The sequence below is a fragment of the Haliotis rufescens genome, unplaced genomic scaffold (genome assembly GCF_023055435.1).
Source record: "Haliotis rufescens isolate VD_foot unplaced genomic scaffold, xgHalRufe1.0.p SCAF_7, whole genome shotgun sequence".
NCBI lineage: Eukaryota > Metazoa > Mollusca > Gastropoda > Lepetellida > Haliotidae > Haliotis > Haliotis rufescens.
In genome coordinates, this window is record NW_025964361.1 from 30,470,878 (window position 1) to 30,608,176 (window position 137,299).

The window sequence follows — 137,299 nt, forward strand, 5'->3', positions numbered from 1 at the left end:
TTTAAAACAAATGGTTGTTTGGTCATGATAATAATAAAATATTAGATTAACCTCACGAGTTGTGTGGTGATACATTGGTTTCAAGTACATCCCCAATTGCACCAAATGCGCTCCCCTTCTTGTTGATCTGTTTTTTATGCATATAAATAAGAATTTCTGTTCGGATTGGCAAAGTCAAACAAGGTAATTTGGCCTGGAAGTTTAACTTTGGTTTCAGGTATATTGATGATCTGATATCATTCACTAAGCATCCCTTCCACTGATTTACCCACCTGACCTAGAAATATAGGAGACCAGTGAGACAGCCTCGTCTGTTTCATATTTAAATCTATGCATAAAGATTCAGAGTGACAAAACACTCTCCACAAGACTATATAACAAGAGGGATGGCTTCAACTTTCCAATAGTCAACTTTCCGTTCATATGGAGCAATATTCCAACAGATCCAGCCCTTGGTGTCTTCATTTGACAATTTTAGAGGTACAATTGAGCATGCCATTTCTACCAAGATTTCAGAGAGCGTCACACGACTCTTACTCAGAATTTGTTTCATCAAGGTCTCAGTAAAGCTTTCAAAAGGTCTTATGGTAAGCACGAGGAGGACAAATTTGACGGATCAGTGACAAAAATTATGTCCGATGCAATTCACAGTTTTGTCTTGTTCCATATGTTACCGTGTTTTTTCAGGTGAACGATTGACTTGTCTTTGCTTGTGTTTGTGACGTACGGGTGCCACCGATGGGGCAGGCTCCGCTCATCTTTTCGCGAGCATCTGGTATCATCACTCCATTGTGTATTTGATAGTGATTCATAAACACATGCCCATGATATGGTCGGAATCGTAAATCGACTTTTTGATCGCTTTTATTTATTATCAGCGTTAGTTACTTCTTTCTAGTCTAAAGAATTGACAATATTCAGGCAGATGTGACGCCGGTAGTTGAGGGTTTAGTCTGTGATTTTAGAATGATAAGCAGTCCCTATTAATTTAAGTTTGATCAATATTAAACGGAAAAGCTTCGAATTACAGTGACGTTATTTTGGCATCGACATTGTGCTGGTGCCTAGCCAGGCGGGTTCATTTGTTAAGAAAGCATTAACGTCATGTCTGTCGTACATCTGTGTGATTTCGCGGCGGAAAGAGATTGCTACAGGAAGTTATTGAAATGATAACAAACATGATCTGTTATTACATTTGCATGTGTTGTTGACAGTTTGATGCGCTCAGCTTGGTATGAAATGTGCAGGAGTAACACCTAACATATAAATGTTCAGTATTCACGATAGGCTTTGGTGGGCATCTTAGAATTCGTAAAGCGCATTAAACAATAGACGCAACAGTCCTTCTAATGGGGCTTTCAAGTGCTTTCATCTCTCTGCTGGGGCACGCGTGGCCCAGTCGTCTAAGGCACCGCGATTCACTGTGCAGAGTTGCATCCCTTGGCCACACCAGAAACCTATGATTGTGGGTTCGAATCCCGGTTCGCCCCGATTATGTTTCTAGGTTTGTCAGCACCATACCCGTGCTCGTGGGTTTATGTCTGAGAGCTGCATCACTTTCCTCCCACATTAAGCTGACACGCCGCGATATAACTGGAATACTGTCAAAAGCGGCGTTAAACCCCAACACACTAGCTCACTCACCAAAAAATATTTTATTTCTCAAACCAAAATTTACCAATAAATGCTATGTTTTGTGTCGTCCAGTCGTAGCCCACGAGAAATCAGCCATCACCTATCTATTCCCAAGCACCATTCTGCGCTCCGATCAGCCCGCCATTTGTCTTGTCGATGGTGTGATTGTATGGCACTGCCCTGCATCCGAATTCACTGAGATTCGCGCTCACGTTCACTGAAGCATGACGATGCGCCAGTCCTTTTGCTGATCATGTTCTCAAGGTTCCACTTTTCCGCTCCAATTGTACGTTTATCAACATATTTTCACAAAGAGAATTTTGCTCACCCCACCACCCATTGGCCAACATATATTTACTGAGAAACCGAATTTCCATTTACACTATTTTTACATGTGACACACAACATATTTTCACAAGGAGAATTTTTCTCACCCCACCAACCATTGGCCAACATATATTTACTGAGAAACCGAATTTCCATTTACACTATTTTTACATGTGACACACACACACACCAACACACGCACACGCACGCACGCACGCACGTACGCGCACACACACACGCGCACTAATGATCTTACCAATATGTATACACCTACAAACGAATAAGGTTGATACAACTCTACCTTAGTGTTGGCGACCGAGTTGGGCAACCTTTTGGCCGTGGGTTGCGTTCCTGTGTTGGTTGAGGACGTGATTGTTGGGGCACTGGTTCCAGGGATAGCCTTTGCCCAATACACCACTTCATTCAACGCCTACTTCACCAAGACGGTGGTAGAATCGGCCCAGCTCTATCACTCATGCCAAGCTCTGTGTAGTCTATTTGTTGATTTATTCAATTGTTTATTTTACTTCTGCTTCAGTATACCATCCTAGTACCCTTGGTGCTGTAGGTTGGAGACTCACTGGCACATAGCATTGTCTTTATGGTACTCCGTGGTGTGTGGCGATCTGGGCTGGTGAACCTCTTTAAACCTACCATGATACCCCCAAAACAACTCAAACGCACTTTAGATAACAGTACATCTAATGATGACACTTTTTCAAGAAACAAGTCTGACTATTGGTCTCGATTTATGGTGATTTCATCGCCTGATGATGGACCATAGAAAATGAACCCTTTTGCTCTTTCAAAAGCACTTTATGGTAAAGCTGGCAATGTTGTGACAATGAAAATAATACGATCTGGCTGTATCTTGATTGAATATAAATCTGCATCACAATCAGCTACGCTGTTGGTTGTTAAACATCTCTATCGTTTCTGCGCCAGTCACTGTATCACCGCAGAAATCACTTAACAGTTCAAAAGGAATTGTCAGGGACAGAGAACGTTGTCTTTCAGACATGTCTGAAGATGACATGACTTCTGACTGAATTGAAAGACCAGAATGTTACAGGTGTAAAACGTTTTACAAAGAAGCAGAATGGTCAAATTGAAAAGTTTAAATCTGTTTACGTTTTCTCTTCTGGTTCCACCAAAATCTATCAAAGCAAGTTTTTGTAATTTTGGTTTGGATATATACTAACCGAATCCTCAACGGTGTTACTCATGTCAAAAGTTTTGTCGTGTGACGCTCTTGGAAATCTTGGTAGAAAGAGCATATCCGATTGTATTCCAAAGCTTTGCAATGTAAACACCAAATCCTGGAGCTGTTGGAATACTGCTCGACATGAAGGGAAAATTGGTTATTGAAACGTTGAAGTCATCCCCCTTGTCATACAGTCTTGTGGAGAGTGTTTTGTCAATCTGAATCTTCATGCAAAGAAATAAATAAGAAAAAGTTGATGCTGTCTCATGGGTCTTCTTTATTTCTAGTTCAGGGGGGTTAATCAGTGAAAGGGAAATGGCTATTTGATTGTTATTGATCGATATCAGATCATCGATATACCTGAAGCTTTAGTTAAACTTCTTGGTCCAATTACCTTGTTTTCACTTTGCCAATCCGAGCAGAAATTCAGATTCATATGCATAAGGAAACAGATCAGCAAGAAGGGGTGCGCAACTGGTGCCCATGGGAATGTCTATTTCTTACCTGGATGTCTATGCCCAAATTTTACGAAGATGTTATCGATGGGAAACTTAAGCATTTCACATATTTCTTTCTCAGTATACTTCAGATTGCATTTGCTTTCATTTAAAAAAAAATTGTTCTGAACTTCTGAATATTGGTACGTAACTGTATCTGTGGTCATCACCACAAATACCCATGGATCAAGAAATGAAGTTTTACCTTAAATCTGGCATGCGGGATAGTGGTGTATAAAGTTGAAAAATCGAATGTTTGACAGGACGGAACATTGTTCGTTTCTGAGACTGAAAAAAGTCAAGCAAATCCTTTGAGTTATTGAGAATTCATACCATTCCTTCCTCCGCCGGGTGGTATATTCCTACCATCTTCTACGCTTCAGCAATCTGAACTTTGGTCTTTATGTGACGAGCGCCCTCAGCCCTGCATAATCATTGGTGATTTGAATGGACAATGATTATCACCGACGACATGACCTCAACTCAGCCTGATGCTACAGCTCAACAACCAACATCCTCAGCATCTACAGCCAACGTGAGTACGAGTGAAGTGATACGCGCCTCGCCAAACACTGGATCCACACCAGTAGCCCACCCACAGTACGGTTTTACTACTCCAACTAGCCATTATCAAATACCGTATTTACCCCAAACTGCTCAATCAGGCCAACAACAACTCGGAAACGTTTATCATTCCTCCCCAGAGAACAATCTCATCATTGCTCAATTAGACAATATTGAAAGAAAAGTGACTAAATTAGACAGTATAGACATCAAGTCTAGAGTGGCTGGCCTTGAAATCAAGGTACATTCTTTGGAACAAATGCGGGACGGAGTCAGCGAGCTCGAGGTGACGAAATAAACAAATGCTCTGAGTCACTGAACAGCAAAATCGCTTTCCCAACGCACAGATGTGATTGATGAGCTACAATCAGAATAATGTGCATCTCAAAGAGTACTCAATTTCACTCATTGACCAGAGATGTCGTTCCATGCGGGACAACCTCATATTTACTAATATTCCCGAGAGGGGGGAGAGGAAGACCGCCAAATCGGATCTCTATTCAGGAAACAAACTGTCCAAGAAGATTGTGAAGGGGTCATCAGAGACTTTATTGAGTACAAACTCAAAATGGACAGCAAAGATATATCCTTTAAGAGAGTCCACAGAATCGGTCCGCATTCGTATATACTAAAGAACGGGATGCTGTCGAACGATGCGGAGAACAAACCATATGGAATAGTCGAGCAGTTCCCCCCAGAAATTAGCGATTATCGGCGCGATGTGCTGATGCCTTTTATTTAAATCAGCAAGGAAAGAAGGCAAGCGTGCTTCAATCGTTATCGACAATAAGCTCGAGAAAGTTATACCGCTACCACTGTCTACGTCAGAAGCGACATCGAGGCAGTCTGTCATCTTGAGACGACATGGTGGTTACGAGCAAGCCACGCTGTTAACCACAACAAACAACCAAACTTTACTCAAGACACGAAGATTTCTAATGAGGTATGTCATGCTAGTACTGTGTCTAATCTCCATTTCCATGGAATAAAACATTCAGTGTCGTCACAAATAGAAACTGTCAGTGACTCTTTATAATTAATGACGATCTCAGCACGTGTGACGCGGAATGTTGGTGACATGTTCCCCCGTGTTGACATGGGCAGGTTGCACAGTCGTCAATATCTGAAAGGTGTACGTGCATAGACACATGAGAAGGAGGTTATCACGACATGACCCTCTATTGTGTTGTGAGGCATGAACTAAACTGGTAGATATTTACTTGCTGTTGACACTGCATATCATTGTTCAATGTTGTTCATTTGTTTGTTTGTTGTTTAACGCCTCACTCAGCAATATTCCAACTATATGACGGCGGTCTGTAAATAATCGAGTCTGGACCAGGCAATCCAGTGATTGACATAAAGAGCATCGATCCACGCAATTGAGTGTGAGTGAGTCAGTGAGTTAATATTTAAAGTCACACACGCAATTGGGATACGCTGATATGCATCAACCAAGTCAGCGAGCCTGACCACCCGATCCCGTTAGTCGCCTCTTACGGCAAGCATAGTCACCTTAAACGGCAAGCATCGGTTGCTGAAGACCTATTATACCCGATCTCGTTACTCGCCTCTTACGGCAAGCATAGTCGCCTTTTAAGGCAAGCATCGGTTGCATGAAGACCTTTTCTACCCGATCCCTTTCGTCGCCTCTTACGGCAAGCATGGGTTCTGAAGACCTATTCTACCCGATCACGTTAATCGCCTCTTACGGCAAGAATGGGTTCTGAAGACCTATTCTACCCGATCCCGTTAGTCGCCTCTTACGGCAAGCATGGGTTCTGAAGATCTTTTCTACCCGATCCCGTTAGTCGCCTCTTACATTGGGTCGTATTTAGCATTTACTGATTATGATAAGATAGCCCTGAAAATTTGAATGAATTTGTCTATTTATCTATCCCTTTTCTGAAATATATTTGTGAATATAACTGACGATATATATTTAAGTCAGGGGATAAATGAACATCCAATCATGTCCAACCAATTATATGCGTCGGTTAGCATACATCTGCAAATAACAAGCATACGCTAAGGTTATATTCCACTCATTCTATCAGTGACGCATGCAATAGTGCAAACGCTACATGTACAGCCTCATGAAAACACTCGTGACGGAATACTACCATGCAAAATCCATACAATACTATCACTATTATCGAATTGACAACCAACAAATGGTATGCAATGAATTTGTTTGTTTTTTTTGTTGTCTAACGCCGCACTCAGCAATATGCCAGCTATATGACGGCGGTCTGTAAATAATCGAGTCTGGACCAGGCAATCCAGTGATTGACATAAAGAGCATCGATCCACGCAATTGGGTGTGAGTGAGTAAGTGAGTTAATATTTAAAGTCACACACGCAATTGGGATACGCTGATATGCATCAACCAAGTCAGCGAGCCTGACCACCCGATCCCGTTAGTCGCCTCTTACGGCAAGCATAGTCACCTTAAACGGCAAGCATCGGTTGCTGAAGACCTATTATACCCGATCTCGTTACTCGCATCTTACGACAAGCATAGTCGCCTTTTAAGGCAAGCATCGGTTGCATGAAGACCTTTTCTACCCGATCCCTTTAGTCGCCTTTTACGGCAAGCATGGGTTCTGAAGACCTATTCTACCCGATCACGTTAATCGCCTCTTACGGCAAGAATGGGTTCTGAAGACCTATTCTACCCGATCCCGTTAGTCGCCTCTTACGGCAAGCATGGGTTCTGAAGATCTTTTCTACCCGATCCCGTTAGTCGCCTATTACATTTGGACGTATTTAGCATTTACTGATTATGATAAGATAGCCCTGAAAATTTGAATGAATTTGTCTATTTATCTATCCCTTTTCTGAAATATATTTGTGAATATAACTGACGATATATATTTAAGTCAGGGGATAAATGAACATCCAATCATGTACAACCAATTATATGCGTCGGTTAGCATACATCTGCAAATAACAAGCATACGCTAAGGTTATATTCCACTCATTCTATCAGTGACGCATGCAATAGTGCAAACGCTACATGTACAGCCTCATGAAAACACTCGTGACGGAATACTACCATGCAAAATCCATACAATACTATCACTATTATCAAATTGACAACCAACAAATGGTATGCAATGAATTTGTTTGTTTTTTTTGTTGTCTAACGCCGCACTCAGCAATATGCCAGCTCTATGACGGCGGTCTGTAAATAATCGAGTCTGGACCAGACAATCCAGTGATTAATATCATGAGCATCGATCCACGCAATTGGGATCGATGACATGCATCAACCAAGTCAGCGAGCTTGATTACCCGGTCCCGTTAGTCGCCTTACGACGTGCATAGTCACGGCAAGTATGGGTTGCTGAAGATCTATTCTACCCGGGAATCTTCACGGGTTTGTAAGATTATGTAAAGTTAATATGCATATTTATATACTACGCTGTAAATAATATAATAAAACAATTCTGTCAGTATACCTTCCTAATGCTCCTTAGGTATTACAGATAACCAAAGGTTAAGACTTAACTGGCAATCAATACAGTGAATGTATCATTTATTACATGCTGGAGCTTGGCAAACTGTGTTGTCGCAGGAAACAATAGAATTGATTCTCTGGACATTTTCCTCGCACAAGATACATTCCGGAAATGTTTTGTCGCTATATATTTACATGAGCCTTTTCACTGTTGGTATCTTACGGGGATATTGAAGGGAAGCGTCAATAGTTTACAAAGTCCTGTATAGGGACTGCATTAATGATTTTTGAGCGAACGGATAACTGACCACTTTGTTTTGTGTTTATTGCATTGTCTGTTTTGGAATATGGAGAAGAATAACACTTGTTTGCAGTCGAAGATGTGAATATACCAGTACAATGGTAACAAAAATGTGAGTGAGTGAGAATGGTTTTACGCCGGGTTTTTCAATATCATGGCGGGGAAGCAGACTTCACACAATGTATCCACGAGGGGAGTCGAACCTAAGCCTTCGGCGTGACGAGCGAACACTTAAACCACTGGACTACACCACGGCCCCTATAAAAATATGACGACAGTATCCATAGAAACCCTGCCCGTGACCGTACATAAGGGTTGTGCGTAATAAATAACACACAAGGCAGGGTATTACCGCAACCGTGACGGAAAACGGAAAAAAAGTTATAATGCAAGATCACGGGCGGTGCAGAAAACGCAAATTATGGTTAATACACTCTTCAAAAAAAGAAACGTACGGGTTGTATGTAGTTCAATGAACCTGACTACACAAAAAATCCGGTATATAAATTGGATATATGTAATTAGATCATGATGGTGGCCTGATATTCGACAAAGGTGCGTCAAAACGCTGCCATAGTCGATTTGCAATGTCTTAAACGGCATTGTTTTCACACTTGTTCAAAAATGTCATTGAGGAAAACAGTAAAGCAAAATGCACGTGCAAGTTAGCGCATTCGTAACTCTCCAGATCTCAAACCAATCGAACACTTCTGGGATGAACTCGATCGACGTGTTCGTCAACTTCAGTACACGCCGCAGACACTCCCACAACTGGTTACAAGCAGAACAGCGCTGAATTCCGCAGGACAGAATTCGTACACTTATCAAGTCAGTGCCGAGGAGATGCAGAGCCGTGACTGCTGCCAGGGGCTGTCACATGAGTTCAGCGCAACCTTGTGGCCTTATATGACATGACAATGAACAGTTTCCAATGCCTTTGCTCAACGACAACATGTGACTATCGAGCTCCAAAATTTCATATTTGTATCTATGATATTAAATCAAACACATCGACTTTATATTAGGTGCAATAAATTTACTAAAAATCTACCTGTGCGTTTTTTCTTTGAAGAGATTACATAATTATGTTTTCTTTGATTACAACACTCCAGGCAGCGGAACATGTAAATGTCAGTGACTCAGGGAGTTTGATCACGTATCATATCCTAAATGAATTTTCTTCAACAACGGTTGCAGCAAGATAAAATAATCTGTGCCGTGGAGACATTTTTTGAATTTTCCTTTCCATTTGCCAAACCATATTTGATCTGACTGAAAAGGCAGTGACTAAACATTGCTTTAAGCTACATGAGCAGTATTGCAAGTGGTATTCACGGCCGAATGAAATCGGGTATATATGGGATACATGCCCTGTGTATTCATTAATGGTTGGTTACAGATGAATCATTCACGTTCCAGATACTAACCACAAACTCTTGTAACGACACAAATGTCGGTTGCACCATCAAAACATCTATATGATCAATCACAAAATGTTTCTTTTTCAACAACATAAGATCTCCTCTATTTGATGTTCTGCTTTTTCTCTTCATACATTATCAGCTATTAAAAAGGTAAACATATTTCGAGAGAATTGGTCATGTTGGAGATCGAAATCTGGTATAGGTTTCCGAACTCCTTATTATTTTCAAATAATATTTTTATATAACTTGATCCATTATCAAGCCTCTAATATGTAATCAAATATGAAATGATCTTTTGGTCTGCTTGTTGTTTAACGCCGCACTCAATATTCCAGCTATATGACGGCGGTCTATATTAAATCGAGCCTGGATCCCGTTAGTCGCATCTTACGACAAGAGTCGTCATTTACGGCAAGCATGGGTTGCTGAGTATTCTATCCCGGATCTTCACTGGTCGAAATGATCGTGTTCAGTTTCGATGTCATTAAATATATACATGTACTTCCCATTAAACTTGTTGTGCGGGAATATGCGCCTGGAAATGATACTTGTTCTTCGCACATATTTCATCATTCAACAGATATAAAACACGTCAACGCAAGAGAATAACCAGTCTTGAGTGTCCGCCGAAACGAATTGCATTTGGCATAAAGGGCTAAATAGCTGTGAAAACTATATGGATAGACCACTGAAAATCAGTGACGACAAGAGGTGTTCGTGAAAAAGGTAACCATCTCCTACCCAACCGGTAGCAACAGCCATTCACACAATTTGCAGAAAAAGTATTTATTGCCTGACTCCGCACAGCAGTGCAATGCGACGGTGGCCTGAACACAAATCAAACAATAACTTGATCGATGGAACAGAAACTTCAGTGACACGACAGTGCATTTTCTTGGAGCTAATAAAAACGATATTTTGACTTACGTCTGATGTGTGCAGAGATGTGTGCAGAGATTCTGCTGAAAAGAAAAACGTTCAGGAAATACGAATACAGTCTGGTCCATTTTCCATGTTTCGGCCCAAACATGTCCTTTGTAGTTGACTAAGCACAGATAATGCTACTGAGATTATGATAAAAGTCGGGGACTTGAGTCAACTAGCAGAAACAAATACCCAATAATTAAATAACATACGTTAACCGAACCCTCAAGACAAAATGAAGTGGCCGTTGCATCAGTTCAGCATCGTAGCATCCTACCATCAAGAACTGTGTATAATGAAACTCCCAACATTTTGAGCTTCGTGGAACGTACTGAAATTTCATTATACTCTTGTTGTCCTTGATTGTTTGGTTTGTTGGTGTAAAATGTCAAGACCCACTTTCCTTAAATAGTTGATGAGCCACAAAGCAGCTTTGGCAAACATTCACTCTCCTTCAGGTTTGAAAAGTGATTTTTTGATTGTTGTGATTCGATCATCTACTAACACCTTGTTAAGTGTCAACACTGCTGATAAACGTTATTAAAGACAACATGTTAAACTGGCATGGCCGAACTGCCTGTACATACATTTCAAAGAGCCGATGAAACATTTTGCAAAGACTGGCTCAGTCTCTCAGGAATCATTGACGTGAATGAGGTCTAATTCAGTGTACACGCCAGCCATTCAGTACATCGCTTGGCCAATCGTATTGATTGGTGGAGCAATGTTCTACAATGTTAAATTCAAAATAGTGGATTGACATTTAGGTACTAGTATATTATGTTACTACGGAAACATTGACACCTCTATACATGTATGTACGTTGCAAACGCGAATCATAAAAAAATCTTGAAATTGGATTTATTTGAAAAATTAGTTCGAAGAATTACGTCATGGTAACAAGGACAGTAGCTGAATTATATACACGTGTGGTAGAGTCAGAATCAAACACATTTAACGTTTCAGAAAATAGTGTATGCTGATGCGAAATATACTGCTTATAATCATCTCCTTGTCGATCAATAATCTGAAGCACCTTGCTGAGCGTCCCCTCCGCGAAAGTGTATGAAGTGTTGCAATATTCTTATTATGTGACATGAAATCGTTTGAAGTATGATACTGTTCTGCCTCCTGGCTGTTTTGTTTCACTTAAGGAAAATAACATCAGCAGTTGATGAGAATGACTTTTCTGATTGATGCAAGAGTGTTTGTGAAGATTCTTCGCAATTGTCTCATAGGAAGTTGTAGTTTCGCTTGTTGTGACAATTGCAGATAAAATTTTCAACACAGAGGTCACCCGCTGGTTTCATGGATAAGATCAATGCGGATGTTGATGTTGGAAATAAGCGCACGTTTTAACTTATATAGTACATGACGCACATTTGAACTCATATAGTACATGACGCACGTTTTATATCTGTTGAATGATGAAATATGTGCTAAGAACAAGTATCATTTCCAGGCCCTTATTCCCGCACAACAAGTTTAATGGGAAGTACATGTATTTATTTAATGACATCAAAACTGACCAAGATCATTACGAACCGTGAAGATCCGGGACAGAATAGGTATTCAGCAACCCATGCTTGCCGTAAATGGCGACTACGCTTGTCGTAAGAGTCGACTAACGGGATCTGGTGGTCAGGCTTGCTGACTTGGTTGATGCATGTCATCGTATCCCAATTGTGTGCATCGATGCGCATGACATCAGTCATTTGATTGACTGGTCCAGATTCGATTATTTACAGACCGCCGTCATTTAGCTGGAGTACGGCTTTAAGCAAAAAACAAACAAACCAAAAAAAACATTCAGTACATGAACATTCTGATATGAAACCTAAATGGATCTCTGCATATTATTACGGACTTACATGGTCAAGCTAATTCATATGTTCACATGTTAACGTTGATTACAATAGTGAGTTGGAATTGCGTATATGTATTAGACGTTCGAAATGATTTCGTTGATGGAACAGATCGGATCCTAAAAATTACAGAGGTACCACCCTGACGTCCGTGGTGGGAAAACTGTTTAAGAAAATCCTCGAGAGAATTGAGAAGTGTTTCAAATACATGAAGGCCTGTTTCACTCATAGGTTACAATGTGGCTTTAGGCGGGACAATGGTGCAAACATAGGGATATATATACTCAATGAAGTCATATATTTCTCAACGGAAATAAGTATAATGTATACACTGTGTTTCTTGATAATGAGAAAGCGTTTGATCAAATCTGGCACCACTCCTGAAACTATTCATCCTCGGTGTGCAAGGGAAAGCATGGCATGGCATACATCAGTCACCCCCAAGAAACTGTTGCAAGTGTCAGATATGCTGGCGATACAAGTCGAACGTTCCCAATGAGAAAAGGTGTAGGACAAGGACGCGTCATATCCCTGTGGTTGTTCCTTGTGTATATCAACGAGTTTATAAGCCGCCTTAAAACAGGAAATTATGCTTGGACGTGATCATTTTCCAGTACTTACTTGCGGAAACGGGATCAGGTCTGTGAGTAATCGAGTCTGGACCAGACCATCCAGTGCTTAATATCATGAGCATCGATCCACGCAATTGGGATCGATGACATGCATCAACCAAGTCAGCGCGCCTGACGTGTTCAGTGGGTGACATGTGTGGAGATCTGGAGATGAGTCTGCCAGACAAGCTCTGTGAGGACGTGCACTGACATCCCGGAAATCAATGTCCTGACGTACGCACTGTGCAAATGGGATGACCAATGGACGTGCTTGTTGACTGGTCATGTTCCCTTGCACGACCATCACATCCAACATGCCAGCCCAGACCATGATTGATGGCAGCCCAGACCATGATGTTGCCACCAGCGCACCTATCGTGCTCTTGGGCTGCTGTCGGATAGTACATCTCTCCACGCCATCTCCGAACACGTTGTCTACTACCTGTAAAGCGTAAACAGAACCTTGATTCATCAGAAAACATATTTATCTACGATGCCACTGACTCGTATAGAGGGCATCGGAGGCATTTTCCTTTGTTATACCAGATCATTGAAGAAGGTGGTTGTGACGTTTATTGTCAACTGCATGCAACCAGGATATGTCTTAACAGACGGTGTCATCGTATCCCAATTGTGTGGATCGATGCTCATGATGTCAATCATTGGATTGTCTGATCCAGACTTGATTATGTACAGACCGCCGTCATATATAGCTGGACTATTGCTGAGAGCGGCGTTAAACAACAAACAAACAAACAAACTAAACAGACGACATATGATTCACGCGTGCAATATGCAAAGTTTGAGCGAGTTTGTGTCTCGTGCAACAAAGCTGGTAATTTCATTATTATAGCTGAAATGACAGTGGTTCCCTTACATATTGTTCCTCTCATACCTGCTCGCCAAAATATGTATAACTTGGGACGATTTCGAGGTTCGAGTATCTTTTCAAAACTTTTTGCTTTGCTACCAATTCGGAAAATTTCTTACTTTATTTTTTCAATATTTATTGTTAACTTATAAGAAACACACCAAGGCTTTGTTGTAACGCAACAATACTTACAATGAAATATTTCGCCAAATCCCAGAGCACCTTTCAAAGCAACAATACTTACAATGAAATATTTCGCCAAATCCCAGAGCACCTTTCAAAGCATCTGTGACATTATTTACAAAAACGTAAAAGAAAAGAAGGTGATAACTGGCAATCCCTGATTGACATTAAAAAATATCAGAATATGCATCTGGTTGGGTGGTACAAGATTGACCACATTTATAACAACTTCTGATCTCTAAATGTTCTGCCCACGCCTGTCAACACCCCCTATCCAAATTTTGAAATTACCCATTTGAATAAACTGAATTGAATAAAGCTTTCATATAAATAAATGCAACAAACATACTCTTCTGGGACAATATGATTCAAACATTCAATTGTTAAATCGATTTCATGTAAAGAAATGTCTATATGTTAATATTGTTATTGTTTTCGAAATCACTTTAAACATTAACATTCTTTTTTACTAACCGTTCAATGAGAGAGTCAACAAAAACGTTTGAATAAAATTCGGCAAATGCAATACATCCCCTACTTCCTGAAATAAGTTTCTGAAATTATCTTCCAATCTTGAAACTTTATATTTTGTGATAGTTTGAATGGTTTTCTTGTCACAATGAGCCCAAATGTTTTTCCCTATCATTCCACCTTAGGGTCGTTGTTAGTTTCGCTGTAAATGAACTAATGTAATGGTTACATTTATTCAGACGCATGTGTATATATTTTTCTAATGCAGTTGTATACAGCAGTCAGTCATCGTTACCGTTAGAGTTGTGAAACAAGTGCAGCCGGCGGCGAGCATTTATTCATGCCTTGGTGCATTCAGTATCAAAACAGTTATGGACGTATTGATGCTTCGTTATGACAGCCACTGGCACAGGTCTTCATAATGGTTTACATTTGTTTGTTTGTTGTTTACTATTCAGCATTATTCCAGCTATATGATGGTGGTCTGTAAATAATCGAGTCTGAACCTGATAATCAAGGGATTGACATCATGAGCATCGATCTACGGAATTGGGATACGATGATATGCACTAACCAAATCAGCGACCCTGATCACTCGATCCCCGTTAGTCGCCTCTTACGACAAGCACAGTCGCCTCTTATGACAATCATGGGTAGCTGAAGAACAATCCTAATCCTGTTCTTCAAACGGAGATACACGAGATACAGCTTTCGTAAAGTGATTATTCACAAAGATTGAACTCCCACGGTCTCATGATAGAGAAGGGTAGATGAGCACGACCTAAATAAGACCCCGTAGATAGGCTTTGCCCTTCAAGTGGCACAGATATTCAGGATGAATGTGGGGGGTGGGGGGTGGGAGATCATATAATTTTTTGCTCATCAATGTGACATCATTATTTATGTACTAGTATTAATTTGGTCGTTGACCAAACAAGGCTCATGACTGTCTGTCGGAAAAGCCTGGCGTAAAACCTGTTCAAGCATTTAGGTCTTCAATAAGGGAGTTAGGACAGTTTCAGTATTCTGATTTCATGCTCAAACCTTCATGCTCTGGTATGATAATAATTGGTTCTTCTGAGTGCACGCCTGAATGTGGTGAAGAATAGTACACACTTTCCAGAATGAAAACTACACCTTTAGTGTCGAAACAACACTTCCACTTTGCACTAAATTATATCTTCCAACTCCGACTCGAGTAAAAACAAATTTATCAACAACAGTAACTTTTGTTAATAATATCAGCTCGCCCGAATTTCCGATTGCGTTGTCTGGATGGCGTCTGACCGTATGGAAGGAAAACACAGATCATCCTTGTTACTTATTGTCAAATATCATGTTGTGCAATAAAAGAGTTGAAAGCAGGTATTTTCAATTTTCTTTTATGTCCTTCAATATTCCAGCATGAATAATTTAGATAAATATGACGACATATTGGGCATTGGAGACATGTTGACGGGAATCTGCCGAAACCATGCATCAGTACAATTATCTTGTTATCTGACTCTCAAACATCCATTCATCCTTTGCATTAAATTCCAAAGCTCTATAAAACTCCGTACGATTTAGATAAACATAAGCAATCCTTAAAATAATCATGATCAAAGAATGATATCCTTTATGTCAATAGAAAGTATTTGAGACAAGTGTAAATACAATTTTGTGGATTCTTAGAAGCTCAAATGATTAACTTTAATTTTTTCAATCTCACAAACGAGCGAGATTAATTTCTGTAAAAAGATTTGATATTTTCGACTTTGTACATCGCTATCCTACAAGACACCTATGGGCATGTGTCACAAACCGTGACAGCCTTATCTATAGCTACATCCCCATCAGCAACGTTTCAGGACAATTTGTCAAAAATGAAAGCAAATGTCATCTTAAGGTTACTAACATAACAGTATGTTGAATGCTGGACTACGTCTTAGATATCATCTGCGAGAAATGTTGGGATAGGGCATTCAGGCACGAAGTAGGCATCCAACAGGCACCAATCGTGCTCCCCTTCTAGCTGGTCCGTAACTAGCTGGTCCGCTTTTGAATAGGCATTTCTGCTTGGATTAGAAACATCAAAGCGACGGAACTTGACTAAGAAGTTTAACTGAAGCTTCAGGTGATCGATGATCTGATATAATTGCCAAAAAGCAAATTCCCGTTCTCTAAATTACCGATTATAATTTCAATCCTTCCCCTTCATATTTAAGCAATATTCCAGACACTCCAGCCTTTCGTGTCTACATTTAAAAACTTTTGGAGCCAAATCCATCATGCTCTTTCTAAGATTTCAAAGACTGTCACCACGACTCTATCTCAAGCGTTGTTTGATCAGGGTAACAGGAGTATAAGCCTTCGTAAAGTTTTCAGGTATGGCAGAGATTCGGAGGACATTTTGACGCATCAATGAAAATAAATGATGTCCGATGTTATTCCAAATGTTGGCGTGTATCATGTTCCGTGTTTGTTCCTGTGAACAGTTGACTTGCATTGGCATGATGTCCGTTGCAATTTCCTATTTTGACTTGTACCATATGTTCCCGTGTTTTATTTTTTATTTGAACAATTGACTTGCCTTTGCGTTTCTTTGTGACGGGTGCAACCAATTGGAGAACGATACGCCCACTTTCTATCGAACACCCTGTATCATCACTATTTGATAATGATTAATAAACACATGATCATGCTAGTCAGAATCGTTCAATCAACGCTGATTTGGGCAGAGATTTCACATGAATATGAAAAGGTCCCGATGGGGCAGGATACGCTAACCCTTTCGAGAAAAAATAGTGTCATCACTATTTTCATCAGGGACCGAGCAATTGATATTCTGGTGGGGCCCTAGGATTTTATAGAAAACAAATTAATTGTTCCCGAAATTCTAAAAATAATATACTTACCGGTATGCTGCAGACTGTTGAAATGAAAGAAATTGGCTGCCACATAAAAAACCTTGGTGTTTTTCAGGCTCATAGATTTAATAAAAAAAATCTGGTTTTGCAGCTGTACCTGAAACAAATATCTAAACTACCCAGAATATCAAATGGTCGGTCCCTAAACATGATGATGATAATCAAGTCGGATTCGTATAATGGTATTTGAGCAGATATTGATGATTATTATTATGATTATTGAAACGATGTTGTACCTTCAATTACACGATTGTCTGGTAAAAGTAATTGTGACCCCGAGTCATATAAGTAACTTGGTAGCTGTTACAAAATGCGCTGAAGACGGGAGTCGTGAAGGGGATTAACGTAAGAAATTCGGTGATGTAAGCCAAGTAATCTCATCACAATATCAAAAGTGATACATTTAAACGAAAAACTGTTCAAGGTGATTTGATATACTTCAGGTCAATGAAGATAATAAGAGGATATAATTAAATAATGTATATATATTTGTTTTCATAGGAAGAACAGCCAATAGTTTTCTTCAACGTATTTAATAACATTATGCGACAATCAGTTTAAATGGTACTAGACATACCCTACCAATTATAAAGAACGTTTACCTGAACATTTCTTGAACCTGTCGCTTGTTGTATAATATATTACAATTAATAACCTCCGGATTAGAATCGGTCCCCAACAACCTACACTGATCGTAAGACCATATGCTTGGCAAACTTGCGTTGATTATGTGTCATCGTAGCTCGACGGCATGGATCCTTGCTCACAATATCAATCACTAGCGTATCTGGTCCAGAATCTATTATTTACATATAGCTGGAATATTGCTGAATGCGGCGTAAAACAACAAATAAACACACTTGAAGGCTATCGCACAGTTGAATTTATAAATAAATAAATAAATAAATAAATAAATAAATAAATAAATAATGATATAGGGCCTCAGTTTTATCTCATCGATCATATCTTAATACATATTGCTACAATATAATTAAGACAGAAGAGAGTAGCGTCTCAAACTTCAGGACATAGTCATAAGTATCTTCCCGAGTGCAAGGAGGTTGGTTAACTGACCATAAAAGTCCAGTTTCCACCCTTGCCGAACTAGGCTGGAATTATGGGGTTATATTTTGGCTGGAATAACAAGTCTGTGCATAGTCCAATCAAGCTCGCATAACGAAATCAACATCCGGTTCGAAAACTGCCGTGCAGATTGCAGGATTTGCAAAGTATGAGTATCGTCAACAGATATTTTTACAAAATCTTTCATAATTAATTAAAAGTGATTTGCTTCACTTCGCGAAGCAACTTCGATCATGATTTGAGGCCCGAAACTCTTTTAAGAAATGCACTCTTCATCGGTCCAAATACATGTAGCTATGTAAATTTATCATTGTTTCTGTATAAAGCAATCCTATTTATCCCAGTTGACAAAGGATGTCTGCTGGTGTAATCACATGTCTAAATGTCCTGTATGTCAGTCTGTAAGTCTGGGTGTGATTATCACAGATTGCACAAATATTCATCCAATCGTCAAACATGCGATGTAACATATCAGTTACAGTCGTAAAGAGTTCCCCATAACGTTCTGGATCTTACTTCACTGAACCTCATTACGTGACACCATGGCAATTTGTAACGTCAATCGTTGAATCTTGTTGTGCTTATATGAAGTATCTTAATATATAAAACCGTTATGTATTTTCAGGTGACGTCAAGTAGGAGTAGTGCAAATCTCTGGCCCTGACCTGAAGCATCTTCCCGAGGCAAGAGAGAGTAAACTGACTTTTAAAGTCCAGTTTCCACTTTTACAGTCAGTTAATCCACTTGCCTCGGGTAGATGGACCTGAAGTTAAATGTTGTAAGATTGTAATGTAAATGAAGCGCCATGAAAATATACATTTATCATTAATTCCGTGATCATTTGCAATCTTCCGTTTCCACCCCTGGGAATGTTTCTGTGTCTTCGCCGAGGTTCGTATTAAAGCAGAGACTAACTACGGTTTCACTGTTATGTGTATAGAAATGAAGTATGAACAATGCATGAACTGATATTTTCTTGTTAGATATAAATTGTCACTGCAAGAGAATAACAAGTCTAGATTACTCTGTAAAACAGATTCCACCTGACGCAAAGGCCACAATACCTGTGAAAATTGTTTTAATGGATCACTGAAAATCAGTGATGACACCAGGTGTTCGTGGGAAGGGTTAGAACTCAACAGTAGATATATGCAGCTGCAGGATGGACTCTAGCTGAAGAATTGCATACATTCATTAAAGTCCAAATGACAAAGCTTCGAAAAGTTCTTTATTGCGTTAATGAAAGTATATCTTTGCTCAAAACATAGTCATAGGCATGAGAACAAAGGCAAGAAAGATGCAGACGGACAAATTGTGCTGTACATTTTATGATACATGCAACTGATGTGATATTCTCAAATTACAGATATTTCAATGGCGGACATGTATATCATATAATCCACTGATCTTGTTCAGAATCCATTTTCTTAACTTATGGTGACAGTAGCCAACAACAGAACGTGTGTGTGTACTGGTAATATGAGGTGAGGTTAAATGGGGTTTAACGTCGCGTCCAAGATTATTGCACTTATATAGCGACGTGCGTGCGTGCGTGCGTGCGTGCGTGCGTGCGTGCGTGAGTGTTTGTCTGCTTGTACTAGTCCGGCCTAATGCCGACTTTATAGTTCTAGCCCTATAAGATACCATTCCGCAGTTTAACATGAATACCCCACACGGACACAGTATAACGACTCCGAGCCGCCCAGTCCTTGTTTCAGGACTTAATGCCGAGCGCCAGACAGGGTAACAACAAGTACCATCTTTTAACGATTTTGGTATGACGCGGCCGGGGATCTTCAGCAACCCATACTTGCCGTAAAAGGCGACTATGCTTGTCGTAAGAGGCGACTAACGGGATCGGGTGGTCAGGCTCGCTGACTTGGTTGATGCATGTCATCGATCCCAATTGCGTGGATCGATGCTCATGATATTAATCACTGGATTGTCTGGCCCAGACTCGATTATTTACAGACCGCCGTCATATAGCTGGAATATTGCTGAGTGCGGCGTTAAACAACAAAACAACCAACCAACCAACCTGTCCTACCGGTAGCACTCGACACCCGAGATCGGAGAAATTAATTGGCCTCCGTCACTGTGACTGAGGACCGCCTCCGTGGTCTAGTGGGCACAGTGTCTACTCGGAGAGCGGGAGGTCGGTGATTCGATCCCCGGCCGTGCGTCATACCAAAATACGTTTAAAGACGGTACTTGATGTATCCCTGCCTGGCGCATTAAAGTATGAAATAAGGACTGGTCGGTGTGTTGGGCATCCAGATTAAACTGCAGCATGATATCTCAGTGGGCTAGCACGCTAAACCGGCTTTGGTCCTGACTTGTGCAAGCAGATAGATATACACAAATACGTGCATACATGTCGCTTATATGAGTGCAATAGTCTTGAATGCGACGTTAATGCCCGTTTCACAAAAGGCGCCGCAATTCGCTGTGCAGAGTTGCGTCCCCTGGGCACGGCAGAAACCTATGATTGATTGTTCGAATCCCGGTTCTAGGTTTGCCTGCATCATACCCGTGCTCTTGGGTTTCACAAAAGGGGAAAACGTCCTGCATCGGTTCGGGCTTTCCTCCCACAGTAAGCAGACACACCGTGATATAACTGGAATACTGTTAAAACCGGCGTTAAATCCAACTCACTCACTCATCACTCACCTGTCACTGAGAATTCAAAACCAGAATGAACACTGAACATTTCGTGACCTGATAGAAAAAGACACATGCCGTTAGAAACTTCCAAGACAGAAATGAAAAACTTCGTTTTTGCATGTTACATAAGTTTAGTTACTGTAAACGTTTTCATTTGAAACAAATTATAAACAAAATACCATCAATACACTGGCTTTAGTACAAGTGTGTATAAGTCTAAAAACCTGGGCATAGTTCTAGCATGACTCAAGACATTACATTGAAACGTCATGAATCGCCCCTGCTGAATATTTAAATATGATACGTCAACGCAAGAAAATAACCAGTCTTGTTTATTCACTGAAACAGATTTCATTGGACATAAAAAGCAAAATAGATGCGGATCACTGAAAATCAGTGATGTCACCGGGTGTTCGCGAAAGGTGTCCTGCCCATGGCGAGACTGATGAAAATGCCAAATATATTATGAGGTGCATATACAAAGTTTCAATATTATGATGTATTTCTGCTAAACTATGAAATAAGCCAAGAAATATAACTGCAGGTTATTTAATATCCCTGGTTGGTGTAAATAAGTTACATGCAATAAAACAAACCATCGGTTACATTTACTTGGGTTGTCATGATGATCAGTCTATATTTGAAGAGGTCATTATGCGACGATGTCGTATTGGCCATTCTCGTTATACGCACGAATATTTGTTAAACACTGAAAATACTCCATTCTGTATCCCTTGTGATGAGAGAATCACCGTCAAGCTTGATTGTGTCGATTTCTCTCTCACAAGGGATAAATATTATCATTCATCTTCTTTAAAGGATCTTTTTAATAATGTCAGTACTCATTTAATTCTTGAATTTTTAAGAGAAATAGAACTAATAGATAAATTTTGAATAGATGATATGCATTTTAAATAAGTTCAATATTAACATCAACTGAGATTATTGATAGTGGTGCCACTCGGGTGGTTAAAGTAGCGTAATAAAAATATTGTCCTCCTAGTAGTGCCACGTAAATCCATTCTCGATCAAGGTAAGTAATATTGACTTGTGTTTGAGAACTCAGATTGTATTGTCTTTTTTAATATTGGCTAGGATACAGTATAGCCACTCGTAGCCAAAGTGATGGCATAAATCCTGCTGGGGAGTCATGCAGGAAGCTTAGGTACTGTAAGTCCCCATGATCTCCAGTAAGGTGGTCTAACTTTGGTTATTAGTTGTCTATAGCCTTGTATTAATTGATAGGACTTAATCTATTATTGCTATATGTATTTTAAAAGAAATTATGATCTAGTTTGTTTTATTAAAAACGGTGATATACCTTACTATTTTACTGTCCTTTGTCGACAGATCTTTTAGATTTAATACCTAGTTCCCATCGCTATATGGCTGAAATATTGCCGATGCGATGTAAAATTTAACTCACTCACTCACTCACTTAATATCCCTGGTCGGAAGGCCGGGAGATAATGTGATCAGTTTAATTTTGAAGAACCGGTAGTCTCATTTTGGATGCTTATAAACCAAAAACAAAAACGAAACACGCGATTTAGTCACGTCGTTTTCTCCAAATGTCATTACTGAAATATTAAACTTGCTTCAGGAATATAGTCAATAAAGTAAACATTGACGCCAGGTTATTACATTGGGTGGATCCTTGCTAACACAGACAGGACGCAACATCACTTGCTTCTCCTGTGCATACGGTTGTTACCAGGACAGGGAACCAATCTACCCCTATGTCATTGTAATATGTGATATGTTTTTTGTAAATATTTTACGTGTTTTTACGAACCCTTTCACATGACAGTATAAACAACACTGGAACAGAAATCAGAATGAAACGAGAAGATAAAGTTAAATATTTAGTTGATGAATACTACGAAGTCCTACAACAGTATGTCTCATCGTCGCTTAAATTCACTGTGCAGGACAAAGAACGCACTATAAGATATTGAACAGGGAGAAAACGTGAACATTATGCAAAGGTATGTATTGATTACATTGTGTTGTGCCGATAAACGAAGTGCAATCGGGACTGGTTTATTGCAATAATAGACACATTTTACATTAAAAACATTGACGACGGCACCTTGGTGATGCCTGAATTTATATATACAAACATTTGTTGAGTCATGCAACGAACAAACACAATTCTGTGAGGGGCGGGCGCAACCGGTACCGAGGGACTTGCTTACCCTTAAGAACACCTGGTCCCATCACTTATTTTCAGTGATCCATCCATACCATTTGTACCGCTATTGGGCTTTTTATCTGGCGCTGTCGTTACATTATGGCTAGCTGAGGTGCGTACAGTGCCATTCATTCAAATGTATGTGCGCCATGAAATAAGTATGCTAGAACAGGAGAGTCAGCTGTACGATGAAATCCTAAATCGAAATGGTAATTTGAAATACGATCAGGTGAGCGTATACCTATTGGAAAATATAACTTAATCAATATTTGCGATTATCCTGAAATCTATCGGGCGTAACAACGTCTAAGTTAAATTATCGACTTGCACCTGTTATTTCGATTGCGACCCGACCATTATATTGCATGCAATCTACATGTAATCGTTTTCCACTCAGTTTTGGTGGTATTTCCAACGAGAAGTCCTGAACCTTTGCAAATGAGGCGAGGTGTTGCGTTTCAATTTATTGCACTTGCCACTTTCATGCATGTTTGCATGACCGTTTTTATTATCAGCCATTGTTTTATCCCCTTGATGCCGACCTTGAGGCACACAGTAACCAATATTTTAACTTCTTTGGGTTGAACGCGGCCTGAGTGAGTGAGTGAGCAAAATCCCAGCAATATAACGGCAGGGGAACCAGAAATGGGCTTCAACATTGTACCCATGAGAGGAGTCGAACCCGGGTCTTCGGCGTGATGAGCGAACGCTTTAACCACCAGGCTACCCCACCGCCCGGTGCGGCCAGAAGACAACCATCGATTTTTGTCTGCTCTAACAGGAGACGCTCTATCCACTGTACAACGATGGTGCTCTTATTGCAGCATTCATATCAAACAAATAGCTTTCTATAATCTACCACTGATAAATCCTAGAATTGATTTAAAATGTTACTTATATCAACAGTTCCTTTTGCAATTAATCTGATTTGTATAATTTTGCTAACAAAACCAGATTGTCAATATGGATAACAGTCAATATTGTTTAAAACAAAAGCTCCGTCCATATTTTACTCCATATAAATGCCTTTGCATCTGTTTGCCCCAGGCGGGATACGCTCACCTTCTCTGGTATAGAAGGTATATATTGATTCATACACACCTGCTGGTCAAAAGAAACTTTACCACTTTAAAATTGAAATTGGATAAAAAAAACAACAACACAAGTTCAAGCTAAAACAATGCAAAACACATCGTCCACACATAACAATGCTCTATGCAGATTGTGATTGTGGTTCCTTTTTTGTAAGGAATGCGAAAAAGTGAAAAAGATGTGCCACTTGGGTAGCCGAAACTACACGTGCAATACGGACGTCATGTCAGACACCCACACTGGTGAAAAACCCATCCCAGAAATACCACAAAACCTTACAGAGGACAGTTATTGAAAGCGCAGAGAGAAAGAAATGGGCCCGGTCCGGACGTCGTTGGACGTGACTGGAACAGGGTCTTCTTCACTAATGAAAGCCGGTTCTTTCTGTGAGATGATGGAAGACAGCGTGTTGACCACCGAAGGTGAAAACGAACAGCGTCATGTTGCGTTCAGGAGTAGGTGTCGTATGGTGGAAGGGATGTTATGGTGTGGGGAGGAATTTGTGAGCAGGATAGGACACCACTGGTCATCGTTAACGGAAATAAACCATTGTTCTACCTTTTCTACAACTTACAGCTGTCTCGCGGTGTCATTTATCATCAGGACGACGCCAGACCCCATACAGCCTGAATCGTACACAACGTCAACGTGATGTCGTGATTTCCCAGACATGCCGCCACCCCCAACAACTCTGGGATGTCAATGGATCATGGATCCCCCCCCCCCCCCCCCCCCCAACACCTCCGCCAAACGACAAGAACCGATCCAGACCTTCCAAGAAGCATGGCGACGTATCCCACATGACGACTGACCTTTTCTGTGTGCCGGGGAGTTTTTGCGTGTCTTGTTGCAGAGGGTGGTCATACACGCTATTCATGTGACGTTTTATTGTACTGAAGCGATTCCCATTAAATTACATCAGTCATCATATCCTAAATCATCAGACATGATTTTTGTATTTATTGTAAAGTTTTACTAAGGACTTGAATATTCTAACCCTGATAATTAACTTTTCAGCAAGATTACTTTCGCGCTCGATGAAATCTGCACAGACAGAACATGCACGAGTGTACCTCAAAAGTTGTGAAATACCAATGGATAACAAAGGAACGAGCTGCTGAAATATATTAGTCAACATAAAGGGAAAGGTGGCTACTCAAAACTTCAAGTCATCGCGACCTAGATATGAAACAGATGAGGCGGTTTAACTGGTTTTCTTTATTTCTAGCTCAGACAGTGGAGTGAGTGAGTGAGGTGTTATGCCGCTTTTAGCAATATTCCCGCAATATAAAGGCGGTAAATCACTGGAAGGGAATTAGCTATTTGACCATCATTGAACGATATCGGATCAACCCTATACCCGAAGCTTAAACCCTATCCCCGAAGCTTAAGTTAAAAACTTGTCCCAATCCCCTTCTTTTGATTTTGCCAATAAGAGCAGAAATTATGAGTCGTATGCATAAGAATCAGATAAGCAAGCAGTGTTTGTTATCAAATATTTTTGTATCATAACATGGACCCCCATAGAATGTCGATGTCGATGTCTAAATGCCATATATATATATATTGGATCTCAGTACCTGATTGGCCAGTTGCCGCTTTGTAAAAACCCATACGACACAAAAGGCCTGCACGGCACTGCACTGTGTAACCTCATTGTGTGGTGCCGTAGCACTTTATAAAGTCAATTATGGTACGCCATTGCAGGTACGAAATCATAGCAGATTTCTAAAGCAGTTATCCATTTGCACTTACAACCATCAAACCGAGCGTTTTGTAAGCGGACGCAACTTGGAAAAGTGCCAATCTTGAAGTGTTGTCACGTGCAATCGATTTATAATGTGAATGAAGCGTCCTGCAAATCCTATGAAATATTCCTGCAGTTGATATCAGCATTTCATTATGACCTTTTGATGAATCTCTTCCTCTCTTGGGTACGGTGGCCCATAAGGGACATGGAGTCTGTTTTTCCATATTTTGATATTTCACTTACATTTATCGTAACCTTTGCAAATTAACACGATTTGTCTTACAAATATGTGATAAATCATGTGTAAAGAAGATATTGAATCGCTGAAAAACGAAACGAAAATGTCAAAAACTAAAATGAAAATGTCAAAAACACAAAACGAAAATGTCAAAAACTAAAATGAAAATACAGAAAACTATTTCCACCGCGGTGATAATATTTACACCGCGGTGGAAATAGTTTTCTGTGTATTCATTTTAGTTTTTGACATTTTCGTTTTGTGTTTTTGACATTTTCATTTTAGTTTTTGACATTTTCGTTTTGGTTTTTGACATTTCCATTTTAGTTTTTGACATTTTCACTTCACATTTCAGCGTCTCAGAAGCTACTTAAAAGTACATTTTCTATGTTTTCGGATGTTTTTATACATGATTTATCACATATTTGTATGGCAGATTTTGTTAATTTGCAAAAGGTTAGGGTAAAAGTAAGTTAAACATCAAAATATTGAAAAACAGCCTCCATGTCCCTTATGGGCCACCGTACTTGGGAGTACATATCACAAAACCAATGAGTTCACAGTTCGTGTTTCTGTGCAGATGCAGGTGGACGCCTAGAGTCTCATTGAGAAAGACTAAACACCGTTTCACAGTTGTGTGTATAGATGTAGAAATGAAGCATTAACAACACGTGTAATAGTATATTCTGTAACGATCTCATGTCCATAGAGCTGACATTCCCATTTTGTTTGCTTCCACAGAATCGCATGTAGCTGGAGAATTCCATTCATGCCTTATCCAGAGGAAAAAAATACCATCGTAGAATGTAGCTGCCAAATATATATATTGCTTTAATGAAAATATAATTGTGTTCTACTTTCGAACGGAAAATAGAAAATGTACATGAAGACAGAGGCAAAAAGGATACCGATAATAATAAATAACAACCATATAATTATCAACTCCCTGGGGAGTATACCACCCAAGTTGCCTGAGAGGCGCTGAGGGTAAACAGTCACTTTATCATCTCATCATACTGGTTACCCATTTACTTCTGGGTGAACAGGGGCACATTTCGAACAAAGTCACCTGCAACATGTGCTTCATGTGCTTCAGGGTTGGGCAGGACCGAAGCCCTAGAACTCCCAGGTGAGGTACACAGGACCACGTGCCATCACAGATATGCATATGGTAATTTTAAATGAAAAGATACATGTAACTGATATGGTACTCTCAAATTACATTCATGTCATGTCGTGCACAGATCTTATTCAGAATCGATTTCCTTAAATTTCTAAACATGCTTTCCATCTGAATTCGCCAATTATGGCTACTACTTCGGATGTGATCGGCATATTTATTATCAGCAAGAAATATTTTTATGAATCACTGATATTTTTTTTTTTGCACAATTGAGGAGGAAATGGATAATGAAGGGTTCTATTCATCAGTGCTTTTGTAGAAGCGTATTCTCAAAAAAGAATAACCTCTGTGGCAACATATAGCAATGCAGAGTATATAAACATATAACAGTGAGGTAATGAGTGATAGCCTCGTTTAGGCAAGGCCTCTTCAATTAAGTGATACAAGGTACTGTCATGGCATTATTAAAACAAAGCTCTCTGTTATGGGGTAAATGTGTATCTAACTACACAATAAAACACATCGACAGGTAACATACTCGTAGATGAAAAAAACATTTCTGAAAACTTTTGTCCAGTGTACAATTCCCCTGAGACAATGAGGATCTATTGAAAAGGAGTTGTTGATGACAATGTTGATAGTAAATGCCTGCAAAACATATACGTCTTGTCTCGAAAGATAATAAAGTACATCACATCTGAAGCAGATAATGTAACAGCAGTACAATAACTTAGAATCAGCGTACACTTACAAGTGGTGTTTTGGTTTATAAAGTTTATTACTGTTTGATCCAGTGTGACACGTATTACTGAAAGATAGCGTGCAATTATTGCTTCTGACAAGAGTCTGATATTCAAGCAAATGCTCAATGAATTGTGTATGTACATATAATTGCATATACTACTTACAATATTTGATATGGCAAGTTTCAGTCACTTTTGTCTTTAGTGAAGGCTATATACAAACAAGTACGGCAAAAAAATAACAAATATGCATGATCACTTTTTACAAAATATGAAGTATCTTTTGAGTAGTATGCATTGTATGTATTTCTTTCATCAGATACTATATGAACGTACGGATTTGGTATTTTGCAATTAAAATTGACGCTGGTTGCCCCCATTTGTACACATATTTCGGGAAATCATAGCATATAAAATTAGTATATAAAGTGTAGTACTAGATTAAATTACCATTGTTAATTGTGGGGATACATGTAAATTACTATTTACAAAAGTTGGTGATGTACAGTGAGTGGGCATAGTTTTACGCCGCTTTCAGCAAAATTCCAGCAATATCGCGGCGGGGGACACCAGAAATGGGCTTCACACATTGTACCCATGTGGGGAATCGAACCCGGGTCTTCGACGTGACGAGCGAACGCTTTAACCACTAGGCTACCCGACTGCCCCTGGTGATGTACAGAAATTAGTACAAGACAAATGCCGTGGCAACATAATCTATTGAGGAAAAGAAAGCATACACTTGAAATTTGGATTCGACCAAAAACGTCCTCGCGTATCAAAACGTTACAAGGATGAAAACAGTCACCGAAACACTGCACTCCTAAACAGAACTATGATTCCCCCACCAAATACATCATCATTGAATAACCATTTCTTGTTTGGTTCATTGTAGTCAAACATGGGTGTGTACTTTCTTTTGCCCGGCAGTGTATCAATGCCCCATCATCAGAAGTCTTTTCACAGATATGTGTATGTCTGAACAACTAAGACAAACGTAAACAAGGTCGACACAGAGTCACATATGCATAGGTTGCCAAAACAATTAATGTTTAAATTTATATCGGCTTTGCTTCGCAGTTTACAACCAATCTAACGAGAGCGACTAGTCTCGTGATATGTAACTTGAGGAGCAGGTGGAAAACATTCACTGGACGGAAATTGTCTCTTTGATGGTTATTGAACAATATGATTTTGTTTGTTTGTTTTTTAACGCCGCACTCAGCAATACTCCAGCTGTATGACGGCGGTCTGTAAATAATCGAGTCTGATTGATCATGAGCATCGACCCACGCAATGTGGATACGATGACATGCCTCAAACAAGTCAGCGAGCCTGACCACCCGGTCCCGTTAGTCGCCTCTTATGACAAGTGTAGTTGAACGATATGATATCAGATAGTATCCGCAAGGAGCAATATTTGTATAAGATGTATTATTCTAGGGTACGGTGTGCCAGACAAAACAATTATTGAAGATTGGATCTAAATCAGAGGCAAATAGGACACAGATAATAATGAATACTACAATATAATCATTAACTCGTTGGGGAGTATACAACGCAAATTGCCCGTGAGGCGCTAAGGGTTGACAGTCATATTGTCATCTTATCCTATAGAGTACCCATTAACTTCTAGGTGAACAGGGGCATATTTCGAACAAAGTCACAGGACCGAAGCCCTGGAACTCCCAGGAGTTAACTTCACCTGATTTGTGACCTGAGAGGTACACAGGACCACGTGCCACCACAGATATGCATATGGTAATTTTAAATGAAAAGATACATGTCACTGATATGGTACTCTCAAATTACATACGTGTCATGTCAATTATTGAAGAATGGATACAACAAAAATCAAATGTAACCGTTTCTTCGTAATCCATATCAACAAAGCCCAATGGAATTGATTCCTTCAAAGTAAGGCATATTACTTGATATATGTCGGTTTATCTGTCAACCTACGGCATAATAACATATCATTTTATCTTTTATCCTTGTTCCAGGGTCCACTGGTGGCTTAGTCGTCTGAGGCTCCGCAATTCTCTTTGCAGGGTTGCGTTCTTTGGATACGCCAGTAATCTATGATCGTGGGTCCAAATCCCGATTTTCACCATAATGTTTCTAGGTCATCACACATACACGTGCTCGTGTGTTTCACCAAAGTGGTAATTATAAAGGTCTGGGACCTGCATCACTTCTGGATTTCCTTCTCACATTATGCAGACACGTCGTGATATAACTGTAATACTGTTCAAAACGGCGTCACGCACTACGAGTATTTGTTCCATTCTTATTCTGATTTTGTATTTTTCTTGCTTTCAAGATCTTTTGCCGCAACCTTTTTCGCAGTAAGAAATTGAACGATTCTGAGACCATCCATAAAAAGGAAAAATCCAAACGCTGCAATGAGACACGTTATTCCACTGAAGCCGATCCCAGTTGAAGAGGGCCTTTCATCCGGTACGCTTATCTTTTTCCGTATTGTGCTGGACAGTTTGGACTTGTCAAGGAGTAGCCATGACTTTAGCCATGCAATTTTCACCGCTAAATCCTGGTCTGACAAGTTACTATTGAGATAGCAAGGACATCCGCATTCAAGTATCAACTCGCAGAGCAAGCCTCCGAAGTTGGAAGGACAGAGGCATTCAAATGCGTTGATCTGATCACTGCAGGTGCCGTCATTTGTGCATGGACTTGAGGCACATTCATCGATGTCTAAAATGAAGCAGATGACATATTGTAGTTATGTTGAACTGATTTGTTTGTTTGATTGTTGTTTAACGCCGCACTAAGCAATATTCCAGCTATATGACGGCGGTCTGTAAATAATCGAGTCTGGACCAGACAATCCAGTTATTGACCTCATGCGCCTCGATCCACGCAATTGGGATCGATGACATGCATCAACCAAGTCAGCGAGCCTGACCAACCGATCCCGTTAGTCGCCTCTTACGACAAGCATTGCGCATTTTATGGCAAGCATAGGTTGCTGAAGACCACTCCGGATCATGTTGAACTGAATACAAACACGGTACGTTAATGCAATATACCGAGCCGTAAATGACACGATGTTGGTGAAAATATTATTCCATAAAGTGATAATCAAATATAATTTAAATAATACATTATGTTTCCCAAACCCTTTTTCTCCTTAAGTTGCATGACCTGAAAAACATATATATCAGCGCTTTCTTTTAAAAATGGTCAGCCTTTAAAGTGTCATTCATTGAACTTTCTAGATGGAGATTCTTATTGTTTAGACAATAAATCAATGAAATGAATAATAGTACCTGTCTCACAGTTGACCCCCGTAATACCAGCCTGACAGGAGCAGTTGTAACCAGAAGCTGCCTGAGTGCAGGTCCCGTTGTACTGGCAGGGATTCGCTGCACAGGGGTCCCCTCCTAGGAAGCAAACGGAGGTACAAGTGAGAATATGTCAATTACAAATGTAATATCCAGCTCTGAACACACACACTTACCTCACCTCCTCATAATATGTTCACATAAAAATACTACAATCAACGCATGTCTTAACTTACATGGTAGATAATGAGAGAAAATACGAATAAAATCTAGCTATGCAGTGTACCTAAAATGAACATGGAGGGACTTATACCTATTTCACAGTTCGTTCCGTTGATGCCATCAGGACAAGTACATGTGTAGCCATTTACTGCGTCTGTGCAATTCCCGTCGTTGAGGCATGGGTTGGTGGCACAGTCGTCAATGTCTGGAATGTATACAATGCAGTGTTACTGAAATGCGGTGCAAAATAAAGTATACGCTTGAAAATTGGATTTGACCAAACAAATACAAACGTTATCAAAAGTCTGAAAACGGCTGAAAACAGTTGCCAAAACACTACAAATTTAAGTTCCAAAACACAGCTATGACAGCCACATCAAACACATCACCATCGAAAAGCCATTTCTTGTTTGTTTAATTTTTAGCTAACATTTAACATGCTTACTTTCTTTTACTCGTCAGTTTATGTGTATTTACAGTGACGACATGCCCTACTATATACGAAAATGATCTTCGATATGCATTCAAACAGGTGCTCTAAAGCGATGAACTATTTAAGGTGCAATGATCCATTGCTCGAAACCCCAATTATAACCTTTGATCTCTATTACCTTTTCTGAGTGCGAAGTGTTTAAACCACAGTGTTAAACGTATAAGATGTGCGTCCCACAACTGAAATTCTGCCCACAGAGTGCTGTTAACCCTCGTTTATTTCTTGAAACTATCCTCGCCACAAAATGATTTAACGTTGGTCTATATTTGTGTATGTACATCATGATTAACTCTCACCTGTACTGCAATTGCTTCCCTCATATCCAGCATTACACTGGCATGTGTACATGTTTATACCATCAACACACACGCCATGGTTACACGATGTGCCAGCACATTCATCTATATCTGCAATTAAACAAATGCGTCGTCATTCATGATTGTCATACTGACCCATCAATCATTAAAGAAGATTTATTGGACATTGCGTTACTTGAATCAATACACTTATGAGTTGGTAGAATTGGTTCTTTTTTTGTTTGTTGTATAACGCTGCATTCAGCAATATTACAGCTATATGACGGCGACCTGTAAATAATCGAGTCAGGAACAGACAATCCAGTGACTGACGTCATGAGCATTGATCAATGCAACTGGGATACGATGACATGCATCAACCAAGTCAGCGAGGCCACCCGATCCCATTAAGCACAGGACAAATTCTAACCCGGGTCTTAACGTAGGGAGACTTGCATGGGTTGCTGAAGACCAGTTATAACTCGGAACTTCAAGGGGGAGACAAGCATGGTTGCTGAAGACTTATTCTAACCCGGATGTTCACGTGGGGAGACTTGCATGGGTTGCTGAAGACCAATTCTAACCCGGATCTTCGCGTGGGGAGACAAGCATGAGTTGCTGAAGACAAGTTATAACTCGGATCTTCACGTGGGGAGACTAGCTTGGGTTGCTAAAGACCAATTCTAATCCAGATCTTGAAAGGGAGGTAGAATTGCACAACTACAAGGCTGTCATATACAGTTCAGAGAGGCCAGTGTACTATCTAACATATTGTGTTTACTAAACGTGTAAGAATTAAAACCTACCGGTGAGGCAATCAGTCCCAGCGTATCCATCTATACACGTGCAGGTGTAGGAGTTAACAGCGTCAAGACAAGTGCCATTATTCTGACATGGGCTCCCAGTGCAGTCGTCGATGTCTATAATATGCAATAATATATACGGCGTAGCTTCACAATAATTTTCTTCAATGTTTACAAAATGAGGAATGCCATTCACATGGACATGTGACATGACATATCGCGTAAAGTCAAACTCTCAACAATGTATTCAACAGACAACATCTTAGTAGATAAATTGTGTGTGTCTTTTACAAAAGAAAAGAATAAGTAAAAAGTTGTTTCAAACTATATGATTTGTATAGGTCTGTTGCGTGTGACAAGAACTGACTTTTCATTACGTTTCCTGTCAACACAGGATGCACACGCCAGTGTTCTTTCAGTAACCTTTGGAGACTGACATACTTCTGAACCGGAGAACCTACTATCCTTAACTACGATTAATGCCAGATTATAGAAGTTGTATTAAGTATATAACCAACTGTACGACAGTAAATAAATGAGCATCCATGTTCTATAAATTGGAAAACTAATTTTTCACGTTTCGAGAAAGGTTATTTGCAGAGATCCCGATTTTCAAACGTCAAAGAGAGCCTTGACGTTTTTATCAAGAGTTTTGCATTATATCATTTTTAGATGACTTTTCTTTTAATATTGTTCTATGTGGAAATAAGGGCATTTCAGTTCCTCACCCACGGCACAAAGTGACCCAGTGAAGCCAGCATCACAGTTACAGTTGAAGGCGTTGTATTGGTTCACACAACTGCCGTTCACACAGGGGTTACTGCTGCATTCGTCGATATCTAGGGATAAATAATAAACTTTTCCTGAAAACTGGTTATGGAAATAGAATGTATATTAATTGTTACTAAATGTAACCTTCTCAAACCATTGTATAACCTTTAGAAGTAGGCGTCTTGTGAATGTTGAGGGTTCCGGAAAAGAAGTCTCAAGATTAAATCAAATCAAATTAGACCAAATTGAAATCTTCCCTTCACCGCAACGCTGAATACTCTATTTTTATTGGTCAATCACAATTAAAACGCTCTGGTTGAAACAGCCGATTTGACGGACGCAACACCGCGGAAGCTAATATTTTTAAAATAGTACTTCTTTTACAATCATTGTCGGTAGGCATATGTATATTATTTATATGTACAAATATAGCCTACAACCTGCCAATGTGCGGTAACTACAATATTCGAAGGATGTGTGGCAATACATTTCGTGCAGAAAACACGATAGAAATCTACAAAGAGAATGCATTTCAAGATTTGAGGACAACAGCGAGTTTGCTATTTGGCGACTGTGTACGAGTGTGACGTCATATCTTTTGCCTCACAATGTGCGTTATAACGTCATAACAGTGACGTGTCGTGTAGAACGAAGCCTTTGCAAGACTTGCTTAGTTTTCTTTAGGGGTGTCCCAAACTCACCAATGTCACAATTCTGTCCCTCATAGCCCGGTATACAGGTACAGTTGTAGGCGTTGAAGAAGTCGTTGCAGCTGCCGTTCACACATGGATTGCTCAAACATTCGTCAATTTCTGTAAAGAAGTTGTACAAAATATTTATATGTTATAATTCATCAACCCGTGCAATATAAAGCACATATACTTACTTTTAAAGTGTTCAGAAACGTCTAAGAAAACACTTGGGCACGAATACTACCTTTCATCTTCAAAAGTAAAATATTGGATTATCAGGTACAGAGTGGGGCATTTGTGGAAGGGTGGGGGGAGATGTGAGGGACTTTATGCGTGTCAGTTCAATGTTGAATGGTGCTATATGTGACACTGTTCATGGTAGTTTACCATTTTGGCAGTACCTATCAGCACCACTGGCCATACATCAGGGCGAATCTACGAGAAAACTACGACAAGGCGACCCATGAAGTACGCAAGAATACCGTCAAACAATATGCCATCAACTTTTATTTAGATGGTTTAGATCAAAATTTCTCGTTATTTCAATTACAATGAATTTATTTATTTTCTTTGAAGTTTCGGTTTTTTTTCTTATTACTTTGAATATTTTCTCGTTATTCCAAGTTTATTAAAAAATCGAAATGTTTAGATATTAACTTGAAATAACGAAAAAATAATCGAAATTACGAAAATATAATCTGAGTAACGTAAAAAAACTCGAAATTTCGATTAAAATATATTCAATGATGCTACCAAAGTACCATGGTTAGGCTTTCTAGCATCCGTATCCAGGAACATATGGAAATTGTTACCACGAGCTGTGACAGAAGAAAACACCTGTTTCTGACATGTATACCGTTTGTAGGGTTAGTGAGGTTATTACATTTCTTATCTCAGGATAATAACAGTGGAATCCCACCTGCTTCACAATGAGTACCACCATACCCAGGTGTACATGAACAGTTGTAGGAGTTTACTGAATCGTTGCATGTGCCGCCATTGACACAGGGGTTTGACAGACATTCGTCTATATCTGAAATATAAACATAGTTGAATGACAAAAAGGATGAATATGTTCCATATATATTTGTGAATAGAGAAGACAGTGTAATGAATTATTTGGTCACTTGTATAACTAGATTACTTACTACAAAGCCATACTAACCGTGTTCACACAGTGTCCCATTGAATCCACTACTGCATGTACATTCAAAGGCATCCAGTAAGTCAACACACCCAGCTCCATTCTGGCAAGGCATACTATTACATTCGTTGATTTCTGTAACATATAAAGCAAGATGTAATAAAGCGAAAGTGCATAAATTGACTTTCGTTTTGTTTGTTTTTACGTTGTATGTTCTGAAACATTGCCTTTGTCAATCCATAATACTTAACTCACATACATGCCAGACTTGTATGTATTCAGTTTCGTAGGTTGTTTTTTAACGCCGTACTTAGAAATTATGCCATCTATATGACGGCGGTCTCTGACTATGGTATACGAAGAACGCACATGAAAAAAACATGACGAACTAATTGTTAATTTAAAAATAAATTGGATTGTTTGTGCATTTAGTCGGGACAAGACAATCCAGTGATTGACATCATGAGCATCGATCTACACAACTGGAATACGATGACATGCATCAACCGAGTCAGCCAGCCTGACCCCCCGATCCCGTTTGTCGCCTCCTATGACAAGCATGGGTTGTTGAAGCCCATTTCTAAACAGGATCTTCCGGGTGTTTAAAGAAAATGAAACATCCCTCGTACATTAAGTTCTAAACAGAACATCACTATGTGAAAATAGAATGATGTTTGCCGACGAGAACTTTGAAAGTTTTGTTTAGTGGCTCAGATTTCTTACAATAATAAGGAAAATTCAAAGTCGAATATTACAGGTATATATTTCGTTACACGATCAAAGCAATACGTCCTTTGCGTACCGTAAGCGTAGATTGTGACGCGCTGTATGTGTCGTTGAATGATTTAAACGACTGGAATCTTACCAATACTGCAGTTCTGCCCTTCGTAGCCGGGATCACAGGTGCAGTTGTAGGCATTCAGTAAGTCTGCACAGCTGCCGTTCACACATGGGTTGCTCAAGCATTCATCAATATCTGAAACAGTGATAACAAAGGTTGCATTCAAGTTCGTAATTTAAAACCGTGAACGTTTGAAAAATTAAATAGATATACCTCTTTATGTAATCACAAGTCATTGTGTTTTTACGTCAGTTTATACCTTTAAAGTGTGAAACAGTTGGAATGGAAATGAGTACAGATAACACGAAGTTAATCATCTCAATACATCGATGAGTCTATTTTCCCAAAAGAAATGTTTTGAAATTTTGGCCTTATAACAATACCCGCTTGTCCCAAATGACTAAAATACTAAGATTATCGTTCTTTCATGCCGACGAGATGAACAAATTTAAAAAATAGTTCTGTCGTTCAGTTAAGTTTATCGAACAATAACTGAACATTAGAAAAATCATCATCAATAAAAAAGCGCTTTTGAAATAAGGTAAGCATCCTACCTGATTCACAGTGAGTACCTTCGTACCCAGGGACACAGGAACAGTTGTAGGAGTTGGCTAAGTCATTGCATGTACCGCCACTGCTACATGGATTTGACACACACTCGTCGATGTCTGCAACAGTCATCATTAAACTGAAACTTCAAGACCAATAAATCATTCCGTATCTGCCTCCCTCGAAGCTATCCACAGTGTTTTACAATGTGTCCATGCAAGTACATTAATTGCATATCGCTTGAACAAAAAACCTATAACTACACCAACTGCGTTAAATCTGTCTACCGCTATGTCTCCGGAAACTAAACAAATCCCTTATTGTATATATTTCTGATAATAAAATCGTTCGTGTGTATGTTTTACCTGGGCATATTCACTTCAAATGCCAACATTCATAACTTCACAGTTCTACTACTTTTGGAACCGATTGGGATTGTTGCAGTTGGTGAGTAAATAAGAAAACATGCAACTTTATTGATAACAACTTCTGGTTTTTTGCTTATAGCTACGTTTTGAGTTTTGATGTAGATTCTTACACCGTTATCAAGCTGGTACGTAAGTAACTCAGTAAGTATATAAGTAATGAGAGGTATATATGTTACAGGAAACAAGTATAATCAGTGATTAAGTCTAATAACTGGAAATTTCAGTGATTATGTCTAATAACTGATTCACTCGGTGGTTATGTCTAATTACTGAAATCTTCAGTAATTAGACATAATCACTGAAATGAACCAAGGGATTTTATACTTGTTTACTGAAAGCATATTCCTGCCTTTTTATAATAACTTGTGAGAAGGCTTCATAATCCTGTCCTAAGCCAATCTCCTGTAAACAAACAGAATCATGTGTTGTAACAACATTTGAGAAGGCTTCGCTAGTTACATTATACATTATACATTATAAGTTGTAGCAGAATCACTCAGGGTACATGGGGTTTTAGGCGTCCCGCGTTAGGTTTTAAACGACTTAATGGATTGCTTGCTCATTTAAGTGACAATGTTTCTCTTACGTCCGTTTCTTAAAAAGTTGGTTTTGTCTCCCAAAATGTGACAGTAGCTGCAAAGAAAAATACCTACCAATTTCACACATTGTTCCATTGAATCCACCTGCACATGTACATTCAAAGGCATTGAGAAGATCGGCGCATGTGCCTCCGTTCATACACGGTGTACTGTCACATTCGTTGATTTCTGAATGCACACAAATGAATGACGTCAGCTTATCAAGTCCACATTATTATTATTCTTATCTCCTTATTATTTAATAATAACAGTTCGATTAAGTGCATTAATGTTTATTCTGTTGATAATTTACATTTATGATATCTATAAGCAAAACATGAGAACGTGTTCTTTAATTAGGAGGGGAGTAATGTAGTATAAGGGAGGTAACTTGTGTTACCATACGTGTACGTCAATGTAAGGGGGAATAACGCTGAAAAGATGTTGAACGTGAGTGACCATCGGCATTATTTCAGCCATATAGCGACGAGACCAAGTTTAATGTGTTCACAATTGAGTCATTTAAGCAAAGTTATATTTAAAATCAATTCATGTATACCATATCTAAAACAATTTATGAAACATATTTGAGCATAACAATATAATATAATACAGTTTTAAAACACGGCCTATAGGACACCAGTAACCAAAGCTAGGCCACCTCGCTGGGGATCATGGGGACTTACAGTACCTCTGCATCCTGCATTATACCCCAGCAGGATTTACGTCATCACTTTAGCCACTGTTGGTTATGAACAATACTAGCCAATATTAAAAATTGTCAGCAATGAGTTGGCTTAAAAACAACACTGGTTGATGATAGTAACATCGATTATGATAGGATTACGTGTCACACAGGGGTACAATCTTTTTACGCTACGTTAACCTCCTGGACAGAGCATCCAATAATGTCAGTTGATAATAGCATCACACCTTATTTAAGAACAAGCTTTTAATTATTCACATACATATTTAAAACTTATTATACTGACCGATTTCGTTCAAATAGCTGATAATGAGATGCCCGCTGACACGGGAAAAGAGATCTTTCAGATGAACGAATATGGATAACGAAAAGGATGCGTTGCAAGGTAAGCGTGTGCATTGTGAGAATAGATTAAAAGGGGGGCCGTTATTTTCCCTCTTGTCATTTACAGATAAATGTTATCTTAATAGAAGAGTAATCTCCATTTCTTTTAATATTTTCATGTATAACAAATCAGTCGAAATATTGTTGAATGCTAAGCCATGAAAATCTATGATCATTCGACAAATTTATATAGACTCTCAAATTGAGTCATTCTCTGTGTTTTTTTGTCCAAATGAGAACACACGAAACAAAATGATATGACAAAAATATTCCATAACTGTCTCTACAGACTGGCCTTGAATTTAAACGTTAAACTATACAGAACGTCACATTACATCATTCATGTTCTCTTCATAAAGCATCATTTGATGCATGAATATCGCAAAATAAAATAATCAAAATGATGTTTTGACACAATGCCAGATAACTAACAGCAGTCTCAAAAGTACACAATCAGGAATACAACTTGAACGTGCCTCGTGCATGCGTACACACAGAACAATCGCTCGTATGGGCATACACACTGAATCACACATTAAGTATTATTAGGTGTAGTACTGTTTCAATAACAACGTTTTATTCCTATTACAGTGTGAGTGTCAATTTACAACCCATTTATTCAAGCATCCCGGTATTATGGTGGAAATGATACATGTTTGTTTCTGTATGCAAAATGCTGAAACAAAACATTAAATGCGTTAGCCTTACCAACGAGATATTTATTATTTATGTTTCATCACAGGGATTTCAATAACAGTTCGTGCTCATGGCAACGCAATTTGAGAAAAGAGCCCCATATTTTTTTTCCAACACTAGGTTTAAAGTTAGGTTCTATTTTTCATATGTACACTCACGGACAAAAGAAACTATACCAAAATTAAATATAAATGTGTCGTATATAAAGTCAAAATATGGATTTATTGTTACAGATTCTGAAAGCCACAATTCTGGTAACGTGATCTCGTGCAAAATGACATTAACCGTGAAAGTTTGATGCATGTATATATTTTGCTGGCCTTGTAACATTTTTCATGACACCTCCTACTCCCTCCCTAACTTATAATATTTTTATAATTATATAGTAGGTTCAACATTTCACGTTGATTCTATTTGATCTCAATGCGAGTTTCAACTTATATGACTTAATAAAAATAAATAAGACGTTATCTGATAATCGTTGTACTCTTGAAACATGAAACTGTCGTTCCCGCCTAAAACGGAAATACCTTCTATCTACGATAGATTTCAAACAGTGTGTACTTAAGGGAGATACTCTCAGTCTGCGAGGACAACCTTCTCACCTGTGCTGCAGTTCTTGTCTGTATACCCAGGTTCACAGGCACAGGTGTAGTTGTTGACGTGGTCGAAACATGTACCGTTCACACATGGGTTTGTTGCACACTCGTTGATCTCTACAATGAGACACTTTGTGTATTGATCATCAGAACTCATTGGTGTATTATGTATCTTTAACATAAGTCCGTCAGTGTATACAATAGGACGCGTAAGATGTATTCCAACATTGCTCTTGAAGCTCTCTGAAGTGAGTGAGTTAATATCTAACGTCACATCGACACTATTTCAGCCATATCGTGACGTTGGTTTGTTGTTTAACGCCGCACTCAGCAATATTCCAGCTATATGACGGCGGTCTGTAAATAATCGAGTCTGGGCCAGACAATCCAGTGATTAATATCATGAGTATCGATCCATGCAATTGGGATCGATGACATGCATCAACCAAGTCAGCGAGCCTGACCACCCGATCCCGTTAGTCGCCTTTACTACAAGCATAGCCACCTTTTACGGCAAATATGGGTTGCTGAAGACCTATTCTACCCCGGATTCTATATCGGGACGAGAAGTTATACATTAATAATACATATATTTATATCAGATAAAAACTTGTCAACGATGGACAGTACAATAACAAGAATATCACAGATTCGATTTAAAACATGTGCATGTGCATAGTGCATGTATGAATGTATAGAACATGTATGAAGCGGCCGGTGCTTTGCTTCACACATGTTCAGTTTGTATTTTACTATGAGCATGCTGACAACATTAATCTTGGTCACTTGGTCCATTGCTGTCAGCAACTTGTTAAGTTATGTCGTTCAATAATTGAACTACTGAACCTTTGTATTGTGAATTATGATAGGCAACAGTCGTGTTTGTAAGGGGTAACTGAAACTTAATACCTATGAGAATGACAAAGTGTTATGCTTTGGCCAATATTATGTTGACAGTCATATCTTTCTCGAATTATTGAAATACTTCCAATATATTCCTCAATGATGTACAACAAATTACCGGTTCGAATCCCGGTTCACCCCGATTATGTTTCTAGGTTTGCCAGCACCATACCCTTGCTCGTGGGTTTACGAAGTGGTAAAAGTCTGAGACCTGCATCACTTGGGCCACATGGAGCTGCCACGTCGTGATATAACTGGAATACTGTTAAGAGCGGCGTTAAAAGCCACTCACTCACTCACTACTACACATTACCATACACTTTGAGCATTGATCGAAACGCATGAATTTATTGCCTTTAACAAACCATTTATTATTTTATTATTACTATATCATTATGACATGGCATTGAACAATGCTAGCTCTTTTTCTGATATCAAACTTTCACAAATGACCTGGATGGGTTATCCTCAAGAACGCCATTATATATTGTCATCATAAATGGCAACTTTCATCCCGCATACTACTGCCACTACTGTTTAAGCAGGTCAGTTCAATGTGACTAGGGACACAGGTGGCCAATTCATCAAGGTGCCACTAATCACTATTCATTGTTGCGACTCTTCGGGTGCCGGACACCTATGATCGTATGTTTGAATCCAGGTGTGATGCACACTAAATGGGCAAAATGTATCATATAGGAAATATATACATACTTTTTTATCGCTGTGGTCAAATTAATCATTTACCATGATGCCATGTTTCTCAACACTCAGAACAACACTAGCTCATTTCTATATGCAACGACATTTGTTGTGGGGTAGCCCAGCGGCTAAAGCGTTCATGAAATGTGTGAAGTCAATATCTGGTATCCTCCGCCGTGATATGTCTGGAATATTGCTACAAGCGGCGTAAAATAAAATGCTTTCGAATTATATGACGCTGAACTAAGTAACCGAAAGACTCACTTTACATTTGCATTTTTGTGACTGTCTTTTCTAATTGCCAGATTAATTTTCCCTTGACTGATCAAATGCTCGCTATCGTACCCAACCTCATTTATACGTACAAATTGGTCCAGATGGCAGAAGCACTTACCTGTCTCACATAGTGTTCCGGAGTATCCAGTATCAGTACAGTCACATGTATACGAGACCAGCTCATCGGTACAGATGCCATTTACACAGGTGTTGTTGACACAATTATCAGTGATATCTGTAAGTACACATAGCAAATGGACCCGATGAAAAAATTAATGATAGATTCCTGATATATGAGTATCTATATCGCGTTTTTGAAGAAGCTTTACACCAGCAAGAGGTCATATTGACATTAGAATGTTTGAAAATTAGCTTTAGATTACAGTTCAGATCGAATATATCACAGCGGACTCACATGACCTAAGGGTTGATGTGACATTCACTCAGCGTACACATTGTGACCTTCCGATTCTCCTTTAAATTCGTTAATACGGCAAACATGGCATACATTTGACCTTTTCTGTCCCGTAATGTTCATTGAGAACTTGAAACAAAAAACATGCAAGAACTCATTTACACCAAAGACAAAATTTATCGTAAACTTTTTCTGGCAGCTTCCTCTTTCTCAAGCAGTCCAGCAGTAGTGGTTGTTGGTTGACAGAATCGATGGTCCGTTGCATGTCTATGGCGTGGTTAAAGTTATTTGGTCATGTGTTTGACAGTGCTGCCTTCATGTCTGCTTTGGTAATCGAAGTTATGTGTCCTTTTGGGTTTGGCAGTCCGGGAAGATTAGTGTTGGTAGATGTCCCCGCAATTTAAAGTTAGTTGGTAAACATACACAGTTGAACATAAAGTCATTTGTATGTTAAACGTAACCATGCAATGCTAACGCGGGGAAACGTTAATACTGGAAGCGTTACTTGTATGTAACACACTCAACAAGAACAACCTCAATTTATTACCCTGTTAGGGTCTTAACATCACAATATACAAATAAAGCGACCAAAACATTCCCATTATGTTAATAAATATATGCTGAAAGCAGAGTTTATTGTACGATTTCGACTACACTGTAAGTATGTGTTTAAGAATCACTAAATAGTGATGATACCAGGTAAGTCTATCCTGCCCCACCGTTTGCGAAAACATGAAACCTGCACAGTTAAGTCAATTCGTCACCTAAAAATCACGGAAACATGATAATCAATCAATTTAATTCATTCCACTTGTCTAAAATACTGTGTGTGCTCCTTCCGTGATTAGCAAATTGGAACCATCAGTTGCACGTTTAATCATATTGTGTTACGTTAAACGCTTTTGTTGTGTGATGGTTATCTCTGCGATTAAAGCCACCTCCGCTTCTGATACATTACTTACAGGTAATGTATTTGACATACGCTGTTGACATAATATTATGATATTAACCATTGATTCCAGTTACCGAGCATGCAAAATGCGCGATTAAATAATGGTGACATTTGAAAAACCCCAATTCATTGCCTAAAACATGCTAGAATGAAACAGACGGCACGATGCTGTTGATATTCGTTTTGTCATGCTTTTCATTCTGAACGCGGTACCCAAGACGTTACGTTTACGGCAAGGAATCAGTTCGAGAGATCAAAGGATCAAACAGCGCAGCCACGACGCAGACAAATAAAAAACATCACCTTCTTAAGTTAATAAAACGTCTCATAACAGTTGATCCGGGGTAGACTAGGTCTTCAGCAACCTATGCTTGCCGTAAATGGCGACTACGGTTGTCGTAAGAGGCGACTAACGGGATCGGGTTGTCAGACTCGCTGACTTGGTTGATGCATGTCATCGTATGGCAATTACGTGGATCGATGTACATGATATCACTGGCTCGTCTGGCCCAGACTCGATTATTTACAGACCGCCGTCTTATCGCTGGAATATTGCTGAGTGCGGCGTTAAACAACAAACAAACAAACATGGAATGAATGCTTCTCTTGTTATATCCACAATTGAGCACAATTCCAACTTTACGACTGCTATCCAGTGTGGGCTCGGCAAACTAGTGGATCAATGACATAATGCTTATGCATGTGATGCAGTTATAATGTAGTCAAAGCATCTTAAAGAGGAAGGTGAGGTATCAAGCCCTGCAATGTCTTTGTCTTTACAGTTGACGTGTTTATTCGCTTTACGTTAGGGGTGTTTTTCAATATATTCAGAAACTGAGACTTTAAATAATGTAATCTTTTTCAAAACTAAATTTGCTAACAATGTGAAAACGTCGATGTTAAAGGAATGAATTGTACTACTACTCCCACTACTACTACTACTACTACTACTACTATAGGTTTTGCTGATGTTAACGAAATGATGGACATGGCAATTTTTGGTCATATTCTGGACAATCAACATCGACCATTGAACTATTTTGGAAACGATTTCATGTAATTTCTTTCCTTTTTTACGAAAAATAAAAGTGTCCATTGAATCATTTCAGTTTAGTTCTCCTGACTAAATAAGCGGAGATCGGTTTGAATTTTTTTTTGTTTCTATCCATAACGTAGAATAGTTCATGTGCTTATCAAACCAAGTAACTATTATCATTGTTTGCAGAAAAGAGCCGATTGTGATCCTTTGTGGATCCATTCCTAAGCTCTAGGTTCATAAAGTTTTGATCTGTGTATGTTTCGTTTCCTCCGAACGACAGGTTGTACAACTTTCTTTTTGACAGTCGTATCTAGCTCTGGACAGTCCCACGTGGTATTTCAATTCACATTGAACTAATGTGCGTCTTAACATTAATGGAAGTTTCCATGCCCCAAAGCGTAGTGAAGATGTGACTGATCACAACAATGCCGTATAATATTTTTTAACAGTTCGTTTGAAATTGATATCTCAAATGCAACTCTGCCACCATACCTAGGTTGCGCTCCACCTGTACCATGTACTCTTAATTCAAGTAATGTATTTTGCTGAGTAACACACACGCACGCACGCACGCATCCACGCACACAATACTTTCTTTGTTAGGTTGTGCTTACCAAACTCGCAATTCGCTCCTCCCGATCCAGTGACACAGTCACATTGGTAGAGATTTGTCAGGTTAGTACAGGCACTGGAGTACATGCACGGGTCCACGGCGCAGCCGCCTGAAGCTTGAAACAAAAGCAGCAACCATCCCATACAATAGATCAACAGCGGTTTTTACCAATACAAATCCCACTCATCTATGGAAAGCTTCTATATTGTCAATGCATGCTGCAGCTGTGCCGTTTTGGGCATATATGAGAATGAGGTAGTTAAGAAAAAATAACTTAATTTCACAAATTTGTATTTCAAAAAACAAAAATAGTTACAAAGCAAAGCTTTACAAACATGTTACATAGAAATGTGCTGTATATAGATGTACAGTGAATTTTGGTAACATAACGCTGTTTTACGCTGCAGTCAGCAATATTCCAGCATAATGTTGCCTGTATTTAAACAATCGAGGTTCACGGCAGGATAACTACTACATCAAACCCAATATGCATAAAATGAATTTACTTTTCAATAATTCACGATTAGGAACATTGAGAAACTCTCCAAATTCTGTAAAATCATCATGTCATTGTTTAAACCAATCAAGTAGCTCTCCCTCTTTTTGGATTGCACATACATTGCTACCCTAGCGAATCTGTACACATTGCATGCATGCACGGCAGAGAAGTTTTTAAAAATCTATTCTATATTTATATGCATATGTATTATGTTGTTGAAATACTTTTGTACCTCTGATGCTGCTGATAGCGGCCTTATTGTAAAAAAAAGTTCAGATCAGTTCAGTACCCATACGCTCTTAATGCAAGTACGGAGATTATGAACGTATTCTCCCTCGGATTCCGCACAAAGAATACTTAAGTACATGACGCAAAGGACTTACTGTCATTACACTGGTATTCAAAGTATCCTGATGAACACGAGCATGGATACGGAGTCCCGTCTGAACACACTGTTGATGCAGGACATGCTGTTTTATCTGAAAAACAACGAAACCATGGAATGCAACATTATTTCTCTTAGTACTTGTATTGCCCTCATGATTCAATGTAATACAACCCGTGAAGATCCGGTTAGAATAGGTCTTCAGCAACGCATGCTTGCCGTAACGGCGACTATCCTTGTAAGATGCGACTAACGGGATCGGGTGGTCAGGTTCGCTGACTTGGTTGATGCGCGTCATCGTATGTCAATTGCAAGTGTGTGGATCGATGGATGCTCAAGATGTCAATTACTGGATTGTTTGTTCCAGACTCGATTTTTTACAGACCGCCGTCATATAGCTGGAATATTGCTGAGTCCGGCGTTAAACAACAAACAAACAATGTAATACATGTAAACGATTTCACGTGATTAACAGCATCAAAAACACTTTCCATAATCATAGGGAATCTTTGGTAAAAGTCCATTGAACGATTCTGATTATATCATCAACATTTGCATCAAATAGGGGTGGTACCTGGTGAACGACAAAAGGTGAGGTTATCCAGTCCCACCGGTGGCACCAGTCACAGGTATAAAGGCATGTCAAGTGCTCACCTGGACAAATACCGGGAACATATGATCATGAAACAAGTCAAAATTGGGAATTTCTTCCATAAATCTTCTTGAAAGCTTTACTAAACCAGTGAATGCTGTGTTACAAACCTTAATGTAAAAAAATACTCTTAAAGTAAATAAATGTACATTGAGAGTAACAACCCGCAGCCCTTAATGTAAAATGTATTACGACCGCAACGACCCATCCCTATTGATATACAAGACTGGGGGGACTATTTCTCGTCGCTGAATTCTGAACCAATAGGTACTCAGGATAATCTTGGTGAGGTGGAGGACATAGTGACATGTCAAGGTTATGTGCAAGAAATGACAATTGACATATTAGAATCCCCAATCACCAGATCCGAACTTTTTGAAAGCATCAGTGCCTAGAAACATAATAAATCAGTTGACCTTGACGACATCTATGGAAGCCATTGTACACACATGGTTTGAGTGCTAAAATGGGTAACATATTACAATCCATTTACAGTTATGTACATGCCTTGTGTTCGTTCAAACAACAGAGTATCTGGTATATTTGTTTCTTCATGGGTGTGAAGCAAGGGTGTATATATGCTTTGTCCCTTTTTGTTTAAGTTTTTTTTAATAAACGAATTGGTTACTGTAATGGAACAAAATTGTCTTTTTGGTGTTAAGTTACATCCGGAATTTATTCATATTTTTCTACTTCTATTTGCGGAAGACCTTATTGTGTTTGGCAATTCTGTCAACAACCTACAAATGTAGTTGAATATCTTGCATGATGACAGTTGTAAATGGGAAATGCCAGTCAATCTATATATCAAAAACAAAAATAGTTGTTTTTCAAAAATAGGGGAGGTTTATCACGTTAAAAAAAAATGGTATTATGATGGAAATGCGTATGAAGTAGTCACTGTATACAGTTATATATCTTGGCTTGTAATTTAGCAATATATTTCTGAGGTCGAATGCTGAAATAATATTCCAATTCAGACAAGAAGGGTATTCATGGTCCTGTTAAGTTGTTGCATTCCTTGAAACCATACTCGCCTCACTTTTACTTCAAATGTTTTGATACTACGATAACACCAATACTTTTATACGGGGCTGAAATTTGGGGGTTCAGTGATAAAGAACTGAGTCTGGCAGATGTTCTATTCAGTCGCTCGCTATTATGAAATGTGTCAAATATTGGCTGTCTCTATATAATTTGCAGGCATCTCGTTCACCCCCCAAAATATTACAATATGTTGCGGTTGTACGATGAACAAGGCCACGTAAACTGGGTACCGAAACTTAAAACTGTTATTTTCAGATTATTATGTGGTGATGTGGCTGATTATGCACAATTAAAACTTTCATTTCATGTGAGAACTATTTGAGTCGTATAACTGTAAATAAATTAAGGACCACATTGACTCATTTTCAGGTCACTTCTCACAATTTAGAAATTGAACGTGCAGGACATTTCAATATCTCTCGTGAATTTAGAAATGTAAAGTTTGTAACCTAAACCATAGCGAAAATAATCTCACTTTTTGTAAGTTTTTCTATGTTACAGCCATCTAAGGCAAAGTTTTTAATCTTTTCAAATATTCTAAAATGTAATACACTATACTGTCATCGCATGACCCTATTATCAATATGAATACAGAAAAGTACTTGTTTTACGCCAATGCTGTAAGAACACAAATACTTCTACTTTGATAATATGCAATTATGTTAATTAAAACTGCTTTTTTTTTTATAAAAATGCAAAGGAATGTGTTGTATTTTATACTGTTTGCAACTAAATCGTTTGTACAAGAAGGACAAGTACTGAATAAAGTGAAGACTAATTATTCGTAATAGAATTTATCATATAATGGGTCGTTTTCTCGGCAGGATAAAGCCAACGGATAAAAACGATATCCGTTGGGGTCATATGCGGATAGAGATGCAAATATCAAAGGTCAAGCAGAGATTACTTTCAGTGTTTATAAACAGACATGGCGCCGCCCTTGTAATTCGGCGATCGAGTCAGAATTAACCATCGGGAATCAGGATAATTGCTATCATTATCAAAAGAACAGTCTAATATACTTAAAATCAGTGTCTAACTGTGACATTGCAATGTAAAAAGTTTTACATTAAGAGTAATCATTACATTAAGGGTTGTGAACACGAGTTAACCCGCAACCCTTAATGTTAAAAGTTTTACATTAAGAGTAATTGTTACATTAAGGGTTATAAACAAGAGTTAACCCGCAACCCTTAATGTAAAAAGTTGTACATAAAGAGTACTAATAATTGTTACATTAAGGGTTGTAACAATGCTGTCACCATAATCAAACAATGACAAAACCATTGTTGGTGCAATGCCATATGTTGAAGATCCAGTGTAAAATAGGACAAGTTTTTATTTAATATAAATATATGTATTATTAATTTTTAACTTCTCGTCACGATATAGAATCCGGGGTAGAATAGGTCTTCAGCAACCCATGCTTGCCGTAAATGGCGACTTTGCTTGTCGTAAGAGGCGACTAACGGCATCGGATGGTCAGGCTCACTGACTTGGTTGATGCATGTCATCGTATCCCAATTGCCATATGTATGTGAAATTTAAAATAGTTAAAACAGATATTTGTTTTCTATATAATAATCCTACGGTCCTATTTCCTTTGGGAAGATTTATCGGGGGAGTTGGTGGCCTAGACGTGTTTATTTGGTATGTGAGTTACCAGATGCAAATCAATTTTAACCTTCCTGACACATGTATTTTATGTCGAAAAGTTGTCCTGTTCTCGAAATTAAATACCTTTCACATTATGGGTAAAACATAATTAATTATTGCTAATGTATTGGTAATTTGATATTGGTATAAGTGACAGCAAATTCTTTTAGTTCTGTTGGTTTGTTTGTTATGTAATCACCTGTGTCAATGTCACAATGATTCGATAAGTTTTATGACTGAGACTTACCGACATCATTTGTCAGATTCAGTCCGGCCGGATGCGTAAACACAGACTGACTGTCCACATACGGAAACACGTACATCATGGCTCCAAATGGAACATCATCTTCGTGGGTCAGGCGGTAAAATCCTGGTGATGTCAACTCCACTGATGCCTCTGAGAAACAGCTGCCTTTAATAACTTTGAATTGTGGAAATATTTGTGGTCGTATTCCGAGAACCTTGTCAGTGGGAACAATGACTGTTATGAGCACCTTCTTCAGGTCAAATGACGCATGAAGAACAGGTTTTCCAATGTCATAAGAGCTGGAGTATAAACTTGTTGGTGGAACTATTGCCAGTGATGGTGTTTTTATAACTATTTGAACAACCATGACAGGTTTATCGGCTTCAATGTAAACTGGACCTGTGGTAGAGTCAACAGTTATGTCATGAGACTCCCGCGCACCAAGGGAGAAAGATATACCACTGACGTACGGGGAGCGTACAGAGGTTGACGCTGTTGATCCAACGACTCTGTATATTGCCCCACCAGTAATAGATGGCGGTTCTGGCAAGTAAAAACTTCTCCCAAATGACTTCACAGGCAGTAACATTTCTTGCATGCCGTCTTTAATGCTTGTAGTATACTTCATGTTATGCCCACTAATCACAGCCACGGGTTTGTCACTGCTAATCAGTGTTCCAGTAATGTCCTCGGCACAGTAGGCGCCAACTGTCTGATACTTGTTGAGTGTAAATGTTCTGCTCTGCCCATTGAAGAATGTCCCATTGCCACATCCACCTGCCATAAGGGGTCCTCGTATCTTTAGACTGATGTCCACCTGGGTATTGGTCTCCGTAGCGATGATGAGGAAAGCAGTCTGTGTTTTCTTTGTGTAGGGTAGTTCAGCCTCAGCAGTTGAAGATGTGTGATTATCAATGTGTGTCACTACAATGTATTCCGTGGATAAAGTCTCAACCGGCAAGGCAAGGTATCCGTCTCCACGATTGACAAGTACGTGATAACAGAACAAGGTTATTTCCTCAGTGGATGAAAAGTGGAATGCCATGTCAGTCACCTGTAGGTTGGCTTGGTAATAAAAACTTTCATCAACTTTGTACTTGTAGTCTACCATGCCTTGGATGTGTAAATCTTCTGAAATACCGAATCCACTCTCAACGTGAACAGTGGCATTGAACTCAGATAGAATCACAAAGAACATGTTTGGAAGGCTTGCAGCTTGGTATAATTGTTCAAAGAACGCTACAACGAATCGTCGTCCCTTAGGCATGGCTGAAGCATCTGAAGACAAACAAGTAAAACGGGTTAAAATATCTCTTCAGAAGTGAATCATAAACTTGAATGATGAATCGGCGTCCTTTAGGCATTGCTGAGTTTCCTGAAAAAAGTAAAAGACTATTTAAAGTTGAACAACAATTACAAGAGTGTGTAGAACTGTGAATAATGCATTACATTTTCACTCATAACTCGAATGAGTGAGTGAATGTGGATGATTTTTCGCGACTTTAATCAATATTCAAGGAATATCAGGCGTTGGACATCAGTTACGGTCTTCACACATTATACCAATGTGGGGATTCGAACATGGGTTTCCGGCGTGACGAATGAACGCTTTAACCACGAGGCTACCTCACCGCCCCCATTACTCAGGGCGTCATAGTAGTTGCAATAATACTGACAACTGACACACTATCGACTGGTATAGTAACCATACGAAAGTTTAACTAACGTGACAAGAATGAATACGTTACAAATAAATCAGTCGTCTCTTGTGTGCCTGCATTATCACATGTTGTTGTTTCTCAAAATTGTACAAATCGATTTTAAGTGAATGCCAATCCATTCCTGACGCATAGATCTAATTTCTCTTATCAACCACGGGAAACGCCTCCAACCGCCTCCGTGGTCGATGGTTTGATCCTGATGTCCTAATCATGCCGAAAGACGTAAAAAGATGGTTATTTTTGTCACCCTGCCTTTTGGCATTACGGGGGGCAGGAGTGGCCCAGTCGTCCAAGGTACCACGATTCGCTGTGCAGAGTTGCGTTCCTTGGGCACGATTCGCCCCGATTATGTTTCTAGGTTTGTCAGCACCATACCCGTGCTCGTGAGTTTCACGGATGTGGTAAACGTCTCAGACTTGCATTCCTCCCACACTAAGCTGACACGACGCGATATAACTGGAATACTGTTAAAAGCGGCGTTAAACCCAACTCACTCACTCACTTTGGCACTACGGAAACGAAACAAGGATTGGTCTGCTCTCAGTCAGTATAGTGTATAAGTTGGGCATTCTTGGTGTCTCAGTGGGCAAGCACAATACAACTGGCAAACTCCCACAGCATGAAACGTCAGGTTTCCGTTGTCAAAACTTGGTATTGTCATTCCTTAATTTGAGTGCGAAACAAATAAAAACATCTGAAATGATCATTAAAGGTTGTTGAAGGTTTCTGGAAGGACAAACAGACATTCTTTATTTCTTCCAATAATTGAAAAGTACATATGAAAAAAAATTAGGTCAAATCATAAATGACCTGTAATTAACCAGATGCAGATAGCAAAAATATAAACATACAATGCCCTTAGGTAGATGCTAGTGAACAGTAACGGTTATACAATGCTTTGTTTGATGTAAAACCTGCGAAAATGTACGAACTGTGAGGCAACCGACACAAATTGTACCCAAGTACTAAAACACGACATAAAGTGTTGTGATCTTCTCTAAGGCAAACAGTTAAACCTTTTCTCTATGTTCTTTTCTTCTGGTAAATACTGTTAACTCGGGCAGTAATTAACTGCAGTAATTTTCAGTAACACTATGCATAAATTCCTCAGTATCCTCACAATTGTCAGTGGTTGAGCGAGTTTAGCTTTATGTTGTCACACTGTACCTAAGTGCGAGCCACGAGTTTTCCCTACCGCCCCAAAGGAATGTTTCAGCATCTTATGCGAAGACTGTTCATGAAGATGTGTCACACTGTTCGTTTTGAGATTGTAAGATAAAACACTAACATGATCATTGATTATTGTTGTATGGAACCTGACTGTGTGCCCCACAGGAGTAGAAACATAAATAGTAAATAACTACCAATATAAACAGACTTATCACAAAAAAATATCAAAGCTGTTTTACTGACATACAACTAAATACTGTCTTCAGTATACAGGATTATTTATAGAAGATACATTCACGGCATTAATATGTTATACGTGAGGTGAGGTTAGAAAGGGTTTAACGTTCAAATTTATATTGCAATGTGTGTGTGTGTGTATCTGTGTGTGTGTGAGTGTGTGTGCGCGCGTGCATGTGAGTCTGCTTTTACTATTTTTATACTGCTTAACCACTCAGATACCAAGCTGCAGTTTGACATAAATACCCCCACTCAGACACAGTATTCTATCTTCGGTCCTTGTTTTATCCCCTTAATGCTAAGCGTTAGGCAGAGTAATAACAAGTACCGTCGTTTAACGTCTTTTGGTATGAAGCGGCTGGAATTGGACCACCGACCCGTCCTCTTTCCGGGCAGACTCTCAATGCACTAGACCACGGAGGCGGTTGACATATTTGATACATGTACCTATATTATCGCTGTTAATAATGTAAAACTAAGAAATTTTTAACACATAGATCGATAACAATGGATATGACATTTGTATATGTCACAGATCGCTAGAAGAGGTACCAACACAGAGTAATTAATCAGTATTCTTCACTAGACAAGTGCAACCACACACGGGCATTCGCGTCGCCAAATAAATGAAACGATCTCATTTATATCATGTTCTGAATGCAGGCTTTCCAATAAATCTGGTGTGGATATAAGCCGAAAAAACTTTCCTATTGCTGTGACACTTTGGACAGATTATATATAATAAGTAACTTGAATAGGAGCGAAATAATTTGTTGTGGACATTAAATGATGTCAGAGAGGTATACTAATATCCACAAAAGCAAATTGTTTCGCTGTGACAAGTCAGTAACATAATCAGGGACCTATGACCTTTGGAAACTTGAGGAATGTGCAGTAATCAATACTTGCAGATTGTTGTGGTGAGCCCAGTCATAATTCGTTGCAAGAACCTTTCTGGCTAGCTTCAAACAGAGCTAGATTGTCCTGGTGTGGTTTTAATCAGATGTCAGAATCTCTGGGATCCAACGAGATGATAGTTTCTTTACAGCCAAAGTTAATACTGAAACTGAAACTAGGAATATGATGCTCAATCATTTGCCGGTCGGTCATCACAATATCATGGATTGTCTGAAGCATTTCTGGTGTTGCTAACGTGACAGGCCTTGCAGAAAGGTGGTCGTCTCTCCAAGTCATGCTTAAGCTCTGCTGCCAAACCTCTTTATCGTGGCATATAAAGGGGCCGCCTTCCCTAGTGGTGTACCCATATGCTCATGATGCCAGTGGTTTTAAGCCCTTCTTCTGCAACTACTTGTCCACAACAAAAGATGTCACTTCTGCACCATTCCGTCCATGTGAGGCTCAGAACTCATCGATCAACTCTCTGATATGTCAACCCTTTTGTGCACCAAGCTTTGTGTTCAATGTCGTATTCTTACCATAAAGCGTACATTTAACAAACTTGTTTTGATATACTTACCTTTCATAAACCCCAACACCAACAGGTAACAGAGTACTGTCTGAAAGTAGAAATAAAGAAACGAAGGTCACTCGTCATATACAGCAGTTGTACAATTCATATGTCAGTGTTCAGAACTTATCACATACAGATGCTCTGTAGGATCCCAACATATTACGAAATGCACTCGTACTTATTTATGTGTGTGTGTGTTTGTGTGTTTGTGTGTGTGTGTGTGTGTGTGTGTGTGTGTGTGTGTGTGTGTGTGTGTGTGTGTGTGTGTGTGTGTGTGTGTGTGTGTGTGTGTGTGTGTGTGTGTGTGTGTGTGTGAAAGTTCTTTTTTAAGAAATCTTTAATAACATTGCAGTTTACTTCATCCCCTTCTCAAAAGAACATATTTCATAATAATAGAAAAAGGTCTAAGGGTAGGTCCACGATTTGATTATTTGTTTTAATTGAAACAGTGATGGGTAAAATGAATCCGAAGTTTGATACCAACACTTTACGTTAAAAAAGCGTATCATTGTAGATCCGTGTTCTTTTATTGATATGAGATTGTGACTAGATCGCAACACTTACTCTCATTTTCACTTTGGCGGATATACTTTTCAGAGCGTTGTTACAAATATACATCTAAACACCGGCAGCATGTGTCAGACATCTGGGATAAAATGAACTGTGCATCACCTGTGATAAAATCAATTACATGAATAAAACCTGCAAAACCCTTTCCATTTTCGTAAGAAATCTCTGAAATAAACAGTCGATTTATGTACGATTCCGACTCATCATGAACTCAGATACTGCTGTAATGGTTATGTGGAATAAGACTAATGAATTGGGACAGTCAGATGCACATATTAAAATATGTGCTTCTGTGTACAGATCAATGCAACAATATCTCTCATAATACATAACCGCGGGGAATCAGCGATTGCATACTATCAACTCATTGCTGAAATACATTGGTGATTGTGTCGTTTGCGAAATCCGGTTCTTATGACATTCTACATATGGTTTATTCTGTTAAGATACCTTTTGCAAATATACTTTAATCATGATGATCTATTTGCCATGTGTACATTTAGGGATAGTTTGCCTATATACTGCTTGCATTAACATAATACAGTAAGATCCATCCCACCAACATATTTAGGAACACCTGTGAGGAAAGCCCGTGGACTACATGTTGCCCCATCCGTATCAGGTAAAAGTAGAAGTCCGATCGGACCTATTTCTGCTGAGATGTCCGAGCACAGGAAACGACCAGGCCACCGTGTTTTCTCTAACGCACGGACATGTACCTCACTACTGTCTTTCCATTAAAATCAAATAATTTCTAATTCCAATCAGCACACTTCCGTTCTTAGTGATTTGTCTTACAGTAAATAAAGGTCATATCTGAGTTTACATTGTCACTTGTCCTTCGTCCCAATCCCTGTACACCCTACACTGATCGTAAAAGAATCTCTTCTGAGAAACAAGCAAACAAATAAAGGTAGATGAAATGTTGCATTGATCATGATGATCCAGCGAATGTCCCCCCTCAAACATGTCCTTCCTTTAAAATGCATTTAATATATCGTTTCACAAATGTATAAAAAAAATTCAAAACGTCAACGCCAGAGAATAATCAGTCCCGATTATCTGCCGAAACAGATTGCATTGGGCCTAAAAGGCAAAAGGGGCGTAAAGGGCCGAATTCTTAGGACAATTATATGAATGGATCAATGAAAATGGGTGATGACACCATTTGTCCGCGAAAAGGGTAAGCATGCCCTGCTCTATCGGCAGTATGCTATGGAAAGCTATGGTATGGTAGATAGGCTACTAGCAAGGTATGGTAGATAGGCTAAAGCAGCAAGGTATGGAAGATAGGCTACTAGCAAGGTATGGTAGATAGGCAGAATGGTATGGCAGATAGGCTACTAGCAAGGTATGGTAGATAGGCTAGGGCAGCATGGTATGGTAGATATGCTACTAGCAAGGTATGGTAGATAGGCTACGGCAGCATGGTATGGTAGATAGGATATGTTAGCATTGTATGGTACATATGAAATGGAAATATGAGGAATATTTATTTCCAAAGGTGGGCAGGGGCTCCACCTTTCGAGGCGCGAGTCCTGGCCATGGTCACGTTATCATTAAGCCTTACAAAAGAAGCGCAGCTGCTGTAAGGGCCAAATAATCCTGTGAAACTTGTAGTAATTAATATTCTACATCTCTGGGATAATCAAAACCAAAGCGTTCAAATCTTACGACAACGTGTATTTGTGACTTTTAAAGCTTGGAAATTACCAGTTTGAATCATGTTTTGAGAGCAAGATCAATATGCCTGTTGTTAGTGCACATGTGTATTCGTCATAATCGTTTCAAGGTGATGAGCTAAATGTCGGTTGGTGCACACTACTCCACTTGTTCTGATTGCTCGGCAAGTGTTTTTTCTTAATACATGGGTGTCCTTAAAAGCATGTATGCATGTCTCTCTCAGCAACACACATTCTGTTTATGTATCAGTGAATAATGTGTTGGGCCATACATGTATTTCTGAGTGGCAGTACTTATATATAACCTAATGTGGATGGTCTATCTATATCCTCTATTTTGGGTGATCGTATTCGACGTAATAAGCGCCCTGTTTTAATAAGCGCCCACGGCGATAGTTGTTAATATATTGGCAAGTGAACAATCCCAATTAGCACCCCTTCCGATTGAACAATGTACACAAGACTTTTTTTTATCCGTGTATAATACGCACTCGTGTGTTAAATGCACCCTTAATTATGGGCAATTAAATTCTGGAAAAATATATCTGTCGTGTATAATACGCACTGACTTTTCTTTTGTATCATTTCAGGCTGTAGGCATAAACCACGAAATTTACGATCTTTCAACTCTTTTTTTTCACCAAAATTCTATTCTAATAAGAGGCCCCTTTTTCTAATTTTGAGGGCGCCCTCGGCGCTTATTACGTCGAATACGGTATTTATAGATTAACGGTGGAAGGTCCATGAGTATGTAATGAAAAGGATATAACTTCAATATCCTGCTCCTGGATAATGTGGTCCGAAGGCTGCTGTAAAGAACGTATGGGGTGTTGTTGGTATTAGACCCTGTGAACTCTCTTTGAACTTTTCAAAATATTTTCACTATCGATGTGTTGGAATAAATCTATGAGTTTTCCCTGCCATTGTGTGGTCTATGTTTTCTAGACCCCAGATGATGCTTGCATGTTGCCAATGTGTAATAGTTCTAACATCTATATTTAACTATTATTGTCATCTCGGTTGATAAAGCCTATCGTATAAGTCTATGCCATAGGCAGCAAAAGACTATCAATATAATTGGACCTTTGTGAGTCGTCGTGTGGAGCCAAGTCGCCCCATGTTACACGTCCTGTTATGAGTGTGTATGCGATGGTTAACGCCGTTCAACAGTTGCATCACGGCGTGTCAGTTCAGTACGGTATGAACGCCCGGAATAGATGCAGGTCTAATATAAGACGTTTGCCACTTTGGCACAGATATGGTGCTGGCAAACCTAAAAACAAAATCAATGAAGAAAGCAAGGATTATTGGTTTTTGGCACACCGACGCGACTCAACTCTGATCGTATGCGGAGCAAATTGCGTTTTAGACGACTGGACCACCCGTGCCCCCGTACCGGTTTAACTAACTAGGACTGCAACATTTATTAATATTGTAAACTTTATAAAAGGATGTTCTCCGACCAGCATTGTCTTTCCATAATTATTCATATGGGATTAAGTCAAAGGGTTTTACACGACGCAGGTATGTGCTCCCAGTACACACAATTGCGCAGAAAGGACACCTACAGAGGAACGCACATAATATAGTCATGGTACCCAAATTTTGAAAAAGGTTCTGTAATAAAAGTAATTATCAAATCTTACACTACATTATTTCATTACTTTACGAGACCCTCGTATTTCCTGAAGGTGAAATGGGGTTTAACGTCGCGTCCAAGATTATTGCACTTACCCAGCGAAGTGCGTGCGTGCGTCTATTTGTCCGGCCTAATGCCAATGTTTTAGCGCTAGTCCACTGAGATACCATGCCGCAGTTAAACATGAATACCCAACTTATCAGACCAGTCCTTGTTTCGTTTTAAGCTCCCTAATGCCCAGCGTCAGGCAGGGTAACAACAAGTTTCATCTTTACGACTTTTGGTATGAAGCGGCAGGGGATATTTCCTATAAGGATCCTTGAACTTAAATATTGGGCGTCCTCTGTACCCCTAGATTTCTAGGTTAAGGTAAAACACTGCAAACTACCGAAAAAGGGAATGGTGTGACTTAAATGGGGGAAAACATATTTCGATATATTCCGAGAGACTTTAAATGAAAAAGTCACTGGGTCAGTGTGATATTTTAGGAAAATAAGTAAGAGACTTACTACAGATTTAGTAGAGGTGTTATCTTGGATCAGCGCTCTATAGCGCATGTTATCAGTGTTACAGTGAGTGAGTGAGTGAGTGAGTGAGTGAGTTGGGTTTAACGCCGCTTTTAACAATATTCCAGTTATATCACGGCGTGTCAGCTTAATATGGGAGGAAAGCCCGAAGTGATGCAGGTCTCAGGCGTTTACCACTTCGGTGAAACCCACGAGCACGGGTAGGTGCTGACAAACCTAGAAACATAATTGGGGCGAACCGGGATTCGAACCCACAATCATAGGTTTCTAGCGTGTCCAAGGGAGGCAACTCTGCACAGCGAATCGCGGCGCCTTGGACGACTGGGCCACCTGTGCCCCCTATCAGTGTTACACGAGTGTAACTCTGAACTCCAATGTGCTGTCATTCAAAATGCACAAGATGAAAAAAACAAAACAATGAGTCCAAAGTTTGGTTATTAGCGTCGTTGTAAATATTTTATTATCAACATCATTCCAGCTGTATGTTACAAAGTTCTGTTTGATGTCTACTCATATAAGATAACACATGCGATTCAAAACATCGGATATCAAAGGATGTACTCAAATATTAAAAAATTATGACCGTAAGTTCTACGTTTCATCACATTGATGATTAACATGTTCTTAACAACCCTGAAAATTATGTTCAGTATTCCAGCTAAAACACGGAGACCTGTAATTAATCGAATCTGGACAAGGCAAACCTCGGATTCAATCAATCGACATGTCATCCGCCAAGTCACGAAGTATAAGCACCCGGCCCCTTAAATAGGCATGAAGTTGTCCGAATATGCTGATTCGAGCTTCTCACAGGGTATGACTGAGCGAGTGAACTAACATGCTAATAAATATAATACAGTTGTGCAATACAGAATTATTATTATTTTTAATTATGGGAATATGTGTTGGATTGTTGTATCGAAAAAGATGAACTGCCCGTTCAAGAAATTCGTCGTATTACAAACGCATTCCGAACAGTGTAATATAGATCCTCACAACTAAATACTGAAACACCCTGGGGCATACACCTTTCTCGTCCGTTTGGAACCTCCTCGAACTCCATTTTGTATTCCAATGGAACAGGAGTGTATTGTAAACTAACAGCGTTTTTTTGCCGGCACCAGTTACTGGAAGGCCTATTGAAGAGTCGATGTCTGCCCACGCCCAACTTCGATCCTTGAATAATTGCGCTGTGACATTTATGTGTGTACATACTATGTATAACTGGACCAAAATAGTGCTCCTGTCAGCTGTTTTGTAAAGGTTAGCCATGCATTGTGCCTCGTTATACAAATGCATACGAATATAGTAACGCAGTGATACTCATACCAAACAACTAATATAGATATAAAGGCTAACTGGCGGAAAATGTAAACATGAGGAAAAGGGGAAGCCCTCAGGGCATCTTCATCAATCCCTCGTTAATTCAATACTGAACCACCGTCTCTGAATAATGTAGTGGTGATCAACATCTACAACGTATTGTACCTGGATATGAAAGGATGAGCTTGCACCTGCAGGGTTGTCAGCACCATACACGCGATGGTGAGTTTCGCCAAAGTGGTAGACGTCTCATACATTGTACCTGCACCGCCGTCATATTACTTGAGTATTGTTAAAAGCGGCGAAAAACCCAACTCATTCACTCAATCAAAATCAAAATTAGTGAAGACAGACCATCGGATAAAAAGTCAATTGAGTCACTGTTGTTCGCCTCAAGCAGCAACATTAATTTACAGCTATATATTCGGATAGGATGGGGTAGTTGGGTTTCATGCGAAATACGTTTTTTGGGGGACAAGAGGGGTGCATTATCTCATCAACTGGGATACGATCATATGCGTCAACCAAGTCAGCAAGCCTGACCACCCGATCCCGTTAGTCGCCTCTTATGACAAGCATAGACGCCTTTTACGGCAAATATGGGTTGCTGAAGATCTATTCTTACCCGAATCACGGTAAAGTTGACAAGTAACGATATATGTCTCCAAGCTCAGTCTCCAAAGATGACTCTAAATCAGACCTATCAGACCACATCCGTGACAACCCAAGCCACAGCATCCAGTGGGAGAGAGTCACAACCCTCGCCACCTACCTCGAAGACTTCAAGATCAGGAAACTACAAGAAGCCATCAACATCAAAAGACTTCAGCCCTCAATCAACCGTGACCAAGGCTATTACATACCCCTGGCGTACCATCAACTCATCAAAGACCCCAATGACCCCAATCAGGCATAATCCCGTTGTTTACATTACTGGCTTCATCCTTTGTTTCATGGCACTGACTTCACCGATGGTTATCATCACTGCCCTTGTGTGTACACAACAGGCTTCTCTACTCCAGTATAACAATATCTACCCTACTGTATAAACATTGCCTCCTACGTGTATATATACTTGCTTACTGCACTCAGATGGACTTTTTGTTCCGCCCAAATATTTACCACTGGGCGGAACAAAAAGTCCAACCTGAGGATCTAAACAAACTACTCCAAATAAGCGATAAATCTACTATATTCCTAGGAGATTTTAACGCTCACCATCCTACATGGAGCATAGATGATAAAATAGATAATCATGGCAAATTAATCTCCGAATGGATAGAAACAAACGACCTAGTACTCCTTAATAGCAACCAACCCACGAGGTACGATAAGATAAACCAGAAAATGTCGGCTATCGACCTAACCATATGCACCGCAGATCTAGCCCAAAGTACTCAATGGGAAGTGCACGACGTCCCGCTAGGTAGTGACCACTTCCCAATAAACATAACCATAGGAAATACAAACGTACCAATCCAAACAGAAAACCAAGAACCAAAATTCCATTACAATAAAGCTAACTGGGACCAATTCCAAGATATCTGCAACGAAGCTAACTTAAACGAAATAGAAAATAATGATCCAGAAACCTATTGTAAAAACCTAACAGACTATATAATAAACGCAGCCAAAACCTCCATCCCCTTCAAAACATCTAAGACAGGCAAACCGACGGTACCATGGTGGAATGAGGAAATAGAACAGACTAGACGAAAACGTAAATCAGCCTTCAATAAAGCAAAACGCGACTACAAATATTTAAACATAGCCCACGAACTAAACCACCAGGTTCAAAAACTAGTCCAAATAGCCAAAAGTAGAGACTGGAAAAAATTCTGCGAAGGTATAAATAACCGTACAGATGCCAGAATGGTCTGGCGCAAAATCCACGCCATCAGAGGCTTAAAACGACATAAAAAAAACCCCTAACATTGACAACTCCACCAACCCCGCCCAAAAAGCAAATAATCTCGCCAACCACTTTTCGGCCGTTAGCAGTAACACCAACGTCAGTAAAAAATTCCAAGATAAACTTAAAACAGAAAACAAACCCACAAAAGAACCAAACAATAACAATCTAGAAATAAATCAACCCTACACAACGGAGGAGCTCCTCTACGTAATCCAAAACAGGAAAAAGGGCACAGCCCCAGGATTAGACCTAACTTCTTACCAAATAATTAAAAAACTCCCCCTAAAACTACTCCAGGCACTACTCAAACTATACAATCTCATCTACCTAAACGGACAGGTTCCTACTCCCTGGAAACAGGCCCTAGTCATACCAATCCCTAAACCTAATAAACCAGCTAATCAAGCTAACTCATATAGACCAATATCCCTAACTTCAAACTTATGTAAAGTAATGGAATCAATGGCTAAAAATAGATTACAACATTACTTAACCCAAAATAACATCATAAACCCAGATCAAAGCGGTTTCACTCCTGGCCGCTCAACCCTAGATAACCTCGCCCGACTAGAACAAGATATTAAGACAGGACAACTAAATAAACAATATACCACAGGCATCTTCTTAGACTTCTCTAAAGCTTTCGACATGGTATGGCACGATGGGCTAACACAAAAACTTAAAAAAAATAGGACTCAAAGGTCAGATAATAAACTACATCCAGGACTTCCTAAACAATCGTAAAATAACCGTGGGTATAGACCAAACTCTATCGGACCAATGTCCCCTAGAAAATGGTACTCCACAGGGCAGTATCCTCAGCCCCACCCTCTTCAATATAATGATAAACGATCTATTCGAGGGCGTATCCCCTAAAGTAAACACATCAAAATTCGCGGATGATGGAGCCATCTGGATCCGCACTAAAAGCATGAACATGGTCCAAAATTTACTCCAAAAATCTCTTAATAAAATACAACAATGGGCTGACAAATGGGGCTTCTCCCTTAACTCAGAAAAAACAACAGGAATAGTATTCAAACATAAAAACATGAAACCCGCCTCCCCAATCCTCCAGCTAAACAATCAAACAATCAAATTTCAAAAACAAACCAAATTCTGAGGACTTATTTTCGATGAACATCTCACCTGGGATGCTCACATCCAAAACCTAACAACTAAATGCAGTAAAGACCTAAACACCCTAAGATGCCTAACTGGCTCTAACTGGGGAGCATCCAAAGATACCCTCCTCTCTCTCTACATATCACTAATTAGATCAAAACTAGACTACGGCTGCGCCATATACAACACCCTAAACAACTCTCTATCTAAAAAACTTGACTCAATACAATATCAGGCTCTCAAACTAATTACACGCACCCAACATGGTACCTCCTACACCTCACTTCAGGCCTTAACAGGAGAAATGCCACTAAGTCTACGCAGGGAACAGCTAAGCTTAAATTTCTGGGCCGCGTCCCAATAAAACCCTCTCATCCAAAACTTAATAAACCAAAACATCAGCCCCAAAAACCAAGCTCTAGCTCGTAAACACCCCTTACTTACCCCAATATCCCAAAGAATAACAAACTACCTAAATGAACACCAAATTAAAAATCTTAAACAAAACTGCAAACAATCAAATATCTTCACCCCTAAACGTTAAATACCCAAAAAAGACACAACACTAGCTAGCCAAATAAATAAACAAACCGACCCAAACATAGCTAAAACTACCACACTAGCATACATACACGAAAATTGGCCAAATTGGTGTCACATTTACACGGACGGATCCTCAGATCCGACCTCAAAACCACACAACCAACTAAAACCACACAATCCTTCCGACTCCCAAACAACCAATCAATATTCACGGCAGAACTAATGGGCATGGTCTCAGCCCTCCATAATCAAGAATCCAAAAAAAACCACAAAAAAATCCTAATACTTACCGACTCCCTAAGTGGACTGCAAGCCCTCCAAAACAAAAATACCAAAAACCGACCTAAATTAATAAATCAAATACTTAAAAGCTCCAACGACCTAACTAAGGCAGGCAAACAAATAACCTTCTTGTGGATACCCGCCCACGTAGGAATATACGGTAATGAAAACGCCGATAAAGCAGCTAAACTATCCCTCAAAATCCCAGAAATAAGCTTAAACTTACCCATCTCAAAATCAGAAATTAAAAGTGTAAACAAGCAAAAAATCACAAAAATGGCATAACCTATATCTAAACTCAAACAGCCAAATGAAAAAAGTGCTCAGCAAATTAAACCACTAACCAAACCAAAAATTCTCCATCCATCCAAAAAAATCGACAGAGTAATCACTAAACTCCAAACAGGACACACCAACCTAAATAACCACCTAAAAAAATTTTAAAAACACACTACAGGTAACTGCCCACACTGCAAAAAAAACAGAAACCCCAGAACACGCACTCATCCACTGCACACACTACCTAACACATCGAACCGCATTACAAACCACCCTCAATCTAAACAAGGCTCTAACTCTAGAAGCAATACTAAACCCACAAAATAAACAAGAAAACTTCAAGGCCTTAGGCGTATTCTTAATAAAAACGGAACTAATAAAACGCATCTAAAAACACAATAACCTACCAAATCAAAATCACATAAACAAACAAACATCCACCATACCCAGCTCCCTTAGTTCTCCTCCCCAATCCCATCGGCATCTATTCCAAATCTCAAAATTCCCAAATTCTATATAAGCAACCCCTAAAACCCCCCTCTTTGGTTGCACAGACCACTTTCGCCCCTTTCGGAAACACATTAAATGGCCTGGCCGGGCCCGTGTGCGAAATACGCATCAGTCGGAAAGCGCACGTTAAATCTCCAAAGTAAGTAAGTAAGTAAGTAATCTGTAAATCACTTGCTTGATAACGGTGTTAGAACCTACACCGAAACGTCGCTCTTAATTGTAATAAAGAAGTTGTTCATCTATAAATTTCTTATCCTCACTTAGTACTCCAACTTCTAAATGCCTATCAAAGAAGTGAACGATATATGATCGTAATGCTCTTTGCTTTAGGTTGTACTGGTCGTTTTGAAAATGATACCTTTCTCGTAGACAGACAACAGGAAAGCTTCATTAATATTGCATAGATTTGACAAGGTAATTGGAACTGGTCATTTTGTTAATTCGTAATCGTGATCCTTAATTTAGCAATAAGTCAATGAAATTTTAAATAAGAAAACGTGACGAATAATTAACATTGATATTTTACCAAACGAGGTTGTCTTATTTCTCAAGATACATCAGTTTGGGAAATCAGCACTTCAATACATTTCAAAATCCAACATTAACGGTGAACAGTAGTCCCGTTAAAGTGTACAGTGTCTCTATGTGGTACTGGTATCAAAGGAATGTGGATACATTGTAGGTGTCGTCGTCACTGGCATTGAAAATGGACAATGACGTTATGGCTATTGTGTCACTGGATTGTTTGGTTCGTCACTTCATTGTCTGGCTTCTTTACAGGCCGCGGTCGCTTGACCTTGTATATTTACTTGAACTGCGTGGACGTTTCGGCTGTTGGAACTGAAGTCCCGGAGTTCATAACCTCAGTAGCATTTATGTAAATGTGGTGGCACGTGATCCTGTTCACAGCGCACCTGTTACAAATCAGGTTGACGTTAAGCAGAGGTTCAAGGGCCAAGGTCCTACCCCTTGTGAAGCACATGGAGCACATGTGGTGCCTCATCAGGCAAGTGACTTTGTTCGAAATGTGCCTCTGTTCACCCAGCAGTGAATGGGTACCCGGTAGGATGAGATGGTAATGTGGGTGTTGACCTTCTTGCGCCTCACAAGCAGCTTGGGTTGTATACTTCCCAGGGAGTTGAGAATGATGATGGAGTGCACACTGATCCATTGATCGGGGTAATACCCTAGAGCTTTAAGCACGCATGGGGGCATCGATTTGGCGCATTATAAATATGCACATTATTATTAGTGCTGTGTGCAACTACCTAGTGGATGGATTGGAGCATGACAAGTGGATTATTATTATTATTATTATTATTATTATTATTATGTACACATTAAAATTTAAAATGCAGCAAAGAGGGTTTGGGTGATCCTGGCACAGTAATATTCACCCGACGACTCTTGTATATAATTACTGTTATTTAACATTATACATAACTTTACGTCGGTGGCATATGTTAGTCTAGACAGGCAATAACATCATACCTTTGCCTTTTTTCCAAATTATAGACTTGATAATCATTTTCATTACCAGTACTGTGTATATTCTTCTTTGCTTTGTTTGTTTGTTGTTTAACGCCACACTCAGCAATATTTCAGCTATATGACGGCGGTCTGTAAATGATCGAGTCAGACCAGACAATCCATTGATTTACATCATGCGAACCGATCTACGCCATTGGGATACGATGACATACATCAGCCAAGCCAGCGAGCCTGACAAGCCGTTCCCTTTAGTCGCCTTTTACAGCAAGCATGGGTTGCCTATTCTAATCCGGATCTTCACGTGTACTTAGCAATAATGCGGAAAATAAATGTAGTACTTAGGACTGCACCATTGGCGTATTGTGTCACATAAGCCTTCCCGTTGTCGTCGCCATCGCTTGCTATGCAGCAAGTGTTTTCTTGTTTACAGTAACAACACGGAGAGAGCACACCCACAGGGTGATAATCATTTATGTAAAGCTACATGTACATGTACGACTTTTAATGGCTTGAATGCAATCATATCTGTCGTATTTCCTATTCAAATGAAATGGAAAGTTCATATTTCCATGTTTTAAATAATCAAACGAGCCACCTTACCTATGTGATTACAATTTGTAAAAATATTCCAGCAATATCACGACGGAGTCACTTCACTCATTGTATCCATGTGGGGAATCAAAATCGGGCCTTCAAGCGTGACGAGAGAACGCGTGTCACTGGGATAATAGTTTAGACACAGCTCCAAGCCCCGCTGTTTCATATACGATGTTGTTGTTTATTTATGTTGGATTTTACTGATTGTTTGTATTGACTTTTCTTTACGTGAAGTTGTTTCAGACCATGAGTCCATTGCCCAGTTATGGTGTATTCCTCTTATTCAGATAGATAGACACTTGGTTATTTATACCACACCCCAACCCCCAGTACATACGAAGATGTACAGAGCAGCTCACGTACAGTTAGGAGGGACAACACCACAAACCCCACCACCAACCTCTTCATATGAAATCATATGAAATATGTTTCCTACTAGTATTAACAAGCAGGTTTTGGCTGTGAAACATACATTTCCTTGTTTTAAAAGACACTGTTTATCACCCGTCTTTCACATTATTTGGTTTATTTGTTGTAACAAACAAACAAACCTAATACCGTAACGACGGAAAGGAGGACTCAGCCCAAGCAGATCAGACCAAGTTGTAAATGATGGTGGGTTGTTAGAATGGTCCATTAACAGAGTTTTAGGCGTAAAATAATGGACATTTTGTTGCAGTATTAAGGATATGACAGTTAAGCATACACCAGAATCATATGCTATTACAAACGACAGGAATTCCAATGCAATGATGCTTGGTTAAAAAAACCCGTAGATTTCCCAAGTACCGTGCGGAGTCAAATATAGCCACTTAAAGTTTATATTTTTCGGATATGAAATCTATACCTTTTCTGTAGCAGTTTAGCATATCCTGTAGTAAGACCATTGTTGATTGAAAATAGCGAAAAAGAACATTAGGCATACGGCCTGTAGAGTACCAGTATTTCATGTCAGTTAGGAACCGACCATTCGGTCTTCTGGGGAGCTGACATAAGCTCACCACGGAACTTCTTACCAGGTGAGCTCTAAATGCTATCTTTCGACATATTTTATGTATAAATCGTATTGGATTGTCATTGAGGAATTGTTCGGAAAGTTATTCTATGCTGACAGACCGACAGACGGGCTGACACGCTGATTCCATTATACCCCCTAACTTCGTTGCGGGCCTACAATGAACTAATAATCTAATGAAATGATATTCACGAGGGTTTTCAAAAGGAATTCATAAATAGATATTTACTCATTTAGATGTTTGAGACCTGTAAATTACAAAAATGGCGACTGTGAGATCTTGGATTTCTGGATGAGGTTATATCACTGTATGTTGTGCTGATCATCCACACCTAGTTACATAAAGAGTACTTATTAGTATGGTAAAATAGTCTTAAATAGGGCTACCTATCCAAATTTCGACCAATCAGAGGACTCCATTCCGTTGGTATTGTAATAAAATGTGCTTTGTGTACAAAAGTATATCTAAATATCCCTTTTAGCAAAATCGAACAACTAAATTTCGACCAATCAGATGCCTCGGTTATATTGCCATTGATGGGAAAAAAACCTATTCGGTTGAGTCCTAAAATACGTTCTTTCTAAATACTAAATTTGAACGAAATATCTGAACATCGATTAATAAGCTCTGCAGATGCCCTTTCCGTTTCCATGGAAGCAAGGTAGCAACGTAAATACAGTCATATTGTATAGTGTCCCTAGCCTAGATACACCTTTGTACCAAGATTTAACAAAATCGCCAGTTATGACCCATAAAGAAAACCTGTAAATAACGACCAGGTTGTCGTTGTTGAGCGGTTGTTGGAATATGTAAGATGTAGGGCACTTACACGAGTTCAATTGCTCAACGTTTTGTTGTTCCTGAATAAACGCGCACTGTTGAAGGAAGCTATTACGAATAATAAGTCTTCACTTTATTCAGCACTTGTAGGCCACGGGCCTTTTTGTACAAACGAAATACAATTTAGGTGCAAACAGTATAAAATACAACAAATTCCTTTGCATTTTTAAAACAAAAGCAGTTTTCACATAATTGCATATTATCAAAGTTGGAGTACTATTTGTGTTCTTACAGCATTGGCGTAAAACAAGTACTTTTCTGTATTCATATTGATAATAGGGTCTTGCGATGACAGTAGTGTATTAAACTTCAGAATATTTGGAAAGATGCAAAAACTTAGCCTCAGATGGCTATAACAAAGAAACATTAACAAAAAGTGATATTCTTTTTCGATATGGTTTAGGTTATATACTTTACATTTTCTAAATTCACGAGGAATATTGAACTGAACCGAAAACGAGTCCTGAATTTATTTACAGTTATACTACTCAAATAGTTCTCATTTATGTTTTAAACTGTGCATAATAAGCCATTTGTTTTTTTTCGCATAGATTACTCTGCCAAACATTAAAAATGATTTTTGACGTAACATATTTAAAAACGCGATTTTATTACCACATGTTTGCAAGTACCAGACATCACCAAATCCTAATCTGAAAGTAACAGATTTAAGTTTCGTTACCCAATTTACGTGGCCTTGTTCATCGTACAACCGCAACATATTGTAACATTTTTTGGGGTAAACAAGTTGCCTGCATATTATTAAGAGACAGCCAATATTTGACACATTTCACAACAGCGAGCGACTGAATAAAACATCTGCCAGACTCGGTTCTATGCCACTGAATCACCAAATTTCAGCCCCGTATAATAGTATTGGTGTTATCTTTGTATCAAAACCTTTGAAGTAAAAGTGAGGCGTGTATGGTTTCAAGGAACGTATATAATTAACAGGACCATGAACACCTTTCTTGCCTCAATTGGAATATTATTTATCCATCAAGCTTGTTAGACTCATCATCAGCTCAGGGCTCTTGCCCCTTCTACACGCAGCCCAGAGAGCGAATGGGACTTCTCCCAGGAAGCGCTGCCTAGTCCAACCCACCTAGAACGTTTCGAAGAATGTGAAGACTCCCCAACACTGCAGCCTTCTCCATTACCCAGATTGTCAGAAGGGCTGTATTCCTGGTAGCAAACCCGAGCAGTCTCCCAATACTCAACAGATTGGGAGGTACCAAACCTAGGGCACCGAGAACAATGGGGAGTCGGACAACTTGGTACCCTCGAAGGCGAGGTCTGCATTTTTGCCATGTTTTTCCTGAATCTTGTCAATCACATTAGTGTCAAAAGGGACAGAAAATTCAATAATAAAAATGATTTCATTTGATTTATCAAAAAGGTCAAGATCAGGTTTGTTGGCCAGGATACGTCTGAGGCTCATTGCATAATCTACATTTCATATTTACATTTTTGATGCAAAATCACACATTGACGGTTTCGAGTGGGAAGTGACTGGTCCTGAGCAGCAAACAGAAAACCTTCTGTTTCACTTTTCAGACCAGCCGACTTCATCCAAGCGAAGGACTCTGCAGGGTTTCTGATCTTCTCAACACACTGCACGTAAACTCGATGCAGTGGTCGTTCAGGTGGCCTCTCCTTGAAAGGCTGAGTCTGGGCCGACTTGATTTTGCACTTCGCTTGGCTGACACTCATTTCTGTACCGTTCATCAGTACAGAACCATCAACATAATCAACACTGACAATGAGATTATGTCCCACATCCTTGGCTCGTTTCAGAAAACTGTGGAATGCCTTGTTTTCACCATGAGTCTTGACATGCTTCACGAGAGGATCATCAGACAAATAAATGTGAGCAAAAGTGCACAAAACAATTCTATCATGGAGCGCCCCAACGTTAATCAATCCACGCCCTCCCGTCATAATTGGTAAATATAAGAGATTGAGGGAAGAGCGAGGGTGGTACGTAGGATCTATTGTCTGACATAATTCTTCGTGTGAGGGTGTTAATACCCTGAATTTCTTGTTTCGTCCAATCAACAACATCAAAAGAATATGAAAGGACGGGGTACAGCATAAATATTTGGGGCTTTGACTTTGTTCCGAGCATTTAGGTCTGAACACCAGATTTTTATAAGACTACATTTGTACTTTGCCCGAAGTTTGTCCTTGATATGGGCATTCTGGAGTTTGTCCCTAATCTGCATCCCTAAGTACGTATAGTAGTTGATCCTTACAACCCCAACATCCCTTTCTGGCTCCTTTCTGCTCCATGTAAATAATGTCATTTGATGCGCAATATGATGACACAATACCTGTAAGACACCCTGTAAATGTTTTGTATTGTGTATTCAGACAAGTAATAGGGCGGAAGTGTTTAGAGATCAGTCAAATCACATTTACTGAATCAAATAAGATAGTTTCATTGAGATTCATTTTGGTTATGAAGATGTTTCAGGAACTTTATTAAGATATACTGACGCTGTCCATTCTATCATTCTATCATTTTGAGGGACTAGGCGCATTTTTACTGTTGTTTTCCCGATGTTGAGGTGGGTATATAGTGATTTATTGTGAATGTGGCCATTTCCACATCCATTGGCCGAGCAGACTCACAAGCCCGTAATCGTTTTGTTTACGCGTTAATACTACAGATACGAAAGAAAAGAATCAATACGTATCTCACAAGATGCAAAGTAATGGCAAGCTCTCCATTAGGTATTGTTTCATTTTCTATACCACAAAAACTGTGATGAGAGGAAATATTACTTTAACGCAAGAGGGAAAACATTGTTTTTCCCATAGGTGTCAAACAATGCGCAATGTCAAAGTAAGTTCTCCACAGTCATACTCTTCTGGGACTTCTGGTTAAATCATTCCGTGACAAGTGCGTGTTTGCAATCAATACTGGTGTTACACACACATGCAACTGTTCTACTGACAGCACAACGTTTAATACGCATCATTGCAACATCTACCTTCAAGTACAGACTCGATCCCCTGAATACTAGACTATTATCCAAAAAAACAAATAAATACAAACAGTGTAAAGGAAAATCGGGATGGTATAGAGAGATTATTAACTGAGCGTATTTTGATATATAAATTATATATATAATATATATCTATCTATCTATCTATCTATCTATCTATCTATCTATCTATCTATCTATCTATCTATCTATCTATCTATCTATATCTATCTATCTATCTATCTATATCTCTATATATATACATATATATATTAGATATATATAGAGAATCTCACCCGAGTGTCTTTTGATATCAAGTATATCAACACGAGTTGATAAAAGTGGAAAAATTCCGAGGCATGCCGAGGATTTTTGCCACTTTTATCAACGAGTGTTGATATATTTGATGTCAAAAGACACGAGGGTGAGATTTTATTTATCATCCAACATCATTCTTCCAACTTTTTCAATTTGTAGACAGTAATTAGCATGTGATTAGCAGTGTCTTCAGTGTAAAAGGTACTGCTAACAGCTTCAGTAGCAGAGCTATTCGTGATGTCATATGATTGTGACGTCATGGTAACCGGTGACGTCACAATGGTCTGCAAAGCATTGTGATGTAATTTCATTGCAGCGATATCTACAGTGTAGATATCGCTTGATCTCATCCAAGCGATATCTCCTGTGGGAGCCAGTTTTGGATGATAAATATATATATCTATATCTATCTATCGATATATATCTATATCTATCTATCTATCTATCTATCTATCTATCTATCTATCTATCTATCTACCTATCTATAGATAGATATTCGCTTTAGTTTCAGATATGATATGAATAGAATGCCTGGGTGAAAAGCCTCAATACTTACATGAATGTAGTTTTACATAAGCACGCATACGTCTGGAAAAAGACCAGATAAAAACTGTGGAAACATATATTTCGATGTTGCAAGTAGGCTATACATCCATGTATAGAAAATGATAAAAACTACTTTCTGCGGGCGACCCTAATGAGCATATTTATCAGATCATGACTTCAAGTTGATCGGATTGTTTTGTCGCACCGATAAAACTATCGATTAAGTCAAAATACATAATACGAATGAGCCTGTGAAAGATTACTAATACGAGTGTGCAGAATATATACTCTTCAAAAAAAAGAAACTTGACACTGACTTTCAAAATGTAATATAATGCGATTGTTTCAAAATAGGACACAGAAATCATAATTGAAACACTGTTTAAACATCATTGTACACAATGTTCAAAACATTAATCGTGTCACCTAGACAGACAAACGTACACGATACAGTTAATGTCACAGGGGTACAGAAAATGTCAGTGTCGGTTGTGCCCACCACGTGCATCAATCACCGCTTGACACCGACGACCCATAGATGCAAGTTGTCAATTACACGCTGTTGGATGTGCTGCCATTCATGCTGAAGTTCATCAAGAAGCGCCGGAAGTGTTTGGGGCGGTGGATTCCTTCTGCGAACGCGTAGATCCAATTCGTCCCACAGATGCTCAATCGGGGACAAATCTGGTGACCGGGTTGGCCAAGGTAATGTCTGATGTTGTTGTGCTGTAACACGTCCTGACAAACACGTGCAATATGCGGTCGAGCGTTGTCCTGCTTGAACTTTCCGCCATGAACGTTGACGTGAGGAAAAACGTAAGGCTGTAGGATCAAGTCTCTGTAACGCACACCTGTCAATGCACCTGCCACATGCACGAGAGGCGTCCTACCATCGTGATGAATTCCGGCCCATACCATGACACTCCCGCCGCCAAATGGGACAACCTGCTGCACACAGTTGGGGGCGTAACGTTAACCCCGACGTATGTAGACACGTGCGCGCCTATCAGCACGTGTGAGTAGGAAACGGGACTCGTCAGTAAACAGTACATTTCTGCACCTTGCACGTGCCCATCTAACCCTCTGTTGGCAGGTCAGAGAGACAACGGTCTGCAATAGGTGTTGTTTTCACGCAACAACATGTCAATTGCGATGTCAGTTGTGTCAAGCACGCAGAGTATGGCTTACCCAGCAATGAGTGAGTGAGTGAGTGAGTTGGGTTTAACGCCGCTTTTAACAGTATTCCAGTTATATCACGGCGTGTCAGCTTAATGTTGGAGGAAAGCCCGAAGTGATGCAGGTCTCAGACGTTTACCACTTCGGTGAAACCCACGAGCACGGGTATGGTTCTAACAAACCTAGAAACATAATCGGGGCGAACCGGGATTCGAACCCACAATCATAGGTTTCTGGCGTGCCCAAGAGACGCAACTCTGCACAGCGAATCGCGGCGCCTTAGACGACTGGGCCACCCGTGCCCCCTTACCCAGCAATGAAGAACTGTTCATGTTCATGTAGGTTTCCTTGTGTACTGGCAAATGAATACTATTTCATTACAGTTTACGTCAAGGTTTGTACAATTTACCGCAGTATGAGTTGTTACAATGTGCACTGGTTTTAATACACTTCACCGGATTTCAGTTATGATACTATTTACCGCAGTGTTATTATAGAATTCACCGCAGCTTCTTACATTTTATCGCGTAATTACAGTTAACGTCGTAAGAACAGGTCCTACCATTGCCCGCACAACCGTAAACTTTGAAACCAATATAACACTGATGGGACTATTTGGATCTCCGAGTACTACATTCCCCAAAGTGTGACCCGTACTCTCATTTTGTCAATGGACAATAGGTACAAGGCACAGTACTTCGTGAATGGAGGACATACAGGATATTGAAATCTGCCTGTACATGTACTAGTCCGGACTGATGCCGATTTATGGTGCTAGCCCACTGAGATACTATGCCACAGTTTAGCATGAATACCACACTTTGAAACAGTATACTGACTCCGGGCCGACCAGTCCTTGTTTTAACCCCTTAATATCACGCGCCAGTCAGGGTAACAACAAGCACCACCTTTTAACGTCGTTTGGTATCACGCGGCCGGGCGGACGCTCTAGCACTAGACCACGGACCACCATTTCTTAGGAGTTAAATTACCTTGGTTATAATTTGTATCTGAGCCAGAATAAAGTAACGGTATTAACTAAGTAAATACCTCTGCTTCAAGTAGGGTAATTAATGCTGTGGTTAGTGCGAATAAACAGTGTAATTAACAGAGGAATATTTATGTATGAAAGCGGGTTGGCATAGGCTATTCACGTGTGTCTTCTTTCCCTACAAGACTACAAGGACAATGGTATATTTTGCACTAATTGTAAGTACTTGTCTGAATAATTTTCCTTATATACAAATACAGTCCACAAGATAATGGTACCGTCATTCATGATGAGAGTGACCAAAGCAAAATCATAGAAAGCCTGACAGCTTAACGGGTTTGTGTGATTGTCATGTTGAGGCTCATTGAAAACTACACAAAGTCCCATTAGGTTGAAAGTTAAAGGTATTTCTACATCATGTACAGTCGGGCCTGGTCATGCTTAGGTGCAAAAGATCGACTAAATAGATTCCATGAGCCTTTATTTCCGCTGGCATGTCACAGCTGTGTTTTGGAAACCATTGTTAGTTTTAAAAATCATTATTCATAACGTGTGGTGGTGGTTCAGGTAAAATATGCAGTATTGTTGGGGTTTGACGGCTGCCTTTCACCTACACTGTATATCATGTTTTCTTGCATTTAATGATTGGTCATGTTCTGGCATAATACCATTAATCAATAGTCGACTGCGGAAAATGTATAATTGATGATAACACATAGCAGGTGTGCGAACTTGACACAAAAATACACGGAGTCTGTTTAAGGTGAAATCATCCAGAACTTATTTTGAAAGCCGAAATATGACGGAACTGCATATCGATATGCTCCCATTCTAGTAGTACCAGAGTGAGTGAGTGAGTTGGGTTTAATGCCGCTTTTAACAGTATTCCAGTTATATCACGGCGTGTCAGCTTAATGTGGGAGGAAAGCCCGAAGTGATGCAGGCCTCAGACGATTACCACTTCGGTGAAACCCAGGAGCACGGGTATGGTGCTGACAAACCTAGAAACATAATCGGGGCGAACCGGGATTCGAACCAACAATCATAGGTTTCTGGTGTGCCCACGGGACGCAACTCTGCACAGCGAATAGCGGCGCCTTTGACTTTTGCCCCCTATTAGTACCAGACCGTGTGGTAATAAGCCTTAGTCGGGGGACGATGAAGTGTGTTATTACATAAAGCCATAATGACCAACTGAGATAAATGTGCAACTAAATTCCTCATTAACATATTGTAGAGTTATGCTTCTGGCATGTGAGACTTGTGGATAACGCGTTTGCCCGAAGAGTTGAAGACCAGTTTTCTGAGTTCTATGTTAAACTGCGGCATGGTATCTCAGTGGAATTAGCACTACAAAATAAAAATTTAAAAAAACAAACAAGCAGACACACGCACGTACACGTGCAATAATCTTGAACGCGACATTTATCACATTTCACCTCAGCTATAGACTATAACACATGTATTATCTGGTCTTGCATCTGCCAAGAACATGTCATTGTGAAATGACTGACTGACAGAAACTGGATGATCAAAGAAACATTGTTTAATTTTAGTCGGAAACTCAGCAAGGAAGACCATTGACGTAATGGGTACGCATTGTGCACAGAAAGAACGCAGTGTCCATGTGCGTCATATATTATTGTCTGTGTCCGCGATATTTACATATCTTTGAAATTGCGAACGGAAGCACTCACTGTTCGATTATATAAAGAATACCACCGGCCTGATTGTTTATTTGAAAGGTGGCACTGGTAAGAAAAATTAATACAGTACTATGAATATACTAAACCTTTAGAAGAAAGCATCTAATTGGAGCACTACATTTTATCAATTTAAATCTTTCATCTCAGAACGCCAACCACGAAATTGAAGACATTGCTTGGAAGAAATCACTAAATTGTTATGCATGTTGCTCGTACACTGCATTATTTATTCATAATGTTTCAATTATACGGATTTGTATGATATTTTATTCCATAGCCTACAACGGACATTAATAACACAAAGTTCATTATTTGGATATAAATAGTGATCAGAGATATCAATACACGCACATTACATTTTATAGTGGCAATATAAATCACAATTATGGGGAATTAGTATGAGCGAAACTGCACAGATAAAGCATCTTGTCAAATAATTAAGTGATCAGAAACATAAATACACCGACGAAAATGATTATGTTTTGAAGATGAGGAGGAGGCAAAGAAGGATTATGGAGAAATTGTATCCGTGATTTAAGCACAGATGAAGGATTGTGTCATAACATCGTAATTTGATCGCGTTTGTGTACACACTACACCGTACAAAGCTGTGTAATGCAAATACAAGATTTGCAGAAAATGACATATCACAAAAGTAACTTGACGGGAGATTTTGCGTTTAAGTTTAACCTGCAGACTCATTAGAGTTAACCACATTATTGAAAAGGGGACGCCGGCATACCTAAGTAGTCATACATGTAAGATACATGTTTAACTCAGATCAGTGACAAAAAATTATGTCCGAGGCAATTTCTTATTTTGACATGTGTTTGAAATGGGATACACTCACTTTTTAAAGAACACCTACTATCATAACCATTTGATAGTGATTCATAAACAGGCGATCATAATAAAGTCGGTATCGAACAACAGACTCTTCTATTTCGAAAAAGCCAGTCTTTCAAACATATTGTGTATTGGAAACATTTACTATTTAAAGAACACCTACTATCATAACCATTTGATAGTGATTCATAAACAGGCGATCATAATAAAGTCGGTATCGAACAACAGACTCTTCTATTTCGAAAAAGCCAGTCTTTCAAACATATTGTGTATTGGAAACATTTACTATTTAAAGAACACCTACTATCATAACCATTTGATAGTGATTCATAAACAGGCGATCATAATAAAGTCGGTATCGAACAACAGACTCTTCTATTTCGAAAAAGCCAGTCTTTCAAACATATTGTGTATTGGAAACATTTACTATTTAAAGAACACCTACTATCATAACCATTTGATAGTGATTCATAAACAGGCGATCATAATAAAGTCGGTATCGAACAACAGACTCTTCTATTTCGAAAAAGCCAGTCTTTCAAACATATTGTGTATTGGAAACATTTACTATTTAAAGAACACCTACTATCATAACCATTTGATAGTGATTCATAAACAGGCGATCATAATAAAGTCGGTATCGAACAACAGACTCTTCTATTTCGAAAAAGCCAGTCTTTCAAACATATTGTGTATTGGAAACATTTACTATTGAATGTAGCCAGGTGTTAATTCCCATGAATGAAAAAGAGTTGGATTATACGCAGTTTTGAACAGCATTTCAGATGAATTATGTCGTGTTTGCTTGACGCTGAAGAAGAGACAGAGGTGATGCGTGTCTAAGGGGCAATCACACGGTACAGCTAGTTGCATGCAATTCTGTAGGTTAAACCTTTCACGGTGTTGTTTGAAACGACAGGCAAAGTGACTATGCACTGTTGGGCTAGATGCAATTAGGTCCATAAAACGTTTCTAAAACTCAAAATACATCACGTACACAAAAAACACGTCACAGTTTTCGATTCTGCGGGAAAGTATCTGCCATGTGATGCCATTAACAACTATTTTAGGCAAATATTACGCACATGTACGTACGACATCTGAACATAATGTACAAAGAAAATATCGCCACGTTTGCATTTTACCAATTCTCAATGTGATTATTTATTCGAATAACGGATAGTTCAATAACGGGAGGTTCAATAACAAAACTATCGGGTGTCTGCTCTTTGTCAAAACACCATTAATCGTATGCAGGAATTGATAAATAATCATCAGATACTTTGACAATGATTTGGAAAAGTCAACAGAAATTGTTCCACTTGACGCCATGACTGACGTAAAATCACGCACACTGACGACGGCATTGCCCTGCCTTTCCACATAGTCTAGTCTTAAGGGTAGAATTGAATCATAAAAAAAACAAAAAGAATATGCTGATTTCAGATTGAGTCTGATTATTTAACATACTTGACTCATTTAGGTATGTAAGCGATCCCTGCATCAAGGAAAATCTAACCCTGAATATGCCGCGTACCGATATCAGTGAACACGCTGTTGTGAAGGGGGGTTACCGGCAGTGGCATATTATTAGTGAGTGAGTGAGTGACTTTGGTTTTACGCCGCTTTTAGCAATATTCTAGCAATATCACGGCGGGGGACACCAGAAATGGGCTTCACACATTGTACCCATGTCGGGATTCGAACCCGGATCTTCTGCGTGACGAGCGAACGCTTTAACCACTAGGCTAGTCATATTATTATACGTCAACATCGTTGTACATATTAGTTATTGAGGCGCGGGTGAATGAGTACACGCAATTCATTTCCTGAAGTAGTATACTGTTTCAATCTTAATTAATTATCTTAATCTTAATAATTTTTGAATACATCTTGAAAATATTTTCGCCCAGTAAAAACATTTCACTGCTCCAAAACAGGTACATGTATCTTTTACTGTTTAATATTTTCTAAAATGCCATACAATTTACGACACATTTGATAATCTGCTGTTTGTTTGGACATAGAAATTGACATTGATCGTGTCGTGAAACGCAGATTCTTCCAATAAGATGCTTTGTGAACGTAATACTCTGCAGCATAATTAAAATTATGTCGTTCGGATATAAGGCAGAATCTTGTTCGCTCACAGTTTATATAAAGCTGTCAAATAAAACTCTATTGTCGCACAGTACTTTATCGATGTTACATACATATTACATGTTTTTTCGTCAGCAAAACAGGAACGTGGACAACATCTATCACTTACAGCTTTTCATATTGTCTTTAGTCTAACACATGGGGTATAAAATTTAATGCTATACAACTCCAAAAGATTGCAAACTCAGAGGTTAGCTCAGAGTCGCGCGATGTCAATTTTCACACAGCGTTAATTTTTCAAAACTGTACGTCTGAACATTAACTCGGCAACCAGCGGTGAATTTACATAAGTCATTGGTCAGAGATCCGCGAGATCCGTGTTGCTTGCAACTCGCCGCCGTGTAAATGCCGAGTTGTATACAACTTCAGTTCGTACAACTGATTGCATACAACAAGTTGTACCAACTAGTTGTACCAACTAGTTGTACCGGGGTGAATGCCTCTAGACGTTTTTACCATGTGAGCGGGCACGGGTATGGTGCTGACAAACCTAAAAATATTATCGGTGCGAATCGGAATTAGAACCATGTATCGTCGTTTTCTGGCATGCCAAAGGGACTCTGCCAAGATAATTGCTGCGCCTTTGACGATTGAACCACCTGTGCCGCCTTTGATAAATAATAATGACATACAAGTAGATCTTTGATATGAAGTATTGTATTTACACAAACTGTCTCCTGCCTGCTTGATAAGATGGTCAAAACGTTAGTTTTAATAAAGATTCAAATAAAAGACATGTTTTGAGATATGTTGCTCTTCGTCACAAAGTTAAATGAATTCAGGATATGACATCACACAGTTTGGGATGATGATGAAATTAATCTATAAAGGCTTATTTTAAATATAACTACATTCTTCCCTTCAGATGTCTTGAAGGATTGTGTTACAGGCAGGAGGTTTTCTGGGTGCGGAGTTTGACAACAATCAAACACTTACGTTTGTATGTACATTGTTTGAGTGGCGGGTGCTACCAGTAGGGCAGGATACGCCCACCCTTTCCGCGAACACCTGGTGTCATCACTGATTTTCAAAAATCCATTCATAAAATTTGTATCAATAATTTGACTTTTACGCCAAGTAGAATCTGTTTCGGCAGATAACCGAGATAACTTATTCTTGAACATATTTTTTTCACCTAATGGAAAATAAATTGGCACAAGTTTTGTCGAGAATGCCCTCGCCAAGAGATATTTACAATAATTCCATTGCAGTATAATATATTTACAAGAAAGGATGGCGCTAATTTCATTTAAACAAACCTTTGACCGTTACCAACGAAATCTTGGACAGAGCAATTTGCGTTGATTATTTATTAGCATCAGAAAGATGTGAAATGCCGTATTAAATGTAGTCGTACATTCATGTTTTACATAAACTACTATAACAGACTGCACTATAACTCCTACTATAACTCATACAATAAATTAATGAAAACAGTTCTCCAAGGACAAACTACAGTGTCAGGACGGTGTTTCCTTCATTTCAACCCATGATTAACCCTGATTTGGTTGAACAAGATTATGTTTTATTTCATGAGGGTAAGACCATTATTACATCCTCACCACTCGCCTGATTAGAACTACATTATGCGATGCCTCAAATATGATTAGTTCCCGCGAAATATATTATATGTGTTAATTAATTACCCCAGATGACGCCAAGCACGCACATACACATACATGTAGGTCAATTAAGGAGCCTATCAAATGAAAATTTAAGTAAATGTCAGCATGTATTCATCGAACGAAGCACACAATCTGACACTACATAATAGTAATCAAGTTTACATTCCAAAGAATAATAAAACAGCCATAATGTTTAAAAAAATCAGTTCTTATTATAGCATTTATATCGATCATTATGCTCAACTTACACTTACTTTTAATAAGCTGACTTGCCGTTTGTTGAAAGTGGCTCGATTTTCAAAATTCTATTTGATAATTAACAACTGCTCCGATATGTATGTTCAGCAAGTAATGCAGTGCTTTAAAGCAAAACTCAGTCATGATGAGCAAGTGACTGAAGTTTTAACACACCTACCTCCAGCATGAAACATTTTCGAAGATTGATTCACATAGACGAGTCAATTGAGAAGAGTCAGTTGAGAATATCGTTTTGTTGTGACAAGTCAGGGAAATAAACAGAGGTCTGGAACCTTTGGAAAATGGACAAACTTGAGGAAAATGCAGCGACTCAACTGACTCATAGTATTGTGGATATACCGCTCTGACATCATGTAATGTCCACAACAACAAATTTCCCTTTTTCAAAAGATAACGCAATTTCTTCCATATGAGGGTCATAACTTGTCAATCAACCGTCTTGAATAAATCAAGGATATATTTCGTTACGGAAGCCAGGCGCGAATTATTTTCATGTCAATACATGTATAGAAAAGACACACAACTAAAACATCTATTTAGGTTCTTGTTAGAGGAAATGAAATGGCAATGAAATAACACTATTCCTTCCTTCTTACAACAGTATATGGCAGCGACCGTAGAAGCGGTGGCGTCATGAATTCATATTCGGTATAATTCTATGAATTGTTTAATCGGCTTTACTTAGAAATTGGCGGATGATAAAGTAGAAAAATCTATCGTTGTCCCTGTGTGACAACGGTGAAAGGATCTATACCGAAACGTCGCCTTTACAGTAAATAGAGAAGTTGTCCATAAAGTGTCTCTATTTTTACAATTCTATGTATACAAAGACATTTGCAATGAGGAACAAACGTGTTTAAATACGGACCATGTTGATTCACCAACAGGCCTACATGCTGATATAGGATAGTTGTAGTGTTCCTGCTACGTAATACCCATGAAACATCCACCATCCCCGTGGGAATTCCGTGGTCCCCATCGTGGATAGTTGCTCATGATCTCTCTCACTGGATTCAGACGCTGCAGACCATAAAGCTGGTATTTTGCTGATTACGACGTTGAACAACAGACACACCAGCTCTAATGAAAACCTCATCCTCATGACATATGACATCCACCACACTATAATAGCCCACTGCCATACGCTGATGTACACCTACCCTGTGAAACCTTGTTGCCACCGACCGCTATCGCTGTGTATAATAAATGGCTCTACTCCCCATATATATTGTTAAGCACTTACCTTCATATTGAAACATCGTACCCATGTCCAGATTGCAGACGTCCTTGCATGTGTATATGTATGCATAGATAATGAACCACTACGCACCCGGCGCTGTCATTTGTTGTAAACGAAATACGAGCCCACCGAGGATTTAATATTCTGGAGAGATCTTAACGAGATCGATGGTGTCTCCCCAGGCCTTCCTTTCTAACAGTCAGTGGTAGATTTTAACAATAGAACAATGTATTGATAATCATTGTTCCACTTTAATCATGACCATGAGTTATTTTCCGTTTTCTTATTACATCGTCTTCGGAGCGGGAGGCATTTGTTTATCATCTTGGGTCGAGATAAACACTTAATAGAAATCTAACACGCAGGTTCCTCTGAGCAAACATTTACTTATCGAACATGTACATGTAGTTTTGGGTGGAACACGACGTTAACCGGGCGCCTGGAGCACTGCTTCTGGTGTTTCTGCTGGTGACATTCATTACCTTCAAAGAAATACGGTGGACAACAATACTCTTTCTACGGAGATTCAAAGAGCGTCACACGACATTAATCAGGTTTAGAACATTCAATGCCTTAGTAAAGCTTTCAAACGGTTTTATGGTTGACATGTTGAGGACATTTCCCAAACTGACGAATCGGTGAAAAATAGGATGTCTGATGCAATTTCCTGTTTTGAAGCGTGCCCGTGTTTTCTCAGGTGCACAATTGACTTGCCTGTGCAAGTGTTTGTGGCGGGTGCCACAGATGGGGCAGGATATGCTCACCTATTTGCGAACAACTTGTATCATCACTTTTTGATAGTGATTCATACACATACGTCGAAACCGTGCAATGGACGCCGCATTTGGCAGATATTTCTAATGATCATGGAAAGGAGTGTGTCGATTTTTATTTGATCAGATATATCCATCCAAAGGTGGGACATATGTACGTTTTGATATCAAGACTTTTTTCGGCAAGGAGGGAATTTGGGTTACAAAACGGCGTGGAGCTATAAAACTGTTTGTCCTGAATTAGAACTAACAAGTCAATTAGAACCTACATTAGACATAGCTATTTCAAAGTGACTCCTAGACACATGCTCAATATACACTCAAAAATAGAAACGCACAGGTAGATTTTAAGCAAACGTATTGTACCTAATAACGTCGATGTATCAAATTTATTATCAGAGAAAAAATATATGACATTTTGGAGCTCGATAGTCACATGTTGTCGTTGTACAAAGGCATTGAAAACTGTTCATTGTCATGTCACATAAAGCCACAATGTTGCGCTGAACTCAGTATATCGTATGATCGCCCCGGGCAGCAATCACGGCTCTGCATCTCCACTGACTGGATAAGTGTACGAATTCTGTCCTGCGGAATTCTGCGCCATTCAGCTTGCAACGCGTTGGCCAGTTGTGGGAGTGTCTGCGGCGTGTTCTGGCGTTGACGCACACGTCGAGTTCATCCCAGAGGTGTTCGATTGGGTTGAGATCTGGAGATCTCGACGGCTAGGGCAAGTCGTTGATGTTGGCATTATGAAGGTAGTCTTCCGCGACACGAGCTGTGTGCGGTGGAGCGTTGTCCTGTTGAAACATGTCCCTCTGGCAGTCAATGATTGGAAGAAGGTGAGGTTGAAGAATCTGATTCATGTAGCGATTTGCTGTCAAATTTCCCTGAACCACAACCAAGTCAGATCTCGTGGTGTAGAAGATGGTCCCCCACACTATGACACTACCGCCACCGAATTGGTCGAATTCACGTACACAATGTGGGGCAAAGCGCGATGTGGGACGATAAACAAGTTGTCGTCCATCTCGCCGGTGAAGAAGAAATTGTGATTCACCGCTAAACCACACTCGTCTCCAGTTTCTCACATCCAAGTCTGTAAGGTGTGGCACCAAAGCAAGCGTCGCTGTCGATGCATCTTTTGCAAAATGGGGACGATAACTGGTCTTCTGGGTCGGATTCCAGCCTCGCGAAGATGGTTCCTGACAGTCTGGTCCGATATCCTCCTCAAACCAGGGATGCCTCCTTCGTCTCCGTAGCTGTGGCATTGCGATGACGTAGGTGGAACAGTTGAATGTAGCGATCCTGTGCGGGGGTGGTAACTCTTTGTCGGCCGTTCTCGGACGGTCTGCAGTAAAATTGAACTGTGTGTATCGGTCACAAAGGCGGCAAATGGTGCTATGGTGGACGTTAAAGTGGCGTGCAACTGAAGACTGCGATTCCCCATTTTGGATACGTCCTATGGCGGTGTTCCGATTGACAGTGCCGAGTCTCGGCATTTTCGAACTTGAAAAATGTTGACAATTGAATGACAAATTATTGGCTTATGCTTGCCTTTGTATAGCCACTACCACGAGTTACGTATACCATTACTCGCACGTGCATTTTGCTTCACTTTTTTGACGCACCGTTTGTCGAATATCAGGCCACCAATATTTTCCAATAACATATATCCAATTTATATACCGGATTCTGTGTGTAGTCAGGTTCAATGAACTACATACTACCTGTGCGTTTCTTTTTTTGAAGAGTGTATGGTCTGAAACCCCTTGTGATTATGGTAAGGGTTTGTCGCGAACGGGAATGCGATAATTATCCAAGTCACTGACTGCACAATCAATTTAAGTAGACTTTTACGACAAGCCTACGCGTACGTTACTCATTCTATCCAACGGGATGTTTGTATGACATAGGTTGGCTTTCACGATGATTAAATTTTAATAATTAAAAAACACCAAGTATTCTGTCAGTGGAAGAATGAGTGTTACATTTGTTGCGACAAGTTTATACTTTGGATTTTGATATAGATAACAGTCCCAGTCGTACATATGCAGACTTGTATTGGTTTTGCTCACACCACTAAATATAAAACACCAACGATCAGTCTCGATTATATGACGAGACATACTCCACTGGGTGATAAAGGCAAAATATTACAGTGAAAGCCATATGATCATGAATGGCTCACTGACAAACCAGTGTGCCATCCCTTCCCCTCCTCCTCCCCCTCCCTTCACCTCTCCATATTTGTGTGCCTCCGGCATACCACTTGCCATCCAATGTAACAGCTCATTATTCATATCGGTGTACACATTTTTTTGGACATAGAATGCATAACCGCGCGTACTCATAAGCTTAGGGCTAAATATTTCATTGATTGGCATGAAAATATGACGCTTTTTTTGGAACACTGAAATATTGACATCCGCGTTCCAGTGTGACCGTGCCTTGGTTAGACGATCCGATTGAGATGACATGGTTGTATGCCTTGTTGCGGGGTTTCATTATTGCGTGAAGAGCAGCAGACACAGGGGGGTTAGCGCTACTCCCTTCCAACGCTACCGTATGTTTGACAACAAACACAGTAAAGATATTATGACATGATGGTTTCCCTGTAAAAAAACAACTAAAGCTCTATTATCTATAACTTAAAACGCACGTTTCCTTTAATCAGCTAGTTTGTGCATTAAAACTCTCACCTGGATAAGTGTTTTCTAAATATTTACCATATGTTCTAAAGCGGGCGCAATCATTACAATTTGACACGAAGAAACACTTGAGTGCATATTGTTCAAATAGTTAACGACAAAGTCAAAGAACATCTACATGAGTGCGGTCTGTAAAATATTCCAAGCTTACCAGGCAAACCATTGAATAAATGGCAACAATCCCCACCTATGGAGTACCATGTAAGGCATGTCACGTAACCATTTCGTGACCACACGACCCAGTTTAGTCCGAATCGGCAGATGCAACACGCATGATAATGAGGAACTCCTGTCCTATTTTAATCAGACTCCGTGGTCTAGTGGATAGAGAGCATCTGCCCAGAGACCCCGCAAGATACTTGTTGTTCTATGTAAATATGTTTTAGCCCTAAGCTATCGTCTCACAGCCTAAACACCACCTAAACACAACAGCCCCATAATCTAAACATGTTTACATTTCAAACATGTTCACAACAAAATGCATATCATTCTAATGATCAAAACACGTTTCAAATTTAATCGGGTTTAAATAAAGTGCATATTCATTGGGCACTAAATCGATAGGATATTTAACATATATTGAAACTGTGCAAATCACTTGTGCAAATCAGATTCACGGGCACTTACATACATATATAGCACCAGGACTTACAACATATTTGGTACAATATTTACATAATAGTGTCCAAATAAACCAAGCTAAGATTATTGTGACTAGAAACATTGACGTTCAATAAGTCAACAATCTCCGGAGCACAAGCGGTAGAGTGAAGGACTAATCCTTCCCACATGCAGCTCTTAAACACAATCTGCAACATTGCTCATAATCTAAAAAAACGTTTAGACTCGAAACACGTCAATATTATGGGACAAGGAAACCGCTTAGGTAGTCTGGACTCGAACAAGCACACACACATACACACACACACACACACACACACACACACACACACACACACACACACACACACACACACACACACACACACACACACACACACACACACACACACACACACACGTTCGAACGCACTTTTCTATATAGTATACATATAAGAGCCCACATCATGAACGATGGTACTATTATCGTATTCAATGACACAAACACATCGCGACACGTGTAAATGAGACAAGGAAACCGCTTAGATTTGTGTTTAGGATTTAAACACATTTTCTACAGTGTAGTCTGGACTCGTACAAGCACACACACACACACACACACACACACACACACACACACACACACACACACACACACACACACACACACACACACACACACACACACACACACACACTCTCTCTCTCTCTCTCTCTCTCTCTCACACACACACACACACGCGCACGCTCGAACGCACTTTTCTATATACATATAAGAGCCCACATCATGAACGATGGTACTATTATCGTATTCAATGACACAAACACATCGTGACACGTGTAAATGAGAGATACTATCACTGGTAAAGTAACGTTCGACTGTTTCTGCACTGTAAATATTTGTTACGTCCTGTAGAAACATTACTTACACAAAACATGTTTTCTGAGTTCAGCGGCTTAAAAACATTCAAAGGTACAGATGATATTGAATTTTCCCCTAAGGTTCATTTAGTGCGCAAGCCCCTCTGACAATGTCATTACACTTGTGTCACCTCCAAGTGAGCAAGTGTTTCTCGTTTGAAGTAGCCAGAACAGGCCTTCATTCAGTGTGGCTCGCGGAAGTGACTTTATTCAGATATACACCGATGTAGCTATTTACATAAAGCCACTGTACATGAACGTTGCATGTTTGAGTTGAGGTAAGGTGAAATAAGGTTTAACGTCGCGTTCAAGTTGATTACACTCACTTAGCCAAGTGCAAGCAGGTGTCTGCTAGTGTGTTTGTGAGAGTGTGTGAGTGGGTGAGTGTGTGTCCGGTTTCTTGTACTAATCCGGACTACTGCCGATTTTATAGTGTCAACCAACTCAGATACCATGCCGCATTTTAACACGAATACCCCACTCAGACACCGTGAACTGACTATGGTACGACCAGCTCTTGTTTTATCCCCTTAATGCCGATCGCCAGGCAGGTAAGAACAAGTACCAGCTTTTAACGTCTTTTGGTATGGTGCGGCCGGGTACCGAACCACCGATCTTCAGTATTCCAGGCAGACGCTCTACCACTAGACTACAGAGGCGGTCGTCCTCTTTTATGCCATAATGTATAAAATAAAACATGATAACATATACTCAAACTGACCAGTTTGTGCTCTACAGAGTAACGCCCAACTCTGTAATATCGTTTGCTGTCAGGTTAGGTAGATTAAAATGCAATAAACCTTTCTTTGGAAATTAGTAACATGGTATATTTTGCTGCTTTATAAATTTGTTTTAATCCCCTTTGTGTATGTAATGGGTGTATTTCCGACCTTTTTTATTTCAGTATAAATTGCTTTGATTTCGCCTGCAGGCATTAGTAAGGTGTCCTGTCAAAACGCCTACATGCCAAAACACCTACAGCTTATAACAACAAAGTTCACAGTTGAATGCACACCTAATCTCCTGCCTGTTACCTTTGTCATTTTAATGGATTAACCCCAAGAATATTTATATACAATTTATTTTATTTTCAATCTTTCCAAATGTCAAACAGCTTATCTTTACTTGGTTCATCCTTTACTCTCATGGATTAATTAGTCTTTGGGACTGTTCCATTATAAGTAGGTGAAATCCCTTTGTTGTTTTAACCAAGTGTAGGGGTACTGGGCTGTAGGCGTTAAGGCATGTAGGCATTTTGGGAGATAACCAGTAGACAACGTATGTGTAAGCAAAAAAGGATTCAGACGAAGGCTAAACGCGGTGACTTATCATCTTGTCTCTTATACATATATCAATATCTTAGCGCATGATACAATAAGAAATATATTCACAGTCCAAATCTTAACTCCAAATTCGCAGCTTTAGTCAGTTATGATCACCTTGTGCATTTGGAGCAAACTCAATATTCGCTTATGAATATTAGTCCTGCTGAATGACAATGCAGTAGTGAGATTCTCAGATCGGTTCCTATCCACATCACCTAACTTACGGATCACCTATTACCCAGATCAACAATATAAGACGTCATCAAGTAACGAGCGCATGTTCGAATCTCTAGAAATGACGTCATGATAGAACAATGTTCTATCGTGAAAAAATATATTCTGTCTCTCAGTTTGCTAAGGATCAAGTCTTGATGATATAAAACTTCATCCAACAAATAAAGATGAACATATCCCTGTACACACAATTATTGGGTAACCCATATAGGAACCCAATGTTAATGATGAACGGACAGAGGCATGCATTCATCTGCACGTTGTGTTTGGCTGTATCGTGACAGAATCGTGCACATCATTATCAGAGAGAACAACATTTGCTACAGTAACTGTAGATTGCCACAGCTGAATCACGTATGCCCCTCAGCATCAAAGACGTCGTTTGACGACCGAAAAATTGGTGTCAGACAAAATATGATTAGTGGGGTATGGAATCGACACCAGACGTTTGGATCAGCTACACGGCAACATGCAGCTGAACGACAGCGTTCCACCGCACAGCGGAAAAAAAGGTTTCTCCTGATTGCAGCAACACGCCATCACTTCGTGACTGCCACCAAAGTCAGAAATGACATGCGTCCATACTCAGACAAGGCGTAATCGTCTCCGTGAGGCTGGTCTCCAGTCACGTCGCTTCCCACCGACTCGACATCACAGGCAGACACGTTTGGATTGGGCTGGCGATCACGCCAGTTGCACAGACCAGGACTGGGGTCCAGTACTTTTCACTGATAAATCGAGATAATGTCTAAACATCACAGATCGTCGTGCCCTAGTGTGGCGTAGACAAGGAGAAAGATTTCAGGATTCCGACGTAGCCGAACACGACTGCTCTGGAAGGGGCTCAAACATGATTTGGGGTGGGATCAGTAGAGCTGAAAGAACTGGCCTCCATGTCTAAAAGCAGTGAGCACAATGACAGGTGTGCTCTACGACGATGCAATTCTGGATGTGTACGTGTAGCGGCCATAACATTTCCGAGTCCCGTGATGGGATTCGAACCACGGACCTTCTTATCCGAGGTCGGACGCCTTGTCCACATGACCAAAGAGGTTAACCCCGTCAGCAAGCTGACAAGGTAAGGATGTCATCTGTGGGATGACTCCACGTCCCCTGCTACATACGTGAGACAGTATGCTGTTGTAATCGAACTGGACGTCGTCCTCATGGACAATAACGCACGACCTCTTCGTGCCAGGGTCTTTGATGCCTACTTAGAGCAGGGGACACACATTGACCACATGTTGTTTGTTGACATTGTGTGACACATGACAATGGAATGTCATTGAACTTGTCTCCATGCAATATTGTCTTTGGCTATTTCAACAGATGTATTACCTTCTAAAGTGGTAATCATTAGCAACTTTGAGTAGTAAATTTGATGCCACGGTATTCGAATCTTATTGTGTTTTGATTAGAGTCAACCAACCTAATGTATGTTTTCACTCTGTACTGATCCAGCATGACAGATTGTACCATGCAAGTACGATATTCGAATTACTACCAAAACAAGGAATGTCATCAAATGATGGTTGCATTATGTTCCTGAAACAGTTTTGTAACATATAAAATCTGGAGGTTTGTTTTTACACTCATTGCAACCCCGGTGCCACTTCATACCTAAATGCCGCCGTGATATTGCTAGGATATTGCTAAAAGCGTTGTAAAACCATACTCACTCATACCTAAAACTTAGAAAACTTTCTGAAAAAAACGAATATTTCTTTTACGTTTGTATTGTGGTTCGTTTGCTTTGACAACGCACTTAAGCAACGTGTCTGTACACTTTTTCAAAAAGAAAGCCCTCCAGCGTCAACGAAGCACAAACAATTATCACAACTTATATTAATTTCCTTTATTGGGGGAGAAACAATGTACGTCGATTGTTATGTCCAATCTCCTAGGGCCTTCTTTATCGATTGAATGGTTATAGACCGTCTTAGGTCTGTCTCCCCAGAACACTTTCATACCAACCCTCTTAGCGCCTGCATCTGTTCTTTTCTTGAAGGAACCCGGGAGCATTTTCCGCATTGTTCATGGAACAATGGGGGAAGACTTGATTATAAGTTTATATTATAATGATTGTGAAACTATTTGTCTCTGTTTTGTTTGCGCCGTTCTTTTTTGCCGTCGTGAAAGGAAACACCTGCGGATTATAGTTACAGATCAATGGCTATCTGTCGCATATTTTTTCAAGAGGAACCCTTTGAGGTTATGGAGCTTTGTGTATTTTGTTAAATTAAGTATTGAGTATCTATAATGTATTGTATTGTAAGACATGATTATGTGTACTATGTATATATATTATGAAAATGTACTTGCAACATTGTCGCGCCCAAGAGAATTCCGATACGTCCGTTCATATTTGAAAACCCGATTGATCACATGAATAATTAAGTATGTCAAGCCTGCCCCGGGGATGGTATATGGAGAGAGTCAGTAGAAAGCTCGAAACACAACACACCCACGAGTATAACATATGTTATTATGAATAATTTATGTATAGAAGCAGATCAATATGCTCTTCTAAGTTAATCCAAAAAAACCCCGCCAACGCCAGAGTATAAACAGTCTCGATTATCCTCCGAAACAGATTGCATTGGGCGTAAAAGGCAAATTAGCGTTTATAATTATATGAAAATCAGTGATGACACCAGGTGTTCGCTGAAAAAGTAAAAAGCTTTTTTGCTTGACGCCTCCGACTGCGGCCTGTAGACAAACCAGACAATCAAGATGGACCAGAAAATCTAACGACACGACAGCGCACTTACGTGTATAAATCAACCCGTCTACAATAACGCCCCATCAAATACAAAGTTTAACATACATCTGCCCTGTGACACCTCGTTGCCATCGAACTCTTTGCTATATATCAAATAGGGATAATACCAGGTGTTCCCGAAAAGGTGAGCATATCCTGCCCCACCGGTGTCACAAACACGTTTTTATTCACCTTTAAAAACACATGAACATATGGTCTAAATAGGGAATTGCATCGGACATCATCTTGGTCACTGGTGCATCCGCATGTCTTTCATAAAACGTTTTGAAAGCACAGATGATACTTTGAATGTTGTAACCTTGATCAAACGTCTTTTGAGCAAGAGTCGTATGACGCTTTTTGAAATCTTCGTGGAAAGAGCAAGCTCAAGTTTACCTCAAAAGTTGTGAAATGTAGACACTCACATCCTGGAACCGTTTGAGTATTACTCGACGTGAAGGGAAAGTTGACTATTTGAACGTTGGAAGATATAAATGTATATGTAAAAGGCTTTGACGCTTTTATTTGTAGTGTAATCACATAGATATAGCTGTTCTAGATATATAATGTGTGTTTGTGTGTGTGTCCTCTTTTCTGTGTGTTTATTGTATTACAGCGTTAGTTTGGTTTGGTTTGTTTGTTGTTTATCGCCGCACTCAGCTATATTCAAGGTATATGACGGCGGTCTGTAAATACTCGAGTCTGGACCACGTACATTGGATACGATGACATGCATTAACTAAGTCAGCGAGCCTGACCACCCGATCCCGTTAGTCGCCTCTTACGACAAGCAAAGTCGCCTTTTACAGCAAGCATGGGTTGCTGATCATGAAGACCTATTCTAACCCGGATCGTCACGGGTCGTATTCCAACGTCGATGGTATGTGCATTAATGGGTTATAGCTACATTTATAGCAATTATAGATAGTCGATTGCCTTCTGCCTTATCTTGGAATTGGAAATATGTTAGTTCTACTTGGAAAAATGACATTCCAATACGAATAAAACCTACGTGAAAAAGCGTATTGTAACCACCCTACGATGGATCAATTCACACCTCATTCTACGGCTTTATTATTTTCGTAATACGATGGGAAAATACAATAGAAACACGATGACATTCATCGATGTTCACGTTTCCCTGGCGTTAGGAGAGGTAACAATGAACATCTTGCATAAATGAAGTGCTTATAATGGGACACGGTCCTGAGTTATTTCATACAAACAGTTATAAGCCTGCCGTGTTTAAGAGGGTGATGATGATTTCCCACAAGCCATTAAGAACTTATGAAAAAGGTTTATAGCAGCATCAAAGACATGAAATCTATAAATTGTTTCAATTATTACAAATTTATAGAATACTAGAATAAGGGCACGCCTCTTACATTAAGGGCGCAAATTATATAGCTGACATCATCAATATAAAATTAATGTTCCAACGAATTATGCTTCTGACAAAAAAAGAGTTAAGGTCGATGGGGAACAAATGTACAATCAAGGATTCGATGCAGACAGGCACACATTTTAATTAAAATACATAGGCACTTTCTTTAGAGGACTATGAGTAGTAAAAGGAATTATACAATCTATAAACAAATTATAACATCATTAATAAAACATGTTTTCTCCGTCGTTGTAGAACAAAGAAGCGGGTTTTAACAAGATGTATTTTGAAGCTTTTCGTTGGACATTAAAAAACATAGCTGCTCTAATTTCGTACAATGTGTTATTGAACTATTAGAATAACAGGTCTTTTGCAAAGGTTTAAAAAGCAAGCCGTCATAAAGAGTACAATTCAATCAATAAAACATGAACTTCGTTTTCAAATGAACAAATGACTCTATGCCAACGATTGTGTTGTGACGCGTGACAGTTCGTGGAATAGACAAAGAGAGAGAGAGAGAGAAAAAATATTTTATTAAGATGTCACGTGCAAATAACATATACAGTTTAAACAATTATCAACATCATTGCATCCAGCCTTTACAGGCTTATGAGACATCGTATGTACATTAAAACATGTATAAAAGTATCTAAGTAAAGCATTGTAACATCATCCTTTCTTATCCCAGCAGCCAAGGAACTGTCAATTTTGTTGGACACCATATTTTTTACGTTATATGTGCTTATTAAGATCGTAAGTTACCAAATGGCTGACTATTTTTAGTACAAAATAATAGGAAAAATAACCATCAAAACACCTATTTATGTGTATGTTAACACCAGTATGATTAAACCATTTGATTAGCACCTACATGCAAGTTTTAAATGTTTAGGAATATCTTCTAGTAAGAATACCAAATGTTAATTTCAAAAGACATAGTTTTAGACTGTTGTCGATGTGTAGGTATCTAATGATATGAAGACCGTTACTTTTCAGGGAAAGTGACTTTACATCTCAGACAAGCACGTCTTTAGTCTGCGTCCTCCTGCGAAACATTTTTACAATTGTTGTAGCTAAAACACTTTGTATATGTGGGTTATTCATCAAGAGCTTAAGTTTATCTACATCATGTACGGTCGCGTTGGCCAGATTTGCTTTTTCGAGCAGTAAGGTTCTAAAATCAGAATAAAAGGGGCATTTTAAAAGGAAGTGCATTTCGTCCTCGACACATGAATGGTGACAGAATTTACAGACTCTATTTTGCAGCGGTACAGATGGCCTACATATTCTACCGGTCTCTATTTCTAGAGGGAGAGTTCCACAGCGAAACTTAGCTAGGATACTTCTGTGTGATCTTGGCATTATCTTGTTTACATAGGTTTCTGTTGTCAGGTATGTCTTGAAAATCCTATACGTCCGTAACTTGTTTCCATTACTCTGTCCACTGTCATCATGGAGACTTGTAAGCCACTTTTCTTTGTCAAGTTCTAACAGCTTTGATTTGACACAGTTGAATTCAAATTCGTTCATGTTGTGTATATCCTGAATATTCAAGTTCAGTCTTTGAAGCAGAGTAATCACTGTGTTTGCCCATCCTTTCCTGTATCGAAGAGACCAAGCTAGGACCACTCTAGGCGTTCTATTTGAGTCAAGACGATTGATCCTTTTCCAAAGTCTGATTACTTCAATCTGTTGTAGGGTGAGGCATGAGTACCATCCCAGTTCGCCTCTCACAGCTAGGTTAGGGGTTTTCGCGCCAACTCCAAGGAAAAATCTGCAAGCGCGGTGGTGAACATTATTTATGCATCTAAACTCCCTTGTTCCCCACACTCCAGCTCCATACGTTAGGATCGGTACGACTAAATTGTTGTAGAGTGTATTATAAACATCAAACGCCATGCCACCAGTTTGTTTGAATTTACTGATTATAACTGATAGAGCTCTGTTAGCTGACTTAGCTAGTTCTTTCATAGCGAAATTCATGTCCAAGTTTTCTTCGAACCACAGACCAAGGTACTTGTATGCCTTTGTATAGTGCACATCCTGTCCCGAGATTGAGAAACTAAAGTCAGATTTGTCTTTCCCTTTGCATCTGAAATGGACAACATTAGTCTTGTTGATGTTTACTTGTAGTCTCCATCTGGAACACCAGGCGCTGACTGTGTCCAACATACGCTGTAAACTTCTTTCATCTGGAGCAATAAGTGCAATATCATCTGCATATAAGAGTATACTCAACATACTGTCATTGACCTTGATTCCACACTGCAGATTATTGATTTCAATTGCTAAATCGTTTACAAAAACGGAGAACATAGACGGTGATAAGATACAGCCTTGACGGACTCCATTGTACACATCAAACGGGTCAGTCAGGAAACCATTTACTCTAACTTGACTCGTTGTATTCTCATACATGGATACCACAGCGTCGTAGAATTTTCCAGACACTCCAAGCTTCTGTAATTTGTACCACAGACAGCTTCTGTTCACCCTATCAAATGCCTTCATCGCATCTATGAAACAAACAAAAGTTGATTGTTTACTCTGGTTTCTACCATGAATTAACGAGAATAAGGTGTATATGTGTTCTTGTGTGCTCCTATGTTTTCTGAAAACGTTCTGTTCCTCTACTAAAACGTTATTGCTTTCTAACCAGTTACTGAACCTGGTATTCAATATATCAGCATATATCTTGCATGGAATAGAAAGTAGTGATATTCCTCGGTAACCATATGGATCTTTTGGGTCAGCGTTGGCTTTCTTCAATGGGTGAATGATTGCTCTCTTCCATGTCTCTGGACAGATTTTATTCTCAAAACAATGTGTAAACATTCTAAACAAGATGTCTATACAGGATGCATTTTTGAGTGCTTCAGCTGGGATCAAATCTACTCCTACCGATTTGCCACGCTTTGCTCTGGTAACTGCTTGCTCGACTTCAGCTAGGGTAATTGGGCAATTCAAGCTTGTTATGTAAACGTTATAATCAGGTTCGATATTACCATTGTACAGCTGTTGACGTATGTGTTGAATATGTTGATCATCAAAGTTTCCATTTGCAGCATATATATCTTCAAAAGATTCCTGCCATGTCTCAAGCACTAGCCTCTTATCTGTTACTGTGCCATTGCCCTTCACCACTTCCCATGGGATTTGACTTGACCTCTCATTACTGACACCAATCTTTCCTATGACCTTCCAGAACTCTTTACTATTGGTATGTTCATACTTTTCCAGTAGTTTCTTTTGACTCGCTAATTGATATTGTCTCTTGTACCTACGTAGAGTTCGATCAAATGTTTTCCTAGCACTAACGAAAACATGTCTAAGTTCACGTTTACGAACAGTGGACTTACATTTGGACCAGTTCTTCTCAGCAGTGTTAGAGACTTCCCACAACTGTTGCAACTCTTCACTCCAGTAGGGCTTGTACAGAGATTTCTTTGGTCTCCTCGGTTGTCCTGACGATGATCCAACCGTCCTCTCCATTTCGTCGTGCAGGAGTGTCACAAACTCTTGATAAGCATCATCAATATTCTCAGCAGTCTGTAGCATATTCTCTATTTTATGAATAGTTGCATTAACCCTATTGAATGAGTCATCGTTAGTTAAGAAATCTAATCCTATCTTATCTTGACGAAACGTTTTACCACTTTTTAAGATAGGGCCTTGAGCAACGTTATCTGGGGCGCCAGAGTGCGGGAGAGCAATTGCCCATTTCAAAAATGAATGATCAGGGATAGTGTCTGGCATGTTTGTACCGTCTGCCATATCTGACATCCTAACGACATTAAAATCTAAATAGCTACTAAGATTTTCTTGAGCGGTTACAACATAATCAACAACTGAAGCACCATTCTTCACATATGTAAAATCCTGGTGGCCAACGCGACCATTGAGTACACATAAATTACTTCCAGTAAGAAAGTGTAAGAATAGATCACCATAACTGTTGTTTACAAAATCGATTACCTCCCTTTCTGGTACATCATCTACACCTGCAATCAGATCTTGCTCGTCCCCTAATCGCGAGTTAAAGTCCCCGCATATACAGATCAGACCTTCGTTCTGGTACATGTACAGCTTCTCACTAAGGGAAGTAAAGAATTGTTCACCATCGTTAATTCTGCTGGAACAGACTGGAGGTAAGTAACATACACAAAGACCAGTTGTGTAATGGAGATTATGATCCACCATTAGACAATGTAGGATACCAATTAATCATTAATGGTGTTTTATTCCGCGTACAGGCTGAATAAGCAAAACAATTTATCGGTATTTCTGAATAGTCTATGTGAATAAGTGTAATAGAAAGGATTCATTCGCACGAAGGTGACTTTGTTTATCGGGTGTAACAGCGTAGTACCTGGTAGCCTTCCTAGTAATTTGACCGTGTATTTTTGGAAGTTAAGTCTTACGCTTGGTTGGGGTCGCAGAAAATATATTTTCTATGATATATTTTATTCCCGTTCATTGTTTTATTCAATCCATACGTGATATTTTACAAAGAAGATATACAACACTAAATGCAAATAATACTTTCTTCATATAATACTTTTAAAAAATAATAATCATTAAATATTCGGATATACCATATATTTTCGGAAATTGTAAGAGATATGTGTTTTAGTAATAGTTGTTTGATATAATGAACGAATTGAAACACATTACATTTGGTAGTGAAGTATGACAGTAGATGCTATGACCGCAAGCGTTCGTGGAGGACGATAGATGTGAGATGGGAAATTTCAGAGTTGACCTTTTTTGATCAGTAGTGCTAAATAACGCCCTAATTTGTCAAACGTGACGGGGCATGCTACGTATGAGTTTCTTATCGTCGATTTGAGGGAGTCTGTCCCATTCCTCTTGCAGCTCCTGCCCAAGCTCAGCCGACGTGGTCAGCGCCCTGTGACGTTGACGCACCAGCCTCCCTATCATGTGTTCTGTCTGGAAAGGTCTGGGCTCATTGTTGGATTTGACATTCTATGGATGCTGTGCTCCTGGAGGTGAGGATTGACGACATGGGCGTTGTCTTCCTGAAAGATTTCGACCCACACGCCTTGCAAGCGGGACAACAAACTTAAGGGTGTCAGTATGTTGTCCCAATAGTACTGTCCAGCGACCCTTCCTTGCACAATATGGACTAGGGTTCGGTCAGTCATAGTGATGGCATCTCACACCATAACCGATCCATCGCCAAATCTGTTAGGATGTTACCGGGTGACATTGTCTTGGCGTTCACTTCGATGTTGCCAGACATTACTAAGCCTTTCAAGGAAGTGCGAAGTTAATCGGGACTCCTCTGAAAACATGACACGTGGTCAGCCAATATTACCCCCATATCGACGTTGTGTTTGTTTGTTTGTTTGGTTGTTTGGTTGTTGTTTAACGCCGCGCTCGACGTTGTGTACACCATTGGCGTCTGTTGGCAATTTGACAATTTATAAGAGGCGGCACAACACATGGCCATCAAACATGGAGATGAGCTGCATGTGGACGATTTCTACTCGTCCGACCGGTAACTCGAACTCAAGTAGACTGATGAACTTTTGCAGCAATTTGATTCGCCGTTTGAGCACGATTTCGTAGAGGTTGGTTTCCGATCAATCCAGACCGTACTCTTGTCGCGACCTCAAGTGCTCTGAATTTGATCGAGCCGATCGTCAACTTTTTGGGTTTGTTGGCACCCAGTCTAGCTTGACAACCGTATGAGGATCTATAGCGAAACGTCGCCTTTACAGTAATTAAAGAAGCTGTTATCCATAAATTGTGTCTACTTTGTCATCCATCAACTTCTAAGTAATGCCTATCAAACAATTAATTGTTGGTACCTGTTGTATTGTCTTCTAGTTACAGGCTGGGAAACATTGGACGTATTGGCCACTGCACGCTGACCCTTGCCAGTTTCCAGCATGTCAAGGCCCGTGGCGCGGCGCTAGTTTACAGACGCAATGGTCCACAGAGATAAATAGAACTTCCTTGAAAGTGTCAAAATCAGGAATGACACCGGACGCACGTATGTGGCGCTACTGCGTAAGGCACATACGAACTATAGAATGTGTTTTGATGTTACGAGGATGTTTGTCAACACTTATCTTTGTTCTTAGTATTGGCATGTATATTTAATTATCCCCTACTTGTTTGAAAAGTATATAAAACGTCTACGCCAGACAAAAATCAATCTCGATTATCCGAAAACAGTGGACCACTAAAAATCAGTGATGAGCCAGGTCTTCGCGAAAAGAGAAAGCATGGGGATTGCCTAAAAGTCGGACCGGGCCGGACCGGGCGTTATTATTGGCTAATGATTCCATTTTCGACGACCATACCTACATTTTATTGATGCAACATGCACACATGATATAAATGAACTATCACAAACCAAAATCGTGTAGCATAATTAAGAAACCAACTCATCAAAACCAACTCATCAATGAAAACGCATAGAATCAAGACACAAGAATCTAGATCTTCTGCGAGGACTCTCGCTATGTATCTATAGTTAGCACTTTATTATATTACACTTTGATTCAACCTCAATTACAAAGTAGACACAATTTATGGATAACAACTTCTTTGATGCTGTAATTACTGTAAAGGCGACGTATAGATCCTTATACCGTTGTCAAGCAAGAGAGTCTTGCTTGACAACGGTATAAGGATCTATACGTCGCCTTGACAGTCATTAAAGAAGTTGTTATCCATAATTTGTGCCTACTTTGTAATCCGTCAACTTCTAAGTAATGCATATCAAACAATTCAAACACAATTACTTGAGCAAAACTATACATTTGTGGACACTTGAGATATATTTGCCCAGATACTCACGTTTCGTTTTATTATTATGCAATACATTTTTAGTATTACCCGCTAGGCTGACCTGGCCCGGCCCGACTTTTCCTTGGCCCGACTTTCAGGCAATCCCATAAGCATGTACTGCCCTACCCGTAGCACCGCCACTCATATAACTTGCATTAGAGTAAGTGCTCGTTTATTGCCTGACGACGCACACCAGTTACTCCTGCCATGCGATGGCGGCCGGAAAACAAACCAGACAATCATGTGATGGTACAGAAAAACTAGTGACAGAATAACGCATTAGTAAACCTAAGTCTGCATTCCACAGTTAAGTTTAGTAAAGCAATCGTACTATGTTGGCGATTGTTGTAACATGTACTAATTATCACGTCAAGGGTGAATGTTTTTGGAAATATATATTTTTGTAATTTAAGTCTTTGATAAAGATAAACCGAATCAAAAGGCAAACAAAAATGGCAGACAGCAATCTACGCAGCTAGCTATGCCTTGTGTTACGGAGCTGAACTCCTGGGATTAGGGTGTCAATAAATGTAGATAAGAAATGACAGACAACGTGGTAAAAAGGTCACAGTTTCATGACTAACGGCTGGATATAATCAACGAGAGACAATCTAATGCTAATGGAACCCAGTTGTCGAAAGCAAAGGTCAATGAGGACTAAACAATAAATGAATATGCAAGATCTTCAAATATGCAACCGTAAACCAGCTATTACATAAGATCGTTAATCCAACGCTCTGATAAGACAATAAGCAAGACACATGGATAGCTGGTTAAACTGGCTGTGACCAATATACATCTTGGAGTAAATTAACTCTGCGCTCTCTGTCTTGCGGAGTATACAGGTACCTATCCTACATAGTAATGACTGAGAGAAAATAGTTATTCGCTGATACAAAGAGGAGTGGGGGTACTATTTAAATTTATCATCCAAAACTGGCTCCCACAGAAGATATCGCTTGGATGAGATCAAGCGATATCTACACTGTAGATATCGCTGCAATGAAATTACATCACAATGCTTTACCATGGTTACCATGACGTCACAATCAAATGACATCACTAATGGCTCTGCTACTGAAGCTGTTTGTAGTACTTTTTACACTGAAGACACTGCTAATTACTGTCTACAAATTGAAAAAGTTGAAAGAATGATGTTGGATGATAAATAAAATCTCACCATCGTGTCTTTTGATATCAAATATATCAACACTCGTTGATAAAAGTGGCAAAAATCCTCAGCAAGCCTCGGAATTTTTCCACTTTTGATATTAAACATATCAACACGAGTTGGTAAAAGTGGAAAAATTCCGAGGCTTGCTGAGGATTTTTGCCACTTTTATCAACGAGTGTTGATATATTTGATATCAAAAGACACGAGGGTGAGATTCTCTATGTAATACCCTAGCCAATACTTTGAGCGCAGTAACACCAGACGTGAGACGGTATAAGGACGAAACTGCACCACGATTATCTACTTGCGAAACTAAATTCGATCAAACACGAAGTAGCAGAACGACCCGTCAGTGTCTAACGATTCTTGGTGATAGCTACACTCCGTAGCGGAACTAAGCGTGAAGCGCAGACTTCGAAGGAGACAATAACCGCTAGCTTGACGTGAACACTGTCTGACCTCCAGAGTGAACAGAACTGTGCTTTCCGAAGTAAGGAAAAAGAATAACAAACTACTTTCTAAACCAACATTGGAGATGGCTGAACTTGAGCTTCATGAAAATACTATTCAACATTTACAGCCTGACATGTTCATCAAGTAAGGTGGCAAAAATGACAACAAATACCTATTGAGAAACATATATGTATAGTAGTAGTAGTAGTAGTAGTAGTAGTAGTAGTAGTAGTAGTAGAAGTAGTAGCAGTAAAATGTTTATTACAGTGTCACACACACACAACATGTACCATATAAAATCGATGCACATAAGACAAAAGGTGTATGGAGTGCGTCCAGCCAGACATTGGCTTATGAGACACTATTTACAATATAAACAAAATATATACATAATATATATAATGTGAGAGGTGGGAAATTTAGCTATAAAATCAGAAGACCCACAGGAAACAATAACAAACTGCTCGATTCAACAACGAAAGAAAAAGAAAGGATAGATAGAAAGAGAGGTAATTTAATAATCATGGCGACGACTGTCATCTCTTAAACATTTTACAAAGCGTTGCGGCAAGCAATGTTTAATTTGTAAAACGTTTGAATTCATTAAGTTTCTCTTCTTCGCATATCACATTAACATTTCGGTTCTTTTCTTCAGCTTCACAATATAAATCATGCCGTAAATCTTCATACAAACTGCATTGTAGTAATGAATTACATTCATCTTCCACCATCTTGCAATATTTACATAACCTCTCCGATAGTGGTATAGGAGGCTTGGAATATATGCCTGTCTCAACAAAGTGCGAGATAATCCCGCTATTGCGGGAAAATCCTAATTACTATATCGTTTTCATCATGATTGTGAATATGCTTGTACACACAAGGGAGATACAGGTTCTACTACACCAAATCAGTACCAGTTTGGAGAGTGCGGTTTTCGTAGGGAGCCTTCAGTGCAGATCGAGAGATATCTGCAGGCTGTGATTGGAGGATATTCTGTAAGATTTTTATGTCTTTCAAATGTACATCCATCCAGTTATTAAAACTGACCATGTTTTTCTATATTTAGTACTGTCTTTTTCAACATGATGACTTATGCTGAATGTGACCACAGCTATTTTCAAGTAGGTGACATTTGGTGCGAAACTGGGGGTGGTGTGTTTAGCTTCCGGTACTCGGAAAAGGAGCTGGGTAAGCTAGTCATTTTTATTTTTTTTATTGCTGCTCTAAGGCCAAACTGTGCACACACGTACAGGTAATAGCTGTTGAATGCTTAGTTATTTAAAAAAAAATCATAACGTTACTATAGAAGTCTATGGGAAAACATTTGGTTGTGTGTAACCTGTAGGGTGAGTGCACATTTCAGTAATTCATACTTTACATGCTTTTCTGTTTATATTTCACCATGGATACACCATGGAGGCAAATTTAAAAATAATGACAGTGAAGTTGGGGACATTTTGGGTTGAATGGAGCATTTGGATGGGCTGGAAATGAATGTTGCTTCGTATTGTGGTCGAACTCAGCACGAACCCCCCAGGGTACCTCTGTCCAACAAACCCTCCTCCTGCCTTCTGAATTTGTTGAAACTGATGAATTTGACAACAAATTAGGATAAAGTCACCACTGCCACAACAATTTCTGCCTTGTGTCAATCGCTTGCTAGTCAAGTTACGCGATGCCGTTATCTTGAATATGAAGCATGTACACTGCTGACAGCAGAATATGTCAAACATCCCCTTATTTATAGTAAACAATGTAGCATACCAATATGTCTTTCTGTTAGGTGCTCTTGTGTGAATGAATGATGCTATTTTTCTATTAAGTTTCTTAAAACAGACTTATTTTTCACTCATATAACTTTCAAATAATTATTTTGTCCCCTCAAGAACTGACTCCTGTCTGTTATATCCAAACTGGTTTGCCATTTGATATTGTCTGAACACTTTTTTCAGCTTTTCCCATGCCTGATGTTGACTGGGGAGGTATATGTGCACTCATGCAGAAGAAGTAGGAGTTTCGACATCGAATTTGGCATTTGGAGAAGCTGATCTGAAGTCCGGTGTTGGCAGTGTGTGATCGACAACCCTTGTTTTGCCTCGCTGCGCTTTATTACCTTGTAGACATTGTGGAACTTGGACATGTAGGTACAGTAAGTACATTTAAGAACCCCAGTCCACTTGAGGCCCCTCTGTTGCTCACTATCAAGTGCCATAATAAGATCACCCTCATGCACTAGACATTTCTGACAGTGCTCCCTTAATGCCTCACTGTGCAGTTTTTTAGTTTGCAAACATGAAGTAAGGGTTATACACCAGTCCCAGAACCTGCTTAGATGAAAATAATATCCACTGGCTCTTTTGGAATGTAACATTATGGTTCTGAAATCATCTGTAAAGAATGTGATAGTGTTCGACAAAACTAAATTATCTCCCCTGTTTAGTAAAATGCATTGTATCTTTCATTCCCCTATAAACCCATAAATTATTGGAGAGAAACACTATTTTAAGCTGGTATTGCATGACACTGTTAATTGTGAATAAAAAGAATTCCATTTATGTCAGGATAAGCTGTACATTTTCAAAATTATATGGAATTTTAACTTTGTTTCATTGAAACTGGCAAATAACTGAAATAAGCAAGTTTAGCCACCTTGAAACATTAAACAGTAAGAATGTTTGATGTCCTGTGAGTATTTTAAAGTCTTAACTAAATAAATCAATACAGTTAAGTGTAATTTCCTTCCATGTTGTGGTTTCAAAAAGCTTTTTTCTACTTGAGGGTCCATTTCAATTTCTCGGCTTTAATAGGCGGTATGGTTCACTGGTCAGTGTTTGAGATTGCTGTTAACAATGCACCCCTTTACTTCCTATTTTCTGGTAAAGTTCATTATCCAGCCTTACATATATGATGACTTTAAAGCTGCTTAATGTGTCCCTTGCTTATTGTTGGCCTGAATTCCATGCTCTCTGTCCAATTTTGAGATTTTTTTCTGATTCCTTTCCATGTGTACTTATGTCATCAGCCTATATCATAGAGGATTATACTTTTGATTTTTGGAGTATATGAAAGCACAAACATTTGTGATAGCCCCTCCATAGGTGATTTACCAAATGCTGACAGCCATTTGAGTGTTTAATTATATAAACAATGGATGGTATAAGTTCGAGCAATCTCAAACAATAATAATCGCATCATGTCATGAGTGTCAAAACCATATTCCATGAATGTAGCAGACTCTGCTATGTTCTGATGATGTCAGCAAAGGAAGGCAAACAACAGACCACTACTCAATTTTAAATATGTATTGTAACTGGTTTTGAGGTTTAAAGATTTGTTCAATTTTTTTAGTCGAAAAAATATTTTAGGGTGATATGATCTATGCAGCCTCAATCATTTATAGAATTGACCCCTGACCACCATCTTTTATGAAATATAAATGAACTTCCATGGTCAGTGCATGACGGTAAAAACTTCTTTATTAATACAGAAATACCTTTTGTAAAACATTGATGAAGTGTACATCATTAAACTCTCACAACTCTTTCTGTGCATCAAAACTATGTATTCTGGTGCCATATAGACATGCTGGATAGGAACAAGTAGTGAAGTTTAATCCAATTTCCATTTTTTTTCTGAGAAGCTACATATATATACAATATATAAATCACAGATTTGACAAGTGCAAATATATTCTGATTTGTCTACAGGTTCTACTACACCAAATCAGTACCAGTTTGGAGAGTGCGGTTTTCGTAGGGAGCCTTCAGTGCAGATCGAGAGATATCTGCAGGCTGTGATTGGAGGATATTCTGTAAGATTTTTATGTCTTTCAAATGTACATCCATCCAGTTATTAAAACTGACCATGTTTTTCTATATTTAGTACTGTCTTTTTCAACATGATGACTTATGCTGAATGTGACCACAGCTATTTTCAAGTAGGTGACATTTGGTGCGAAACTGGGGGTGGTGTGTTTAGCTTCCGGTACTCGGAAAAGGAGCTGGGTAAGCTAGTCATTTTTATTTTTTTTATTGCTGCTCTAAGGCCAAACTGTGCACACACGTACAGGTAATAGCTGTTGAATGCTTAGTTATTTAAAAAAAAATCATAACGTTACTATAGAAGTCTATGGGAAAACATTTGGTTGTGTGTAACCTGTAGGGTGAGTGCACATTTCAGTAATTCATACTTTACATGCTTTTCTGTTTATATTTCACCATGGATACACCATGGAGGCAAATTTAAAAATAATGACAGTGAAGTTGGGGACATTTTGGGTTGAATGGAGCATTTGGATGGGCTGGAAATGAATGTTGCTTCGTATTGTGGTCGAACTCAGCACGAACCCCCCAGGGTACCTCTGTCCAACAAACCCTCCTCCTGCCTTCTGAATTTGTTGAAACTGATGAATTTGACAACAAATTAGGATAAAGTCACCACTGCCACAACAATTTCTGCCTTGTGTCAATCGCTTGCTAGTCAAGTTACGCGATGCCGTTATCTTGAATATGAAGCATGTACACTGCTGACAGCAGAATATGTCAAACATCCCCTTATTTATAGTAAACAATGTAGCATACCAATATGTCTTTCTGTTAGGTGCTCTTGTGTGAATGAATGATGCTATTTTTCTATTAAGTTTCTTAAAACAGACTTATTTTTCACTCATATAACTTTCAAATAATTATTTTGTCCCCTCAAGAACTGACTCCTGTCTGTTATATCCAAACTGGTTTGCCATTTGATATTGTCTGAACACTTTTTTCAGCTTTTCCCATGCCTGATGTTGACTGGGGAGGTATATGTGCACTCATGCAGAAGAAGTAGGAGTTTCGACATCGAATTTGGCATTTGGAGAAGCTGATCTGAAGTCCGGTGTTGGCAGTGTGTGATCGACAACCCTTGTTTTGCCTCGCTGCGCTTTATTACCTTGTAGACATTGTGGAACTTGGACATGTAGGTACAGTAAGTACATTTAAGAACCCCAGTCCACTTGAGGCCCCTCTGTTGCTCACTATCAAGTGCCATAATAAGATCACCCTCATGCACTAGACATTTCTGACAGTGCTCCCTTAATGCCTCACTGTGCAGTTTTTTAGTTTGCAAACATGAAGTAAGGGTTATACACCAGTCCCAGAACCTGCTTAGATGAAAATAATATCCACTGGCTCTTTTGGAATGTAACATTATGGTTCTGAAATCATCTGTAAAGAATGTGATAGTGTTCGACAAAACTAAATTATCTCCCCTGTTTAGTAAAATGCATTGTATCTTTCATTCCCCTATAAACCCATAAATTATTGGAGAGAAACACTATTTTAAGCTGGTATTGCATGACACTGTTAATTGTGAATAAAAAGAATTCCATTTATGTCAGGATAAGCTGTACATTTTCAAAATTATATGGAATTTTAACTTTGTTTCATTGAAACTGGCAAATAACTGAAATAAGCAAGTTTAGCCACCTTGAAACATTAAACAGTAAGAATGTTTGATGTCCTGTGAGTATTTTAAAGTCTTAACTAAATAAATCAATACAGTTAAGTGTAATTTCCTTCCATGTTGTGGTTTCAAAAAGCTTTTTTCTACTTGAGGGTCCATTTCAATTTCTCGGCTTTAATAGGCGGTATGGTTCACTGGTCAGTGTTTGAGATTGCTGTTAACAATGCACCCCTTTACTTCCTATTTTCTGGTAAAGTTCATTATCCAGCCTTACATATATGATGACTTTAAAGCTGCTTAATGTGTCCCTTGCTTATTGTTGGCCTGAATTCCATGCTCTCTGTCCAATTTTGAGATTTTTTTCTGATTCCTTTCCATGTGTACTTATGTCATCAGCCTATATCATAGAGGATTATACTTTTGATTTTTGGAGTATATGAAAGCACAAACATTTGTGATAGCCCCTCCATAGGTGATTTACCAAATGCTGACAGCCATTTGAGTGTTTAATTATATAAACAATGGATGGTATAAGTTCGAGCAATCTCAAACAATAATAATCGCATCATGTCATGAGTGTCAAAACCATATTCCATGAATGTAGCAGACTCTGCTATGTTCTGATGATGTCAGCAAAGGAAGGCAAACAACAGACCACTACTCAATTTTAAATATGTATTGTAACTGGTTTTGAGGTTTAAAGATTTGTTCAATTTTTTTAGTCGAAAAAATATTTTAGGGTGATATGATCTATGCAGCCTCAATCATTTATAGAATTGACCCCTGACCACCATCTTTTATGAAATATAAATGAACTTCCATGGTCAGTGCATGACGGTAAAAACTTCTTTATTAATACAGAAATACCTTTTGTAAAACATTGATGAAGTGTACATCATTAAACTCTCACAACTCTTTCTGTGCATCAAAACTATGTATTCTGGTGCCATATAGACATGCTGGATAGGAACAAGTAGTGAAGTTTAATCCAATTTCCATTTTTTTTCTGAGAAGCTACATATATATACAATATATAAATCACAGATTTGACAAGTGCAAATATATTCTGATTTGTCTACAGGTTCTACTACACCAAATCAGTACCAGTTTGGAGAGTGCGGTTTTCGTAGGGAGCCTTCAGTGCAGATCGAGAGATATCTGCAGGCTGTGATTGGAGGATATTCTGTAAGATTTTTATGTCTTTCAAATGTACATCCATCCAGTTATTAAAACTGACCATGTTTTTCTATATTTAGTACTGTCTTTTTCAACATGATGACTTATGCTGAATGTGACCACAGCTATTTTCAAGTAGGTGACATTTGGTGCGAAACTGGGGGTGGTGTGTTTAGCTTCCGGTACTCGGAAAAGGAGCTGGGTAAGCTAGTCATTTTTATTTTTTTTATTGCTGCTCTAAGGCCAAACTGTGCACACACGTACAGGTAATAGCTGTTGAATGCTTAGTTATTTAAAAAAAAATCATAACGTTACTATAGAAGTCTATGGGAAAACATTTGGTTGTGTGTAACCTGTAGGGTGAGTGCACATTTCAGTAATTCATACTTTACATGCTTTTCTGTTTATATTTCACCATGGATACACCATGGAGGCAAATTTAAAAATAATGACAGTGAAGTTGGGGACATTTTGGGTTGAATGGAGCATTTGGATGGGCTGGAAATGAATGTTGCTTCGTATTGTGGTCGAACTCAGCACGAACCCCCCAGGGTACCTCTGTCCAACAAACCCTCCTCCTGCCTTCTGAATTTGTTGAAACTGATGAATTTGACAACAAATTAGGATAAAGTCACCACTGCCACAACAATTTCTGCCTTGTGTCAATCGCTTGCTAGTCAAGTTACGCGATGCCGTTATCTTGAATATGAAGCATGTACACTGCTGACAGCAGAATATGTCAAACATCCCCTTATTTATAGTAAACAATGTAGCATACCAATATGTCTTTCTGTTAGGTGCTCTTGTGTGAATGAATGATGCTATTTTTCTATTAAGTTTCTTAAAACAGACTTATTTTTCACTCATATAACTTTCAAATAATTATTTTGTCCCCTCAAGAACTGACTCCTGTCTGTTATATCCAAACTGGTTTGCCATTTGATATTGTCTGAACACTTTTTTCAGCTTTTCCCATGCCTGATGTTGACTGGGGAGGTATATGTGCACTCATGCAGAAGAAGTAGGAGTTTCGACATCGAATTTGGCATTTGGAGAAGCTGATCTGAAGTCCGGTGTTGGCAGTGTGTGATCGACAACCCTTGTTTTGCCTCGCTGCGCTTTATTACCTTGTAGACATTGTGGAACTTGGACATGTAGGTACAGTAAGTACATTTAAGAACCCCAGTCCACTTGAGGCCCCTCTGTTGCTCACTATCAAGTGCCATAATAAGATCACCCTCATGCACTAGACATTTCTGACAGTGCTCCCTTAATGCCTCACTGTGCAGTTTTTTAGTTTGCAAACATGAAGTAAGGGTTATACACCAGTCCCAGAACCTGCTTAGATGAAAATAATATCCACTGGCTCTTTTGGAATGTAACATTATGGTTCTGAAATCATCTGTAAAGAATGTGATAGTGTTCGACAAAACTAAATTATCTCCCCTGTTTAGTAAAATGCATTGTATCTTTCATTCCCCTATAAACCCATAAATTATTGGAGAGAAACACTATTTTAAGCTGGTATTGCATGACACTGTTAATTGTGAATAAAAAGAATTCCATTTATGTCAGGATAAGCTGTACATTTTCAAAATTATATGGAATTTTAACTTTGTTTCATTGAAACTGGCAAATAACTGAAATAAGCAAGTTTAGCCACCTTGAAACATTAAACAGTAAGAATGTTTGATGTCCTGTGAGTATTTTAAAGTCTTAACTAAATAAATCAATACAGTTAAGTGTAATTTCCTTCCATGTTGTGGTTTCAAAAAGCTTTTTTCTACTTGAGGGTCCATTTCAATTTCTCGGCTTTAATAGGCGGTATGGTTCACTGGTCAGTGTTTGAGATTGCTGTTAACAATGCACCCCTTTACTTCCTATTTTCTGGTAAAGTTCATTATCCAGCCTTACATATATGATGACTTTAAAGCTGCTTAATGTGTCCCTTGCTTATTGTTGGCCTGAATTCCATGCTCTCTGTCCAATTTTGAGATTTTTTTCTGATTCCTTTCCATGTGTACTTATGTCATCAGCCTATATCATAGAGGATTATACTTTTGATTTTTGGAGTATATGAAAGCACAAACATTTGTGATAGCCCCTCCATAGGTGATTTACCAAATGCTGACAGCCATTTGAGTGTTTAATTATATAAACAATGGATGGTATAAGTTCGAGCAATCTCAAACAATAATAATCGCATCATGTCATGAGTGTCAAAACCATATTCCATGAATGTAGCAGACTCTGCTATGTTCTGATGATGTCAGCAAAGGAAGGCAAACAACAGACCACTACTCAATTTTAAATATGTATTGTAACTGGTTTTGAGGTTTAAAGATTTGTTCAATTTTTTTAGTCGAAAAAATATTTTAGGGTGATATGATCTATGCAGCCTCAATCATTTATAGAATTGACCCCTGACCACCATCTTTTATGAAATATAAATGAACTTCCATGGTCAGTGCATGACGGTAAAAACTTCTTTATTAATACAGAAATACCTTTTGTAAAACATTGATGAAGTGTACATCATTAAACTCTCACAACTCTTTCTGTGCATCAAAACTATGTATTCTGGTGCCATATAGACATGCTGGATAGGAACAAGTAGTGAAGTTTAATCCAATTTCCATTTTTTTTCTGAGAAGCTACATATATATACAATATATAAATCACAGATTTGACAAGTGCAAATATATTCTGATTTGTCTACAGGTTCTACTACACCAAATCAGTACCAGTTTGGAGAGTGCGGTTTTCGTAGGGAGCCTTCAGTGCAGATCGAGAGATATCTGCAGGCTGTGATTGGAGGATATTCTGTAAGATTTTTATGTCTTTCAAATGTACATCCATCCAGTTATTAAAACTGACCATGTTTTTCTATATTTAGTACTGTCTTTTTCAACATGATGACTTATGCTGAATGTGACCACAGCTATTTTCAAGTAGGTGACATTTGGTGCGAAACTGGGGGTGGTGTGTTTAGCTTCCGGTACTCGGAAAAGGAGCTGGGTAAGCTAGTCATTTTTATTTTTTTTATTGCTGCTCTAAGGCCAAACTGTGCACACACGTACAGGTAATAGCTGTTGAATGCTTAGTTATTTAAAAAAAAATCATAACGTTACTATAGAAGTCTATGGGAAAACATTTGGTTGTGTGTAACCTGTAGGGTGAGTGCACATTTCAGTAATTCATACTTTACATGCTTTTCTGTTTATATTTCACCATGGATACACCATGGAGGCAAATTTAAAAATAATGACAGTGAAGTTGGGGACATTTTGGGTTGAATGGAGCATTTGGATGGGCTGGAAATGAATGTTGCTTCGTATTGTGGTCGAACTCAGCACGAACCCCCCAGGGTACCTCTGTCCAACAAACCCTCCTCCTGCCTTCTGAATTTGTTGAAACTGATGAATTTGACAACAAATTAGGATAAAGTCACCACTGCCACAACAATTTCTGCCTTGTGTCAATCGCTTGCTAGTCAAGTTACGCGATGCCGTTATCTTGAATATGAAGCATGTACACTGCTGACAGCAGAATATGTCAAACATCCCCTTATTTATAGTAAACAATGTAGCATACCAATATGTCTTTCTGTTAGGTGCTCTTGTGTGAATGAATGATGCTATTTTTCTATTAAGTTTCTTAAAACAGACTTATTTTTCACTCATATAACTTTCAAATAATTATTTTGTCCCCTCAAGAACTGACTCCTGTCTGTTATATCCAAACTGGTTTGCCATTTGATATTGTCTGAACACTTTTTTCAGCTTTTCCCATGCCTGATGTTGACTGGGGAGGTATATGTGCACTCATGCAGAAGAAGTAGGAGTTTCGACATCGAATTTGGCATTTGGAGAAGCTGATCTGAAGTCCGGTGTTGGCAGTGTGTGATCGACAACCCTTGTTTTGCCTCGCTGCGCTTTACTACCTTGTAGACATTGTGGAACTTGGACATGTAGGTACAGTAAGTACATTTAAGAACCCCAGTCCACTTGAGGCCCCTCTGTTGCTCACTATCAAGTGCCATAATAAGATCACCCTCATGCACTAGACATTTCTGACAGTGCTCCCTTAATGCCTCACTGTGCAGTTTTTTAGTTTGCAAACATGAAGTAAGGGTTATACACCAGTCCCAGAACCTGCTTAGATGAAAATAATATCCACTGGCTCTTTTGGAATGTAACATTATGGTTCTGAAATCATCTGTAAAGAATGTGATAGTGTTCGACAAAACTAAATTATCTCCCCTGTTTAGTAAAATGCATTGTATCTTTCATTCCCCTATAAACCCATAAATTATTGGAGAGAAACACTATTTTAAGCTGGTATTGCATGACACTGTTAATTGTGAATAAAAAGAATTCCATTTATGTCAGGATAAGCTGTACATTTTCAAAATTATATGGAATTTTAACTTTGTTTCATTGAAACTGGCAAATAACTGAAATAAGCAAGTTTAGCCACCTTGAAACATTAAACAGTAAGAATGTTTGATGTCCTGTGAGTATTTTAAAGTCTTAACTAAATAAATCAATACAGTTAAGTGTAATTTCCTTCCATGTTGTGGTTTCAAAAAGCTTTTTTCTACTTGAGGGTCCATTTCAATTTCTCGGCTTTAATAGGCGGTATGGTTCACTGGTCAGTGTTTGAGATTGCTGTTAACAATGCACCCCTTTACTTCCTATTTTCTGGTAAAGTTCATTATCCAGCCTTACATATATGATGACTTTAAAGCTGCTTAATGTGTCCCTTGCTTATTGTTGGCCTGAATTCCATGCTCTCTGTCCAATTTTGAGATTTTTTTCTGATTCCTTTCCATGTGTACTTATGTCATCAGCCTATATCATAGAGGATTATACTTTTGATTTTTGGAGTATATGAAAGCACAAACATTTGTGATAGCCCCTCCATAGGTGATTTACCAAATGCTGACAGCCATTTGAGTGTTTAATTATATAAACAATGGATGGTATAAGTTCGAGCAATCTCAAACAATAATAATCGCATCATGTCATGAGTGTCAAAACCATATTCCATGAATGTAGCAGACTCTGCTATGTTCTGATGATGTCAGCAAAGGAAGGCAAACAACAGACCACTACTCAATTTTAAATATGTATTGTAACTGGTTTTGAGGTTTAAAGATTTGTTCAATTTTTTTAGTCGAAAAAATATTTTAGGGTGATATGATCTATGCAGCCTCAATCATTTATAGAATTGACCCCTGACCACCATCTTTTATGAAATATAAATGAACTTCCATGGTCAGTGCATGACGGTAAAAACTTCTTTATTAATACAGAAATACCTTTTGTAAAACATTGATGAAGTGTACATCATTAAACTCTCACAACTCTTTCTGTGCATCAAAACTATGTATTCTGGTGCCATATAGACATGCTGGATAGGAACAAGTAGTGAAGTTTAATCCAATTTCCATTTTTTTTCTGAGAAGCTACATATATATACAATATATAAATCACAGATTTGACAAGTGCAAATATATTCTGATTTGTCTACAGGTTCTACTACACCAAATCAGTACCAGTTTGGAGAGTGCGGTTTTCGTAGGGAGCCTTCAGTGCAGATCGAGAGATATCTGCAGGCTGTGATTGGAGGATATTCTGTAAGATTTTTATGTCTTTCAAATGTACATCCATCCAGTTATTAAAACTGACCATGTTTTTCTATATTTAGTACTGTCTTTTTCAACATGATGACTTATGCTGAATGTGACCACAGCTATTTTCAAGTAGGTGACATTTGGTGCGAAACTGGGGGTGGTGTGTTTAGCTTCCGGTACTCGGAAAAGGAGCTGGGTAAGCTAGTCATTTTTATTTTTTTTATTGCTGCTCTAAGGCCAAACTGTGCACACACGTACAGGTAATAGCTGTTGAATGCTTAGTTATTTAAAAAAAAATCATAACGTTACTATAGAAGTCTATGGGAAAACATTTGGTTGTGTGTAACCTACACATCAAATCAACACGTGATAAGAGCATAATATTAAACTGCAAGAGAGTGAAATTTACTGACAACAAATTCTCTTGCAATTTCACAAATTCAAAGACCAGAAGCCGAGCAGCCGACCGCTGAACAGTGATGAGTAGGAAGGCACTAGGATCAATGGACCGTGCACCTTTTGTGTTCTACACAATGTTCCATCTGTTGTCTGTCCTTTCAAAGAATCATATTTTTTCTTGTAAATCGATACTACAGACGGCGCTTTATTGTTTGTTGCACATTTACCCGTTCAAGCTGATCAAGGTCACACTTGAAGACATGCGTTCATTGTTGGCGAGTGTGTGAGTTGGGTTTAACGCCGCTTTGAACAGTATTCCAGGTATATAACGGCGTGTCAGCTTAAATTGGGAGGAAAGCCCCACCACTTTGGTGACAGACAGACAGACAGTTTATTATAGTCTCACCTCATTACAATGATTTATACATATTTTTAAAATACCAAAAAAATATATCTCAAATACATATCATATGTAAAAGTATACAAGTATAAAATGTAACGAGGCACCCTATACAGGGTTAGGAGAGACTTTTCATAAAAAGAGCATATTAAAATATAAATAAAAGCTACATAATCATGGACATGGACATGGGGCTAACAAACCGAGGAACATGATCGGGCGAACAGGGGTTCGAACCGCTGACATGGAGGTATGATAAGATATGTTGTGATCAAGAGCAGATTAACATTAACAACAACAATTGGATGAATCTATTTGTGTTTATCACATTAATCATGAATCTATATCCCTCATTAGTTGGCTAAAGTCACTCCGACTTGATAACGGTGTAAAGAGTGAGTGAGTGAGTGAGTGAGTATGGTTTTACGCCGCTTTTAGCAATATTCCAGCAATATCACGGCGGGGGACACCAGAAATGGGCTTCACACATTGTACCCATGTCGGGAATCGAACCCGAGTCTTCGGCGTGACGAGCGAACGCTTTAACCACATTAATATTTATAAGAGGGTTTGTCGTCGATGAAAAGGCGACTATAAACGATATTCAAAATGCCCGATAACGGTGTAAGAATCTACATCGGAACGTCGCAATATGCAATAAACAAGAAGTTGTTATCCACAGAGTTGTACGTTTTTCTTACATGTATATACATTTATGAAGGTTGTAGGAAATATTGGTGATACACAGGGGGATCTCATTTTGCTATATGTTAATACAAAACATACAAACACCATGAATCAAGCTAACTATTAATTTCATGTTTAAATGTACATAGTAATATACATCACATTTTGATGGCGACTCATAAACACATGTTCATGGTAGTCGGAATCGACAATCGACTCTGTATATGGCAGACATTTCTTATGGATATGGAAAGGGTTTCCACGCTTTTATTTATGCACATTCAGAAGTGTTCCTAGCTCATGACACAACATGGTGATATTGTAATATGTTGAGAAAAATCGTTAGATGGTATGATCAAACAGCAAATGTTATGAATAGAAACATCCTCATATTTCGGGTATCGCATTTCATATTAGAATGACATATTTTTATTTCGCATTCTCTTCACCTCGTCTACAATTGCTTTGAAGGGTAACTTGAATTTGTTTTTATACTGGCCCTCAATTGTAAATGGGAAGGTCCAAAGTAAGAAAAAACAAGTAAAAGTTTAATCTTTCCTGCTCAACAAGTTACCAGTTATACAGGTCAGATGAGGAGGGATTGCGTTGGAGTTTTACAAAACAAAAAGATGAATAAAATAAATTCTGTAAACATAAAACATGACAAATATAAGAACACAAAACAGAGAACACGGGGATGTAAGAAGCTAATAAGAAGCTTAAGAAAAATTCTACCATGAATTTGGAAATTACTCGATTCTGATTGGTCAATCAGAGATGGTTAAATCACATGAAACCCCCTCCGATTTGACGGCCGCATCACCGCGTAAGCTAATATTAATAGAATAGTACTTTTTTTAGTCATTGTCGGTAGACATATTTAAATAATTATATATACAATTACAGGTTACACAATGAAAATTTGCTGTTTCTACAATATTCAAAGGATGTGTGGCAATACATTTCGTGCAGAAAACACGATAGAAATCTACAAAGAGAATGTGCTTTAAGTTCGGGACAGCAGAGAGCTTGGAATTTGGCGCTTTTTATATACGACTGTGAGGTCATATCTTTTGCGTCACAATGAGCGATATGACGTCATAGTGGTGACGTGCGGTGTAGAACGCAAGCTTTGCGAAGGTTGTTTAGTTTTCCTTAGGGGTGCCCACATCATGTTAGCTTACCAAGGTGCCGTGTTTATATGCTTTTAATGCCTGTCATATGTTCGAGTAAAGTATCACGGTGTAAACAAACTGCTTGAGCATATACAACGCCATATTTCGTTTAAACGCTATTGTCGGCGATTCGGTAATTCAGATCGACAACAACTCAAAACACTGGATTTCACTTCACTCTATTTGCTGAAACCAAAGCGTTCGCGTTTTATTTAGTCATGGTAAAATGGAGATAAACATCCATTGTTTTCAATGTAGAGCTACACTGTATGTTACCTGTAGATTTAACTGCGCTAAATATAACATTTAACATAACATACAATAATTTTACTTATTGACCGATTTTTTCAACTACAGCTATAAAACCAGATATTATTTTTTTATTTAAAACTACGAGCCTGCTTCTTTTGTAAATACATTGCAAAAATATCATATATGACAGTCAATTATTTTCAACAGTGATATTTTTCAAGAATTGTCATGGACAATTTATTTTTTCGATAAAAAACGAGGTCCCCCAAAATACCAAATAGTCGTCCCTTCATTAAGATCAGAATAGTATTTAAAAGACTACCTTCAACTTGATTTAAAAATACATGCATCGGTGTAAAATGAGCCTGTACTATTAAAAGATAATTCGAGGAGTCACATATTCGCTACCGCTGTCTGAGAATGTTAATATCAAATAAATAAAGCGACAAAACCCTTTCCACATCCAATAGAAATCTCTGCATAAAGCAGTGTCGATTGTACGATTCCGAGTATATCATGAGCATGAGTATGCATCACTATCAAATAGTAATGATACCAGGTGATCGCGCAAAAGATGAACGTATCCTGTCCCACCGGTGGCGCCCGTCACAAACACATGCAAAGGCAAGTCAATTGTTTACCGGAAAAAAACCCACTTGAACATATGGTATAAGTCAAAACAGGGAATTCCAGCTGACATCATTTTTGTCACTGATGCGTCAAATTTGTTTGCCATAAAAAAATTAAAGCTTTACTGAAGCCTTCAATGTTGTTAACTTGATGAAGCAACTTCTGAGCAAGAGTCGTATGATGCTCTTTGAAATCTTGGTTGAAAGAGCCTCATCGATTTGTATCTCAAAAGTTGTGAAATATAAACACCAAAGGCTGGAGCTGCTGAAATATTGCTCGCCATGAAGGGAAAGTTGACTATTGGAAAGTTGAAGTCACCCCTCTTGTCATACAGTCTTGTGGAGAGTGTCACTCACTTTATGGGGGCGGTCGGGTAGCCTAGTTGTTAAAGCGTTAGCTCGTCACGCCGAAGACTCGGGTTCGATTCCCGACATGGGTACAATGTGTGAAGCCCATTTCTGGTGTCCCCCGCCGTGATATTGCTGGTATAATGCTAAATGCGGCGTAAAACCGAACTCACTCACTCACTCACTCACTCACTAAACCTTTATGGATAGATTTAAAAATTGAAACAGATGAGGTGGTCTCACTGGTCTCCTTTATTTCTAGTCCAGGTGGGTAAATCAGTGGAAGGGAATTGGCTATTTGATTGTATTTAAACGATATCAGATCATCGATATACCTGAAGCTTAAGTTAAACTTCTTGGCCAAATTACCCTGCTTTGACTTCGCCAATCCGAAGAGAAATTCCGATTCATATGCATAAAGAAACAGATCCACAGGAAGGGGAGCAGATTTGGTGCCCATGGGGATGCCTACTCCTGGCCTAAGTGTCTTACCAAAGCAACTCCAGTGATTTTACTCGCAATTTGATGATTATGTTAAGTATATTTTCATTTGAACAAATAACATGTTGAATAATATAAAAAGTTGTATAAATTATGACAAGTGTATAGGCACTGACGTGCGAATGATCTTAATTTCCTTTTGGCATATTGCTGGAAGTAGAAAGGGGTTGAACCATGTATTCATGACAAAGGACCATTAATCAATTTATCTGTTGTTTCTTGTTTTATGAGAAAAAGATTTATTTATTGGCAACAATCAAATGTTGCTAATAAATATTTTGCAATTTTAATCTCACAATTATTAATGTGTAATGATGGAAACGCCCCGATGCGCCTTTTGTCTTTAACATGAGTACGTGGAACATGGACCAGTCCACAACGACTACATACAATCCAACAGCCATTGGTACATAAATAAACAACCACTCTACCTTAACCTTGTATGGGATATAGGCCAGTTGGAACAAAACCAACTAGATTTAGCAGAGTTAGGAAGGCAATGTTGTTTTTGAGGTTGACATCAATCAGTGGAAGGTGTGATTAATTGTCACCATTCATACATGTCCTGGCACAGCGGATCACTAATGTGCATGAAAATACAAAAAAACTTTTAGTGGTTCTCTAAAACAATGATATAGATTTAAGGTTATATTCCATTGGTAGCTGATGCGGACATGTATTATCTGTTCTAGCGACAATGGGACAGTATGTATCTGTTGAAAATCGCTCACAACAAAGAGAAACGCAGAGCACTTTCCGTAAATGATAACCTATTTAAAGACACGCATATGTTCTATTATTCTTTCTGTGTGTTATTGAGCCTTTCTCCAAACGTACTTTCTATTTGCACAATATATATGTATTCTGTATCTTCTCGTATCATAATCTGGTAATCAGTAAAGATAAAAAAGACAATGAATCACGATGAATGAACGCTTGAACATACATTAACTATAAATCTTTGCTGTATCATTAGTTTTCCAATAATATATATATTATGGGAATTCTTGAACTATAAAGACAGGTTCAGCGTATGTTTACGTCACATAAACTGATTAACGCATGTTTTGCTGTTTCCATGAACACGACATATAAAACAACGACAACAAAATCAATCGGTTTTCAATGATGAACTGATCAATCAAACACTGACTAACAAACACTGGGAAGCTGATGGAGTCATTGATAATCATTGGCATCTGACGAATTTAACAATCCATTACTTAAGAACGTTTTTGTATCGGCACACGACATTTGAAACAGTGTATGCAGTCGATGAATAAATGCATATATGTTGACGTCGCTTTGATTAATAAATTTATGGATTATGTATATTTAGTAGCCCTAACGTCTCACACAATAGTGGATAAACATGAAACGTGAACGCCAGAGAATAATCAGCCTTGATGGGTGTAAAATCAGTGATGAGACCAGGTGTTCGCGAAAAGGGTAAGCATGTCCTGCACTACCGGTAGCACCCGCAAGTCACACGTACACTTTGCATTATTAAACAAGAATTTCTTCATTGCCTAACGCCGAACGACAATACTCCTGAGGCCTGTAAACAATTATGTCCAGACAAGACACTCCGGCGCGGTTACTGATTTTGTTGAAGCTATGGTAAAGTTGAGTTACATGCTGGATTGCTGCTAAGCTTATGATGAAACTCGCGGACTTCAGTCAACCAGCAGGGCCATCGACTGTTTTAGCGTCATCATAATTACTGTATTATTTCCTGTAAAAATATCGCACATGTCAACAACTTTAAACAAATGCCAAAGAACCTGACTGATGAAAAGGTTGTCAATGAACACACTCTGTTCTTCTTGCTATAGATACACACAAGTACTGGTTCACGTCATATGATTCAAGTAATTAGATAAATTAATTGAAATGGTACTCAAATAACTAATGTCATCCAACAGTTATGCAAAGTTTTATTGGATTCTTGATGTATATGTTATGTTATAGTAAATGCGTGATCAGTCAATGTGTAAAATGACATTTGAGAAATTTACAAAACGCCAAAATATTTAAGTTATTTTTCAATTATTTTCCTATTTATTTCTGAATTCAAAACACTTCAATGCTCTATTTCTTTACGCGGTGACTGAAAATGTTTAAAAGAAAACGAAAGTCAATGTATATTTTAAAATTTTCTTTTGCTTCTAATCCTAGCAACATCAACGTCTTTTGGGATGCTTTTAAGACCTTTTGAACTTATCAATACCTTTCAGTCAATTTGGCGGGAAATTTCAGTCATTTTACACATTGACTGTACTTAACATATAAGTGTATGCTTGTGTGTATGTGCGTGTGTGTTTGCGTTTGCTTGTCTTAGTTTTGACCTTTATCAGTTTTATAGGTCTAGCTTACTGAGATAGCATGCTAGTTTAACATAGATACCAGATATATGACGCAAATACTCGAATCTTGACAGACAATCCATGATTATTGGCAACGATCCAAGCCGTTGTGGTACGATGACACACCATCAACCAAATCCCCGACACTGATGACCCGATCCATTAATCGCCTCCTAGGATATACATGGGTGACTGAGGACAACACTCAATGGAAACTCCAAAGTGGTAAACATCTAAGACCTGCGTCACTTCGTGAATTCCTCCCACATCAAATGAAACCCGCAATACGACTAAACTACTATTCAAACGGGTGTTACACCCACCTCACGTACTCTGTTTGGCATGTACATTACAGTCTGTACAGCTTCGTGGAGCTATTATGTAGCAGGGATACAGGGTCTCCAGTCGCCTTATTTACTATATACATGTGGGGGAGCTCTTCAATTTCAGGCCATGTAACATTTTTTTGCAATGTGATGACAAGCCACATCTTACCTTATAACCATGTGGTGAGACGTCTTCTATATCAGGCCATGTAACATTACAATGTGATGACAAAGCACATCTTACATTATTACAATGTGGTGAGAGGACATCAATATGTGATGACAAAGCACATTTTACCTTATAACCATGTGGTGAGAGGTCTTCAATATGTGATGACAAAGCACATTTTACCTTATAACCATGAAGTGAGAGGTCTTCAATATATGATGACAAAGCACATTTTACCTTATAACCATGTGGTGAGAGGTTTTCAATATATGATGACAAAGCACATTTTACCTTATAACCATGTGGTGAGAGGTCTTCAATATATGATGACAAAGCACATTTTACCTTATAACCATGTGGTGAGAGGTCTTCAATATATGATGACAAAGCACATTTTACCTTATAACCATGAAGTGAGAGGTCTTCAATATATGATGACAAAGCACATTTTACCTTATAACCATGTGGTGAGAGGTTTTCAATATATGATGACAAAGCACATTTTACCTTATAACCATGTGGTGAGAGGTCTTCAATATATGATGACAAAGCACATTTTACCTTATAACCATGTGGTGAGAGGTCTTCAATACATGATGACAAAGCACATTTTACCTTATAACCATGTGGTGAGAGGTCTTCAATATATGATGACAAACACATTTTACCTTATAACCATGTGGTGAGAGGTCTTCAATATATGATGACAAAGCACATTTTACCTTATTACCATGTGGTGAGATGTCTTTTTAATACGTGATGACAAGCCACATCTCACCTTATAAACATGTGGTGAGAGGTCTTAAATGTCAGGTCATGTAACATTACTATGTCATGACAAGGCACATCTTGCCCTATACACATGTGGTGAGAGGTCTTCAATATGAGGACATGTTTCATAACACTGTGTCATGGGGAAGCTACATATAGTGAGCATATCAATTCAAATTAGCCTTACCTCCAAGTAGAAGATGGTAGCCAATGTCAAAACAAAAAACCCATGCGGTTTCTTCGGTTGTGATGTCTGTGTATCCAGTGTCAGAGCAAGCACTTGCGACCTCTACATACATCGAGGGGACAAAAAAATGAATCAAGCGTTACGTTATTCTTTCATAACAATCGCCATTCCCTCACACCGTCACACCATCTTCCTTGAACACTATTATCATGTTTCCTGGCAATTACTCTAAATCTGTTTGCAGTACTCAGCTTGCCACTGAAGTGTGAAGAGGTCCGATGTTGAGTGAGATTACATTGTCACAGGTAACAGCAATCAAACAATCCATTGATTGCAACGTGATTGTGTACTTAGTCTGGGAATCTGTTTGGAGCTACGTGAGCACAGGAACATATGCAATATATGAACCACACAGTACGAGTTAACTGTGTATACATGTTGTTTTTTCTTAAAATAAAAATGCATATGTAAATATATAAATTGAATTCTTTCTTTCAGGAACGTAAACTGTAATCGCTGTCAGCTTTTTTTAAATTGGAGTTTTAAAGAAGCATTTTGCGGAGTCGTCAACTCACGGAATTAGGACGTAAATGTTGGCCTAACACTGAAGAAGCACGGGGTAGGAATATATTGATTTATCGGTCAGCTCTCTGGCTTTAGTTCATGTTACCAACACATTCAAGCTGTCTCGTTTGTGCATTAATGTACTCGTATACTTTAGTGATGTGAGTTCGGAGATATAACGTGCTGAATGAGAGAAACTACAACGATCTGGGTAATGAAAATATCAACAATGCCAACGGTAATTAGCAAGCAATCATGGCAGAAATGTGCTTTCAACTATACAGTGCAGCACAATACCATTTCTTTGTAAGCGTGAAAAACCAGGTTATTGATTAAACTAGGAAAGCTTAGAACCCATAGCTGTCATCAGCTCACAATACAGGCACGGGATCAAACCGACGATTAAATACTGCTCGTCAAACCACACCATTGAATAATAGGCATTAAGAACTTAATGTTGCCTCAAGCAGGGCACAATCTTTCCCAATGGCAAAGAAAAAACCCGCTAATCAATGTGTAAGATACGACCAGCATCTCTGTACGTCATTTCAATGGAACACGAGTTTTTGTAGCATACGTCATGGTTTCAAACACATATCAATCAATCGACTTACAAAAAAGGAAGGGTTTGTCATTGTATAACTGTAGGACTGTACACTAGATCTAAACTACAATGTTGCCTGACTACAGAATTTGTGATCTTAACAACCACCGGATGGGACCATGTAGTGAGTGAGTGAGTTGGGTTTCACGCCGCTTTTAACATAATTCCAGTTATATCACGGCCTGTCAGCTTAATGTGTGAGGAAAGCCCGAAGTGATACAGGTCTTAGACGTTTACCACTTCGGTGAAACCCACGAGCACGGGTATGGTGCTGACAAACCTAGAAACATAATCGGGGTGAACCGGGATTCGAACCCACAATCATAGGTTTCTGGCATGCCCAAGGGACGCAAATCTTCACAGCGAATCGCGGCGCCTTAGACGACTGGGCCACCCGTGCCCCCTGGGACCATGTGCTGAGTATTGGTGCTTGGGGATACCAAACGTAACAGTTTATCATTAGAGAATATTGGTTGTGAATACTTAATTCTATGTAGAATACGATTTCTTCCGTGTTGTTAATCCTTTCTCTGTGGGTAATTCTTTCATGATGATGGAATTCTTTCATGCATTCTATGTCAAAGAAGAACAGAATTGGTTAGAAACCATGTTTATCTCTAACCTCCAGCTGGTTACATTATAGTAAACGTAACAAGTGATATTGAATATAAATATTCATATTATTATAGTTTGTCAAATTGTAAATAGAATTGTAACAAATTATTTTTATATGCAATTTTGGGAAATGTCAGTGTGTGGTAGTGTACGATGGGGGAATTCTCCATGTGAGGAAATGTCCTACACTCTCGCGAAATATATACACAATGTGTTGTCATTGAGTGCGTGTAAATGTTGCCTCAATGTTTCAGCTACAATGACCTCTAAAATCCATGCCATAACAATGTTCAAATTCAATCGTGAATACGCGTTAAGCATAAGCATGTAGATATATGCATTGGGCAAATACCTAGCGTGCAGATAGTTATGTGGATAGGAAACGTTCTCGTTAACTGTGGACACATGGGCGACAAAAAATAATCTTGTTTATTTCCACACCGTTCCACACTTCATGTTTGGTTCGATGCAAGATCAAAAGCGCCGCCCAGAATTTATAAGACAACGGTGTCGTCCGTTTCGCTTAAACAACTGTCGGTAGGAGTTATCTAATCGGTGCTCAAATAACTGTGTCCGGTCTACCGCTGAGTTTGATACGGTGTCAGTGTCGAATGATTTTTGTGATAGTTGTGAAAAGTTGTATGTCGTATATTTTTTATTATTGAGAGTCCTCTTATTTGCGAAAGACTATTAAAATCAATGACAAGACAATAGAGGCAATGGAACCGAAATATAACATGATGGTGTTATTGATCAATCATCTCATGAGATGCCCTGAAATGTTATAACATCAGATCACGAGGGCGAAACATTCGGTTTGAAATCAGTCACTGACACGAGAAATTAGTTTTAACATGTTGAAGGAACCTGATAATGCATAAATGATTGCATAGAAAAAATGAACTATCTGATAATCGAGATCGATTGTACACAACAGCTTCTTGTGCACATGCGGTGTCCAAGAAGACGATATTGCACAGAAACTAAACCTTATGTGACATATACTCTTCAAAATAAGAAACGCACAGGTAGTATGTAGTTCATTGAACCTGACTACACAAAAGGTCCGGTACATAAATTGGAAATATGTTATTGGAAAATGTTGGTGGCCTGATATTCGACAAACGGTGCGTCAAAACGCAGCCATTGTCTATTTGCAATGTCTTAAACTGTATTGTTTTCACACTTGTTCGAATATGTCATGGAGGAAAACAGTAAAGCAAAATGCACGTGCAAGTTATGGCATTCGTAACTCGCGGTAGTGGCTATAAAAAGGCAAGCATGAGCCAATAATTTGTCATTCAATTGTCAACATTTTTCAAGTTAGAAAATGCCGAGACTCAGCGCTGCCGATCGGAACATCGCCAAAGGACGTATCTAAAGAGGGGAATCGCACTGTTCTGTTGCCCGCCACTTCAACGTCCACCACTGCACCATTTCCCGCCTTTTGGACCGAGACACTCCCACAACTGACCAACGCGTTACGTGCAGAATGGCGCAGAATTCCGCAGGACAGAAGTCGTACACTTATCCAGTCAGTGCCGAGGAAATGCAGAGGCATGATTGCTGCCCAGGGCGGTCACACGAGATACTGAGTTCAGCACATCCTTGTGGCCTCGTGTGACATGACAATAAACAGTTTTCAATGCTTTTTTTCAACGACAACTATCTATCTATGATATTAGATTAAATTTATCTTTATTAGGTACAATAAATTTACTAAAAATCTACCTGTGCGGTTCTTTTTTTGAAGTCCGTCAAATGTATCACTGACATTTTAAAATCAAGGTTTGAAGTCTGTAAATCCCTTATAAACTTAGATATCACTGGGCATTTACCCAGATGACATATATAGAATTCTCTAAGATTCAATAATTCCGACATTTCATCATTGTAAAGTGAAAACGTTCAAGTTCTTCATCGCATCAGAAATCCTTCAGTTAATAGCGATGACATTGTATAGTACATATGTTAAAAATGAATATTATTATTAATGAGGCTTAATATTTCTGTGTATTGTTGTATTTATGTGGTACCACAGATTATAACCACACCAGCGAGCATCTTCTTATGTACCATCGTTGTTTGTTCAGAGATGATTTAATGTTTGGTAGAACATGTACAACATGTATTTTAAACTCGATGGTTGGACCAAATAATTTTCGTCGAATAATTTTGGTATTTTAATAGGCAGATTTTTGTAGGGTGTCCGAGGTAACATTTGTCATGTTGAACTGTACGCCATTTTACCACAGGTAGTCACATTTAGTCAACATTGATGCAAATAAATGTATTGAACCTATCCTGCCAAGTAGATCTATTTTAAAAACAGACGATTTACGGCTGACCAACAAGCTAGTGGGAAAGCCCATAGACTTATTGGCAGGTGAAAATATAGATGTTTCGATTTGTCATATAGATACATTTTTATTTGCTGCTTAATTAAGTACAAACTGTACAATATATTAACAATAACTGGCAGTAAGTGTCGAACATGTAGTGTTCACATAATCCACGCATGAGAATGGCCAAACGTATATTCTTCAAACAATGTTTACATTCAATACGGGTCAGTTTGTAACTACAAAAATTACAGACAACCCTTGCACCTTTCTGTGAACCGGTAATTTGCGCGAGCACGTGTTACTTGTCAAAACACGAAAAGGGACTTTGTCACCAGTGGAACCCTTTGAAAAGGTTCATCTATTTTATTAGCAAAATGGCATCGGGTCTCCGGGCGCCATCACATTGTGTATATATTTCGCGAGAGTGTAGGACATTTCCCCACATGGAGAATTCCCCCATCGTACACTACGACACACTGACATTTCCCAAAATTGCATATAAAAATAATTTGTTACAGTTCTATTTACAATTTGACAAACTATAATAATATGAATATTTATATTCAATATCACTTGTTAAGTTTACTATAATGTAACCAGCTGGAGGTTAGAGATAAACATGGTTTCTAACCAATTCTGTTCTTCTTTGACATAGAATGCATGAAAGAATTCCATCACCATCACATAACCGTAGCTAAAAGAGTAATTAATTTTTGCACAAACTTGAAATTCATGATAATCATTTTAAATAATCAGAATATGTTCTCAGCTTTATCCAAATAAATAATTCTGAAAATAAAAGAGATAATAGCTAGATGAACAATTTCCAGAAAGTTCTTAATAACTGTGCCATATCTCTTGTGTTCAATGACCCATATTTGTACAAGTGGCTAGTCTCTTAGGTAGAGTTAACGTTAAAAGATCAATTTACACAATCGGAGTACTATGCCAAACGGAACTTACTATAAATTACTTAAATCTGTCCCATCCTTTGAAAAGTACCTCCCCCTTCCAAGAACAATATCTTTCCCGCTTCTAACTTTTAGAACCTGTGACCATAATTTACCTGTAGCGACTGCCCGCTGGTTTGGTATACCCAGAGCAGAAAGAACCCGTACCCTTTGTAACTCCACAGTTATTGTTGACGATTATTTAAATGTCAAGCCTTCGATACCATCCGTAGTAGATATACACCAGAAAAATGTTATGTATGACCTGATCGTTATCAGCTCAAACAATTACTAGTATGTACAATGATGATTTTCTCAAAGTTTATTCCCAATGGCTACAAATACCTTAGACATAATACGTGAATATACTCTTCCCGACTGAGACCGCCTCCGTTGTCTAGTGGTGGAGCGTCCGCCCGGAGAGCGGAAGTTCCGGGGTTCGATTCCCGGCCGCGTCATACCAAAAGACGTTAAAAGATGGTACTTGTTGCTACCCTGTCTGGCGCTCGGCATTAAGGGGCTAAAACAAAGACTGGTCGGCTCGGAGTCAGTATACTGTATCTAAGAGGGGTATTCATGTTAAACTGCGGCATGGTATCTCAGTGTGCTAGCACTATAAATCGGCATCAGTCTGGACTAGTACAATCAGCCACACTCAGTTACATAATTGCAATAATCTTGGGCGCGACGTTAAACCCAATTTCTTCTCATCTCACCTTCCCGACTGAATGGTCACTCTTGTACCACAGTGGGTGGTTCCGTGAGAATAAAGAATTGAACCACGGGCGGTGATCTCTATCCCGATTGGCAGAGGGTCCAATCAAATGTGATACCAACTCGAGTATCTACTAAACCGACGCACACTGACCATTTCTTCTTTTTCTACCACATTTCAAAAACTTTAGATGAATATGTTATCGCAATATTTTAAATCGATTTGAATATTATTTATTTGCTATCTTACTTACTACTTGCTTTTACATGAGACGTTTTATATTTACCAGTCCCCATAAATTACAGTTATTGCTTGTGAGCTCAACACATTTGACAAATCCTCAAAAACACATGATAATAAACTATTAAAGTGCGTTGAAAATATAAATATAGCAAAGCAAGCAAACGAAGCACAGATGCAGCAAGCTGAACGAATGGTGAAGCGCAGTAAACGTGTTCTGTCGTCAGTGCAGATTGGCGACAATGTTACTGTCCCAATTCCCCATGTTGATCGTGGCCGTTCCGATCCTAGAAATACCATAGGTGTTGTGATTGAATGCAGTGACAATGACTTGTACACAATAGCTGTGAAAGGTGGCATAGTGAATGGTAAGTTCTCTCGTAACCAGTTTGATGTTTGTGCTAGAGCATTGTACTCAACTGAAGACGTTGTCACTGTCTAGAACATTTCACTTCGCCAGGCTGTGCAGTTTGAATCCAACTGTGGAGGACAAGGTTTCACCCGATGTAACTGTGCTGGTACAAAGAAATGTCAGACCAACCGATGTCGATGTTTCAAGGCTAAGCTGCTTTGTAACTCAAGGTGCCACTCAAGTCTGACATGTGTCAGCAAAACTAAATTGTTCTTGTTTGTTAAGTCTATTCTATGTTTGATGTAGCATTATTTTGAAAGGTATTTGTTATCATGTCAAATAAATTCGTATTCTCATAAATAATTTTTTTTTTTTGCATCAGGTTTGACCATATAATAGCCTCAAAAGGGAATATGTCTTAAAAACTTGATGTTAAATCAGGGAATATGTATAATACCTGAAAATTTTAGGGATAATGTATAGTATATTCCCTGAGTGAATCAGACATTAAATATATTCCCTGAAAATTTCAGGGATTATACATGTTCCCTGATTATACGTATTCCCTGTCACACACACACACACACACACACACACACACACACACACACACACACACACACACACACACACACACACACACACACACATATATATATATATATATATATATATAATGGTTGCGTTTTTTAAATGATGTACTAGTATATTAAGGATCGAGTAGTATATTTATTGACAGTGGCAACGGTCAACTTATTGACTATCAGTTCAAGTTATCAGATTAATTGACACCAGGATATCATAAGGTAATACACATCATGAACCCAGACGATGCTCCGGTTTCGGGATATTGCATACAGTAACAATAAGGAGCGGTGATTTAATAAAATTGATAAAGCGCTGACTCGCCATGTCGAAGACCCGGGTTCGAATCTAGCATGGGTCCATGTATGAAGTCCATTTCTAGTGCCCCCGCCGTGATATTACTGGATATTGCTGCCCGAAACCATACATACGCATTCGCTCATATAAATTAGTCCTGCATAGAGCGCAACTGTTACAATTGTATGAGGCATTGTCATAGTTTCTCGCACAAGAGCCCGCATCTGTGGTTTTCAAGAGTCTCATACATGATGTAAACATATAGTGATTATTTGTCTCATGGGATCGAAGAATCAATAGATCAGACGTTGATATGCCTATTTGCTCAATGTATTTCTACACCTGCTGGTATGTGGCATTTAGTTCCCTGAGGGATCGCCTTTATATTGCAATCCATTTTGAAAGGGGATGCCGATAGCACTGTGCAACTGTGCATAACATGTACTCTGTTTCCAGACTGATAATCTATACTCCCGACAGACGCTTTTAAGTTCCATAAGACACCTGAGACGCCTAGACACAACGTTTATTGTATTTGAGTTTTTGTAGTTCTCTTCATCTATTGCAATACTCGACAATAAATACATTTGAAATATATGATGCTAGTGATGATGATGATGATGATGATGATGCTGCTGCTGCTGATGATGTTTGGGATTTAACAAGCGCGTCCGGAGGACTCGATACCGCAATGAGCCCTTGAATTCAAGAGAACCACGAGGGCACTCTATTCTGTTTTGAAGTAATGAAATCCTCGTGGCGTTATAAAGAATTCTTCGCCGCAGTCAGCTTTCGACCTCGAACTCCATGTTGCAAAAAAGGGTAGCCCCAGCCCCACCTTAGAATTGTCTTCCTCATATTATGTCACCCGACGCAATCCTGTTTCATGGATCCTTGGTGCTTGGACATTACAACTCATTCAAAGCATTTCGTAAACAGCTATTTCCCTATGAAATGATACAGTCAACATGACCTGACTCGATGGGTCGATCAGCTCCCAGACTCCTATCCCAATACTGAACCGAGTTTGACATTATGAAGCTATACTTTTCGCTTGAATACAGACGTTGGTGGTGTTTGCGTTGAGGCTATAATGAACATGATTTTAGAATCTGCATCTTGTCTCACTTACAATCGATTTCAGAGTACAGTCTGGTCGCACCTTGAAAGGACAGTCTATATGGTCGAATCGGCAGCTACGAATGTTTTATTTACATGCTACCCTTATATCGTCGCTGTCTATTTTCAACTTTGAATTTAGATAAGTGTGTAATAAAGAAATTACATTCGTCCCCGTTTTAGAACACAGTCCTTGTAATAAACATGACATCTTCGTTTCTTCTTCATATTCTTCATCATCACCATTTTCATTTTTTATCATCATCTTCTTCATAATTTTCTTCTTCATATTTATATTCTTCAACTTCCCCATCATCTTCATATTTATATTCGACCCATGAAGATTCGAAGATTTGAATTTGGATATGAATTCAGCTATACGTAATGAGACACAATTTAATAAATATGGTGTAGTTCCTTAACAAAGTTGTATGCCACTTGTAGCAGTCTTTCAGCGATAATAGCAAAATGTTTATATATCGATTAATTAATAGAGGTTATCACGAATTAGAAATAATTATAAACATTGTATTTAGAGAGGCTTTGCGACGTTGTTGACAGTCGGCCTGTCCGGACATAATGTTAAGAAGTGCAGTCAGATGTACACACAGCGACAAAACGTAACAAGGTAACAATTCAAACATATTTCGCCTTAATCCAACTATTTTTATTTGTGGAAAAGGTTTCAAGCCGCAGGGGTCTACAAGCACATTTGATTTTTATAGTGCCCTCGCAAAATTGTTTCGAAATTTATATCTCCAAATTTGCCAAAACTTATAAAATGTCTTAGCTACGTCTCAGTTAGACAGTGATTTTCAGTATATTAGACTGTTCTTTTGATAATTGTAGCAATTATCCCTGTAGTTTATCCACATTCCCGATGGTTAATTCTGACCCGATCTCCGAATGCAAAGTGCGACGCCATGTTTGGTTATAAACACTGAAAGTAGTCCCTACTTGACCTTTAATATTTGCATCTCTCTCCGCATATGACCCCAACAGATATCGTTTTTATCCGTTGGCTTTATCCTGCCGAGAAACCTACCCATTATATGATAAAAGTATTTATCCATGAAATAAATTCATAAAGAAGCATGTACACCCCACCCCACCTACATAAACACGCCTTCGTGTACCAAGGCCTTTTTGAAGTTAATGAAAAAGCAGTTGTGATTTTTCTTTTGGGCAAGGAAGGGCATGCTCGATTGAACCTCGAAAGGTTGTGAAATGTAGACACCAAAGGCTGGAGCTGCAGGAATATAACTCGACAGGGAAAGTTGACTAGTGTACGTATGACCTCCCTGAACTCAGTCAAACGTACAGGGCAAGTAGTGTGACGTGCATATCTTACTGGCATGCTTCCAATTTGACCTGTGGGTCGGTTGACATATAGAAATAAAAGTGCATTCAATATGGCCTGCCCAAAATGAATCCCAATAATCTACATCCATACTGACACAATGATCTTGTTATGTTATATTAGTGCATGCATGAAACATTCGTGATATGCTCGTTCATTAAATTTTTCAGAAAATGGGTACATTGCTTTCACTTATTTAATCAATCTGACGCTATGTAGTATTCATTACCTTTTAATTGCCGTGTCATTGATTCATCGTTTGCTATGTTTACCGAGAGGAATTAAGCATCACTGGTTTCCTAGGCTGTGATTGATTCTGCATTATGTATACATTTAAATTTAAATATCACTGGCCGAATCTCATTGATTAAACACAAGAAAGTAATTAAAGCAGTCAATATAATTACCAATCAATGTTTATGTTGTGTCTGTTTATGGTATTGGTTTAAGAATTAGTGGAAAATACGAGTACATAGCTGTTCAGAATGGCAGGATGTTTCCGAGTTGAGTAACTATGTTCAGTCACGGTGAGGTGGTCGTCACGTTATGCTTGATGGGTGTAGACATAAAACAGTAACCTTGAGATCAGTACCAGCGAGGGGAAATATATTTTTTTGTTTATGCAGATGCTGTAGGGTCATTGTGAATTTAGATTAAGATATGTCTGGTACGACTTTTGTTACAGAACTGCCTGCCAAATCAAACAAAAGCGACAAAATCCTTTCCATAATCATAAGACATATGTGTCAAACGCGGCGTCCATTGTTCGATTCTGACTGCATAAGTATCATTAGTATCATAAGTGATACCAGGTGTTCGCGAAAAGGTGAGCGCTTCTTACCCAACCGGTAGCACCTATCACAAACACATGCTAGCGTAAGTCAAATCCCCATTATGAAAATGGCTGAATGTGTTCATTATGTCATAAAGACTATGCGGATGCAATAAATAATTTTGTTTCAATTTTCAAATTTGGAAATAAGAAATTTGGAAACGAGAGCGAAGTTGAATTTTCAAGCTCTCCATCGTTTAGTCATACATACGCAAAGCTGAATTGTCAATAGATATCCTGACCTGTTAGACCTCAAAATTGCAAATCTGCCCTGGTCGAGTAAATATAATAACTGTTTAATTAAAATTTTCTTATACCTTCAAAGTAGTAGGGGATCATGAAATATAAATGTCATGATCGATCTCAGAAGAACGATCAGCTTTGAAAAACGACTACCTGAGATTTTGGTACCAAATCCGAATCTCTATCACATCCGAAACATTGGACGTGGACCATGCAAGAGTGGGGGTCGTTCTTTATTGTGTTTAGTACGCAACAATTGGTGGAAGCATCGATGATCTCGTGTTATGTTTTCAGATGAGCCCAGATAAATTCTGGACTTCCAGGACAGGCATGTAGGTGTCTGGACGCGTCCTAACGAACGTCAAGCGAACGTCAAAGTAAGGCAACACCACATATTTGGGAATGATTGGGGCGGGATCACCATGCCTGCCAGAACGGCCCTGCATATTGTCCAGAGAAAGGTCACGAAGGAACGACCAACGGTTTCCGCGCAATGCTGATCAACGTTTTGTCTTTCAAGGCGACAACGCTCCTGCCCACCGTGCACGTATCGTAACTGACAACTGCAAACCATCAGGCACTGCAAGAGGAATGGACTTAAATTGTCATTTGGGGATTGAGGCGGACCATGGCCACGTCATGCCGTATAAAGGAATGCTTGACCAATGATGGGGCATGAACCATTTATATGATGAACCATCTCAGTTGTATATTTCTTGACCAGACACCTTTGTCATCTTTCTGGGTTGTTTGCAACCTTGCCACAAAACTCCGGAAAATGTTCTGTTGGTTTGTCATTTTACACCTAATCCTTCCTTTTCTTATCCATCCATTATCCTCTCTCGATACTTCTTTATATTTCTGTAATCACCTGTTATTTTCGAATATGCCCCTCGTTTCATCCCGAAACCGCCTTTGCTGGAAAACAATATAATCATAAAAGCTCTTATTTTTTTTCCTCAAATATATTTAATTGTCAAGATCCATTTGTTTATCAAATAATAAAAAACAATATTTTACACATTGACTGCAACATTATTATTATATTATTAATTTATCTACAGCATAAATCTGCCCAAAGTCGGTTTTATTTGTTCCCCGACCAGTGGATGCGTTTGCATTCCAGTTATCATTCTCAATTCCCTTTGGGAGTATGCAACCCAAGCTGCCTAGTGGCGCTATGGATACGATCTCAGCACCTGGCGCTTTTGACCGCTTGTCCACTCCGCATCAGGTATACACATGTATTAACTTTCACATTCATAACACAAATGTAAGGGGTGAAATCCTTACCATACTCTCCACGCCGACTAACACCTCACAAACACACACACACACACGTTCCATATACATATTTTATTTCGTTGAAAATGTGCCTGAACGCGTAAATCCGATGCCGGGCACCGGTGGCCCAGACGTCTAAAGGGCCGAGTCCCTTACGCATGTCAGAAACCAAAGGTCATGGGTTCGAATTCCAGATTCGCCCTAATTATGTGTCTTGGTCGGTCTGCACCATATTCGTGCTCGGGATTTCACCAAATTGGTTAACTGATTTGACCTGGGTTTTACTCACATATCAAGCTAACAATGAAACACTGTTCAAAAAGCCATTAAATCAAACTGACTGACTCGAAAAGGTATTTGCAGATAACCCGCGAAAGCACAATCCTCAGACAATAGGACAATAACAACGTCTCTTAAAAGTTTTGCAAAAACATACTGTTCGAATCTGTAGCACTTAATCCAATTTAAGTATTGATATCTTCAAAAGGTTGACATATTAAATAATAGAATATGAACTGTATCAATCGCCCGATGAGTCGTAAAATGCCTGTTTACGGGGGTTTGTTGACACGCTGTCAACCAAATCCCAGTGCCCGACGACCCGATCCATTATGCCTTCTCTTCCGATCAGCTCAGGATACTGGTGGCACATTTAACGGTCCTGGTCTGTAAATATGAAAACAGCACTTGCGCATCACCTCCTTCTCATATTATAAGACTTGTCTGAGGATGAGCAGCAGCGGACGCATTTGAATGTGAACCCCGTTTGTTGTGTCATAAATCATTGATCCCTAATGGCTTGATTTTTGATAGCTCGATATTAAAGATTGCAAAATAATTAATAAATAAATGCCACGAAACGGTTGTAAGACATACTGTTGTACAGACGACGTGTAGAGACGCATGGATCGATTATGTGTATTTGTATAAACTGGTCACGTAGCTCATGAACATTCAGATCGATTAGCTACACCTTACTCAACGCTGTGAATTATAGTGATGAGCAGGCAGGGTGCGTCAGTTTAACACCGCTTTGAATAGAATTCCAGTTATATCACTGTCTGTCATTACCTAAGTGTGGGAGGAAAGTGGTGAAGGTGATAGTTAAACCCGTTAAGCAATGTCTTGAAGAAAACAAGGATCATAATTTGCGCGAAACTGGGATTCAAATCCGCGCTCTTCGGAGTAATCACAGCAGACTTAACCACCTTTGCCCCCTGTGCAGAGTGCTTTCGAATAAATAAAAAATGAACATTAATCGAAATATAATTTCTTTATTACGTGTCTGTTGTTCAAGAATACTTGACTAGACAGTTTCATGTCATGCGCAAAATGTGTCGAGTCAATCATTTTAACATTTGAGCAATACACGAATCTACTTCTAGTAATTACCAATTGACAAGTTTAACTTTTAGCTATTTATTAATAGATTGAGCGTAGACCTAACACATATACCACCGTCTCACTTACCTGTGGAGAAACGGATTTAAAAAGGACACGTGTTCAGCACATATATAAGTGAAATGGAAACATTTAAACGTTTCCTTAAAACTTCATATACATGACCGCATATCATGCACTTGTCTTGATTTGATTTGTTTTAGAATAAGACATTAACTGCATAGCACGTGTCACGTTTGTGGTAACGGTACATGTAAATTTGCGATTCCATGTTTAAGTACCCAACTGGGTCCCGGTGTACCAGGCTAAACCTTCCCATGGCCAGTTCGTCCCCGGGGAGGTTATAGCCTAGGCTAAACCTTCCCCGGGAAAGGAATGTCCTTGGCCAGTTATTCCCCCCCCCCCCCCCCCCCCACACACACACACACTTTGGCCAGAATTTCCCCACAACCCTCAAATTTTAAACTTAACTCAGTTTGGGATGCTTCAGCATAGGCCAGATCCTCCCCACTGTGGATTTCAGATTTACTGCACATAAAAGGGGATCATTCAGCCTAGATCCCCCACTCCCTCCCCTCCCTGAATTTCAGATATACTGTACACGAGGCCATGCAACTTGGATTTGGGGATCCTGGATGCGAGTAAAAGGTGCAAGTGAACAATATACATATTTTTTTTAAAATTTCCAGTTGTCCTTCCCATTAAGAATGTTATACATACCTGGGGATACCCTGCAGAACCTGAACATATAAATCCCGAGATGCCAGATGTCATATTTGACAATTTATGTAGTTTTGAAATAACATACATTTTGATCTAACAATTGCCTGAGTATTTCAGTCAGTGAAAACAGTTTAGCATGGGTATTTCTTAGCATAACCGCCGCATTTAACTCTTCAGATATTTGCATTATTATAAGCGTTAAATCCTATTTCAATGTAACTGACATGTGTTTGAAGGAAACGCTTTTCATGACATCTTCCATATAATTGTTTTGACAAAAAACAGCCTAAAATCCACAGGAGGAGCCTCAGCATAAACGACGGGTGTTGTTGATTTGCATTTGATTTCCTTAGAGTACATAAACAGAGAGATTTATAATTAACGGCAGTATTCCTTGGTCACGCTACACTTATAGACATGTATATATTAAGTAAGATCTTCATCTACTTGAGATACATCATACTTTCCATTTTCACGGCTACCCAGCTACCTGATTTCATCACCTTTGCATTAATGATTTATACAGACTTTCTTACTTACTTACTTACTTACTTACTTACTTTGGAGATTTAACGTGCGCTTTCCGACTGATGCGTATTTCGCAAACGGGCCCGGCCATT

At 39.0% G+C, this 137,299-nt stretch overlaps 1 protein-coding gene across 1 annotated transcript; it reads right to left on the bottom strand.

The window, feature by feature from the left end:
• Positions 1 to 27,079: 27,079 nt before the first annotated feature.
• Positions 27,080 to 82,952, bottom strand: LOC124148135 (fibropellin-1-like). Its single transcript, XM_046519098.2, has 20 exons — positions 82,827 to 82,952; positions 55,193 to 55,300; positions 54,635 to 54,674; positions 50,030 to 51,307; positions 46,426 to 46,521; positions 45,545 to 45,658; positions 42,643 to 42,759; positions 40,650 to 40,760; positions 38,334 to 38,447; positions 37,258 to 37,371; positions 36,728 to 36,838; positions 35,884 to 35,997; positions 35,638 to 35,751; positions 34,728 to 34,838; positions 33,984 to 34,094; positions 33,259 to 33,372; positions 32,453 to 32,563; positions 31,755 to 31,868; positions 31,427 to 31,540; positions 27,080 to 30,851 (listed from the first exon to the last, which is right to left on the bottom strand). The coding sequence occupies exons 2-20, from the start codon at positions 55,244 to 55,246 to the stop codon at positions 30,427 to 30,429; spliced, it is 3,477 nt and encodes a 1,158-aa protein (XP_046375054.2). The 5' UTR covers positions 55,247 to 55,300; positions 82,827 to 82,952; the 3' UTR covers positions 27,080 to 30,426.
• Positions 82,953 to 137,299: the final 54,347 nt, after the last annotated feature.

What these genes read in the sequence shown, in the direction of transcription:
- LOC124148135 (XM_046519098.2), bottom strand. Translation starts at nt 55,246, where the DNA reads ATGTATATTTGTAACAACGCTCTGAAAAGTATATCCGCCAAAGTGAAA. An exon ending in GGTGTTGGGGTTTATGAAAG is followed by an intron (nt 51,308 to 54,634) that starts GTAAGTATATCA and finishes GTTTGTCTTCAG; the next exon opens with ATGCTTCAGCCATGCCTAAG. An exon ending in TGGTACTCATTGTGAAGCAG is followed by an intron (nt 34,839 to 35,637) that starts GTGGGATTCCAC and finishes ACTTCTTTACAG; the next exon opens with AAATTGACGAATGTTTGAGC.